The sequence below is a fragment of the Chlorocebus sabaeus genome, chromosome 17 (genome assembly GCF_047675955.1).
Source record: "Chlorocebus sabaeus isolate Y175 chromosome 17, mChlSab1.0.hap1, whole genome shotgun sequence".
NCBI classification, from domain to species: domain Eukaryota; kingdom Metazoa; phylum Chordata; class Mammalia; order Primates; family Cercopithecidae; genus Chlorocebus; species Chlorocebus sabaeus.
The window spans coordinates 32,225,975-32,361,098 of record NC_132920.1 but is presented as its reverse complement, the minus strand read 5'-3'; the positions used below and the strand labels follow the sequence as shown (position 1 = coordinate 32,361,098).

At 50.7% G+C, this 135,124-nt stretch overlaps 11 protein-coding genes and 1 long non-coding RNA gene across 27 annotated transcripts; 9 read left to right on the top strand and 3 right to left on the bottom strand.

The window, feature by feature from the left end:
• Positions 1–23,427: 23,427 nt before the first annotated feature.
• NOTCH4 (notch receptor 4) lies at positions 23,428–52,962 on the top strand. Of its 2 annotated transcripts, none has more exons than XM_007973002.3 (30): positions 23,428–23,630; positions 24,398–24,479; positions 24,679–24,974; positions 26,139–26,486; positions 26,587–26,709; positions 26,823–27,059; positions 27,175–27,330; positions 27,953–28,147; positions 29,623–29,736; positions 30,449–30,562; positions 30,647–30,769; positions 32,430–32,589; positions 33,555–33,700; positions 33,970–34,122; positions 34,557–34,674; positions 34,900–34,987; positions 35,184–35,337; positions 37,093–37,277; positions 43,396–43,648; positions 43,902–44,014; positions 45,499–46,022; positions 46,597–46,980; positions 47,091–47,266; positions 48,973–49,192; positions 49,388–49,469; positions 49,559–49,697; positions 50,207–50,502; positions 50,729–50,876; positions 51,379–51,476; positions 51,655–52,962. In XM_007973002.3, the coding sequence occupies exons 1-30, from the start codon at positions 23,567–23,569 to the stop codon at positions 52,366–52,368; spliced, it is 6,003 nt and encodes a 2,000-aa protein (XP_007971193.3). In that variant the 5' UTR covers positions 23,428–23,566; the 3' UTR covers positions 52,369–52,962. The 2 variants fall into 2 exon arrangements, with proteins under 2 accessions (XP_007971193.3, XP_007971194.3); XM_007973003.3 differs by having other exon boundaries at positions 23,442–23,630; positions 49,388–49,460.
• A 1,878-nt stretch (positions 52,963–54,840) lies between these two features.
• Positions 54,841–57,067, top strand: GPSM3 (G protein signaling modulator 3). The gene is made up of 4 exons (XM_007973006.3): positions 54,841–55,363; positions 55,584–55,686; positions 55,926–56,125; positions 56,330–57,067. Exons 1-4 carry the CDS (start codon positions 55,322–55,324, stop codon positions 56,465–56,467), a joined length of 483 nt encoding a protein of 160 aa, XP_007971197.1. The 5' UTR covers positions 54,841–55,321; the 3' UTR covers positions 56,468–57,067.
• A 552-nt stretch (positions 57,068–57,619) lies between these two features.
• PBX2 (PBX homeobox 2) lies at positions 57,620–62,163 on the top strand. The gene is made up of 9 exons (XM_007973012.3): positions 57,620–58,140; positions 59,030–59,103; positions 59,321–59,568; positions 59,660–59,850; positions 60,066–60,201; positions 60,446–60,599; positions 60,955–61,043; positions 61,166–61,252; positions 61,386–62,163. The coding sequence occupies exons 1-9, from the start codon at positions 57,920–57,922 to the stop codon at positions 61,476–61,478; spliced, it is 1,293 nt and encodes a 430-aa protein (XP_007971203.2). The 5' UTR covers positions 57,620–57,919; the 3' UTR covers positions 61,479–62,163.
• Positions 62,164–62,280: 117 nt separating this feature from the next.
• On the top strand, positions 62,281–67,149 carry AGER (advanced glycosylation end-product specific receptor). Of its 2 annotated transcripts, XM_007973010.3 has the most exons (11): positions 62,281–63,673; positions 63,857–63,963; positions 64,094–64,286; positions 64,454–64,518; positions 64,632–64,719; positions 64,810–64,992; positions 65,135–65,265; positions 65,445–65,586; positions 66,190–66,216; positions 66,658–66,784; positions 66,895–67,149. In XM_007973010.3, exons 1-11 carry the CDS (start codon positions 63,529–63,531, stop codon positions 66,989–66,991), a joined length of 1,305 nt encoding a protein of 434 aa, XP_007971201.2. In that variant the 5' UTR covers positions 62,281–63,528; the 3' UTR covers positions 66,992–67,149. The 2 variants fall into 2 exon arrangements, with proteins under 2 accessions (XP_007971201.2, XP_072861994.1); XM_073005893.1 differs by lacking the exons at positions 66,658–66,784; positions 66,895–67,149 and having other exon boundaries at positions 65,497–65,586; positions 66,190–66,646.
• A 202-nt stretch (positions 67,150–67,351) lies between these two features.
• RNF5 (ring finger protein 5) lies at positions 67,352–69,755 on the bottom strand. The gene is made up of 6 exons (XM_007973009.3): positions 69,511–69,755; positions 68,579–68,597; positions 68,375–68,487; positions 68,207–68,261; positions 68,012–68,129; positions 67,352–67,909 (listed from the first exon to the last, which is right to left on the bottom strand). Exons 1-6 carry the CDS (start codon positions 69,648–69,650, stop codon positions 67,812–67,814), a joined length of 543 nt encoding a protein of 180 aa, XP_007971200.1. The 5' UTR covers positions 69,651–69,755; the 3' UTR covers positions 67,352–67,811.
• Positions 69,756–70,053: 298 nt separating this feature from the next.
• On the top strand, positions 70,054–79,961 carry AGPAT1 (1-acylglycerol-3-phosphate O-acyltransferase 1). Of its 3 annotated transcripts, none has more exons than XM_007973020.3 (7): positions 70,054–70,161; positions 76,668–76,876; positions 77,104–77,237; positions 77,574–77,749; positions 77,914–78,009; positions 78,136–78,208; positions 78,719–79,961. In XM_007973020.3, the coding sequence occupies exons 2-7, from the start codon at positions 76,677–76,679 to the stop codon at positions 78,889–78,891; spliced, it is 852 nt and encodes a 283-aa protein (XP_007971211.1). In that variant the 5' UTR covers positions 70,054–70,161; positions 76,668–76,676; the 3' UTR covers positions 78,892–79,961. The 3 variants fall into 3 exon arrangements, with proteins under 3 accessions (XP_007971211.1, XP_007971209.1, XP_007971210.1); XM_007973018.3 differs by lacking the exon at positions 70,054–70,161 and adding an exon at positions 71,043–71,640; XM_007973019.3 differs by lacking the exon at positions 70,054–70,161 and adding an exon at positions 72,080–72,358.
• On the bottom strand, positions 79,890–83,639 carry EGFL8 (EGF like domain multiple 8). Of its 3 annotated transcripts, none has more exons than XM_007973015.3 (9): positions 83,558–83,639; positions 81,884–82,012; positions 81,533–81,655; positions 81,343–81,452; positions 81,148–81,243; positions 80,896–81,066; positions 80,724–80,803; positions 80,497–80,650; positions 79,890–80,255 (listed from the first exon to the last, which is right to left on the bottom strand). In XM_007973015.3, the coding sequence occupies exons 2-9, from the start codon at positions 81,982–81,984 to the stop codon at positions 80,209–80,211; spliced, it is 882 nt and encodes a 293-aa protein (XP_007971206.1). In that variant the 5' UTR covers positions 81,985–82,012; positions 83,558–83,639; the 3' UTR covers positions 79,890–80,208. The 3 variants fall into 3 exon arrangements, with proteins under 3 accessions (XP_007971206.1, XP_007971208.1, XP_037861872.1); XM_007973017.3 differs by having other exon boundaries at positions 83,530–83,623; XM_038005944.2 differs by lacking the exons at positions 80,896–81,066; positions 83,558–83,639 and having other exon boundaries at positions 81,884–83,203.
• On the bottom strand, positions 83,343–93,887 carry PPT2 (palmitoyl-protein thioesterase 2). 4 transcript variants are annotated; one of them, XM_007973013.3, is made up of 9 exons: positions 93,788–93,887; positions 92,647–92,837; positions 92,242–92,395; positions 91,655–91,750; positions 91,460–91,567; positions 89,415–89,498; positions 89,211–89,295; positions 85,566–85,620; positions 83,343–83,639 (listed from the first exon to the last, which is right to left on the bottom strand). In XM_007973013.3, the coding sequence occupies exons 1-9, from the start codon at positions 93,795–93,797 to the stop codon at positions 83,481–83,483; spliced, it is 942 nt and encodes a 313-aa protein (XP_007971204.1). In that variant the 5' UTR covers positions 93,798–93,887; the 3' UTR covers positions 83,343–83,480. The 4 variants fall into 4 exon arrangements, with proteins under 4 accessions (XP_007971204.1, XP_037861867.1, XP_007971205.1 ...); XM_038005939.2 differs by lacking the exon at positions 93,788–93,887 and adding an exon at positions 93,179–93,383; XM_007973014.3 differs by lacking the exon at positions 83,343–83,639 and adding an exon at positions 84,539–85,382.
• Positions 93,399–95,455, top strand: LOC140708872 (uncharacterized). Its single transcript, XR_012089121.1, has 3 exons — positions 93,399–93,544; positions 93,765–94,450; positions 95,263–95,455. It is a non-coding gene; the product is annotated as an uncharacterized lncRNA (long non-coding RNA).
• A 40-nt stretch (positions 95,456–95,495) lies between these two features.
• Positions 95,496–99,067, top strand: PRRT1 (proline rich transmembrane protein 1). 2 transcript variants are annotated; one of them, XM_038005940.2, is made up of 4 exons: positions 95,496–95,626; positions 96,531–97,069; positions 97,712–97,897; positions 98,035–99,067. In XM_038005940.2, exons 1-4 carry the CDS (start codon positions 95,608–95,610, stop codon positions 98,209–98,211), a joined length of 921 nt encoding a protein of 306 aa, XP_037861868.1. In that variant the 5' UTR covers positions 95,496–95,607; the 3' UTR covers positions 98,212–99,067. The 2 variants fall into 2 exon arrangements, with proteins under 2 accessions (XP_037861868.1, XP_072861996.1); XM_073005895.1 differs by lacking the exon at positions 96,531–97,069 and having other exon boundaries at positions 95,506–95,626.
• A 15,650-nt stretch (positions 99,068–114,717) lies between these two features.
• On the top strand, positions 114,718–116,344 carry FKBPL (FKBP prolyl isomerase like). Of its 3 annotated transcripts, none has more exons than XM_007973024.3 (2): positions 114,718–114,767; positions 115,195–116,344. In XM_007973024.3, the coding sequence occupies exon 2, from the start codon at positions 115,269–115,271 to the stop codon at positions 116,316–116,318; it is 1,050 nt and encodes a 349-aa protein (XP_007971215.3). In that variant the 5' UTR covers positions 114,718–114,767; positions 115,195–115,268; the 3' UTR covers positions 116,319–116,344. The 3 variants fall into 3 exon arrangements, with proteins under 3 accessions (XP_007971215.3, XP_007971214.3, XP_007971216.3); XM_007973023.3 differs by lacking the exon at positions 114,718–114,767 and adding an exon at positions 114,768–114,954; XM_007973025.3 differs by lacking the exon at positions 114,718–114,767 and adding an exon at positions 115,036–115,081.
• Positions 116,345–116,799: 455 nt separating this feature from the next.
• Positions 116,800–129,562, top strand: ATF6B (activating transcription factor 6 beta). 4 transcript variants are annotated; one of them, XM_007973028.3, is made up of 18 exons: positions 116,800–116,920; positions 117,296–117,375; positions 117,525–117,603; positions 117,850–117,941; positions 118,781–118,916; positions 123,797–123,882; positions 124,021–124,156; positions 124,243–124,374; positions 124,870–125,003; positions 125,685–125,870; positions 125,960–126,051; positions 126,793–126,972; positions 127,138–127,245; positions 127,426–127,507; positions 127,723–127,793; positions 128,015–128,126; positions 128,266–128,350; positions 128,868–129,562. In XM_007973028.3, the coding sequence occupies exons 1-18, from the start codon at positions 116,815–116,817 to the stop codon at positions 129,095–129,097; spliced, it is 2,127 nt and encodes a 708-aa protein (XP_007971219.3). In that variant the 5' UTR covers positions 116,800–116,814; the 3' UTR covers positions 129,098–129,562. The 4 variants fall into 4 exon arrangements, with proteins under 4 accessions (XP_007971219.3, XP_007971217.3, XP_007971220.3 ...); XM_007973026.3 differs by having other exon boundaries at positions 116,800–116,929; XM_007973029.3 differs by having other exon boundaries at positions 116,802–116,929; positions 124,879–125,003.
• Positions 129,563–135,124: the final 5,562 nt, after the last annotated feature.

Genomic DNA, 135,124 nt, shown 5'->3' with positions numbered 1-135,124 from the left:
AGATTGCACAAAGCAGCCTGGCAGAGTCTGCCCTGCCCTCTGGACCCCTGTTATAGGAAAGGAAACAAAAAGAGCAGCCAAAAGAGGGTATCCCCAGTCACTCCAAAACACCCTGCGGAGAAACCCCACTGACAGCTGAGCGGCCCACACCGCCCCACTGCCACCGCCAACCGCTGCCCCACGGGGAGCCTTCCCAAGGCCTAGAGTCATTCAGGAAATGTTATGAAAGGGCAGAAAGAAGAAAATAAAATATTATTGAACATGTATTAAGTGTAAGGAACTGGACTACGCAGATTATATGTGTGCCACTTCATTGTCACGACGGCAGACAGACAGAGCTGTGAGTCCTGCTGTTTAGTAATACTAATCCAGTAACCTCCTAGGTGAGGGAGCAGCTACAGCTGCCTGGAGAGGAGACTGTCCCCCCAACACACACACATGCCCCCAGCCCTCAAACCGGCCTGGCGCCCAGCTCCAGAAGACTCAAAGTGAGAAAGGAGCGAGAAGGGACCTTGGACTCTCAGATGCTCCGACGATGACATGGCCAGGACGCTCCTCCCACCCTGAATCCCAGCCCCATATCCGGAGGTCGGATTTTCTTCAAGAACAGGGGCAGAGCACTTGGTGAGCACGGCAGAAGGAGCTCAAAGAGCAGACCTCACTGCCTCCCCAGCTCCTCAAGATCACATTCCAGCTGCTTTAACCATAAACACCATTCACTAAGCTAAGAATGATCTTTCATGCTCAAAATATAAATTATCCTGTGCTAATGAAGTTAATACTTTCCTTTTTAACAGACTTTTAAGAGTAATAACTCTTATCTTTTAGTTTTTTCAAGTGCTTTCAAAATTGTTTCAGATAAATGTCCCAGTCATAAAAGAGCAGTGAATGTAAACTACATTAAATATATTGTGAATTGAAAATATGACAATAAAAAGGATTCAACCCCTTTTCTTCTGGGTACAATCTGGTAAACTTCATTTGCCTTGACACTTTTAAGATGAGCAGTTTACTGGGTTATCTTCTATTGCAGAAAAAAGTTTGAAGAAGAATGTTCTGACTTCTCTGGAAAAGAAAAAGAAACACACACGCACACACACACATACACACACACACACACAGAGTGGTGTTTTTGTTTCAACTTTAAAATCTTTCCCTCCAATCACTAACCACCATAACGTGACTGGTGGACTGAACTCTTAGCTGATTGCCTGTTGAGCAGAGCTCCAGTGGCCTGGCTGTGCCATCCCCTTCCCCTCGGCCTGCCCATCTGCCCCTCTGGCAGGGAGAGCCCATCCCAGGAGAGGATGTCTCTCCATAATAGAAATATCCACCCAAAGATGGCTCAGAGATGTCCTTCTGCCGCCCGCCCTCTCTGAGAGTCAGGGTCTGCCCCAGCCTTCCCAGCCTACAGCACCTGTTCTACCACCCTCTGAATGGGCAACCCACCCTGCTTCCAAACCCCAGATTCCCGGGGAAGGGAGGGAGCATCCCTGCCACCCATCCCCTGAGATATATAAAGATAAAGGACTGAGGCCAGAGGGAAAAAAAGACGTTATGATAAAAATTTTAATAAATTTTATTAGACTAATAAATAAGCAAAAATAAATTAAAAGGAACAAAAGTATAGGAGAGAAAGATGTCGTAAGAAAGGAAAGAGCAAAAAAGAAGGAAAGAGAGAGACAGAGAGACAGGGAGGAAGGAAGGGAGGAGGAGTATAGGGGAGGGAGAGAGAAGGAAAAAAATAACTGATCAGGTCCCCCTGATCTAGCTGGGGGTGGGCCGCCGGAGTGGACATGTCTCCCAGGGTGTCTCAAGCACATTCCCCAGCACTGCAGTGTCAGTGGCTGAGTTGCCGAGAGCAGCACATGTACTGCCCAGGCAGGTGACCCGGTCAGTGATGGGGACGAATTTACTGACCCTCTCAATCCCATGCAGGTCAGGTCCATCCATGGTTAAGGCTGAAACACGCAAGTCCTAGTGGGAGGAATTTGGGAACCAAGTTATGGAAAAAGGCCTAGAGGTCTCCAACCTTGGCCTCCGTTCCTGACAGAATCAGAGGAGAGAGGCCTGGGGTGCTGGAGGCAGAAGAGGCCCTGCCCTGTCCAACCCCGAGAGGCAGATTCTCAGTCCCCAGGATGCCGGACACTTTCTTCTCTCTTGTCACTGAGTCTCCTCTCCACAGGCAGAGCTGTGGGCTTAACCCTGAGGCCGGCGCCTCTGCTCTCTAATGACCACCGCCAAATACTCAGGCCCACTGTTCAGTAGGCGGCATCTTACTCCGAACATTACATGTTTATTTCCGTGAATGTTTTAGCGTAATACCGTGAGATGGTCCTTACTGTCCTCACTTCACAGCTGAGAGACAGAGGCTCAACGATCGAGGAAACCTGCCCACGGTCACAGGTCGTGTGGCCAAACCCTGACTGGGACTAGGTCTACATCAAAGATCAGTCGAGCTCTAAACAGGCGGCCACCAGATTACGGGCACCAGCCCTAAGAGCCCTCCAGGGATGTGGGGAGATAGGAAAGAAGGCAGAGAACATATTAAAACTATTATAAAATCTTTAATCTCATCCCCTTTTAATGTGATTTGCGTTTGTTCTTTCAACCTGCATAATGTTTGCACATGTTTGTTAGCTGCATGTTCAAAATATATTACTGAATGGAGGGTGTGATCAAAAGAGTTTGGAGATCCTTGCTCCAAATCTCTGCTCCAGAAATCTTCTCTAAAGCAGCGGGTCTCAGAGAAAGAAGCAGGACCAAGAAACAGCAGCTGCATGGGAGGCGCCCAGACAGAGGGTGCTCCGTGGGCAGGGGGAGTAACTCGTGGGCCCGGGAAAAGACCCCCGAGCTGATCTCACCAGATTTTCCTCAGCCTCTGCTGCCCCCTTGTGGCCACGAGGTGGCAGACAGAAAGAGCAGTTCCCAGCAGGAAGATGTCGAGGGAGGGGTACGGAGGATGCAGAAAACAATCTTAGAACCCAGACACGGAAGACCTCACGCTGTAGCATTCCAAACATGCGAAGTTGAAGAATAGCAAAACGAGGCCTGGGGCGGTGGCTCACGACTGTGATCCTAGCACTTTGGGGGGCTGAAGCGGGTGAATCACTTGAGATCAAGAGTTCGAGACCAGCCTGGCCAACATGATGAAACCCCGTCTCTACTAAAAATGCAAAAATTAGCTGGAAATCGCTTGAACCTAGGAGGCGGAGGTTGCAGTGAGCCGAGATCATGCCACTGCACTCCAGCCTGGGCAACAGAGCAAGACTCTGTCTAAAAAAAAAAAAGAAGAAGAAAAGAAAAAAGAAAAGAAATTTCTTTTCTCACAGTTCTAGAGGCCAAGAAACCTGAGATCAAGGCACTGCTGTCTGGTGAGGGCTGTTCTCTGCTTCCAAGATGGCATCTGTTGCTTCATCCTCTGGAGGGGAGGAACACGGTGTCCTCACGTAGCAGGGGGTGGAAGGGCAAAAGGGATGAACTCTTTCCATCAAGTCCTTTTATGACATTAATCCATTCATGCAGGCTCTGCCAAAAGGCCCCACCTCCCAACAGTTGCATGGGAATTAAATTTCCAACACATGAATTTTGGCAGACACATTCTCACCATAGTCCAGCCTAAGCAATGTACTGTGCCAGGATTGCGGGGAGGGAGGGAGTAGCTGCAGAAGCAGGGAATAAAGAATTTGGACTGAGACATGTTTCAGTTGACATCCTGGTGGGGAGTGGAGGAGGTGGCTGATGTGAAGAATGTGAAGAAAACAGTGACTCCGCTGAAAACACATCAGACAGTCCTCTGTCCTTACCAGGTGCTCCATATAGTTTGGCGTGAGAGGCAGAAAGGTCTGAGTTCCAAGGAGAGGTCAAGGCTGGAGACATCCATTGTGTGGCCACAGCTTCTTCCCAGAGCTTCCAGGAGACATGTTCACACCACTTCCCACCACCCTCACCGTGCTGTTTGTTCTGTACGTCTCTCCCACCTAGACTGGGAGCCTTGGAGGGCAGGGCATTGGGGGCCAGAGAGCCTTGCGGGCAGACAGACTCTTCTAATGCCAGGCCCAGAAGCCCCGTGAGGAAGGTAGGTGAGGAACAGGCAGCCCTTGACCCATGACTGTGCCAGGTTGGGGACCTGGGACCCAGGGAAGCCTTCTCCCACCTCACCGTCAGCACAGGCCAGGGATTGGAGATTTTACCTCCTTTGATGTTTACCAAACACACAGGGAAGACCAGTTGTGAGTAGACCAGGGCAGCCCAGCCGGGTGATCAGCAAGTCTCACCACCTCAGGCTACCCTCATCACACACCGCAGCCTGTCCCCTGCCCACACTGCACATCTTGAGTGCTCTGACCCCTCCACTACCCCTTTATCCACCCCCCTGGACAGCAGCCCCTAGAAGGTCCTGAAGCCCCGGCCAAGTACCTACTGCCCACCCCCAGTGCCACACCCAACCTTACTAGCTCTCACCCACCCTCCCATCCTAAACCTCAGCCCTCCCACCCCCATGCCCACCTGAGCCCCCGCTTTCAGCTGCCTAAGAACATCCCCCTGATGTGAAGAAAACAGCGATTCCACTGAAAACACATCTGACAGTCCTCTGTCCTTAGACGGGGCTCCATATAGTTTGGCGAGAAAGGCAGAGAAACAACAACAAAAAACATACACACACACACACACACAGACACACACACATCCACAGATTCCCAAACACTTTGGATCCCTGGGGCTTGGAGATATTTTCTAAAGGGCAAGCAGTTGTTTTGCTTATTTAATTTTATTGACAATCATCTTGTCATTCACTCTTGTAATTATAAATTTTTGGATTTACCTTTTAAAATATATTTTAATAGATTTCTTCCGCATACTAGACCCCAGCACACAACTGCTTTCCTTGTCAGGAAAAAAAGAAAATAAAAAACTCATTTGTTGTATCTTTAACTTTCGCCTGTAGTTTCTAAATTTAAAATGGAAGATTGTCAATCCATGATTATATGTGTCCAGTAAAAATTTTAAAGACTGCTTCCAGGGTTAATTGTCAATCTCCCCAGGAAAGGGATAACCGGTAATGCCGCCCCAGCCCAGAGTCTCCTAGGACAGCGGCTGACACTAGCCAAGTCCGCCAGGTGCCTCCTGTTCATCTCCTTCCCTCTTCATCCAGCACCCACTCACTCGCCCACGCCGGCCCCAGCCTCTTTCTCTACAGATGAAGGAACTGAGTGAGGCTCAGAGAAGTCAGCTAGTCTGACCAACATCACACTGTATCAAACTTCTAAGCTAAGTGTTTTTTCCACTATTATATACTCTTCTTCTCTGCCCACCAAAAAATTTCTTATCATGCCTTTGTTGAGAAAGAAGGAAGGAAGGAAGGAAGGAAGGAAGGAAGGAAGGAAGGAAGGAAGGAAGGAAGGAAGGAAGGAAGGAAGGAAGGGGAGAGAGAGAGAGAGAGAGAGAGAGAGAGAGAGAGAAAGAGAGAGAAACCTTTTGTCCCCAAAGTTAGAACAAGTGAAAAAGGCCCCACGCTGTCAGCGAGGGCTCCAGACCCGAGGCAGTGCAGCCCTGCCCTTTCCTCCCACCTTACCCCTGCTCTGCTTTCCTCAGCCTCCTGACCAACAGGCAGGACACTGGACATGGGCCCCAGACCCATGTCACCTTGGGCAGGTGGCTTCTCCCCTCTGGGCCTCGTAAAAGAAGAAATGGGACCGAGTGAACGGTTCCAGGCTGTGTTCCCCAGCATCCTATATCCCATGGCAACCTTGCAGGGGCACTCTGGGTAGGGGTGGGGTCTCAGGAGGGGAAAGACTCAGTCAGAGCACTGATCCTATACCTCTTCTCTCTTTTGGGATTCTAGGTGTGAGTTTGATGGACAAAATTCCTCTACATTTGATATGATGAAAAGAAAAAGTTTGAAAGCCAGAGGCAAGACCATCCCGAAGAGTCCTTTCAACTCCAAGGTCCTTCCACTTCCACAGGTGATCTGACATCACCACCTCTCTCACCATGCTGACAGCACTTTCATGTTGACCTCTTGTGATGAGGTCACTGGTATCCACTCAGGATGGGGATTTTTTGTGGAAAATGAAGGATTTCCATATCTGCTAATTTATTACAGAAGAGTTTTAATCTGGCCGGGTACAGTGGCTCATGCCTGTAATCCCAGCACTTTGGGAGGCTGAGGCGGGTGGATCACTTGAGGTCAGGAGTTCGAGACTAGCCTGACCGTCATAGCAAAACCCTGTCTCTACTAAAAATACAAAAATTAGTCAGATGTGATGGTGGGCACCTATAGTCCCAGCTACTCGGGAGGCTAGGGCAGGAGAATCGCTTGAACCTGGGAGGTAGAGGTTGCAGTGAGCCAAGATCGCACCACTGCACTCCAGCCTGGGCAACACGGCAAGACACTGTCTCAAAAAATGAAAAAAAAAAAAAAGTTTCAATCCCAGAGGTTTTATTCATTAAAATTCACTGCTAAACAAACAAACAAACGAAAAGTCAGTTAACCAGAGGGATTGACAGGGTGTCTGATTAGCTGGAAGTGTCCTGAAGATGTCCTGACTTCATAAGGACGATTTTCTAATGAATACATGTCCATTCTGTGAGGGGAGGGAGGGTTTTGCTAAGCACAGGGTAGACAGTCAAGTTTGGTTGACTTACTGCTTGAATAAATGAATGAATACATGAACTTTTTCTCTGGTGGTCGAGAGTAATGCAGGGCTTAGCTGGCATGCAGTACATGTGGCCTGCGATGTCACCCTCAGCTGCTCCTGCTGCCAGCATTTAACAGCCTTCCAGTCACTCCTCACTCTTCACAATTCATTAGCATTTTCAGTCCCTGGGTCACTGTCTTTCCCTTCATCCCACTCCTGCTACCATTCTTTGTGGCTTCTCTATCAACCAAGCCACTCCACCCAACACCCTGGCCTCTCACCTTGACCTTTTGACCTTCTCACCTCTAATGAGCTTGTCCTCCCCCTACTGCAGCCACTCACTCCACAGTGATACCTAGACCTTGTCATTACCTGTACCTGTACCTGCAACCTCTGCATAATCTCAGGTTTAAGTATCCCCCTTACTGTCCTTGCAGATCACTCCCTCTAGTGTCCAGCTCCAGAGATCAATGTTTTTACTCCAGACCTCCAACCCCTTTGAACCTGACATTATGAGATCCTGTGCCCTTCCAACCGTATCCCGCTTAGGTTTCATGACCCATTGTTATAAGAGCTATCTTGCATCTCAACTCCTATTTCCCTCATTCCCTCCATCATACCTACCTGTTAAAAGTCTAGCTCTGGCTACATCCAACTTCCTACCTACTCCATGCTTGCATCCAAGCAGCTGAAGTGGTTGGATAAAAATACTCAACCATGGCCGGGTGTGGTGGCTCACACCTGTAATCCCAGAACTTTGGGAGGCCAAGGCGGGCGGATCACGAGGTCGGGAGATCGAGACCATCCTGGCTACAGTGAAACCCGGTCTCTACTAAAAATACAAAAAATTAGCCAGGCGTGGTGGCGGGCGCCTGTAGTCCCAGCTACTCGGGAGGCTGAGGCAGGAGAATGACGTGAACCCGGGAGGCGGAGCTTGCAGTGAGCCGAGATCGCGCCACTGCACTCCAGCCTGGGTGACAGAGCAAGATTCCGTCTCCAAAAAAAAAAAAAAAAAATACTCAACCATGCTCATCACACATTTACAAACTTCAAGTTGGCCATTAGAAGTACCCAGCAGTTAACCTGTCATGGAATTAAATAAAAGAAAAAGAAGTATGCAGCATTTTCCTGGCCACTCACTCACAGAATTTCAAAGCAACTATTTTACACTTTCTTGTATTTCATTACACAGCCTCCATCCTCCTCACTTTTTTTTTTTTTTTTTTTTTGAGACAGTCTCACTCTATGGCCCAGGGTGGAGCACAGTGGCGCAATCTCGGCTCACGGCAACCTCTGCCTCCTGGGTTCAAGTGAGTCTCCTGCTTCAGCCTCCCAATTAGCTGGGATTACAGGCATGCACCACCATGCCTGTCTAATTTTGTATTTTTAGTAGAGACGGGGTTTCACCATGTTGCCCAGGCTGGTCTTGAACTCCCAACCTCAGGTGATCCACCCTCCTCAGCCTCCCAAAACGCTGGAATTACAGGCGTGAGCCAATGTGCTCAGCCCATCTTCCTCGCTTTGAACTAACAACCAACCCCTCCACTTGGGCACTAGACCCCACTGCCTCTCACCTACTCAGGGACACTCCTCCAGCAATACCCCCTCTCCTGCACACCCCCTTTCCCTCTGCAGTGGATCACTCCTATCAGCAAGCAAACATATTATTCCTCCTATCTAAGAAAATAAAAAATGAATAAATACAAACCTTCCTCAGCACCCAAACTGAGGTCTCCTAGTACCATTTCCTCTAAAAAGAAACATAGAGCAGCCTATGTGCAAGATGAGCATGAACATCTTATCACCAGAAAACAAGAAAGGCATCAAAGATATTAGTATTGTATCAACCTGAGGCTCACAGAGCCTAAATATGGCATAAATGGAGCCTCAGTAAAAATAATAATGGCAAGGGATTAAAACACATGGAAATCAATTGACTCATAGTGATACTAAATAAAGAGTCATTGGTTACCTTTGGCAGATGCTAGAGAACAAACTCATTCTGAAAGCTGCTAAATAAAGGGGAAAGAATGGCATCAATCTGCCTTTCCTAAATAAATTGTGTCAAAACTGTAGATGGGACATAATCTGTATAAATGAAATCAGTTTAGACAGAATAATAGAATTAGAATATTTGCATTTTACAATCCCTAAGAAAACAATGGATCTAGCAATGCTCATCATGGTTGCCAACTAGAATTCTATGCCTCCTGATAGAAACACAGCACGATACCACCTATGACGTAGCCTTGCCAGAAAATAGATCATGAATCATATCAAGTCTTTAAATCTAACTACCAGTTTAAGAAAAAAATGGGGGAGGCAGAGCAATATGGTAAATGGTACAGTGATTCAATTAGCAAAATTCAGAATGTGGAAAGTTCTATAGGAAACAAGCCATTTCTTCAACAAATAAATGTCAAGGGGGTAAAAAAAGATTTAAAGAGACTTAAGCTCCAAGTCTAACCATGAGAAAATCACCAAACAAATTCCAAAAGAGGGGCAGCCTGCATAACACCTGACTAGTACACCTCAAAACTATCAAGGTCACCAAAAACAAGGAACACTGGCAAAACTGTCACAACCAAGAGGAGCACAAAGAGACGTGACAAATACATGAAATATGGTATCCTGGAAGGCCAGGCGAGGTGGTTCATGCTTGTAATCCCAGCACTTTGGGAGGCCGAGGCAGGTGGATCACTTGAGGCCAGGAGTTCGAGACCAGCCTGGCCAACATGGGGAAACTCCGTCTCTACTCAAAATATAAAAAAAATCAGCCGGGCATGGTGGCGGGCACCTGTAATCCCAGGTACTCAGGAGGCTGAAGCAGAAAAATCGCATGAAACCAGGAGGCGGAGGTTGCAGTGAGCCGAGATCACGCCATTGCAATCCAGCCTGGGCAACAAGAGTGAAATTTTGTCTCAAAAAAAAAAAAGAAAGAAAAGAAATGTGGAATCTTGTAACAGACAAAAAGACATCAGGTGAAAACTAAGACAATCTGAATGAATAAAGTATGGACTTTAATAATAATTTATCTTTTTTTTTTTTGAGATGAAGTCTTGCTCTGTTGCCCAGGCTGGAATGCAGTGGCATGATCTCGGCTTTCTGCAGCCTCCACTTCTCGGGTTCAAGTGAGTCTCCTGCCTCAGCCTTCCAAGTAGCTGGGATTACACCACGCTCCACCACGCCCAGCTAATTTTTATATTTTTAGTAGAGACAGGGCTTCGCCATGTTGGCCAGGCTGGTCTCAAACTCCTGGCCTCAGGTGATCCGCCCGCCTCAGCTTCCCGAAGAGCTGGGATTACAGGCGTGAGCCACCGCGCCCAACCAATTTATCAATATTGATTCATTAAGTATGACACATATACCACACTCATGTAAGATGTTATTAATAAGGACACTGAATCCAGGGAGGGCACATGGCAATACTCTGTACTATCCTGTCAGTTTCTCTATAAATCTAAAACTGTTCTAAAATGTGAATTCCACTTCAAAGAATAGAAAGAGACTTAAGACACATATCAGCTGAATGCAATGCTCGGATATTGTTTTGATATTGATTCAAACTGTATATATATTTAATGGAAATTTGGGGAAACTAAACATTGCATATTTGATAATATTGAGAAATTGTGTAAACTTTTCAGAAACAATACTGACATAATGGTTATGTTATTTAAGAGTCCTTATCTTTTAGGATACTGAAATATTTACGATAGAAGGGTTTGTTCTAAAATAATCTGGTGTGGAGGTTGGGAGTAGAGATGGAACTAGAGTGGTCCTGAATTTTTTTTTTCTTGAGACAGTGTCTTGCTCTGTTGCCCAGACCAGAGTGCAATGACGCCATTTTGACTCACTGCACCCTCCGCCTTTTGGGTTCAAGCAATTCTCCTGCCTCGGCCACCCTAGTAGCTGGAATTACAGGCATGCACCACAATGTCCGGCTAATGTTTGTATTTTTTAGTAGAGACGGGGTTTCACCATGTTGGATAGGCTGATCTTAAACTCCTAACCTCAGGTGATTCACCTGCCTCAGCTTCCCAAAGTGCTGGGATTGCAGGCATCAGTGGTCCTGAATTAATGATGATTGCATCTGGGTCACAGGTATATGGGAGTTCTTTTTCATTATCTCTGTTTATGTGTATGAATTTTCTGGAATAATGAGTTTTTTAAAATTTCTCATGACCTCATATGCTGTCTTGTTAGACATATTTTCTCTGCAACTCTTAACAGCAAAATTCCTTAAGAAATTCTACAACAGAAAATGTCTCTACCTCCTCTCCTCTCACAGATTTATTGAGGCATAATTTACATACCATAAAATTCACTCACTTTGGCAGGGCGCAGTGGCTCACAGCTGTAATCCCAGGACTTTGGGAGGCCGAGGTGGACGGATCACTTGAGGTCAGGAGTTCAAGACCAGCCCGGCCAACATGGTGAAACCCCGTCTCAACTACAACTACAAAAATTAGCCAGGTGTGGTGGTGGCCCCCTGTAATCCCAGCTACTCGAGAGGCTGAGGCAAGAGAATTGCTTGAACCTGGGAGATGGAGATTGCAGTGAGCCAAGATGGCATTACTACAGTCTAGCCTGGGCAACAGATCAAGACTCCATCTCAAAAAAAAAAAAAAAATTCACCCGTTTTAAGTGCACAATTCAATGATTTTAGTGTGTTTATAGAGTTGTAAAACTATCACCACAATCTAATTTTAGAATGTTTCCATCACACCAAAAAGAAACTTCATTTTCCTTTGCACTTAGCCCCCATTCCAAACCTGAGCCCTAGGCAATCACTAACCTTTCTGTCTCTAGATTTGTCTATTATGGACATTTCATGTGAATGGATTCCTACAGCCTTTTGAGTCTAGCTTCTTTCACTTAGCATAATGTTTTTGAGGTTCATTCATTTTGCAGCATGTATCCGTATTTCATTCCTTTTTATTGCTGAATAGTATTCCATTATATGGACACACCTTTTTTTTTTTTTTTGAGATAAAGTCTCATTCTGTCGCCCAGACTGGAGTGCAGTGATGTCATCTTGGCTCACTGCAACCTCTGCCTCCCGGGTTCCAGCAATTGTCCTGCCTCGGCCTCCTAAGTAGCTGGGATTACAGGCGTGTGTCACCATGCCCGGCTAATTTTTTTGTATTTTTAGTAGAGACGGAGTTTCACCATGTTGGCCAGCCTGGTTTCAAACTCCTGACCTCCAGTGATCCACCCGCCTCAGCCTCCCAAAGGGACACACCATATTTTGTTCACCAATTCACTGATCAATGGATATTTGGTTGTTTTTACTTCATAGCTATTGTGAATAACACTGCTATGAATTATTATACAAGTATTTGTGTGGACACACACTTTCATTTATCCTTTTTTTTTTTTTTTTTTGAGATGGAGTTTTGCTCTTGTCACCCAGGCTGGAGTGCAATGGCGCCATCTCTGCTCACCGAAACCTCCGCCTCCTGGGTTCAAATGATTCTCCTGTCTCAGCCTCCCAAGTAGCTGGGATTACAGGCATGTGCCACCACGCCCAGCTAATTTTTGTATTTTTAGTACAGACTGGGTTTCTCCATGTTAGTCAGGCTGGTCTTGAACTCCTGACCTCAGGTGATCCGCCCACCTCAGCCTCCCAAAGTCCTGGGATTACAGGCGTGAACCATCACACTCGGCCTGCTTTCATTTTTCTTAGGTAGATACCTAGGAACGGAATTGCTGAGTCATATGGAAAATCTATGTTGAATGTTTTAAGGACTTATCCAGCTGCCTTCAGGCTCCAAGACAAGATGACGTAGATGCACTTCTGATTCCTCCTGCTAAATACAGCTACAATCCTGGATGGTATATATAAAACAAGCATAAGAAGATCCTGAAAGATGGAGAGAAGGCAGACTGGCTAGGAATCTCAAGACCCAAAAAAACAATATAGTGGTGAGTTCCCTGGGTTTGGCTTTTGCCTCATTTATACAAGACTGGGTGCTGGAAAAGCCAGCAACCAGGAAACTCCAACAGGAAGATGAAAAAAATCCCGGAAAGTCTCTGGCCAAAGGACCAAGAAAGGAACATCCTGGAAAGACAAAACTTCTAGACAATGACTACTCTATTTCAGGAAAAAAAAAAAAAAAAAAATACTCTCACCCCCGTATCTGCCAACAAAGGCTGAGTGGGGAGTTTAGCCATCAACTCGCACCCAGCTGAGGTACCCCTCCTCAGCAAGTAGGAAGCTGGGACTTTCGGCTGCGCCTGATGGTATGAAATCCCCCTCCATCACAACCTATATCCCTGGAGACCACATGGGGAACAGGAATGAGGTGCTTCTTACTCTCTCAGCCAGTGTGTGTCAGCAGAGACCTAGTGGGAAGCCTGAAACCCCATCCGCACCTAGTAATCACAAGGAGCACGGCTCCCTCAAGTGTTCAGAGGCCAACTGAGGAACCTGGGCCTCTCCCGCAACCTGACAGCAGTGAGGCAGCACCTTCTTTGCTCAACTAGTGCGGTGTCAAAGGATGATCACTAAAACAGACTTAAATAAGGTCCAGAGCCTCATAACATACTATCCAAAATGTGCAGGATGCAAGTGAAAATCACTTGTCATACCAAGCATCAGGAAAATCTTGAATAAGAAAAGACAATTAACAGACATCAACACCCAAGATGACTTAAATGTTGAAATCACCTGATGCATATTTAAAGCAAGCAAGTATTTTAAAACAAGTATTAAAAATGCTTTACAGGCCGGGCGCGTTGGCTCACATCTGTAATCCCAGCACTTTGGGAGGCCAAGGCAGGTGGATCACTCAAGGTCAGGAGTTCGAGACCAGCCTGACCAACATGGCGAAACCCTGTCTCTACTAAACATACAAAACTTAGCTGGGAGTAGTGGTGCATGCCTGTAATCCCAGCTACTCGGGACGCTGAGGCAGGAGAATCACTTGAACCTGGAGGCAGAGGTTGCAGTGAGCCGAGAATGCACTACTGCACTCACTCCAGCCTGGGCAACCGAAAAAAAAAAAAAAACTTGCTTTACAGCCAAGTGCAGTGGCTCATGCCTGTAATCTCAGCATTTCAGCAGCCAAGGTGGGAGGATCACTTGAGCCCAGGAGTACATGACCAGCAACATAGGGAAATGCTGTCTCTATTAAAAACAACAACAACAATGACAATATAATAATAATAATAATAATAATTACCCAGGCATGGTATGTGTACTTGTGGTCCCAGCTCCTTGGAAAAAAAAAAAAAAATGTTTTTGATTAGCCAGACATGGTGGTGTGTACTTGTGGTCCCAGCTACTTGAAGGCTGAGGTGGGAGGATCACTTGAGCCTGGAAAGTCGAGGCTGCAGTGAGCCATGATTACCCCACTACACTTCAGCCTGGGCAACAGATCAAGACCTTGTCTTAAAAAGAAAAGAAAAAAAAAAGGTTTAACAAGCAATTACAAACTCTCTTGAAACAAATGAAAACCAGATATTTTGGCAAAGAAATGGAAGATATAAAGAAGAATCAGGCTGGGCGCGGTGGCTCACACCTGTAATCCCAGCACTTTGGGAGGCCGAGGCGGGTGGATCACAAGGTCATGAGATCAAGACCATCCTGGCCAACATGGTGAAACCCTGTCTCTACTAAAAATACAAAAAAATTTGCCAAGCATGGTGGCAGGTGCCTGTAATCCCAGGTACTTGGGAGGCTGAGGCAGGAGAATCACTTGAACCCCGGAGGCAGAGGTTGCAGTGAGCTGAGATCGTACGATTGCACTCCAGCTTGGGCAAAAAGAGAGAAACTCCATCTCCAAAAAAAAAAAAAAAAAAAAAAAAAGAAGAATCAAATAGAAATTTTAGAACTTAGAAATACAATCATGAAAATTGAAAACTCAATAGATTGGCTTAGCAGATTGGAGAGGACAGATGAAAGATTCAGCGAACTTAAAGGTAGAAGAGAAATTACTCAATCTGGACAATGGAGAAAAATAGACTGAAAAAAATGAACAGAGGTTCATTTATGGGACTGTAACAAAAGAGCTAACTACCATTCATGTCATCAGTGTTTAAGAAGAAGAGAGAGAGAATGGAGCAGGAAAATGTACTCAAAGAAATAATGCCTGAAAAACTCCCAAATTTGGCAAAAGATATTAACTTGTTGATGCAAGAAGTTAAGTGAATCCCAAACAGTATGTTTTCATGTATTTGATGGCCATTTATATATCTTCTTTGGTGAAATGTCTATTCAAATCTCCTGCCCATTTTTTATTATTATTATTGAGTTATAAGAGTTCTTTTTATATTCTAGATACAAGTCCCTTATCTGATAAATGATTTGCAAATATTTGATCTCGTCCTATTGCTTTTGTTTATCTTTTCACTTTCTTATGGTTGCTGTTGTTTTTATGTTTGTTTTTTCCTTAATGAAGGCAATTTCCAGACCTTTTCACTTTTTTTTTTTTTTTTTTTTTTTAAAGACAGAGTCTTGCTCTATCACCCAGGCGGGAATGCAGTGGCACAATCTCGGCTCACCACAACCTCCAACTCCCAGGTTTAAGAAATTCTCCTGCCTCAGCCTCCCAAGTAGCTGGGACTACATGCATGCACCACCATGCCCAGCTAACTTTTGTATTTTTTAGAGACGGGGTTTCACCATGTTGGCCAGGCTGGTCTCAAACTCTTGGCCCCAAATGATCCGCCTGCCTTGGCCTCTCGAAGTGCTAGGATTACAGGTGTGAGCCACCACACCCAACCTTCACTTTCTAATGGTGCCTTTTGGAGTACAAGAGTTTTCAATTTTGATGAAATCCAATTAACAATATTTTATCTGAAGCACGGGCAATTTAGTGAGACCCTGTCTCCACACCAAAAAATAAAAATAAAAAAATTAACAATGAACCAAGTGTGGTTGTGTGCACCTGTAGTCCCAGCTATCCAGGAGGCTGAGGCAGGAGGATCACTTGAGCCCGGGAGTTGAGGCTGCAGTGAGCTATGATTGCACCATGATTGCACTCCAAACTAGGTAACATACCAGGACCCTGTCTCCAAAAAGAAAATACTATTTTATTGCTTGTGTATATGTAAGAAAGTGTCATATATAAGAAATCACTGACTAACCCAACATCATGAATATCTACTTTTAGGCCTTTTTCTAATAGTTTTATAGTTTTGCACTTACATTTAGGTCTATGATCAATTTTGAGTTGGTTTTTTGTGTATGTGTGAGGTAATATAGAAATTACAAGCTACAAATCCCCTCTAAGCATAGCTTTAGCTACATGTCAAAAATTCTGTTATGTTCTGTTTCAATTTTCATTCAGCTTGAAATATTTTCAATTTTCCTAGTGATTTCTTCTTCCACCCACTGGTTGTTCAGAAGCATGCTGTTTAATTTTCACACACTTGTAATTTCCTCAAATTTCCTGTTGTTGTTGATTTCTAATTTAATTCTATTGTGATCAGAGAACATCTTTGTATGATTTCAGTCCTTTTAAAATTATGGAGACGTGTTTTATGGCCTAGCATATGGCCTATCCTGGAGAATGTTCTATGTACACTTGAGAAAAATGGTATATCCTGCTATTGTTTAGTAGAGTGTTTTATAGATGTCCATTAGATTTAGTTAGTTGACAGTGTTACCCAAGTCTGCTGCTCAAGGACAGCCCTCACCTGTCAGCCCTCTTTGTAGACTGAAGATAACTGCTTCCCCAAGGTCACACTCTTTCTAGGGGCAACCCACCTTCCATGACTGATTAATGTGGGGGGCAAAAACCCAGCTCCCTTGCCCCAGTTAGGGATGGCTCTGAAGGGCCATCCCAGCTCCACGTTAAATCTCAAAGTCTGCTTCCTGGAGACTCAACCTGCGTACCCCTTATTCAATCAAACTATAGCCACTCTAGTTTTAAAACATATTCCAAATCAGACTCACCATGCCCCAATCATCTCTCACTGGTCACCACATCAAAAATGGCCTGGGCCAGGATTTGGGGGCAAGTTGGAAGCAAAGGAGCCAGGTAGGATGCTATTGCAATATTCCTAATTAGAGATGGTGGTGGTGTGGTGATGAGCAGTTTAATTTGGTACTTATTTTGAAACTACAGTTGCCATGTCTTATTGACCTCTCAACCTTTTTTTTTTTTTTTTTTTTTTTTTTTTTTTTTTTTTTTTTTTTTTTTTTTTTTGAGACAGAGTCTCACTCTGTTGCCCAGGTTGGAGTGCAGTGGCATGATCTCGGCTCACTGCAACCTCCACTTCCCGGGTTCAAGCAATTCTCCTGTCTCAATCTCCCGAGTAGCTGGGACTACAGGTGCGTGCCACTATGCCCAGCTAATTTTTGTATTTTTAGTAGAGACGGGGTTTCACCATATTGGTCAGGCTGGTCTCAAAGTCCTGACCTCAGGTGATCCACCCACCTCGGTCTTCCAAAGTGCTGGGATTACAGGTGTGAGCCACCACACCTGGCCTGAGGTGGAGTCTTGCTCTGTCACCCAGGCTGGAGTGCAATGGTACAATCTCAGCTCACTGCAACCTCCACCTCCCAGGTTCAAGTGATTCTCTTGCCTCAGCCTCCGGAGTAGCTGGGACTGCAGGCATGTGCCACTATGCCTGGCTGATTTTTGCATTTTTGGTAGAGACAGGGTTTCACCATATCGGCTAGGCTAGTCTCAAACTCCTGACCTCAGATGATCCCGCCTCCACTTCCCAAAGTGCTGGGATTACAGGCGTGAGCCACCACACCCTGCCAACCTCCCAATCTAAAATAGCTCCCAAGTTCTCCTCTCTCTCCTCACCCTGCCTTATATCATCTCATACTCCTTATCACTATCTGATATTATATTTCATATTTACTTGGTATCTATTTTGTTCAAGATCATAAATTCAGGGCCTAAAACATTGCGGGGTATAAACACTGTGTTCAATAAATACTGTGTAAATGAATTGATAAGTAAATAAGCAAATGACATGTATCAGTACTTACTGAATGCTGCACTGAATGTCAGCAAAGGCATAAGAGAATGTCTGGATCTGTAGTTTCTGATGTCATTGAAGCAGAAACTTGTTGCCCAGCTATGCCCACATTATTTTTTTAAATGACAAAAAATAAACCCTACTAAGACAGATGGCGCCTCAGGGTAGAAAGAACATGGGTTTGGACATGAATAACTCACATCTGAAACACACTTAGTAGCTATATGACCTTGCACGAGTGACTCAACTTCTCTGAGCTCCACATCTCCCTGTGGGTGGAGGTAATGGTATCCTCCTCCTGGGGGTATTTTAAATGAGACAGTGCATGCTGAGTTGAGGTCCTGCTCCACACACTGAGGCATGATCAAGTCCAAAAACAAGTAAATGAAAAAGACAAAAATCCTTGCCTTTGTGGAATTGGCAGTCGGTAAATAAGAAATATGAATGAAATATGTGTGTGTTAGATGTTGAGAAATAATGAGGAAAAAAGCCAATGGGGATGGGGAACATGGGAGAAGGCTTCCAACTTTGAAATGGGGTAGCCAAGGAAGGCCTTGATTAGGTGCCTTTTGAGATGAGGGACAGAGCCACAAAGATAGCTGGGGAAGGAAGCAGTTCAGGCAGGGAGAAGGGCAAGTACAAGGCCCTAAGGTGTGAATGTGCCTGTTTCAAGAACAGCAGGAAGCCAATGGGGCTGGATGGTGAGAAGAAGTAATCAAAGATGAAGTTAGAGAGGGAAGGGCCTTGGCCAGGCGCAGTGGCTCACACCTGTAATCCCAGCGCTTTGGGAGGCCGAGGCAGGCAGGTTAGGAGATTGAGACCATCCTGGCTAACATAGTGAAACCCCATGTCTACTAAAAATACAAAAAGTTAGCCTGGCGTGGTGGCGCGCACCTGTAGTCCCAGCTACTCAGGAGGCTGAGGCAGGAGAATCGCTTGAACCCGGGAGGCAAAGGTTACAGGGAGCCGAGATTGCACCACTGCACTCCAGCCTGGGCCACAGAGCAAGACTCCATCTCAACAACAAAAAAAAAAAAAAAAAGAGAGAGAGAGAGAGAGAGGGAAGGGCCTTGTGTAGAGCCTTGCAGGCCCTGTAAGGAAGTTCGCTTTACTCTGAGTGAGTGGAGAAGTGATTGGAGAGTTTTGAGCAGAGGAATGAGGTGGTCTAACTTGTATTTCAACTTACTCACTTTGGCTGCTGTGTAGAGATATGGACAAGGAGAGCAAGGACAGCAGCAGGAAGACAAGTTAGGAGATGCAAGAGATGACACTGGCTTGGACTAGGGTATTGGCAGTGGAGATGAGAAGAGATGAGAAGTGCTCAGATTCCAGATATACATATTTTGAAGGTAGAGTCCATAGGATTTAAGACAGTTTGGATGTGGAGTATGAGAAAAAGAGAGGAGTCAGCAATATCTTCAAGGATTTGGGCCTAAACAATGGAAATAATAGAACTGCAAAACTCAGTTGTATCAGGAAGGAAGAGAAGGTTCAGGGAGAAGATCAGGTCAGCTCTGGACATATTAAGTTCGTGGTACTTGTATTGGAAGTACAAGTCTGGAGTTCCAGGAAGTGTATGATCTTGAGAGTCATCAGCACAAAGGTGGTCTTCATAGATGGTATCTGAATCTGGTAGGCAGCCAGGAGACTGGATGAGATCACCTAGGGAGACAGAAAAATAGAAGAGGCCCAGGGAATAACCATGGACACTACAATGGTAAGAGGTTGGGGAGGTGAAGAGTAACTAACAGGGAGGCAGAGAGGGAGGGGCCTGGGGCAACGAGGGGCTCCACATCTCCTGAACCATATATTTACAAATAATCTCCAAGAGTGGATTACTCTTGCCGATTTCGCTCTTTTTTTTTTTTTTTTTTTTTTCCTCTCACTCTGGTCTCACCCTGTCACTCTGGCTGGAGTGCAGTGGCATGATTATGGCTCGTTGCAGCCTCAACCTCCTGGGCTCAAGTGATTCTCCCACGTCAGCCTCCTGAGTAGCTGGGGCAACAGGTGTCATCACCACAGCCTGCTAATTTTTGTATTTTTTTCACAGGGATGGGGTTTCCCTATGTTTCCCAGGCTGGTCTTGAACTCCTGAGATCAAGTAATTCTCCTACCTTGGTCTCCCAAAGTGCTGGGAGTACAGGCATGAGCCACCGCTGCACCCGACACTCTTGCTTATCTCTATGGCTACAGTGACCTGTTGCCTTCTTTGTGTTTGGACACATTATCAGGGCCAACCTCGGATTTAACATTTTAAGGTCACAAGTCCCTATGACTGAAGTGTGAATGACTGACAGGTTTATCCTTCTCAGGGAGTATACAATGAAAGAAAATCCCTTTAACAAAAAGAATCTCTACTTGATGAAATACTGTAGGAAAAAGGGTCATTTCCCAGAGGGAACTATCTGTGTCCCTGGCATGCTGCAGTTCACCCTGGTCAGTATCAACCCTTGGGAAGCCATTGGGAAGGAGAAACAAGCTCTTGGGGGAGCATCAATACTGCTTTGGGCTATGAGGTCTTAGGGGCCAGGAAAGGCATCTGGGACCCAAGCATAGTTCATAATGCCTGAGCAGGTGCACACTGCCTTACTTAAGCAGGATAAAGCAAGAAGTGGGAAGGCAGCTTCCTGACACTGTCTTTAAACTCAGCTTCTGCCCCACCACACTTCTGGTTCCCCTTCCACCTAACCACTTCTTATCTGTCTCCGTTGCAATTTCTTCTTTTTCTCAAGCTCCAGCCTAGTGCCCCAGCCTCCTTTTCCACAAATGGGGTTAGATTGTCAACATTGCAGAAGTGGTGAGTTCAGTTCTTTCCACCAAGGTCTTCATGGTTCCACGAGAAACCTGTTGTCTCTTCCTATTTTCCTTTTACTACTCACCAACACCAAATCCCCAGTCAGCAAACCAGACAGTACAAAAGCAGGGACTTTTACGCTAGGATTACTCTTCCCCACACCCACAGTTGCCTCCTCAACTAAGGAAGGTGATGGGAAAATGACAATGACACCAATAGCACAATGGGACAAAAGCATGGACAGGAAACTCACAAAAGCGTGGACAGGAAACACGAATAACCATTAAACAGTTAAAAAGAATGTTGACACTTAACAACAAATGTGCAATTTAAAGCAGCAGTAAGAGACCTATTCATCTATCAAAGTGGCGAGGATTCTAATGCGGAGGGTTGGTGAGCGTAAGGACACAGACAGACACTACTAACTGGAGGAGAAAGGCCTGCACTGCTTTCTGGAGAATGGAGACCAAGAGCTTTAAAACAAGTCTATGCCTTCACTCTTTCACTCAGTGGTTTCACTTCTAGAATTTAGCCTAAGGAAATAATTAGACAGCCATGCAAATATGTAAGTTCAAGGATATTTACCAAAAGTCCAGGCGCAGTGGCTCACACCTGTCATCCCAGCACTTTGGGAGGCCGAAAGAGGCGGGCAGGTTACTTGAGGTCAGGAGTTCAAGACCAGCCTGGATAACATGGTGAAACCCCGTCTCTACTAAAAATACAAAAATCAGCCAGGCACATGCCTGTAATCCCAGTTACTCAGGAGGCTGAGGTAGGAGTAGCTTGAACCCGGGAGGCAGAGGTTGCCGTGAACCGAGATCACACCACTGCATTCCATCCTGGGCAACAGAGGGAGATTCCATCTCAAAAAAAAAAAAAAAAAGAATATTTACTGCAGCTCAGTTTATTATATGTTTAAAAGTTGAAGGCTGGGTGTGGTGGTGCACACCTGTAATCTCAGAGCTTTGGGAGGCCGAGGCAGCAGGATACTGTGAGCCCAGGAGTTCAAGGTTATAGTGAGCTACGTGCGTGCCACTGCACTCCAGGCTGAGTGACAGAGCAAGATCCTGTCTCTAAAAAAACAAAAAGCAAATTGAGACCTGCCTAAACATGCTATAATAGGAAATTGGTTTAAATGAACTAGTAGAATACTGGGCGACCATTATAAATGATGCTGGCTCATGGGCTTCCATGAGTGAGGCACTGGTACAGTATTCGTGCCCAAAAATGCATAAACACCAGACATACTCAAATTTAGGAACAGTCTACAAAACAACTGACCCGTATGCTTAAAAATGCCAATATCGGCCAGGTGCGGTGGCTCACGCCTATAATCCAGCACTTTGGGAGGCCAAGATGGGTGGATTGCCTGAGCTCAGGAGTTTGAGACCAGCCTGGGTACCATGATGAAACCCCGTCTCCACTAAAATACAAAAAGTCAGCCGGGTGTGGTGGTGGGCACCTGTAATCCCAGCTACTCCAGAGGTTGAGGCATGAGAATTGCTTGAACCGGGGAAGTGGAGGTTGCAGTGAGCTGAGATCATGCCACTGCAGTCCAGCCTGGAGGACAAAGCAAAACTCTGTCTCAAAAAAAAAAGTCAATGTAATGAAAGGCAAAGTATATTTAAGTTACTGTACTCATATTAAAGGAAACTGAAAGGACTTGACAACTAAATGCAATGCAGGATGCCAAATGAGATCCTGGACCAAGGGAAAAAATTGTCATGAAGGACATTATGGGGCAATTGGCAAGACCTGAATTTGGACCGTCAATTAGTATCACATCAGTCTAAGTTTCCTGATTTGGATAATTGTACTGTATTATGTAAAAGAATGTTTTGTTCTTAGAAAATTCGCACTGATGGATTTAAGGGTAAAGGGGTATCTTGTATGCAACTTACTCTCAAATGGCTCAGAAAAAAATACAAATGTGTATTTATAGAGAAATAATGATAAAGTCAATGTGGTCAAATGATGTTAGTGGATGAATCTGAGTGAAGGGTATCCTGGAATTCTTTTTAGTATTCTTGCCCGTTTCCCATGAGATTTAAAGTATTTCAAAATAAAAAACTAAAAATAAAGGAAGAAAGCAGTGTGAAGTATGTTCCCTGGTAGGGGAAAGTTCTCAGGTACACCAGCGGCAACCGCGAGTGCCTCAACACCAGGGAGAGCACAGCTGCCAGTGACACCTTCTGCCACCTGGACTCTCAGTTCCCTGTGCTACTAGAGGAACTCGGTGTGTGGTTGACCCCAAAGTTGTCCTGGGTTGACTCAAGAAGATAGGATGAGCATTTGGAGGCAAAGAATTCGCTTTTGTGATTTTATTTACTCCAGTTTTGCATTCTGACTGACATTCCCTACATCCCAACGACTTCCGCAATGGAGGGAGGCAGAGATGGAGGAAGTGAAAACTACCCAAATTCAGTGATAAGTTACAGATAATCCAGACTGCAAAATTTAGGGTACACTATGTTCATTTATCACTGATAACGACAGTCTTAACATTCCCCTATACAGGAAGACCAAGATTTCCCCAAACCAGCCAGCATCTTGCCCGTTCCCCAGAAGGAGAAAAATAAGTCCTGGCAAGAGCCAAGATAAGGCCCAGAAGCCCCCTGGGTTCCTTTTGCCAAGGTGAGTGGTTTCAAACTATGACAAGTTGCAGGTTCTCTGATAAGCATCTGTAATAACCTGGCAAATTAAGCCTCCTCTCCTGGGAAGGGGAATACAGAACTCTCTGACCACCCAATACCTGTTTCTAGATCCTGCCCCTCCTGGGGCACAGGGGCAGCCACCTTGCAATTCTCATCCCTAGAAAGGAGAGACCAGATCAACAAACAGCAGGGCTGGGACTGCCCCGGGGGTTCCGAGAGTCCTTCTCCCCTCCTATCACCTGCCCTCCAGGCACACTGTCCTACTTCCCCCTACTTCCCCAGGGGTTGTCAGGGACAGAAGGCCCCTCCTTCATCCCCCCTAGTGTTCCTCCACTCTTCCCCCGCCCCCCATTACTAGGGTGTCCAGGACATTGTGTGACTCAGGAAACAGCTCAGACGTGAGGCTTGCAGCAGGCCGAGGAGGAGGAAGAGGGGCAGTGGGAGCAGAGGAGGTGGCTCCTACCTCAGTGAGGGCTCTGAGGGTCCCCGCCTGAAGAGGGACAGGGACCTGGGCTTGGAGAAGGGGCTCTGGAATGCAGCCCCCTTCACTGCTGCTGCTGCTGCTGCTGTTATGTGTCTCAGTGGTCATAACCAGAGGTGAGGCATGGCGTGGGTGAGGTGGGGGACCCATTTCCCGTAGGAGGATGTGCAGTGGGGTGGGGGAAGAGGGCCAAGCCCCAGGTTGTGTGAGGGATGCTGGGTGGAGGAGATTCTCGCTGCCCAAATAGAGACGGCCTGCAGGGAAAAACGGCTCTGCCCAGGGAGCTGCTTTGGGCCTGGTGCCAGGGGTAGTGACTGCCGGGGGATGGGTGAGAGGGTGCCCACCTCCAGGAAGAACCTCATCAGCACTAGCACTGGAGGACTCTTGCAGCCATAGGGAAGAGGGGAAGAGGGAACACACTGACCACCTGCTTGGGGAAGAGATGAGAGGGAAGCAGATGAGGACATGAAAGGTCAGGCCTACTAAGTCCCTTTCTGAGTCCAGCTGTCCCCACCCCCCGGATGGCTCAATGCTGGGCCTTTCCGGGAGGAAATCTCTTCGAAGTCTCAGCCATTCACCTCCCGGGAGCCACCTCCGCCCCCCCTTCTGACCCCTGTTGTCTTGCTTCCGAGTGATGGAGTCCGAGGCTGGACTCAGGAGGCCAGAGAATAAACAGGAAAGGGGGGTGGGGATTAGTAACTGGGATGGAGGGCACTGGGGCTGGGGCTGGGTACCATGTGGAGAGTGGGGACAGGTGTGAAGAAGAAGTGGTTTAGAGCACCTGTGGGAGCTGCTGCGGGCAGGTCTCTCAGGAGCACCCAGAAGAGGAAAGGTGGAGGCACGGCACCCAGGGCTCCCATCGCGCTTGCCTCTCCACCCTCAGGGCTGCTGTGTGGGAGTTTCCCAGAACCCTGTGCCAATGGAGGCACCTGCCTGAGCCTGTCTCTGGGACAAGGGACCTGCCAGTGAGTGTGCCTTGCAGGAGTGGGAGACTGGAGAGAAAGGGGGAGGGAGAGCGCGGGGGGAGAGGTGAGGAAGTGAGACCAAAGAAGAAAGGGAGGAAGTGAAGGAGATGAAAGGAAACGAATGAAGGCAGAGGAGGGAGGTGGGCGAGAATGGGAAGAGGGACCAGTGATGTGAGTTTTCCTCTCCTCCCCTGCCCAGGTGTGCCCCTGGCTTCCTGGGTGAGACGTGCCAGTTTCCTGACCCCTGCCAGAATGCCCAGCTCTGCCAGAATGGAGGCAGCTGCCAAGCCCTGCTTCCCGCTCCCCTAGGGCCCCCCAGCTCTCCCTCTCCATTGGCACCCAGCTTCTCGTGCACTTGCCTCCCTGGCTTCACTGGCGAGAGATGCCAGGCCCAGCTTGAAGATCCTTGTCCTCCCTCCTTCTGTTCCAAAAGGGGCCACTGCCACATCCAGGCCTCAGGCCGCCCACAGTGCTCCTGCATGCCTGGATGGACAGGTAAGCGCTGCTGGGGGCAGCCAAGAGGGGACAGGCAGGAGCAATGGGCTAGGCTGTGGGTGGGGAAGATGGAACTGGAGCCTGAGAAACTGCAAGCCCTTTGAAGACAAGCCATGAGAATCAACATGCCAATTCTCCACGACCCACATTCACCAGCAGGGTCGTACTGATTGCTAAAATGTTAAAATATTTCCAAATTAAGGGTGCCATGAGCCCCCTTTGTGCACCATCCTGATGCCTATCCTAGCCCCCTTAATCTCCCTGCTGCCTAGCAGCTAGAGGCTCATTGCTCGGCATGCCAGGGGTCTTCCAGGCTTTTGCATTCTGAGCATCTGAATGGCCCCCATTCTGAGTGGAGGGAGCCATAATATCACCTGGGAAGACTGCAGTGGTGGGAGAGGCACCGGGAAGGGAGGGATGTGACCCAGAGAGAGGAGTGGGGCCACCCCAGGAGAAGGAGTGTAACCCTGGGGCAAGTTTAGTGCTTCAGACTAGGGGCTCTGCGACAGCCCCTGGATCCAAATGCCAGCTCTGCCACTGACCAGCTACATGACCTCGTATAAGATATTTTAGCTTTCTGGTGTTCAGTTGTCAGCTGACAAACAGGGAGAGTAATGGTCACACTTCATAAGGTTGCTGAGAGGACACAAGGGGCTGATGCTCAGGAAGTGCTTGCTCAGCTCAGCACCTGACACCTCCATGGCGGCCGCCATTCCCACTGGTGCGCATGGACTGTGAAGTGAGTCTCCAGGGGCCTAAACCCACTTAAAGATGAGGAAACCAGGATCAGAAAGGCAAAGTGGCTCACCCAAGGGTATACAACCAGTTGTGGCACAGCAAGGTGCCCCCTGAGTCTCCTGCCTGCAGATGTGGGATGCTTTTCACCTCCCCCAAGATCACCCATGTGCCAGATTTTCTCAGGCAAGGACAATTTCCAATACTCTCATCATCACTTTAGAAGATATGGTCGCTCCGGATAAACCCTCCCAAACCATGGCAACACTGAGATCAGGGGTGATGGAACAGAGCAAAGAGAGTATGGTAATAAAGGGAAGGAAATATGAAAATGAGACCCAGAGATAATCCAGAGTGAGCACTGGGTAACCTCAGATGGGCTAGAATTCGTACAGTGCTAGAAACGGCTCCCTCTGTCCTCTGCCTCAGGTGAGCAGTGCCAGCTTCGGGACTTCTGCTCAGCCAACCCATGTGTTAATGGAGGGGTGTGTCTGGCCACGTACCCCCAGATCCAGTGCCGCTGCCCACCGGGCTTCGAGGGCCATGCCTGTGAACGTGATGTCAACGAGTGCTTCCAGGACCCAGGACCCTGCCCCAAAGGCACCTCCTGCCATAACACCCTGGGCTCCTTCCAGTGCCTCTGCCCTGTGGGGCGGGAGGGCCCACGTTGTGAGCTCCGGGCAGGACCCTGCCCTCCTAGGGGCTGTTCGAATGGGGGCACCTGCCAGCTGATGCCAGGGAAAGACTCCACCTTTCACCTCTGCCTCTGTCCCCCAGGTGTGTCCTCACAGGGGCTCTCCTGCAGGCCCTCTCTCTGGGCAGGGCAGGATGTCTCCCTTGGAGCCTCCTCCCCCAGTTGATCCCACAACCCTGTCAGGTTTCATAGGCCCGGACTGTGAGGTGAATCCAGACAACTGTGTCAGCCACCAATGTCAGAATGGGGGCACTTGCCAGGATGGGCTGGACACCTACACCTGCCTCTGCCCGGAAACCTGGACAGGTGAGTTGTTTAAGCCACATTCATGGCACGCGTAGCCCAGAGAGTTGGCCCCTGGCCTCCCCTACTCATAGGGCTCCCAGCTTCAGCCCCTGTCCCCTCCCAACCCCCTGCAGGCTGGGATTGCTCCGAAGATGTGGATGAGTGTGGGGCCCAGGGTCCCCCTCGCTGCAGAAACGGCGGCACCTGCCAGAACTCTGCGGGCAGCTTTCACTGCGTGTGTGTGAGTGGCTGGGGGGGCACAAGCTGTGAGGAGAACCTGGATGACTGTATTGCTGCCACCTGTGCCCCAGGATCCACCTGCATTGACCGGGTGGGCTCTTTCTCCTGCCTCTGCCCACCTGGACGCACAGGTATGGGAGGGTATCAGGAGGTGGGAGGTAGAGAAGGAGGGTGAGAGAAGCACCAGGATGGCTGCTAGGAGCCTCAAGTGGCCTCTGAGAGCCTCACCTGCTCTTATCCCTCTAGGTCTCCTGTGCCACTTGGAAGACATGTGTCTGAGCCAGCCGTGCCATGGGGATGCCCAGTGCAGCACCAACCCCCTCACAGGCTCCACACTCTGCCTGTGTCAGCCCGGCTATTCAGGGCCCACCTGCCACCAGGACCTGGATGAGTGTCTAATGGGTGAGGCCACTCCCACTTTAGAGCCTCTCTGAGCCTCAGACAGGCCTCTGCACTGAAGACAGAAAAGGGCAGATTGCTTTTCCAATTAAAAAACCAAACATCGGCTGGCCATGGTGGCTCACGCCTGTAATCCCAGCCGAGGTGGGCGGATCACAAGGTCAGGAGATCGAGACCACATTGAAACCCCGTCTCTATTAAAAAAATACAAAAAATTAGCCAGGCGCTGTGGCGGGCGCCTGTAGTCCCAGCTACTCAGGAGGCTGAGGCAGGAGAATGGCATGAACCCGGGAGACGGAGCTTGCAGTGAGCCGAGATTGCGCCAATGTACTCCAGCCTGGGTGACAGAGCGGACTCCGTCTCAAAAAAAAAAAAACCAAACATCTTTTTCCTTGAATTTGCCCAGATTTGGCATCTCTTGCCTGCATGACCCTCTCTCCAATGCTCAGCCCCTCAGTCCCCATAAATTTGGTCCCTTATTTCCTCTCCATCTTAAAGACACAAGCCCCTTCACCAATTTGGTCTCTTCTGCCACATGCAGGCCCCCACACCCTCCCTGACAGTCTGACCTCCTTGCCCTTCCCGCCCTGACCCCTGTGGACTCCCAGCTTTTCTCTCCTCCCAGCCCAGCAAGGCCCAAGTCCCTGTGAACATGGCGGTTCCTGCCTCAACACTCCTGGCTCCTTCAACTGCCTCTGTCCACCTGGCTACACGGGCTCCCGTTGTGAGGCTGATCACAATGAGTGCCTCTCCCAGCCCTGCCACCCAGGGAGCACCTGTCTGGACCTACTTGCCACCTTCCACTGCCTCTGCCCACCAGGTACCAGCTGGATGGGACCTTGGGTGGGGAAAACAGGGAACTAGTCCTGAACCCACTAGGAATGTCCCCTCCAAAGTAAGGACAGCCTCAGGCCAGCTGGGTAAGTTACCACAGATGCTTCTCTCTCTATCCCCAGATGAAAACTCACGGACACCCATGACCCCTAGGAGAAGGGTTACCACAGATGGTAGTGAGGTTATGCATTCCTCAACTCTGGAGGGAGCTGCCATTCATTTCATAGTCATCATAGAGGCTGCAAGACCTGGTCCACTGTACAGAGCAGCCCAGCAAGAGAGGGTAGAAAAGCAGTTCATAAACTTTCCGTGCTGCAGCCTTTACTCAGGTCACCCCAGAATGCTCCCTCTAATCATAGAAACTCTCCCACGTAGAGATGAAAAGTAATCCCTTAAAATCCCAAGAGCCCTGTGATACAACAGGAAAATGTGGTACAACAAGAAAAAAATTGCTGCAAGACTGCACCCACCTCCAGGTTAGTTTTAAGGGGGAAAAGTCACCCCCAGGAGAGAGCAACATCAAGGAGTTGAGTAAAATCAGAAAAATAGCAGCCGACTTTATGCCAGGTACTGTCTGAGCATGTTACAGGCATTGTCTCGTCTACTTATTACATTAACCCTGTGAGGTCAGCACTGCTACAATGCGCATTTTATAACTGAAGAAACTGAGGCACAGAGAGGTTAAGTGACTTGTCCAAGGTCACCCAGCTAGCAAGTGGCAGAGCTGAGATTCAAACCAAGGGTTTCAACAATTATGACCACTACCCCATATTGCCTTTCTAAACTGAGCGGCACCCAAAGATACTGCCTCAGGTCATCCCACAGACAATCATAGAAAAATAAGAGAGAACGGGTCGGTAACCCAAGGGACAGCGTTGTAGATATCAAGGAGCTTCAGAAGCAGACTCCTCAGGCAAGAAAAGAAAGGAAGACAAGGTCCGGAGGTTGATCCCGCCTCAATTCAGGATGAGACAGTGGAGACCACGATGAACCCGAAGCAACGGGACAAATATGGGAGCAACAAGCTTCCCAGATGCACTTCAAATTCCTCCACTTTGGGATCTCCGTTCTCCCTGGCATGGAGGCCTGCCCAGGCAGAAAAAGAGGCGGGACTCGTTCTCCAAGCCAATTTGTCCTATTTGTACCTCGAGGTCCTCCAGGCTGATCAGCCTGCCCTGGTGAGCCCCGCCCTCTGTATACACAGGAATGACCACAAAAAAGCCTTGCAGTCCTCCCCCAGGTCCCCAGCAAGCACCCTGTTCCTTAGCCTTTCACACCTCAAGGAGCAGGGCCACACACTGAGGAGCAGCAGGGCCTCAGGGTTCATCTTGTTCAACCCCATGCAGACAGCACCTCAGGGGAGGACCGCCTGAGCGCGTCGGGAGCAGGGCTGATTCTAGAGTACAGATCTCCCAGGCAGACCTGGCTGAGCCACAGCCCTCATGATCCCCATGTCCCCAGGCTTAGAGGGGCAGCTCTGTGAGGTGGAAACCAATGAGTGTGCCTCAGATCCCTGCCTGAACCATGCGGATTGCCATGACCTGCTCAATGGCTTCCAGTGCATCTGCCTGCCTGGTGAGTATAGATGCCACTCTGGCCACCCTCAGACCCCAGGTTTCTGAACCTGCAGAGTTCAGGCCCAGCAATCACCCAAGGCCTCTTGAAGCTCTCTCTAGACTAGCCAAAGAGTCCTCCAAATCTGTCTTTGCTCCCCAAAATCTCTACTGTTACATCCCCAAATCTTCCCTTGCTTACTTGCCCATTCTCATCTCTGTCCTGCCAAATCACCCAACGATCCCTCCTTTCCAGCCCTCCTGCACAGCCTCTGTGTATGCATGTTGAGGTCCCAGGCTGGTCTTGGCACTCTCATCATAAACCCAGGGAAAGCTGCCCCAAGCCTTTCTTCTCCAGCCTCACCTGACACCCCTCTGTCCCCTGCTACTGTAATAACTACATTTACTCACCATTTACTCCAGGCTAGCCATTTGGCTGTGTACTTTTCAGGCGTTATGTCATTTAATCTTTTTAACAATATCATGAGGTAGGTTCCATTATTATTCCCCTTTTACACAGAACAGGAAACTGGGGCCTAGAGGGTTGACCAGCTTTCCCAAAGTCACACAGCTGGCAGGAGGCTGAGCTTCACCTTTTCCGCATCACTCTCCTGTTACCCCACGTCCACCTGCCCCAGGTGTCTTCTCTGGGAAGCTCTGCAAGTTCACCTTTCCATGCTGTGCCTCCCTCGATGACCTTGGCCTCCTCTCCTCACCCAATTCCACCCCACTAGGATTCGCCGGCACCCGATGTGAGGAGGATATCGATGAGTGCAGCAGCTCTCCCTGTGCCAATGGTGGGCAGTGCCAGGACCAACCTGGAGCCTTCCACTGCAAGTGTCTCCCAGGTAAACTGGGGCACACACTGTGGGGGACAGCGGGGCAGGAGGCAGATGTCCGTGCAGGTCCCTGATCTTCCTGCTGTGCCACAGGTTTTGAAGGGCCACGCTGTCAAACAGAGGTGGATGAGTGCCTGAGTGACCCATGTCCCATTGGAGCCAGCTGCCTTGATCTTCCAGGAGCCTTCTTTTGCCTCTGCCCCTCTGGTTTCACAGGTTAGCAGGGGAGGCATTGGAAAGAACTGGCAGAGTATCTTATTCCATTTGGGTTGGGGCAGAGTTCATTGGTGGGTGTTTGATGGTTGGGATGTGAGAATAGAATGAGAATGGTATCCTTTAAAAATATTTAGTGTAAAACCTGCACAATTGTACAACCATGGGGACAAGGGCAGGGGTTACCGTAGGGCCCACATGGGCCAAATGTAAATGGTGTGATTGGGGCTCAGGAGCAGAGGACGGGGCTCAAAGAAAAGGCATTCACTTGCTTATTTAGCAAGCACTTACTAAGTGCCTACTATGCCAGATACAGAGGCAAATCTGAGTAAGACAGTTGCCATCCTCATGTGACTTTAAGTCTAATACAGAGAGACCAACAGGTCTCCTGTTGATTATAGCCCACAGAGGTGCTCTGAGAGAAAAATGTGCAGGATGCTACAGGAGCACAGAGGACCAGCCAACCCAGACAAAAAATAGAGGAGGTGATGGCTGAGATGAGTCTTGAAAGATAAGCAGAGACTGGGTGTGGTGGCTCACGCCTGTAGTCTCAGCACTTTGAGAGGCCAAGGCAGGTGGATCACCTGAGATCAGGAGTTCAAGACCAGCCTGGCCAACATGGTGAAACCTCACCTCTATTAAAAATACAAAAATTAGCCGGGCGTGGTGGCGGGCGCCTGTAATCCCAGCTACTGGGGAGGCTGAGGCAGGAGAATCCCTTGAACCCGGGAGGCAGGGGTTGCAGTGAGCTGAGATCGAACCACTGCACTCCAGCCTGGGCGACAGAGGAAGATTCCGTCTCCAAAAAAAAAAAAAGAAAGAAAGAAACGAAGGAAGGAAGGAAAGAAGGAAAGGAAGGAAGGAAAGAAGGAAGGAAGGAAGGAAGGAAGGAAGGAAGGAAGGAAGGAAGGAAGGAAGGAAGGAAGGAAGGAAGGGAGGGAGGGAAGGAGGGGAGGGGAAGGGAGGGGAGGGGACAGAAGGGGAGGGAAGGAAAGGGAGAAAGAGAAGGAAGGAAGGAAGGAAGGAAGGAAGGAAGGAAGGAAGGAAGGAAGGAAGGAAGGAAGGAGGGAGGGAGGGAAGGAAGGAAGGAAGGGAGGGAAAGAAAGAAAGAAAGAAAGAAGGAAAGAAAGAGAAAGAAAAGAAAGAAAGAAAGAAAGAAAGAAAGAAAGAAAGAAAGAAAGAAAGAAAGAAGGAAGGAAGGAAGGAAGGAAGGAAGGAAGGAAGGAAGGAAGGAAGGAAGGAAGGAAGGAAGGAGAGAGGAAGGAAGGAAAGAGAGAGAAAGGAAAAAGGAAGGAAGGAAAGAAAAGAAAGAAAGGAGTTTGTCTAAATAGAGTGCCAGATAGCGTGTTTTAGCTGGAGATAACTGCATGTGCAAAGACACAGATGGAAGAAAAACCCACCCCATTTAAGGAACTGTAAGAAAGCCAGAGTTAAGGGTGCAGCAAGGCAAAGATGAGAAATGCAGTTGTTGCACAAACGTCATGTCCTGCAGGACTCTGCGTATCATTCTGAGCAAGTTAAACAATATCTTAAAGGCAATAGGGAGCCACTGAAGGACAGGTTCATGGGTTCATGGGGATTAAGGCACGCATAAGAAGTAGCCTTTAGCCCAATGAAGGATGTGGAGGAGCTGTTTTCTTTTTGACCCATCTTCGCACCCCAGGCCAGCTCTGTGAGGTTCCCCTGTGTGCTCCCAACCTGTGCCAGCCCAAGCAGATATGTAAGGACCAGAAAGACAAGGCCAACTGTCTGTGTCCTGATGGAAGCCCTGGCTGTGCCCCACCTGAGGACAACTGCACCTGCCACCATGGGCACTGCCAGAGGTAACATCTTCCAGGCCCTCCCCATCTGCCCCCTGCTTTGGGCTCCCTTCACTAGGACGGGAGAAGACAGCCAGTGAGGTGTAGGTCTGTGAGAAATGACCAATGGGGAAAAGGAAGGAGATGGCAAAGTTCTTAGGGCGAGGCAGTGGGAGGGCTCAACTGGTAAGTGTCATCCAAGAAGAAGAGAGTCCACAAAAACTGGTGGAAACAGAAGGCCAGGGGATCAGAGCAAAAAGAAGAGCATTAAATCCCAGGGCAAATTAATCATTCATTAGAAAAATATCTGCAGAGGCCTGGCACAGTGCTGATTACGGTCTCACGCCAGTAATCCCAGTACTTTGGGAGGCCGAGGTGGGCGGATCAACTGAGATCAGCAGTTCAACACCAGCCTGGCCAACATGGTGAAACCCCATAGCTACCAAAAATACAAAAATTAGCTGGGCATGGTGGCGCACCTGTAATCCCAGCCACTTGGGAGGCTGAAGCGGAAGGATTGCTTGAACCCAAGAGGCAGAGGTTGCAGTGAGCCAAGGTCATGCCACTGCACTCCAGCCTGGGCGACAGAGCAAGACTCTGTCTCAAAAAAAAAAAAAAAAAATCTGCTGAGCACCTACTTTGTGTGGCTACTGTTCCAGGCCTTGGGGGAACAGCACAAAGCAAAAGAGACAAAGCCACTGCTCTCGTGCAGCTTTCATTCTAATGAAGAAAGACAGAAAATAAGCAAGTTACAGAAAGAATATATATACACACACACATATATATAAACGTATATATGCACATATCTAGTTGGAGAAAATGAGCAGGTGTTGGGGAGGATGGGGGCGGTGCTAAGAGCAAAGTCACTGAAGAAAGAGGCCAGAATCTCAGGGCCAAAAGAAGAGGAAGTCATAGGGGTCCAGGCAGCAGGGAGGGGAGCAGATGCAGTAGGAGAAGAGAAAAACCCTCCCCTTTCTCTTTACAACCAGATCCTCATGTGTGTGTGACGTGGGTTGGACGGGACCAGAGTGTGAGGCAGAGCTAGGGGGCTGCGTCTCTGCACCCTGTGCCCATGGGGGGACCTGCTACCCCCAGCCCTCTGGCTACAACTGCACCTGCCCTATAGGCTACACAGGTGAGACTCTCCCTAAACCATATACACCCTGTGCTGGTCACCTCCTAAGTCAAGGGTAAGGCAGGTGACCATGGGCCCTGTGTCTCAGTCACCACTAAGGAGAACTGGGCTGCAGGGGACACGGGTGATGTGTGGGAGGTGGTGAGAAAGGAGGTTGATGGGAGAGAATAATAGGGTTTGGGATGAGGAAGGGAAGGAAAAGGAAAGAGGAGGAGAGTGGAGGGAGGGAAGGAGGACACCTTTTCTCAGCCCCCACCTGTTTCCTTCAGGGCCTACCTGTAGTGAGGAGATGACAGCTTGTCACTCAGGGCCATGTCTCAATGGTGGCTCCTGCAACCCTAGCCCTGGAGGCTACTACTGCACCTGCCCTCCAAGCCACACAGGTCCCCAGTGCCAAACCATCACTGACTACTGTGTGTCTGGTGAGTGCCCACTGTGTCATGGGGCTGGGGGCCACAGGAGAATGGAGGAACTGGGGAGGGTATGCTTGTGTCATATTTTTAAAAATTTAATTGGACAGACCAACCTAAGAAACATAATGAAACTCCATCTCTAAATTAGCTGGGCACACAGTGGCTAAGGCCTGTAGTCCCAGATACTCGGGAAGCTGAGGTGGGAGAATGACTTGAGCCCAGGAGGTTGAGGCTACAGTGAGCTGTGATGGCACCACTGCCTGGGTAACAGAGCAAAACCCTATCTGAAAAAAAATAAAGTATTATATAAATAAATAAAAATTAATTGGATGGCAGTGAGCTGTCATTTTTGGGGGGGGTGTATGTCCTATGTACAGTGTGACTGAGGTCACAGGTCAGGTTACAGGCAAGGAATCCAAACCCTCACAGCCTCCTCTCTCCAGCCCCGTGCTTCAATGGGGGTACCTGCGTGAACAGACCCGGCACCTTCTCCTGCCTCTGTGCCATGGGCTTCCAGGGCCGGCGCTGTGAGGGAAAGATCCGCCCCAGTTGTGCAGACAGGTGAGCAAGGCACAAAGACCCCTAGAAGGAAGAAAGCCCCTCATCCTTCCCATCCCTCCTCTCATCTCCCCTTGGGCTCCAGGCTGCCTCCCACCTCACACCCCTCGTTCCGCCTTCCCTCCTGGCTTGCCACCTCCCAGTGGTTGCCTCCCAACAATATCACACACTACCTTCCCCTTGTTTCCCGAACTTCTTCCTATCATGCCCTGTCTCTGTCTTGTTCAGCCCCTGTAGGAATAGGGCAACCTGCCAGGACAGCCCTCAGGGTCCCCGCTGCCTCTGCCCCACTGGCTACACCGGAGGCAGCTGCCAGGTGAGGGCCATTGAAGCCAGGTGTGCTGAGGAGGGAAGTGGCTGGGAGGGAAACCAGGGAGGGTCACCCGGTCCCAGGCCATTCAGGAGAGAGTTTTTGAAGTAAGGGATTTCGAGGAGCTGGAGTGAGCAGAGGACCATCTCTGGGCTGGGAATCTAATGCTGTGTCCTGCCTCACACTCCCTCCCACCCCTCAGACTCTGATGGACTTATGTGCCCAGAAGCCCTGTCCACGCAATTCCCACTGCCTCCAGACTGGGCCCTCCTTCCACTGCTTGTGCCTCCAGGGATGGACCGGGCCTCTCTGCAACCTTCCACTGTCCTCCTGCCAGAAGGCTGCACTGAGCCAAGGTAACCAACCAACCAACCCCAGCACTGACTGGAGAGCAGATGAAGAAAACATGGGTGTTCTCACCTGCCCCATTCCTGCGGGCATCCACACAGCCTTTGGCCAAAACAACCACCTGAGAATCAAAACCACACAGACAAATCAGTTCTTGATTGCACGGGTGTTGAACTGTGCAATCAGAGAAGCCTAACGCAATTCCTGTTACCTCATTTAACACAATTCAAGCAACACCAACCAGCCCATTCCACAGGATTCCAGTTTAGCCCAACCATGAGGGACATGACTCAGCGTAAACAACTCAACTCTGTCCTGATCATCATAACCCAGGCAGAGTGGACCACACTTAATCCAGCTACACTCAACGCATTTCACCCCACCCCATTCACTTCAATGTCACGCCAACCTCTTTGACAAAGAACACTAAAATAAGAAGAGGAGGAAGTCATGGGGTCCAGGCAGCAGGGAGGGGAGCAGATGCAGTAGGAGAAGAGAAGAACCCTCCCTTTCTCTTTACAACCAGATCCTCATGTGTGTGTGACACGGGTTGGACAGGGCCAGAGTGTGAGGCAGAGCTGGGGGCTGCGTCTCTGCACTCTGTGCCCATGGGGGGACCTGCTACCCCCAGCCCTCTGGCTACAACTGCACCTGCCCTATAGGCAACTATAATACTGAGAATAAGGCTTGATATGAGACGACCTCAGGAAAGAGACTATGATGGCGTTAAGGGAGAGCTGATGGGAATCACAGGGAGAGAACATCAAAGGAATGCAGAACTCAGGGGACAGACTCAAGCCACATGTCCTCACCTGAGGCATCCCTTGAATTATTTCTTGCTCAAGCCTTATTTTAAGCCAAGAACACAGTTACTTTAACACTACGATAAGCTTTAGAGGTATGTCTCCAACATTCTGGCAGAAAGGGTGAGGAGAGAGGTAAAACTCGATGTTCTAATTTCTTCAGTGCCAGGAGTTATTAACTCCTTGGGCCCAGAGTGGCCTCCACCCAGGAATGTTAGTGGTCCCCAAGGTAAAGGCCTCTACACCCAGGGTTTGGGCCCTGAATATACCCTTCATCCTCCCAACTTATCTTTTTCTTTATGAAATGGAGTCCCACTCTGCCACCCAGGCTGGAGTGCAGTGGCACGTTCTCGGCTCACTGCAACCTCCGCCTCCTAGGTTCAAGTGATTCTCCTACCTCCGCTTCCCAAGTAGCCGGGATTCGTGTGCCACCATGCCCAGCTAATTTTTTTATTTTTATTTTTTTGTATTTTTAATAGAGACGGGGTTTCATCATGTTGGCCAGACTGGTCTCAAACTCCTGACCTCAGTGATACACCTGTCTCAGCCTCCCAAAGTGCTGAGATTACAGGTGTGAGCCACAGCACCTGGCCACATCCCCACTTATCTTTTTTTTTTTTTTTTTTTTTTTTTTTTTGAGATGGAGTCTTGCTCTATAGCCCAGGCTGGAGTGCAATGGCACCATTTCGGCTTACTACAAACTCCATCTCCCAGGTTCAAGTGATTCTCTTGCCTCAGCCTCCCAAGTAGCTGGGATTACAGGCGCCCGCCACAATGCCCGACTAATTTTTTGTATTTTTAGTAGAGATGGGGTTTCACCATGTTTGCCAGGCTGGTCTGAAACTCCTGACCTCGTGATCCACCTGCCTCAGCCTCCCAAAGTGCTGGGATTACAGGCGTGAGCCACCGCGCCCGGCCCCCCATTCGTCTTTATATATCCCTGTTTGTCTCTCTCCCTAGGCATAGACGTCTCTTCCCTTTGCCAGAATGGAGGCCTCTGTGTCGACAGTGGCCCCTCCTATTTCTGCCACTGCCCCCCTGGATTCCAAGGCAGCCTGTGCCAGGATCATGTGAACCCATGTGAGTCCAGGCCTTGCCAGCACGGGGCCACCTGCATGGCCCAGCCCAGTGGGTATCTCTGCCAGGTGAGAGGGTCTGCAGGAGAAGGGGGAGGAAAGACAAGGGCGGTCTGGATGGGAGAGACAGTAGTGACTGAGGGAAGACCCAGTGTATCCATTTCTCCTCCCTTTTTTTTAAACCCCACACACCCAACTAACCACAAAGTCATGCCACTTTATCTCCTGAAGTTTTCTCAAGTCTGTGTTTCACCTTCGCCCTTTGTCCCACTGCCTGAGTCCTGACCTTTGTTGCATTCCAGGTAGATACTTGCATCAGTCTCCTAACTATGGTCCCTGCCTCCACACTTGTCCTTCTACAGGTTCAGCTTTTACCCCATGACCAGGATACTCTACTGAAAATGTCCAGCTGACCTGTCTGTCCCCTGCTGAACCTTCAGTGGCTGCCTGCCTCATTCAGAATAAAGTCCAAGGCCTGCATGACCCAGCCCTGCCTGCCTCTCAGGCCTCAGCTCTCCCCATCTCACCCTCCTACTCTCTGCTCCAGCAACACAAAACTGCTGCTGACTTTCCCACACACCCCATACTGATTCTTGCCTCTCAGCCTTTATCCCTGCTATTGACACTACCTGGAATGGCCTTCCCAACCCCTCTTCCACGGGCTGGTGTTCAGGGGCACCTTCCTCAGGAAGATGTCCCTAACTTCTCCCCAGGCTGATTAGGGTCTCTTCTTCGTGGTCCAGGTCACTCAGCTGGGAGAGGCAAAACTGGCATTCAAGTCTATGATTCATATGCTTAGAACCACAACCTTTTTTGTGTGTGTGGTTGCCATTTTATTTTCTTTTGTTATTGACACACAATAGTCGTACATATCTATGGGGTACATGTGAGGTTTTTTTGTTTTGTTTTGTCTTTTTGTTTTTGGAGACAGAGTCGCTCTATCCCCCAGGCTGAAGTGCAGTGGCACGATCTTGGCTCACTGCAACCCCCGCCTTCCAGGTTCAAGCAATTCTCATGTCTCAACCTGCCGAGTAGCTGGGATTACAGGCATGCACCACCACGCCAGGCTAATTTTTGTATTTTTAGTAGAGATGGGGTTTTCATCATGTTGGGCAGGCTGGTCTCAGAACTCCTGACCTCAGGCAATCCACCCGCTCAGCCTGCCAAAGTGATAAGATTACAGGCATGAGCCACCACACCTGGCCACATGTGATATTTTGATACATGCATACAATGTGTCATGATCAGATCAGGGTAATTGGGATATCTATCATCTCAAACATTTATCATTTCTTTGTGTCGAGAACATTCCAAATCCTCTCTTCTAGTTATTTTGAAATACAAATTGTTAACTATCATCATCCTTCTCTGCTATCTAACACTAGAACTTATTCCTTCTATATGACCATAATTTTGTATCCGTTAACCAACCTCTCTTCATCTCCCCCTCCCTGCCACCCTTTCTAACCTCTGGTAGCCATAATTCTACTCCAGTTCCATGAGACTAACTTTTTTAGCTCCCACATGTGAGTGAGGAGCAATATTAGACATGCAATAGGAGGCTGATGTAAGTTTCTATCTGGAATGCAAGAAAGGTCAGGACTAACTAAGGAAGTGGCACAAAGGTGAAAGTGAGAGATGTGCAGTATTTGTCTTTCCATGCTTGGCTTATTTCACTTAACATAATGTCCTTCAGTCTCATCCATGTGGCTAAAAATGATAGGATTTCATTCTTTTTCTGGTTGAATAATATTCCATTGTGTATATATGCCACAGTTTCTTTTTTCCATTCATTTGTTGATGGCACTTAGGTTAATTCCATATGTTAGCTATTGGGAACAGTGCTGCAATAAACAAGGGGGTTCAGATATCTCTTCAAGATACCGATTTCCTTTGGATATGTAATCAACAGTAGATTGATCATATGGTAGATCTTTTTTTAATTTTTGGGAAACTTCCATGCTTTTCTCCATACTGGCTATGTTAGTTTACATTCCCACCAACAGCATATGAGAGTTGCCCTTTCTCTGCATCCTTGCCAGCATCTGCTATTTTTTGGGGTCTTTTTTGTTGTTTTTTTTTTTTTTTCCTGTTTTTCGACAGAGTCTTGCTCTGTTGCCCAGGCTGGAGCACAGTGACTTGATCTCAGCTCACTGCAACCTCTGCCTCCCAGATTCAAGCAATTCTTGTGCCTCAGCCTCCCGAGTAGCTGGGATCACAGGTGTGGACCACCACGCTTGGCTAATTTTTTATATTTTTAGTAGAGATGGGATTTCACCATGTTGGCCAGGATGGTCTCGAACTCCTGACCTCAAGTGATCCTCCCGCCTCAACCTCTGAAAGTGCTGGGATTACAGGCGTGAGTCACCGCACTTGGCCCTTGTCTTTTCAATAATAGCCACTTTAACTGGTGTGAGATGATATCTCATTGTGGTTTTGATTTACATTTCCCTGATTTCCATCCATATACCTGTTGGCCATTTGTATCTCTTCTTTTGAGAAATGTCTGTTCAGATCAATTGCCCATTTTTTAAACCATATTATTTGTCAGTGGTGGTAGTGGTAGTGTTTGCTGTTGAGTTCTTTATATATTCTGATTATTAATCCCTTGTCAGATGGATAGTTTGCAAATATTTTCTTCTATTCTGTAGGTTCCCCTTCACTCTGTTGATTGTTTCCTCTGCTGCACAGACACTTTTTAGCTTGATGTAATCACATTTGTCTATTTTCGCTTTTGTTGTCTGTGCTGTTGAGGGTTGAGGTCTTACCCAAAAAACTTTTGCCCAGACCAATGTCTTGAAGCATTTTCCAAATGACTTTTTTTTTTTTTTTTTTTTTTTTTTTTTTTTGAGACCAAGTCTTACACCTTTGCCTGGGCTGGAGTGCAGTGGCGCGAACTGGGCTCACTGCAACCTCTGCCTCCCGGGTTGCAGCGATTCTCCTGCCTCAGCCTCCCAAGTAGTTGAAATTACAGGCGCCCACCACCACGCCCAGCTTTTTTTTTTTTTTTTTTTTTTTTTTTTTTGTATTTTTAGTAGAGACAGGGTTTCACCATGTTGGCCAGGCTGGTCTCAAACTCCTGACCTTGTAATCTGCCCGCTTCAGCCTCCCAAAGTACTGGGATTACAGGTGTGACCCACCATGCCCGGCCGAATTTTCTTTTTTTAGTGGCTTCATAGTTTCCAGTTGTACATGTACGGGCTTTAATCTATTTTGTATATGATGACAGATAGAGGTTTCGTTTTTTGTGATTTTTTTTTTTTTTTTGAGATGGAGTCTCACTCTGTTGCCCAGTCTGGAGTGCAGTGGTATGATCTCAGCTCACTGCAACCTCCGCCTCCTGGGTTCAAGCGATTCTCCTGCCTCAGCCTCCTGAGTAGCTGGGACTACAGGTGCATGCTACTATGCCCAGCTAATTTTTGTAATTTTAGTAGAGATGGGGTTTCACCATATTGGTCAGGCTGGTCTCAAACTCCTGATCTCAGGTGACCCACCCACCTCTGCCTCCCAAAGTGCTGGGATTACAGGCATGAGCCACCACGCCCGGCCTAGGTTTAGTTTCTTCTGCATATGGATATCCAGTTTTCCCAGCACCATTTATTGAAGAGAGTGCCCTTTCCCCAATGTGTGTACTTGGTGCCTTTGTTGAAAGTAAGTTGGCTGGCCAGGAGCGGTGGCTCATGCCTATAATCCCAGCACTTTGGGAAGGCGAGATGGGCAGATCACAAGGTCATGAGTTCAAGACCAGCCTGACCAACATGGTGAAACCCTCGTCTCTACTAAAAATACAAAAATTAGCTGGGCGTGGTGGTGTGCACCTGTAATCCCAGCTTCTCAGGAGGCTGAGGCAGGAGAATCGCTTGAACCAAGGAGGTAGAGGTTGCAGTGAGCCGAGATCATGCCATTGCACTCCAGCCTGGGCAACAGAGCAAGACTCCCATCTCAAAAAAAAAAAAGAAAAGAAAAAAGAAAGTAAGTAAGTTGGCTGTAAATGTTTGGACTTGTTTTTCTGGGCTCTCTGTTCCATTCCATTGATCTATGTGTCTGTTTTTTATGCCAGCACCATGCTCTTTTGGTTACTATCACTTTATAGTATATTTTGAAGACAGGTAGTGTGGTGCCTCTAGCTTTGTTCTTTTTGCTCAAGACTGCTTTGGCTATTTGGGTCTTTTACAGCTCAGATAAATTTTAGGGTTGTTTTTTCTATTTCTGTAAAGAATATCAATGGTATTTTCATAGGGGTTGCATGACTCTGTAGATCACTTTGGTAAGCACAGACATTTTAACAGTATTCATTCTTCCAATCCATGAACACAGGATATCTTTCCATTTTTTTGTGTCCCCTTCAATTTATTTCATCAGCGTTTTATAGCTGTCATTGCAGTACTCTTTCACTTCTTTGGTTAAATGTATTTGTTTGTTTTTATTTTTTGTAACTATTATAAATGGGATTGCTTTCTTGATTTCTTTTTCAGATTGTTTGCTGTTAGTGTATAGGAATGCTACTACTTTTTCTACATTGATTTTGCATCTTACAGCTTTACTGAATTTGTTTCTAAACTGTTTTCTTTAGGTTTTTCTAAATATAGGATTATGTCACCTGTGAATATGGATAATTTGATTTCTTCCTTTGCAATTTTGATGCCCTTTCTTTCTTTCTCCTGCCTAATTGCTCTGGCCGGGACTTCCAGTATTACTTTGAATAAAGATAGTGAAAGTAAGCATCCTGGTCTTGTTCCAGATCTTAGAGGAAAGGCTTTCAACTTTTCCCCATTCAATATGATGTTAGCTGTGGGTTTGTCACATATGACCTTTATTATTTTGAGATATAGAACCACAACCTTTTTTTTTTTTTTTTTTTTTTTTGGAGACAGAGTCTTGTTCTGTCGCTCAGGCTGGAGTGTAATGGTACAATCTCGGGTTACTGCAACCTCTACCTCCCTGGTTCAAGCAATTCTCCTGCCTCAGCTTCCCCAGTAGCTGGGATTACAGGTATCTGCCACCATACCTAGCTAATTTTTTTTCTTTGTATTTTTAGTAAAGATGGGATTTCACCATGTTGGTCTCAAACTCCTGACCTCAAGTGATCCACTCGCCTTGACCTCCCAAACTGCTGGGATTACAGGCCTGAGCCACCATGCCCAGCCAGAACCACAACTTTTGAGAGAAGGCTCAAGACAGATCCCCTAACCTACCCTCTTTTCTCACTTTTTTATTTTATTTGTTAACCTTTTATTATGAACATTTTCAAACATAAACAAAAGCAGTATACTGATCAGTAGTAAACCTCTGGGCACCCATTACTCAGTTTTACTTCTTTTATGAAGTTCCCTCCTCCAAAACACTCCCATCACCTGTTCCTTCCAGCTCTCTGACCACTCCCTGGATTCTTTGTGAATTCCCTTCTCCCTCTTTGAAGCCTGCCTTCCTGGTACTCTACTCTTGCACACTCTCCTTCCTCTTGCAAGGAAGCCAGCATGTGGTACAGATCTTGCCAATGACCCTTCTTTCACTAGCTGAGTGGCATGAAGAAGCAGAAAATGGTTGAGAGCATTGGTTATGGAGTCACAGACCTTCATTGATTCCCAGTTCTGCCACCTATAGCTATTTGACTTGCACAAGTCACTTAACCTTTCAGAGACTCAGCTTCCTTACGTGCAAAGTAAAAATCGAATGAGATAACCCAAATAAAATGTCATTCGGGGGATTTTTAGGTTACGTATATAAATCATGCAATAAATGCTAGCCATTTCTTTCCTCTGGTTGACTGAGAGCTCCCAGGAAATAGGAATGAGTTCTAACTTTCTTCATATTCCTAGTGCCTAAAACGGTGCCTGACACAAAGTAGGCATTCAGTAGATGCTTATGAATTAATAAAGTATTAGAGAGCCTGGTGGGTATTTAGTAGGGGAGGAAGGTTTTACCAAAAATGGTGCTGTGTTTGGTGGCAGTGTGTCACAGAGATTGTTTGGGACTGGGGAAGGTTGAGTTGTGTGTCACCAAACAATTGTGTCTCATGGGCAGTTGAGGTAGAAGGGTTATGACGCATGGCCATGATGGATGGTGAGTTGAGTGATGCTGTTGAGCTGGAAGGTGGGGGACTGGACAAACTGTCTTGAGCTGGGTCCCTTGTAGTGCTAGATTGGGCTCATCCACTGGTTCCCTGTCTAACCCTCTTTGTCTGCAGTGCGCCCCAGGCTACAATGGACAGAACTGCTCAAAGGAACTTGATGCTTGTCAGTCCCAACCCTGTCACAACCATGGAACCTGCACCCCCAAACCTGGAGGCTTCCACTGTGCCTGCCCTCCAGGCTTTGTGGGGCTACGCTGTGAGGGAGACGTGGACGAGTGTCTGGACCAGCCCTGCCACCCCACAGGCACTGCAGCCTGCCACTCTCTGGCCAATGCCTTCTACTGCCAGTGTCTTCCTGGACACACAGGTGAGGCCCCAGGACAAGGGGCACAAGCATGTCTGGAGCACAGCTGAGCAGACCATGGAGAGCCAGACAGTCTCCACCCATGTGGCAGCCATCACCTGGTCCATCCCCTGCCTCCACGCCCACCCCACCCAGAAAAGATGCCCCAGGAGCCCTTCACCTGCACATCTAGCACTGGGCTAACATCCAGGAATGGGCTAAGACAGAGGCAGTGACTGATGCAGTGTGTGACGTCTAATCTCCCCCACAATTACAGGCCAATGGTGTGAGGTGGAGATAGACCCCTGCCACAGCCAACCCTGCTTTCATGGAGGGACCTGTGAGGCCACAGCAGGATCACCCCTGGGTTTCATCTGCCACTGCCCCAAGGCAAGTGACCACAAATCTGCCTTCTCTGTTGCCCCCTATACTGACAAAAGGCAAGAATACCTCAGTTGGAATCCCAGAAGGGACTGTTGGGGAGCACTGATGTGGAAATTATTGGAAAAAGCCATGCCAAGTTCACAGTGGCAAGTGTCTCTCAGAAGCAGTCAAAGGAAAAGCAGGCAGCTGATAGCATGAATGGAATTTTCAGAAATCACAGGCGTTGCCTAAGGGAAGGTCAGGAGTTCCCCAAGCTCAAGCTGCGTGGTGGGTGGCCTCAGATAGGTTATTTTAACTGTGTGTGTATGTGTATGTATTTATGGGTCTCAGATGCATGGAATTAGACTAATCTTAAGCTTTGGTTCCTGATATACTGTCACTGGTTTATGCCTGGTCTTCTTTTATTTTATTATTCTAACAATGTAACACCCATGAACCTAACCCAATAATTTCTTTCTTTTTTTTTTTTTTTAGACGGAGTCTTGCTCTGTTACCCGGGCTGGAGTGCAGTAGCTGGATCTCAGCTTACTGCAAGCTCCGCCTCCCGGGTTTACGCCATTCTCCTGCCTCAGCCTCCCGTGTAGCTAGGACTACAGGCGCCTGCCACCTCGCCCAGCTAGTTTTTTGTATTTTTTAGTAGAGACGGGGTTTCACCGTATTACCCAGGATGGTCTCGATCTCCTGACCTCATGATCCGCCCGTCTCGGCCTCCCAAAGTGCTGGGATTACAGGCTTGAGCCACCGCGTCCGGCCAATAATTTCAATATTAATAACTTACATCTACTTATGTCCTCCTCCTGTATCCTGTTCCCTCTCTAAAGGAAGAGGAAGATATATGATCCTATTTCTAAGGAGTAAGATAATAATATAATAACCGGCCGGGCATGGTGGCTCACACCTGTAATCCCAGTACTTTGGGAGGCCGAGGCAGGCGGATCACCTGAGGTCAGGAGTTCAAGACCAGCCTGACAAACATGGTGAAACCCTGTCTCTACAAAAACATAAAATTAGCTGGGCGTGGTGATGCATGCCTGTAATCCCAGCTATTGGGGAAGCTGAGGCAGGAGAATCACTTGAACCTGGCAGGCAGAGGTTGTAGTGAGCCGAGATCGCACTATTTTGCACTCCAGCCTGGACAACAAGACTGAAACTCTGTCTCAAAATAATAATAATAATAATAATAATAATAATAATAGCATTCTATTACTGTTTAGTCTTCTAGAACTGGCACTATAATGCCACAGTCCATCAGGTTGTTGCACTCAACTGTGCTTCATCCATTTTCAAAATAATGTAATATGTCATTGTGTGAAATTACTATGGGACATGGTTTCAACATCCACAAAATGATTAACTTGATGCTCTCTGAGGTGCCTTTTAGATATGAGACTCTAGGACCCTCTGAACCATCTTAACCCAACAATTTGCTTGATGGGGAGTGGGAAGAATGATGCAAGTTCCATCTCCAATATCTCCCCTCCCCTCCACAGGGTTTTGAAGGCCCCACCTGCAGCCACAGGGCCCCTTCCTGCGGCCTCCATCACTGCCACCACGGAGGCTTGTGTCTGCCCTCCCCTAAGCCAGGCTTCCCACCACGCTGTGCCTGCCTCAATGGCTATGGGGGTCCTGACTGCCTGACCCCACCAGCTCCTAAAGGCTGTGGCCCTCCCTCCCCATGCCTATACAATGGCAGCTGCTCAGAGACCACGGGCTTGGGGGGCCCAGGCTTTCGATGCTCCTGCCCTCACAGCTCTCCAGGGCCCCGGTGTCAGAAGCCCGGAGCCAAGGGGTGTGAGGGCAGAAGTGGAGATGGGGCGTGCGATGCTGGCTGCAGTGGCCCAGGAGGAAATTGGGATGGAGGGGACTGCTCTCTGGGAGTCCCAGACCCCTGGAAGGGCTGCCCCTCCCACTCTCGGTGCTGGCTTCTCTTCCGGGACGGGCAGTGCCACCCACAGTGTGACTCTGAAGAGTGTCTGTTTGATGGCTACGACTGTGAGACCCCTCCAGCCTGCACGTGAGCCTGAAATCCCCTGGAACCAGGGAAGGAGAGGGGTGGGTGAGAGGAGGAGGAAGGACGTAGATGGCTCTGAGTTACAGTGTGGCCACAGCCGCAGGCTCCAGGGAGTTTCTACCCTAATAACTATCACTAAATAAGGGTCGAAGACTCTGGACTCCAACCTAGGGTAATGGGGTGGCATCAATACTTAATGTGGGGCATGGCCTTTGGGCTCCTCTCCGAGAGTTGTGGGAACTCAGGCCTCAAGCCTCCCTCCCTAAGCCTTGCTGCCATGGAGTATCTCCCCTAGCAGTCAGCACCTCACAGAAGGAAAAGTCCTTAGACTCTCCTTCAGAAACAGAGGACAGCTTGGGAGGGTAGAGAGAGGGGACAGTCTAGGGAGACAGGGGTGTTAGCAGACACTGGGGTGTCTGGACTACCATCCAGGACTTGACTAAGCTCATTGCTCCACAGCTGCCCTCACTTAGCAACCAAAGCCCTGGAGGGCACAAAATATGGGGAATTCTCTCTAGGGTGAAGAGAAGAGTCAGGTTTTAGGGAGGTCCTGAGTCCCCCTCTCCTCACCCCACAGTCCAGCCTATGACCAGTACTGCCACGATCACTTCCACAACGGGCACTGTGAGAAAGGCTGCAACACTGCAGAGTGTGGCTGGGATGGAGGTGACTGCAGGCCTGAAGATGGGGACCCAGAGTGGGGGCCCTCCCTGGCCCTGCTGGTGGTACTGAGCCCCCCAGCCCTAGACCAGCAGCTGTTTGCCCTGGCCCGGGTGTTGTCCCTGACTCTGAGGGTGGGACTCTGGGTAAGGAAGGATCGTGACGGCAGGGACATGGTGTACCCCTATCCTGGGGCCCGGGCTGAAGAAAAGCTAGGAGGAACTCGGGACCCCTCCTATCAGGAGAGATCAGCCCCTCAAACGCAGCCCCTGGGCAAGGAGACCGACTCCCTCAGTGCTGGGTAAGAAGTTAGGTGGAGGGAAGGGCCAGACCCCAGTTTTTTTAAGAGGGCAGAGGGAGGGAAGGGAGCCAAGGACCAACACAGAGGTCTCTGAGGTGCCTCCCCTACAGGTTTGTGGTGGTAATGGGTGTGGATTTGTCCCGCTGTGGCCCTGACCCCCCGGCATCCCGCTGTCCCTGGGACCCTGGGCTTCTACTCCGCTTCCTTGCTGCGATGGCTGCAGTGGGAGCCCTGGAGCCCCTGCTGCCTGGACCACTGCTGGCTGTCCACCCTCATGCAGGCACTGGTAGGTGACCCCTTGCCACTTTCTCTGACCTCTGTTCCCAGGCCAGCTCTCATGCTAGCAACAGGCAATGGAGGCTGCATCAAACAGGACAACTGAGACTGAAAATGTTCTTTGTGGGGACTTACTTTCCCTAATCCCACTTTCTCTAATTGAATCTCCCACTGGCCCATTTGTTCTACAGTCTCCTTCCTTATTTCCCTAAGCACATTATCCTAACCTCTGTCATAGCCCTCCAACAAAGGGATGGTTTATCTTCTCTACCAGACTGAGAATATCTAATCGTCTTCGTATCAGACAACTCAGTACATGAAAGAATAATAGGTCGGGCGCAGTGGCTCACGCCTGTAATCCAAGCACTTTGGGAGACCAAGGCAGGCGGATCACGAGGTCAGAAGATCGAGATCATCCTGGCTAACGCGGTGAAATCCCGTCTCTACTAAAACTAAAAAAAATTAGCTTGGTGTGGTGGCGGGCGCCAGTAGTCCCAGCTAGTCGGGAGGCTGAGGCAGGAGAATGGCGTGAACCCGGGAGATGGAGCTTGCAGTGAGCCGAGATCGCGCCACAGCACTCCATCCAGCCTGGGCGACAGAGTGAGAGTCCATCTCAAAAAAAAAAAAAAGAAGAAGAAGAACTGCTATATCATACTCACTCTGTGCCTTACTCCAAGCATTTTACATTGTTACCTCATTTAATCCTCCCCCACAACCCCATGAGGCACATACTGCTGGTTGAGTATCCCTCATCTGAAATGCTTGGGAACAAAAGTGTTTCAGATTTCGGATTTTTTTATTTTGGAATATTTGCATTATACCGGTTCAGCATTCCTAATACAATGTCCAAATGCTACAGTGAGCATTTCCTTTAAGCGTCATGTTGGTACTCTAAAAGTTTCAGACTTTGGAACATTTCAGATTTGGGATTGGGATCATGGATACTCAACCTGTTTTTTTATGCGTTTGTTTTCTGAGACAGAATCTCACTCTGTCACCCAGACTGGAGTACAGTGACACCATCTTGGCTTACTGCAACCTCTGCCTCTCGGGTTTAAGCAATTCTCTTGCCTCAGACTCCCGAGTAGCTGGAATTACAATGGCATGCCACCACGCCCTGCTAATTTTTTTTGCTTTTTGGGTTTTGTGTTTTGTTTTGAGACAGAGTCTCGCCTTGTCACCCAGGCTGGCGTGCAGTGGCGTGATCTCGGCTAACTGCAAGCTCCACCTCCCGGGTTCACGCCATTCTCCTGCCTCAGCCTCCCAAGTAGCTGGGACTACAGGCACCCGCCACCACACCCAGCTAATTTTTTGTATTTTTAGTAGAGACGGGGTTTCACCACGTTAAACAGGATGGTCTCGATCTCCTGACCTCGTGATCCGCCCGCCTCAGCCTCCCAAAGTGCTGAGATTACAGGCGTGAGCCACCGCACTTGGCCGCTAATTTTTGTATTTTTAGTAGAGAGGGGATTTTGCCATGTTGGCCAGGCTGGTCTTAAACTCCTGGCCTCATATGATCCACCTGCCTCAGCCTCCCAAAGTGCTGGGATTACAGGCATGAGCCACTGTGCCCAACCTCAACCTATATTATCATCCCCATTTTGCAGATAAAGAAACCAAGGCAAAGACAGGCTATTAAACTTGTACAAAGGTCTCCCAATAGTAATCAGTCTCACCAGGAGTGGCCTCTCTTTGTGACTCTGTCTCTCCCACCAGCACCCCCTGCCAACCAGCTTCCCTGGCCTGTGCTGTGCTCCCCAGTGGCTGGGGTGATTCTCCTGGCCCTAGGGGCTCTTCTCGTCCTCCAGCTCATCCGGCGTCGACGCCGAGAGCATGGAGCTCTCTGGCTGCCCCCTGGTTTCACTCGACGGCCTAGGACTCAGTCAGCTCCCCACCGACGCCGGCCCCCACTGGGCGAGGACAGCATTGGCCTCAAGTGAGAATGAGGAGAAACCCAGGCTCAGGAAGGGAAGTCTCTCCTATGGTGATATTTACAATTATAAAAGATAAGAAATACTATTGCAGAAGTCAAAGATAGGGGAAGGAGAGAGGGGTGGGAACCCTACTGGAAATCTTGGAGACCCTGATGGTCATAATTCCGTGTAACCTCTACCCACCCATTTCCTTCCAGGGCACTGAAGCCAGAGGCAGAAGTTGATGAGGACGGAGTTGTGATGTGCTCAGGCCCTGAGGAGGGAGAGGAGGTGGGCCAGGTGAACGGGCTGGGGCAAGTATGATCTGGAGGTGATGGAAGGGATGAAAGGGCAAATCAACCTTCACTGATCCTTGCTCTTACCCAAAGGCTGAAGAAACAGGCCCACCCTCCAAGTGCCAGTTCTGGTCTCTGAGTGGTGGCTGTGGGGAGCTCCCTCAGGCTGCCATGCTAACTCCTCCCCAGGAATCCGAGATGGAAGCCCCTGACCTGGACACCCGTGGACCTGGTATGTGGGTCAACCCAGACCAAGAAAAAAAAAAAAAAAAAGTCTTTAGACCCTATTAGAATCAGAGAGTCCTTTAATATCAGAACTAGAGGAACTAATTTTAGACTAGTGCCTTAGAAAAATGATTCTCAAAGTGTGGTCCTCAGACAGCAGAATCAGCATCACCTGGGAATTTGTTAGAAATGCAAATTATTGCGCTCCACTACAGAGCAACTGACTCAGGAATTGAAGATGTTAGGCAATCTGTTTTAATAAGCCCTTCAGGTGAATCTGATCCAGACTCGTTTGAGAAAACCACTGCCCTGGAATGTCAGAGAATTAAGCTGCAGGTTCCTTTTACAGAGGAAGAAACTGAAGTCAGAGAAAAGTAGAAAAGTCACTTGACTAAAGCCACACAGAACCGGAACTTAGCTTCCCAACACCTCAGGTTTTCTCTCTGAGCTTACATGTTGTCCCTTCCCCCTTGTTGTGTCGTTTAGATTGACCCATTACTCATGTCTTACCAACAGATGGGGTGACACCCCTGATGTCCGCGGTTTGCTGTGGGGAAGTAGAGTCCAGGACCTTCCAAGGGGCATGGTTGGGATGTCCTGGGCCCTGGGAACCTCTGCTGGATGGAGGGGCCTGTCCCCAGGCTCACACCGTGGGCACTGGGGAGACCCCCCTGCACCTGGCTGCCCGATTCTCCCGGCCAACCGCTGCCCGCCGCCTCCTTGAGGCTGGAGCCAACCCCAACCAGCCAGACCGCGCGGGGCGCACACCCCTTCATGCTGCTGTGGCTGCTGATGCTCGCGAGGTCTGCCAGGTTGGCACACACTGAGGTCCCTACAGGGAATGGGGCGAGCTTACAAGTAAAGCTGGACAGAAGCATCCCCTAGAGTTTGACAAAGAGGAAACTGGTGTGATTGGGAACCTGACAGGGAAACTGCGGAGGATGGCTGAATATGGATTGCGAGTGGGGTTAAAAGTGTAAGGAACTTGAGTTGGCAGTCCAGGGTACCCCAGGGGTCACTGGCCCTCTGTCTCCCCAGCTTCTGCTCCGTAGCAGACAAACTGCAGTGGACGCTCGCACAGAGGACGGGACCACACCCTTGATGCTGGCTGCCAGACTGGCAGTGGAAGACCTGGTTGAAGAACTGATTGCAGCCCAAGCAGACGTGGGGGCCAGAGATAAATGGGGTATGTAGAGAAAGGGGTGATGTGTGCTGTAGAGAAGTTGAGCAGATGGGGTGGGAGATGGAGTGCAAAATATAGGTGCAGCGGAGGGGCATTCCCTCTCATCCTGCTGTTAAGGCTGTCAATCTGCGATGCGGTGGAAATACGGGCCGTGTGAGTTTCCCCCCCAACTTCTACCGTCAACACCACACTGGCCCTCTGCTCCAGCTTACTGGGGAACTGGCATGGAAGAGAGTGTCTGTGGAAAGGGGGCGGGATCTCGTCGGGTGAGACGGTCTCCCAGTCTCACCGACCCCAGAACAATGCCCCATTGTCCCTCCCGCGCACTGGTGACGTCACCAGGGCAACACTTCCTGCAGGCCGGTAGTCTCCTGGGCAACGCTTCCCGCCTTTGAGGGACCAACCGGCCCAAATAGCCCTTCCCCCAAGGACAGAACCCGTGGGAAACCGGAACCCAGGCGTCTGGCCCCCAACAGCGGTAACAACCTCCCACGTCGTCCCCTAGGGAAAACTGCGCTGCACTGGGCTGCTGCCGTGAACAACGCCCGAGCCGCCCGCTCGCTCCTCCAGGCCGGAGCCGATAAAGACGCCCAGGACAGCAGGGTTAGATGGGACAGAGGGCTTCCCACAAAACAGTCGGGCGCAGGAGAGACGGAAAGTGCGGTAACCCGCAAACCCTGAAGGGAGAGGGGCCAGTGGTCCCGTAAGTGAAGGTAGAAAGGCCCAGTCCTGTGGACGTGGCCTGCCCTGATATCGCCCCTGGCTCTTTCCTGCTGTGCAGGAGCAGACGCCGCTGTTCCTGGCGGCACGGGAAGGAGCGGTGGAAGTAGCCCAGCTGCTGCTGGGGCTGGGGGCAGCCCGAGAGCTGCGGGACCAGGCTGGGATAGCGCCCGCGGACGTCGCTCGCCAACGAAACCACTGGGATCTACTGACGCTGCTGGAAGGGGCGGGGCCACTAGAAGCCCGTCACAAAGCCACGCCGGGCCGCGAGTCCGGGCCCTTCCCGCGCGCACGGACGGCGTCTGTAAGCGTGCCCCCGCATGGGGGCGGGGCTCTGCCGCGCTGCCGGACGCTGTCAGCCGGAGCAGGCCCTCGTGGGGGCGGAGCTTGTCGGCAGGCTCGGACTTGGTCCGTAGACTTGGCTGTGCGGGGGGGCGGGGCCTATTCTCATTGCCGGAGCTTCTCGGGAGGAGGAGCAGGAGGAGGCCCGCCCCCTCGCGGCCGTAGGTTTTCTGCAGGCATGCGCGGGCCTCGGCCCAACCCTGCGATGATGCGAGGAAGCTACGGAGTGGCTGCCAGGCGCGGAGGCAGGGGCCCAACGGATGACTGGCCCTGTGATTGGGTGGCCCTGGGAGCTTGCGGTCCTGCGTCTAACATTCCAAACCCGCCTTCTTGCCTTACTCCGTCCCCGGAGCGGGGATCCCCTCAACTTGACTGGGGTCCCCCAGCCCACCAAGAAATGCCCATAAACCAAGGAGGAGAGGGCAAAAAATAGGAGAATACATGGTAGGGAGGAATTCCAAAATGATTACCCATTAAAAGGCAGGCTGGAAGGCCTTCCTGGTTTCAAGATGGAGCCCCAAAAATGAAGGGTTGTGAGTTTAGTTTCTCTCCTAAAATGAATGTATGCCCACCAGAGCAGGCATCTTCCACATGGAGAAGCTGCAGCTCTGGAAAGAGGGTTTACGATGCTAGGATGAGACAGGCCCAGTCCTCCTCCAGAAAATAAGACAGGCCACAGGAGGGCAGAGTGGAGTGGAAATACCCCTAAATTGGAACCAAGAATTACAGGCATATGGGATGTAAGATGTTCTTTCCTATATATGGTTTCCAAAGGGAGCTCCCTTCATCCATTGTCCCCACTGCCCACAAATGGCTGACAAATATTTATTGGACACCAACTATGTGCCAGGCACTGTGTAGATGCTGAAAAGTGGCCAAGGGCCGCCCCAGCTGATGACTCCTTGCATTCCCTCCCCTCACAACAAAGAAACTCCACTGCGGGGATGAAGCGCTTCTTCTAGCCACTGCTATCACTATTTAAGAACCCTAAATCTGTCACCCATAATAAAGCTGATTTGAAGTGTTACCTTTTTTTGGAGGAGTTGGGGAGAAGAATGGGAAAAAAGATGGGAGTGACTGCATAGTGTCAGCATTTTGTGCTTTCAGCTCAGCATTTGCATTGAATGGAGGATGTAAGTATAGTTTAAAAGCAAGAATAAGTATATTTAGGGGCCCTATGACAATTTAGGGTATTATCTGAAAGCAAGAGTCTAGTAGCCAAGGGAGAACCCACACACACACTAGGTCAGGGGTCCCCAACCCCTGGGCTGCAGACTGGTACTGGTTCATGGCCTCTTAGGAGCTGGGCCACACAGCAGGAGGTGAGCAAGCATTACTGCCCAAGCTCCACCTCCTGTCAGATAAGCATAAGCATTAGATTCTCATAGGAGCTCGAACCCTATTGTGAACTGCGCATGCAAGGGATCTAAGTTTCTTGCTTCTTATGAGAATCTAATGCCTAATGATCTGGGGTGGAACAGTTTCATACTGAAACCAGCCCCCCATCCCCACTGACCATGGAATAATTGTCTTCCATGAAACTCTTCCCTGGTGCCAAAAAGATAGGAGACCACTGCACTAGATGATGCACACACTTTGTCCCTCATCCTTTGTCCCTTTTAGTTATGGCCACTTAGGAGATTCCTAAGGCCACAAGTCAAGTAGATGGAGAGAGTGTCTTAAAGAAACTGTCCACCTTGCAGCAACATGTTGCTAGGTTTGAAACATGGAGTCATGAGGCATTTTGAAAGCCAATAATATCTACAGTTTATTGAGTATCCACTATGCATCAAGTGCTTTATTACATTTAATACATCAACTCTATGAAGTAGGTGCTATTAAAACCCTATTTCACTCTTTCAGAAATTGAGGTACAGAGATCTGCCCAAGATTGCAAAGGAATAAGTGGCAGGACCAGATCTCTTCTTCATCACATTTCACATTCCAAATCACTCAGCTATAAACTCCCTAACATGACAGGCTGCCATTTAGAGGTACCAAATGGTTGTCTGCCCTGCTCCTTCCTTGATGCCAACCAACCTGATTAGCATTGATCAAAGACCAAGCCAGAGAGGTAGTCCTCTCCCTTTTCGATTTCATTTCATTTCTTTCTTTTTCTGAAACAGGGTCTTGCTCTGTTGCCCAGGCTGGAGTGCAGTGGCACAAATGGCTCACTGCAGCCACAACCTCCTGGGCTCAAGCAGTCTTCCCACCTCAGCCTCTCATTTTTCCATATCTACATCTCTTATACCCAAAATAGGTTTTCCCTTGCCCCTTATCTGCACTAAACTCTAAGTTTCCAAAATGAAGCCTTCCTGTGCTCTCACATTTGGTACACATCTTGTCTCCTTAATAGAGTGTATATTTTATTTTATTTTATTTTATTTTATTTTTATTTTGGAGATGGAGTCTCGCTCTGTCACCCAGGCTGGAGTGCAGTGGCACAATCTTGGCTTACTGCAACCTCTGCCTCCCAAGTTCAAGCAATTCTCCTGCCTCAACCTCCTGAGTAGCTGGGACTACAGGCGCATGTGGCCACGCCCGGCTAATTTTTTGTATTTTAGTAGAGACGGGGTTTCACCATGTTGCCCAGGCTGGTCTCGAACTTCTGAGCTCAGGCAATCCACCCTCCTCGGCCTCCCAAAGTGCTAGGATTACAGGTGTGAGCCACAGCAGCCAGCCATCTCCTGAATAGACTATAAATACCTGAAGGTCAGGGATTATTCAATACATATATATTGAATACTTAATACGTGTTGGACCCATTGCTAGGGTTTTATGTGTATATTTGAGAGCTCCACATCCCTAGGTCTGAATCCTCTACTTCCCACTGGAACCATGCCCCCTCCCAGACCCAGTAAGTAAGAGGGAAGATCGGGAGGGCCAAATCCTACAGCAGGGTCTATCTCAGGGAGGGAAGGGACCTGGTTGGGGGGAGGGGGATTCTGAGGAGTGAAACCACTTCCTGTGTAGCTAGTTCCTGTGTTGACAGAAAGAGCAGAAGAGGAGGTGGGGTGGAGGGAGCAGAGTCAGGGATTAGGGGGCTACTGAGGCTCTGGAGATGAGACTGCCAGGAGTCCTTCCCCACCATCAGCCCCCTCCACTCCTGCAGCTGGAGGAGTTTTTCCCAGTCTCTGTGCTCCCCTGGGGTGAGAGAGACTGAACAAGCTGTTTGGGTGGGAAAAGAGAATGGAGGAAGTTGACAGGGATGGGCGGGGCCCGTGGGGGGGCTGACCAGGAACCCAGCTTCCTGCTCAGTACCCAGGCATCCAGCCCCCAGCTCACCCCCACCCCTTCCAGCCCCCACTCCCCTCAGGAACCCAAGGTTCCGGCCCTCCTCCCAAATCCCAGCCACCCCTCCCCCACCAGTTTCTCCCCTCCAGGGGATGGAGGCTGAGAGACCCCAGGAAGAAGAGGATGGTGAGCAGGTGAGCTGGGCACGGGGTTGGGGAGGCTGACACTGGGAAAGAAGGGAGGTGAGAGGATCTGGGGCAGAAATGTAGGGACACAGGGGCCTTGAAAGGCTTGGGCAAACTGAGGCAGGAACAGAGACACACAGAGAGGAAACGGGCCACTGACCTAGCCCCTGTCCACTCCACCCACTTCAACCACCACTGCTTGACTGGAATGGACATATTTTGGCATCAGGGCCCCCCTCGGGATGAGCAAGGCTGGCCCCCTCCAAACTCCACCACTCGGCCTTGGCGATCTGCTCCTCCGTCCCCTCCTCCTCCAGGGACCCGCCACACAGGTACCCCTACCCACCCAGGGAGAGCCCTGACCCTGGTGCCCACATCCTGATCCCATTACCAAGGCCCAGTCCATTGTGGGCCCTCTCCCCACCTCCTCCAGACTCCCCTTGGGATTACCCATTGCGCCGCCTTTCCTCTGACCCAAAGTCCCTAATCACATCACCCTATCCACACTCCCCCACGGCTCCTGTCTGCCAACCTCTCTGGGTCTCTGAGCCCTCCACACCCCTCTCCCCAGCACTAGGACCCCGCTCGGCCTCCCTGCTCTCCCTGCAGACTGAACTCCTTCTGGACCTGGTGGCTGAAGCCCAGTCCCGCCGCCTAGAGGAGCAGAGGGCCACCTTCTTCACCCCACAAAACCCCCCAAGCCGAGCCCCTGCCCCACTCCGTCCTCTTGAGGACAGAGAACAGCTTTACAGCACCATCCTCAGTCACCAGGTAAGACATCCCCCCAGGAGGCAAACCCAGGCCTCCTGGTCTCTTGGCCCTGTTCTCTTTTGGGTTCTACTCCTGCTTCTCCCTAGGCACCCCATCACCTTCACAGGTTTCCTATATGCCTCCCCATACCAACCCTTGATCCTCTCAAGAACCTCCTCCCCTCCGACCCTCACCAAAGCTCTTCCTCTGCCTCCACTCCTCCAGTGCCAGCGGATGGAAGCCCAGCGGTCAGAGCCTCCCCTCCCTCCAGGGGGGCAGGAGCTCCTGGAGTTGCTGCTGAGAGTTCAGGGTGGGGGTCGAATGGAGGAGCAAAGGTCCCGGCCCCCCACACACACCTGCTGAGACTTGAGCCCCCAGCCAGCCCTTCCTAGCCCCTGGTCTGAAAGCTGGGCAGCCTATTGCATGCCCTCAACTCTTGCTTGGCGGGGGTAACAGAGACTGAAAGACGCAGCGCAAATCTCAATATTCATCGCCCACATCACCTTCCCTGGGAACTGGACGGGGTGAAAGGCCTCAAACTCTGGGAACAGGCGAGGTGGAACGTGGATTTAACTCCCCCCGGCACAGGTCCATGGGAGCTTGAGGCAGTAAGGGGGATCCCAGGCACCCATCTCAATGAGTGGCTGGGAGTCTTTTCCCTAACTTGTGGGGACACCACCAATTGTCGAGCTACTAGGCACTAGGGTCTGAGGGCTCAGGCCTCCTCCTGAGAGGTTATAACCTGAGAGACAGCTCTACCCTTCCTCCCAGTAAGAAGGGAAGGTGGGTGGGCACCTGAGAGATTAAGACTATTCTCCCAGTCCCACTACCAGCACCCCCCATCCCTGAGACTGAGGGGTTTAGAGGCTGTGAATGGACCTTCAGCCCTGCCCACCCTCCCTCCCCACTGCTGCTGAGTCTGTCCGATGTTTTGGTTGTGTGAATAAATGTAATACCCCTCTGGACTGAAGACTGGTGTCTGGGGGACCAGGGCGGGGTGAAGGGTAGGAAGGTGAGGCCAGAGGCCGCCTCTCTCCCCAGTCTGGCCAGAGGCCAGCTCCCCTCCCTGGCTGGTTAATTACTGGCTCATTAAGCAGCGGCTGGAGACCTCCCTAATTATCTCCCCCAGCCCCCCTCTCCTGGTTTTAATTAAGTAGAACAGGGAGGGGAGTCATTAGAACAAGAAATATGAACTGAGCTGTCGGTGAACCCAGGCATTCCAGCGGTGTGAGTCCACATCGCCTAGATCCCTGATTCAGGACCCAGGTGGCAGACCCCCGCAGCCGCCAACACGCCCCCACTCCCAGGCCGCGGAAGTCCAGCCAGGGGGCTTTCCCATATTTTTCAGATGGCCCGTCTCCTCCCCTCATCCCCTCTTCCCTCTCCCCTCCTCCACTCGGTCTCAGTTCCTCTGTTTCTGTGTCTCTCTCTCCGCCCCCAGCTCCTCCCTGTTCCTCCTCTCTTCTCCCCTCCTCTTCCTCCCCGGCTCCCCTCCCCCAGCCTCCCTCCCTCGCTCCCCCCCTTCTCCCTCCTCCCTCCTCCCTCTCTCTCACACACACCCCCGCTTGGGCCTCCTCTCTCTCTCCGGCTCCATTTTCTCCGCCGCCGGGGGCCGGGGTCTCCTGTGGGGGGCCCAGCCGGTACCCCAGGTCTCCCTTCAGTGCCGGGGTGAACCCCCGGGGGAGCCGGGAGCCGGGGGCAGACGGGCGGGGGTTGGGGCGGAGGGAGCAGCGGCCCCAGCGAGTTTGGGGGGAGAAGTAACCAGGCGGGGGGAGGGGCGGAGCAGGGAGGGGGCCTCAGGGCCCCCCCCCAGCTATGGACGAGCGGCTACTGGGGCCGCCCCCTCCAGGCGGGGGCCGGGGGGGCCTGGGATTGGTGGGTGGGGAGCCTGGGGGCCCTGGCGAGCCTCCCGGTGGCGGAGACCCCGGTGGGGGTAGCGGGGGGGTCCCGGGAGGCCGAGGGAAGCAAGACATCGGGGACATTCTGCAGCAGATAATGACCATCACCGACCAGAGCCTGGACGAAGCCCAGGCCAAGTGAGTGCCCCCACCCCGGGACCCCACACAGACCCAGCAAACCCCGTTCACAAGCTTTGAATCTTCTGGGAGCCCCCCAACTCTAGGGCCCTCTCCCAGGATCCAACAGCTCTCTTCTCTCATTCCTGGGAGCCCCTAGAAAAGTGATCCCTCTCAAACCTTCCTTCACCCCCAGACCTTGAAACCTTCACAGAGGGAACCCCTGGTGGCCCCGCTCCCCACTCCTAACCTTTTGCTGACCCCTACACTCCCCTGGAACCGCCCCATCTCCGGGAGCCCCCTCTGGCTCCCAGACTCAGAAACTGTTCCTGGGCTATGTTATCTTCTTCCCTTACTCTCCACCCAGCCCCTTCATTCTGTCCAGATGTGGAGACCTCCACACCCTCTCCAGAGCCCCTAAAGCTCCTCTCCACGGCTCAGCCAGACACTGGGTGCATCAAAGCCTCCGACCTGCTCAGCCCCAGGACCCCTTCACACACACTACACTGATGTCCCCAGTTAGCTCGGCACCCCCAGCCCCGCTCTGCCACCTCAAACTCCGACTCTTCTCAACCCCAGCCTCAGTCTCTCTACCTCTGAAACCTACCAAGTCACTTTCCTTTCTCCATCCACTCCCAAATTCCTCCTCATACTTTTCTAGACCATCTCCCAAAGCCCCCGGCCTTTAGCCTGCTGCCTGCATCTTCCCTGTGTCACCCTGAAGCCGAGCAGCTTCCCCATGCTCTGGGAGCTGATCTTTTCCCAAGAACTCCCCTCCCCAACTCCATTCCACCCCCAATCTGCTTCCTCCCTCTGCAGATTGACCCTCCTCCCTCCTTGTTCTCAGGCCCCCTGCTCTGTTTCTCTAGCTCCTCAACTTTTCTCTTTCCCCACTCCCACTCCTCCCAAGGAAACACGCCCTAAACTGCCACCGAATGAAGCCTGCTCTCTTTAGCGTCCTGTGTGAAATCAAGGAGAAAACCGGTATGTGGGCCCTCCTCTGGTTGCTCAACTCTGGGGACACAAATCTGTTCATTATAGGGCTAGAGTGTGACAGCTTGGGGGCCTGAGGAAAGTGAGGAGTCAGGGGCACTGGGGAAGGAACCAAAGCCTGGGAACTTGGCTCTCCAGGAAGCACCAGGAGGACTGAGCACTGGGTATGGGGTCCCTGGGTCCTTAAGTCCACTCGCCTGCATGCTAGGCCTCAGCATTCGGAGCTCCCAGGAGGAGGAGCCGGTGGACCCACAGCTGATGCGCTTGGACAACATGCTTCTGGCAGAGGGTGTGGCTGGGCCCGAGAAAGGGGGCGGCTCAGCAGCAGCAGCTGCAGCCGCTGCAGCCTCTGGGGGCGGCGTGTCCCCTGACAACTCCATCGAACACTCGGACTATCGCAGCAAACTTGCCCAGATCCGTCACATATACCACTCGGAGCTGGAGAAGTATGAGCAGGTAAGGAGAGGAGGGTGGAGGGAAGGGCTCTTGCAGGGGAATCCCATGGCCAAAGGGCTCCTTCTCAGCAGCCCACTGGCCCCCACTACAGGCATGTAATGAGTTCACGACCCATGTCATGAACTTGCTGAGGGAGCAGAGCCGCACCAGGCCTGTGGCCCCCAAAGAGATGGAACGCATGGTGAGCATCATCCATCGAAAGTTCAGCGCCATCCAGATGCAGCTCAAGCAGAGCACCTGCGAGGCTGTCATGATCCTGCGTTCCCGTTTCCTGGATGCCAGGTGGGCCCAGGGACCCGAGCTGGCCCCCAGCACTGGGCTCCTTCCCATTCCTCTCCAAGACCCTGAGCTGCCATGCTGCACAACATGGCACTCCATGACACTGGTGACTCTGGGGTCATGCCATGTGACAGCCCTGGTGACTCTGGGGTCATGCCATGTGACAGCCCTGCCAGGACACCAACACCCTCCTCACCGCTCTTCTCCCTTCTCTGTAGACGAAAGCGCCGTAACTTCAGCAAACAGGCCACTGAGGTCCTCAATGAGTATTTCTACTCCCACCTGAGTAACCCATATCCTAGTGAGGAGGCCAAGGAGGAGCTTGCCAAGAAGTGTGGCATCACCGTGTCTCAGGTATTATGGAGGTTCTGGGAGGAGTTGTCAGGCAAAATGCGCGCATCTCAGCTAGGTGCAGTGGTGTGTTCCTGTAATCCCAGCTACTAGGGAAGCTGAAGTGGGAGGATCACTTGAGTTGGAGACCAGCCTGGGCAACAGCATAGTGAGACCAGAAGAAAAAAAAATGCTGTCACTCACATCTTATTCAGCGAAGGGCTTCGGAGGCAAATGTTTCTACCTGACCCTCCTTTCTGCCCCACAGGTCTCCAACTGGTTTGGCAACAAGAGGATTCGCTATAAGAAAAACATCGGAAAGTTCCAAGAGGAGGCAAACATCTATGCTGTCAAGACCGCCGTGTCAGTCACCCAGGGGGGCCACAGCCGCACCAGCTCCCCGACACCCCCTTCCTCTGCAGGTGGATCCCCCTGTCACCCTGGCTGACTGTTTTGCACACTTCCTGCTTTTGTTCCCACTTCCTACCTAGGCAAGATCATAGCAGAGAGGGGGCCTTTTGGGGTGACAGGGACCAAGCTGAGATAGGCTGGAGATGTCAGGGGACAGAGGCCACTCCAGTGAACTTAGTTCTGCCTTTCTTCCCACGGGTGGCCATGGGAGGCTAAGGAACAGCCTGCTCTTTCTGCGTGTTGGAATGTTGTTTTGTGGATAATTGGAGTATAGTAGCACATCCCCACAAGAGCTGAGAGTTGTGGTTCATCCCCTTTCTACCATCACGGGCTCTATTACACTCTTCCCTCTCTGCCCCCCACAAGGCTCTGGCGGCTCTTTCAATCTCTCAGGATCTGGAGACATGTTTCTGGGGATGCCTGGGCTCAACGGAGATTCCTATTCTGCTTCCCAGGTCAGATGCCCATCTCCTCTCCAGTAGGGCTTTCCCCAACTCCATTTCCCCTACTTGAGGATACAAGACCTCTTTCCTCTGAGGCTTCTCTTCACTGTCATACCTTCCTCCGCTGCCTGCAGGTGGAATCACTCCGACACTCGATGGGGCCAGGGAGCTATGGGGAGAACCTCGGGGGAGGCCAGATGTACAGCCCACGGGAAATGAGGGTGAGTGGATCCTGAAGCCCCTCTCCGTCCAGTTCTCGCAGGACAGAGGGGCATTTTCCCTAGTAGTGTTGTGCCCACACAGGATTCCCGGGGCCTTGTCTGTTTTCTATACTCTGTCTTTCTCTTCTTCCAGGCAAATGGCAGCTGGCAGGAGGCTGTGACCCCCTCTTCAGTGACATCCCCAACGGAGGGACCAGGGAGTGTTCACTCTGACACCTCCAACTGATCTTGCCCCTCAGGGTCACAGGGGTGGGGGCTCTCACAAGGCGACTCTTGAAGAGGACACAGGCTTCCAGAGGACAAACCCCAAATACAGGAGAAGCACAAGACAGAGAAGGGCCAATGGGGTCATCCCCTCCCTAACTAGACTCTCTGTGCTGGGGGTGCTAATTACATGGCAGGAAGAATGGGGCCTCTAAGGGGAGTGTGGGGTCTGTCTCCCCTTTTTCCATCTTTTTCCTCTCTCGCTTTCTTTCTTACACAGAAACATACATATACCCAGAAACCTATCTCTCAGACCCCTTTTTCTCCTCTGTCTTCCTCTCTCTCCCTCTCCCACACCTCACACACATACTCCCACTTGCAACTATTCTGTTTCTCTCTCTGGGCTCCCCCACTTTCCCTTCCCCACCCCACTTATATGTTCTGGAATCTGTGGAGACGCCAGCCCTGCCCAACCAGAGATGCCAAAAATGGGGACATGACTTCTGGACAGAGGACATGGGCCACGCCCCCATGCATCCCCACCCCCGCCCCTCCAGACGGCTTACTTACCTCATACGCAGCTCATCTTAAACCAATAGAATCGCTCGGTGGACGAGAGTGTCTGACTCAGATATCTACCTCGGAGGGAGTTTCTGCTACTTTAGGGAATTATTGACTGGGCTTTGGGGTTGAACTTTTTTTTTTTTTTTTAAAGAAAAAGAAACCCTGGGATCCATCTGTTTTTTTTGTTGTTGTTGTTTTTGGTGGTGGTGGTGGTTCTTAATTTTTAATTTAGTTTGGGGAAGTAGCTTTTTTTTATAAATATGTTGATTTCTTGTCTTTTTTTTTTTTTTAATTTCTTAACTTTCCCATTTTAGGGGTGATAGCCAAAGGGGTCCTGGTAAGAGAAAGGGGGGACAAACAGAACTGGTGAAGAGGCCCCCCTGGCTCCAGGCCTGTCCATCAGGAAGTAAATTTTACAGGGCACCAAGCTTTGCCCCCTAAAATCACTTACATGTTCTTTGCTCATGCAGGCAGTTTCTGCCGCATTTGGTGTGGAGGCAGTGAAGGGCTTGCCCTGCTGGCCTCTCATCCCCCTTCTTCCCACAAACCTTGGGCAGGGCTGGACTCAGTAATTTTGAGGAAATCGAAGATGCCATCTTCCCCTGTGAGTGACATGTCTTTAATTTTTTAAAAAACTACTATTTGAAAATTGGAGGGGGAAGAATGGGAAGGGAGTTATTGCCAAATATGTTAAATATGGGTTGGGGTGCTTGTATATGTATCTTCCTCAATTTCCCCAGAAATGAGGTATCTTTTTGTCACACCAAAATCAAGTGGTAGGGAGAGGGAGGAGGTTGCAAAAAGCCAGGTGTGGGGGAAAAGTAAAATCAACACTGTCCCATCCTCAGCCCTAAACCCTACCATCTGATCCCCTCAGACATTCTCAGGATTTTGCAAGACTGTCAGAGTGGGGAACCCCTCCCATTAAAGATCCGGGCAGGACTGGGGACAGGTTGGAAGTGTGATGGGTGGGGGGGTGGGAGGCATGGGCTGGGGGCAGTTCTCTCCTCACTTGTAAACTTGTGTAGTTTCACAGAAAAAAAACAAAATGCAGTTTTAAATAAAGAAGTTTCTTTTTTTCCTGGGTTTAGTTGAGAATTTTTTTCAAAAAACATGAGAAACCCCAGAAAAAAAAAAAAAAAATTTTCTTTCACGAAGCTCCAAACAGGTTTCTCTCCTGTCCCCCAGCCTTGCCTTCACGATGCAGTCCCAATTGCACCCTTGTAAACAACAGTCTGGCCTGAACCCTATTGATGCAACCTTGCCCAGTCAACATGGGGCTCCAGTGGGTCACCAGGCAGCCCTGATGGACTGATGGAATAAATAGGATAGGGGGCTCTGAGGGAATGAGACCCTAGAGGGTACACTCCCCATCCCCCAGGGAAGTGACTGTGCCCAGAGGCTGGTAGTGCCCAGGGGTGGGGTGATAATTATTTCTCTAGTACCTGAAGGACTCTTGTCCCAAAGGCATGAATTCCTAGCATTCCCTGTGACAAGATGACTGAAAGATGGGGGCTGGAGAGAGGGTACAGGCCCCACCTAGGGCGGAGGCCACAGCGCGGAGAGGGGCAGACAGAGCTATGAGCCTGGAAGGAAGCAGGATGGCAGCCGGAGCAGCAGTTGGAGCCTGGGTGCTGGTCCTCAGTCTGTGGGGTGAGCCACTCCCCCCAGCCCACTGACCCTTCCTGCAGAAAGCACTTGAACCCCATACCCCAATTGCCCTAGAACTTTTCCCAGAACCCAGGGAACTGCTTTTCAAGGTCCCTCACACACCCTGTCCAAATTTTGTTAGCCCTCATTACCTTCCTGCCCCTCTACCACGGTGCTGTCTCCCAGGGGCAGTAGTAGGTGCTCAAAACATCACAGCCCGGATCGGTGAGCCACTGGTGCTGAAGTGTAAGGGGGCCCCCAAGAAACCACCCCAGCAGCTGGAATGGAAACTGGTAAGTGGGGATCCTGTTGCAGCTTCCCAACTTCCAGGGAGACCAGCAATGATTCAGATCCCTGTCACTCTGCCTCACAGTACTTTCCCAAAGGCCTTGCACTGTTTAGGCCCTGCTTCTCTGCTTCTAGAATACAGGCCGGACAGAAGCTTGGAAGGTCCTGTCTCCCCAGGGAGGCCCCTGGGATAGTGTGGCTCGTGTCCTTCCCAACGGCTCCCTCTTCCTTCCGGCTGTCGGGATCCAGGATGAGGGGATTTTCCGGTGCCAGGCAATGAACAGGAATGGAAAGGAGACCAAGTCCAACTACCGAGTCCGTGTCTACCGTAAGAATTCCAGGGCCTTCTCCAAGGCCCCCTCTCTTATCTCAGAAAAAGCCTTCAACCCTAGCCTTGGCCCATGACGGCCTCTGACTTCCACTGGCCCCATTTCCACACACACAGTTTGAGAACCTTCACAATTACAGCCTCTGATTGGATTTTTCCTCCTTCAGAGATTCCTGGGAAGCCGGAAATTATAGATTCTGCCTCTGAACTCACAGCTGGTGTTCCCAATAAGGTAGTGAAAGAAAGGAGAAGTAGAAAATGGTCCTGTGAACAGGAGGCGAGTGTGTGTGGGTGTGTGGCATCTCTCATTTTCAAAGGATTCTGAGGTCACCACTCTTTCCCCAGGTGGGGACATGTGTGTCAGAGGGAAGCTACCCTGCAGGGACTCTTAGCTGGCACTTGGATGGGAAGCCGCTGGTGCCTAATGAGAAGGGTGAGTCCGAAGGTGCCCCCCAAGCTGCCTTCTCCCTGATCTCACTCCCACACCCACCCTGCGATAATTTGTCTTATCCTCCTACCATAGGAGTATCTGTGAAGGAAGAGACCAGGAGACACCCTGAGACGGGGCTCTTCACACTGCAGTCGGAGCTAATGGTGACCCCAGCCCGGGGAGGAAATCCCCATCCCACCTTCTCCTGTAGCTTCAGCCCAGGCCTTCCCCGACGCCGGGCCTTGCACACAGCCCCTATCCAGCCCCGTGTCTGGGGTGAGCAGAGGTGGGGAGGGCTCCAAGCTCATGTGAGTGCATTCTGGAAGTCAGACCCTTAGGGAAAGAGGGAGTCAAGCCCATGGCCACTGGGATCACTCACAAGTGTAACTCTCCACCTCATAACCCTTCCAACTCCCAGAGCCTGTGCCTCTGGAGGAGGTCCAATTGGTGGTAGAGCCAGAAGGTGGAGCAGTAGCTCCTGGTGGAACCGTAACCCTGACCTGTGAAGTCCCTGCCCAGCCCTCTCCTCAAATCCACTGGATGAAGGATGTGAGTGACCTGGAGAGAGGGGCTGGGAGGTAGGGTGAACCATAACTAGCAACAGGGAGGGCAGAGGGCTAACGAGGGAAAGGCAGGCTAGGAGCTGAGGAGGAAGAGGGGGTATTTGAAGATGTGGAGACAAAAAGATAAGAGTTTTGAAATAGTCTCCTCTCCCCTTCCCCCACCAGGGTGTGCCCTTACCCCTTTCCCCCAGCCCTGTGCTGATCCTCCCTGAGATAGGGCCTCAGGACCAGGGAACCTACAGGTGTGTGGCCACCCATCCCAGCCACGGGCCCCAGGAAAGCCGTGCTGTCAGCATCAGCATCATCGGTGAGACCTCTCTCCAAGCCCTACAGACCCTGGGGCTAGGGTGCAGGATAGCACAGGCTCTAATTTCCTGCCCCATTCTGGCCTTACCCCCAAGAGCCAGCCCACCTCTCCCTCCGTGCACCCACACCCAAACCTCCCCTGCCCCATCCAAATTCTGCCAAGAGAGCAGCCAAGCCTCTCCCTTCTTCCCTCTGAACTAAAAAAAGGGAAAGACGGCTGGGCACAGTGGCTCACGCCTGTAATCCCAACACTTTGGGAGGCTGAGGCCGGTGGATCACCTGAGGTTGGGAGTTTGAGACCAGTCTGACCAACATGGAGGAACCCCATTTCTACTAAAAATACAAAATTAGCCAGTTGTGGTGGCACGCGCCTGTAATCCCAGCTACTCGGGAGGCTGAGACAGGAAAATCACTTGAACCCGGGAGGCATAAGTTGCAGTGAGCCAAGATCCTGCCATTGCATGCCAGCCTGGGCAACAACAGCGAAACTCCATCTCAAAAAAAAAAAAAAAAGAAAGGGAAAGACTCCACTGGAGCTCCCACTAAATAACCCTCTCTCAACCCAAAGTCTTCCTTTCTGACTGGATCCAACTTTGTCTTCCAGAACCAGGCGAGGAGGGGCCAACTGCAGGTGAGGGGTTCGATAAAGTCAGGGAAGCAGAAGATAGCCCCCAACACATGTGACTGCGGGGATGGTCAACAAGAAAGGAATGGTGGCCGGGCGCGGTGGCTCAAGCCTGTAATCCCAGCACTTTGGGAGGCCGAGATGGGCGGATCACGAGGTCAGGAGATCGAGACCATCCTGGCTAACACAGTGAAACCCCATCTCTACCAAAAAAAAATACAAAAAACTAGCCGGGCGACGTGGCGGGCGCCTGTAGTCCCAGCTACTCGGGAGGCTGAGGCAGGAGAATGGCGTAAACCCGGGAGGCGGAGCTTGCAGCGAGCTGAGATCCGGCCACTGCACTCCAGCCTGGGCAACAGAGCCAGACTCCATCTCAAAAAAAAAAAAAAATGAAAGGAATGGTGAGTGGTGGGGGCTGTGCTCTCAGTTTTCCCTGTCTCCCTACAGGCTCTGTGGGAGGATCAGGGCCAGGAACTCTAGCCCTGGCCCTGGGGATCCTGGGAGGCCTGGGGACAGCCGCCCTGCTCATTGGGGTCATCTTGTGGCAAAGGCGGCGACGCCAAGGAGAGGAGAGGTGAGTGGAGAAAGCCAGACTCCTCAGACCTAGCGCTTCCAGGCAGCAAGTGAAGAGGGGTGGGGGGTGGAATGACAACGTGCAGCATTCTCCACAATCTTCCTCCTCAGGAAGGCCTCAGAAAACCAGGAGGAAGAGGAGGAGCGTGCAGAGCTGAATCAGTCGGAGGAACCTGAGGCAGGCGAGAGTGGTACTGGAGGGCCTTGAGGGGCCCACAGAGAGATCCCATCCATCAGCTCCCTTTTCTGTTTCCCTTAAACTGTTCTGGCCCCAGACCAACTCTCTCCTGTATAACCCCACCTTGCCAAACTTTCTTCTACAACCAGAGCCCCCCACAATGATGAGTAAACACCTGACACATCTTGCTCTTGTGTGTCTGTGTATATGTGTGTGAGACATAACCTCACCCCTACACCCTTGAGGGCCCTGAAGGAAAGGGACTCACCCCCACACTTCCCCCACACTGCACCAAACATCTACTCAAGTTGGGGAGAAGATGCTTCTGTCAAGAGAGGGAGGGAGGGAGGGAGGAAGGTGGGGGGCAAACTTGGGAAGAGATCCCATCAATACATTTCACCTTTTTTATTGAATTTGTATTAAAGGAGGTAGTAAGGGGGAGGAAGCACTTAAGAGTCAGAACCCATATTAGACTCTGGGGAGTGAAAAATTAAATTAAATCAATAAGATGGGAGTGGGGAAAGAGTCAGAGGGAGCTTTGCCCCCCTTTCAAGATCAAATCAAGAAATCAGGGAAAGCAAAGACTTAGAAGAGAAGACATTCTCTCAATCCATCCTCCTTCCCCAGGGCAGAGAATTATGATGTTACTGAGTGAGCCTCTGAGCAGAAGGCTCTCCCATCTATGCACAGACTTCACTCCTCCTCCCCAAGCTTTCCTGGAGAACATCCAGGGCTGGCCTTAGCCAACAGAAATAGAGAGGTCAAGGGGGTCCATGAGTAAGGAAGGGTCAGCAGGGACCCCCAATACTGATTCTCCTCTGGCTGGAGGTGGGCAGGAAGGAGACATAGCTCAAATACTGAGCAGCCAAAAAAAGAAGAAGATGGCGAGAAACAGGAAGAGGGAATCCTGCCAGCTGGAGGCCGGGTGACCCTGTCCCAGATCCACACCTGTGAGAGAGAGGAAAGCTGTGGAAGCATATGCTTCTAGGCTGGGAGGGGGCCTGAGGGGATTCACAGGGCTCCCTCATGGGAGCTGAATGTGACTCTTACCTGTACCCCGGCGGAAAGGCTCATGGGCATTGAAGACGGTGGTGAAAAAGCCAAAGGGAAAAGCACCAACACCAAATGAGAAGTGGAAGCCCCCGGTATCACCAAATGGCTGGAATGCCTAGGGAGGTAGAAAAAGTCAGATGGGAAGCCGGAAAACCTGTCAAGGAAGGGACACAACTGGACAGGAAGACTCACCCCTCTGCTCTCTGGAGCTGGTCTCTGGCCCTGGGGGCGGGGTGGAGTTTTTAATCTGAGGAAGAGGAGAGAGAAAGTTAACAGGGAATTTTCTCCTGTCATCTTCCACACCGTTTTCCAAGGGCAGAAGCCTTCAATCTTCCCTGAGCAACACCTCCAGTCTCTCACCTGGGATCCTGGGGCTTTTGGCTCCCTCGCCCATAAAGCGGGACAACCTTCTCTCTGCTGATCCCAGCTTTACATACTGGACACTCTTGCCGCTCTGGCCTTGTCTCCAGCCACTGGGGAGAAAAAAAGTGGTTTCCAGTATACAAGAGGGTCTTCCAGCTCCTCAGACCTCCCCATTTCCCTCTTCATCTCCCGAGTACGCACCTGATGAAGACATGGCCAACTGGATGGGGGAGAAAAAAAAAAAGTCAAACTAGCTACAGAAAAGAGAGACACAGACCCCCAGACTTCACAGAATCCCATCTCACTCCTCTTTCCAGGCAACCTGCTGTTGCTTTTCAGATTTTCTGCAACCTCTACCATGCCAGCCAACTTGGCCTTCCTGCTTGTCTGATCTTCCAACATCTAAAGCTCTGTCCATCCTCAACACACTCAACCCTCTCCTCTCCCCAACAAACACGTACAAATTTTCGTGCCCTCTCTTTTCTGCCTTTCAAGTTAATTTCTAATTCCCTTTAGCCACCTCTTTCCGGGTTTCCGCTTTTCAACCCCAACCCCGCTTTTCAACCCCAACCCCATCACTCCAAACCAAACCCCTTTACTAGCACATTCTCCCATTACTCCTTTTCCTCACTTTCAAGCTCAATAATGTCCCTGTCTTTACGACCCTTTAACCTTTCAAGTCTGCCTCTCCACAGTGCCTTCGTACCAGCCCCCTCCCAGAGCTCATCTGAATGTGATCCATATTTCCTGGTTCTCCCCGATTCAATTGATGCGTGCCTCCCCTTAACCTTTGTGTCTCATCTGTTTCCACCTGCACAGCTAAGACCCCTCGCTTCTCTGGGGTAAGGTGGCTCGGGTCTCACATTGTCCCGCCACTCCCCGCCCCACCTCCTCTTCTCAGCACATCACATGCCCCCGCTCTTGGTTCCTAAGACCTTTCTTTCCACAGATCTCGACCGTAGAGACATTATACTCCCACCCACACATACCAGCAAAGTCGTATGTCTCCTGTCGGGCCTCACCTATGGGAACGTGCCCTCCGATTATCTGTATGACTGTATGATTATTCGCTCCTAGCCTCCCCAGTATATAAGCGAGACCCACCGCCTTCCGCCCCTCTCCTCGATTCTCACCAGTACAGGTGGCCACACACACTGACCACAGCTTCCCGAGCAGTCTCCAAACATATATTACATTCGAAGGTCGCGCCCGCCCCGCCCCGCTCGCGATTTGGCCCTTCGGGGCCCCCGTCCTCCTCCTCCGCTGCTGCCATGGCCGGTTTTGTTTCGCCCCACGTACCCTTCAGTCCCCCCAAATACACATACACACGCCCCAACAAACCAGAAACCACCTCCTGCCCAGGATCGTTGGGCAGGCGTGAAGGTTTCCTAATCACTATTGGTCTGAATGCCTGCCAATCACAAAGAATTCAAAAGAAAAGATTGGCCCAAAGGGTAGGGGCGGGAAAAGGTTAGTGTCGTCCTGCCTTCGCACAATGGCTATTGGCTGATACGGTCTAAGTCAATGTGCAATGCCAAGGGATTGGTAATAACTCGCTACACCCTGTCGCCTGGCCGCGGAGGGCTTTATTCGTCTGAGTAGTTGTCAGTCATAACCAAAGCCAGAAGCAATTTGCTCGGGACTACCTATAGACCTCGCCCACTATAAGCCCCTTTCTTTCCTTCGCTTCCTCTTTCTGAGAATGTCCGGATTGCTATTGGACTTTGGAGCGTATGGCTCCAAACCAACTCATTGGCTAGAACTTGACGAAAAATGGTGGTTAGGTAAAACGCGCCTGCGCAGCACGCGGCGGGACGGGGGTGGGCCAATCGCGTGAGGGTTGAACCTTATCTTGTTCCACCTCTTCACCCCTATCTTGTCGCTATGGTGACTGCTCTACAATTGGCGAGGCTTGCACTTCAAAGTCCTCGGCTCGCTTCATCCGGGTCCTTCAGCTGTGGACTTTCTGCTGATTGGGCCTTTTCCTTTTCCCCTGATTGGCCGACATCGGGAAAGACGGCGAAGAGCTAGGGAAAGAGGGAAAACACTAGGGTCGCAGGGTTCAAAATGGCTCCAACCTCCTTTGGTGGCGTAGAGAGCAGAACTTGGGTCTGCCCCTCACATTTAGTTAAGGGAGCAGAACTGGGATTAGCCCGACGTTTGGATAGTACGAACATCGATCTGCGGAGCTGGTGTTAACTCATTCGGCTGGACGACTCAGCCCTCCCCACTTTAGGTGATTTACAGAGCAAAACTGAACTAAAGGCCCACTCCTTTCTTAATGTTGTACACAGAGTAGAACAGGATTGACTTAAACTCCGTTTTAAACCTTCAGAGCAGAAAAGCTCTGGGCTCACCCTCTTTGTGACTGGTGCAGAAGGGGCACGGCCCGCCCCTTTTAAGGAGACCCGCGGGGGGTCTCCTTAAGACCCGCCCTTTCCTCCTTATAATTTGCCCATCAGAAATAGGGTCTTCTTCCAGGGTTGGACCCCGGAGAGTTTGGGCCTTTCCTACAATCACTGACCCTCACTGTGACCAAAGGAGCAGAACTAGGTAACAGTCTTCCCACTACCAATCCTCTTCCCGAGGGCATGTAAACTCATGCAGGGTAAAGGTGTGGCTAGAGGCGGGACCTTGATAAAAGATCCCATGTGACTCAAAAGTAAGGAAAGATTAGAAGTTAGCAGTTGCGTAAAGAAGGACTGGGGCAGATGAGGATTCAGGAAACTGGAGGTTTAAGATATTGAGAGGGAAAGGTGGAAATGAAGGAGAGTGAAGTGATGGAATGATCCTAGTAAAGTGATAATGGGAGTGGAGGAAGAGAAGAGGGGGTGGAAAACTAGATACATGGCTACCAAATTAAGGAGGCATCCTCATCCAGAGGAATCGGCATTCTTCCTCACTTTGTCTTTTTCTAGAAAGCACTCCTGACGCCCAATTTCCATTGGAAGAAAAGATGTACCCATATTGTATGTTGTGAGAAGGGGTTGTCTCAGCTTGGGGAAGTAAGGAGACTGATAGGAAGGAAGTAGGAAAGAAAAAGTACAGAAGGAAAAGAGCATGGAAAGGAAAGGGTCAGGAATGAGGCCAAAGAGATTTCTTTAAAGGTCAGAGAAGGCAGGTGGAGGGGGGAGCTGGACAGCTGGGAGATAGTGAGGGACAAAGGGCAAAGGAAACCAGACCAGAGGACTGGAGAGTGAGATGAGGTGAGATGGAGTCCTGGAGAGAAAAAGAAGAGAGGTGAACTTAATGCTTGTCATATGGTAGGTAGGTGTTTGATAAATGCTTAGAATTGAAAGGGGAACGGGAAGAGGGGTCCTTAAGAATAGTTGCGGGGAATAAGCAGCAGATAACCGGAGTTGAGAAAAAAAGAGACCAAGTAAAAGTGGCAGTTAAAAGAGAGCTGATGGAGAATAAAAGAAGGAATGTGCCGAAGGAGAAATACAGCACCAGGGGATCCAGAACCCAAAGGGAGTTAGAGAATAAAAAGATGCAGCTGGAGCCAGAGATGGGCGCAAAGGCAGAGGGAGGGCCCGCCTGAGCCCTCCTGGGGCGGGGCTCCCAAGAGTACACTGGTAGACGTGGGGAGGAGATGCCTGAGCTTCTGGGAGACGATTGGCAAAACAGGCTGCCCATCACCGCCCTCCACTTCCTGGCCGGCCCCGGAAACCAGCAGGCGTTGGGGAGGGGTGGGGGGGGAATAGCGGCAGCAGAAGCCCCAGCCCTCAGAAAGACAGCAGAAAGGGAGGGAGGGAGGGAGGGAGGGTGCTGGGGGGACAACCCCCCACCATTCCTACCGCTATGGGCCCAACCTCCCACTCCCACCTCCCCTCCATCGGCCGGGGCTAGGACACCCCCAAATCCCGTCGCCCCCTTGGCACCGACACCCCGACAGAGGCAGAGACACAGCCATCCGCCACCACCGCTGCCGCAGCCTGGCTGGGGAGGGGGCCAGCCCCCCAGGCCCCCCACCCCACTGAGGTGTGGGCGGGAAAGGGATGGGAGGAGGAGGGAAGAGGGTGCTGAAAGCGACTAGGATGAGGGGAAGGGGAGAGACTGGGTCTGGGAGGGCCGACTGGGGGAGATGGTTGCTGGGGAAAGGAGAGGGGCTGACTGGGAAGAGGGTTGCTGGGGATAGGAGAGGGGACCTGAGAGGGAGGAAGGATGGAAGAGACACGGGAGGGGGAGAAATGGAAACCCTTGTGAATTTGGGACTGGGAGTGTGCACAGGGAATCCTGGAGAGGGAATTCCCTACACCTTCCCCAATTCCTTTTCTTGCCCTTTGACCCCACATGACTCTTGCGGGGGTCATGAGGGGAGAAGGCCAGCAGAATTTGCCTCTTAGGAATATACCCTTAGGCCCCTCTGTTTCCATCTAGGCACAGGACCTCTTGTTTCTCAGTGGCCTTCCACACTGCTGGACCCTTACACACAAATGCCTTATGGGAGCCATGTTTTCTACATTGAGTCTGTGTGCCTTTGACATGTTTAATGGCTTGTGTGCAACTAGGTTGTCCCAAAGCTCTCCATAGGCTGTGTAGAAATGGTGTGTTATTTTCCATCAGAATTGCCCATTCTCCGTTCTTGTGTCCACGTCTCACGTCCAGTTTTGACATGTTCAAGTACCGCATGTGTGTGAGTTTTCATATATTGCACCTGTTTTATAGTTTCCTGTTACTTGCACGTTTTATGTTTTGGCATGTTTATTTCAGCATGTGAAGGTTATATACCTTATTTTACTTTGGCTGACATTCTGTGGTCCTATCATTTGCAGTAGTCTTCATGTGTGGGATCCCATGGCTTGGCTGAATAGCCTACACACTCATGTCTGACTCAGTTGGCCCGTTTGCTGTGTTTTCCCAGTCACAGTTCACAGAACACATGTGTATGCCCCTTTGCACGATACACTGATGTAACAGGACCATAGAATGTGTGTTATAAATTTATCATCAGTGTATTTTATGAACCATATGCTTATTAAATTTGGCCCTCCATTGCATTTCTAAATCCTTGGACTTTTGTTGTCTGAAGAGGGTCACTTAATATCAAGTGTTAGAGAAGAAGGTAACTGGGTCTCCAGGTCTGCAAAGAACCATCCCTGCATGCCTTACCTTGGTGACCTCCCTGGCCCATACCTCTCTACACAAACATTATCTTTCCAGTGACTGTGTACAGTCTGTGTCCATGAGATCAATGCATGTCACAGGGTCAATCCTGCTGTGAACCCCATCGTTGGTATTTATGGACATTATCTTCCATTCTTTTCACTGTTGGCACACATTTGATGAGAGCAGCATCTTTCCCTGTGGCATGTTAATCCCATTCTGTGCATTTCTCTTGTGACATGACCTCTTCTTAATTATTGTTACTCTGCCTTCATTATGGCCATGTATTGCAATGTATCTATTCAGAGTCGGTTACCATTAGGCTTCATGTGTTTGTTACTTTCTCAGTGACTTTTCTTTTAGTAGTCAGTACTACTCAAGAGGGTAACTATCTAATTTGTGATCAGAACCGCCATCTCTGTCATTAGTTGTGGCTCTGTGGGTGTGTATACAGCCTTAGAATCTGTTCAGCAAGTGTTTGTTGAGCACCTAGTCCATCTCCTATTGTCCTGGTAGTGGAGATAAGACAGAGTCCCTGTCCTTAAGCTGCTTACAGCCTAAGGAGGGAAACAAAAATGCCAGTCAACACATAGTGTGTTGTCAAGATCAGTGGTTCTTAAATTCAAGCGCACATCAGACTCACCAGAGGGCTTGTTAAAATACAGATTGCTAACCAGCCACGATGGCTCACACCTGTAATCCCAACAGTTTGGAAGGCTGAGGCAGGAGGATCACCTGAGGCCAGAAGTTCAAAACCAGCCTGAGTGAGAAAAAGAAAAATAGGTTGCTGGACCTAATGCCCAGAATTTCTGATTCAGTAGATCTGGGGTGAAGTCTAATAATTTGTGTTTCTACACTTCAAGACCCACTGGTCAAGATAAAAGTGTAATGAAAGCACAGGCCTGGAGGGGTTCGGGCAGCCCTCCGAAAGGTGACACTGAGCTGTGTGAGGCAGGAAAAGATCCGGGCATTCCAGCCAAAGGGAACAGCATGTTCAAGGTGCGGAAGCGTGAAAGATCATGGTGTCTGAGGAACTGAAGTGAATCAGTTTGACTGGAACAAAAAGAGTTTTGTGAGGATGTGGTTGAAGATGTAAGCAGAAGTCAACTTGTCAAGAAGAACCTTTAGGCAAGACAGGGAAATGCTCTGCGTTTCAGAAAAATTTGTATTAACAGAAAAATCTCTGTTGCTACGTGGAAGATGGATTGGAGGGGGTTAGGAGCCTACTCCACGTAGTTCAGGGGAGAAATGATGCTGTTCTCAACTTGTAGGGGCAGTGGGATGGAGCAGCTCAGAAAGCCTACAGTATTCCAACTGACAGGGTCTCCTGTTTCCTCTATTGCCTGTTACCTTCTCGCTTGGCAATAGGCTTACCTTTGAGCATAGCCCCTCCCGTCATGGGAAGACAGTGCCTGTGGCCTCAGTAGGAATGACAGGTATTTGCCTGTACACCCTTTTTGTGAATTGTTACCCTGCCCCCAACAGTGGGGCAGAGTGGAGGAAGGAGGAAGAACCTAGAACACAGGTTCTGTGTTCCTGCCCCGCTTCCTCTTGAGCCCTTTCCTCTCCCAGGGCAAGTGCTGTTATGTCCCCTTTACTCCCTGCCCTCCATTTTTCACTTGGTGAGGCCTTACACACTGTACCTGCCCACGCAAAGTGTCACTAGAAGGAAGGGAAAGGGTGGTTGGATTCATTTGCCTGTGTGGAGGTAGGATTGGTCTTTGTAACTATTCCAGGTATGTCCATAAGTCTACCTAGGAATGGGGGAGCTGCCTGGGTGGAGAGGGATTTTTCTAGTTACTAGTTACGCATTCACATTATTTTATCTGTCACTGGGTGTAATTATAAATTTGTGTCTGTGTGTGAACATGTTAGTCTTTGTATGACTGTGTGTTGGCATTAGTGACATGAACTTTTAATCTTGCCATTTGGCCCCTGGGTATATGGCTGTGGGTGTTCTGTCACAGTCACCATATATGCTGTGTGCTGTGTTCGTATATGTATATGCAGTACATACCAGTGTCAGCATAACCGAGTGGTTAGGAACACAGGCGGCTTAGATTTAACTCAGGAGCTGTATGAGCTCAGGTAAGTTATTTAGCCTCTCTGGGCCTATTTCCTATAAAATGTAAATAATAGTACTTTCTAGACTATTGTATGGATCATTTTAAGAGTTTAACTTAATGTATAGACCAGTGCTGTTCTACAGAAATATAATGCAAGCCACATATATAATTTTTTTATGGTAGCCACATTTTTACAAGGCAAAAAGTGAAATTAATTTTAGTAATATATTTTCTTGAATCTGATACATCTAAAAGATTATAATTTCTTTTCTCTCTCTCTTTTTTTTTTTTTTTTTTTTTTTTTTAAGACAGAGTCTTACTCTGTTGCCCAGGCTGGAGTGCAGTGGTGTGATCTGGGCTCACCGCAACCTCCACCTCCTGGGTTCAAGCAATTCTCCTGCCTCAGCCTCCCAAGTAGCTGGGATTACAGGCATGTGCCAACAGGCCCAGCTAATTTTTGTATTTTTAGTAGAGATGGGGTTTCACCATGTTGTTCAGGCTGGTCCTGAACTCCTGACCTTGTGATCCACCTGCCTCAGCCTCCCAAAGTGCTGGGATTACAGGCGTGAGCCACCGCGCCTGTCCCAAGATTATAATTTCAAAATGTAGTCAGTATAAAAGATTAATAATGGGATATGTTACATTTTGTTTTTTATTCAGTCTTTGAAATATGATGTGTATTTTACATTTCCAGCACACCTCAGTTCAGACTAGCAGCATTTCAAGTGCTTAGTAGCCACATGTAGGTGGTGGCTACTTTCTTGGACGGCACAAGTATAGACCATTATAAGACCCTTACCAGCTACAAGTGTTACCATCATTCTTATTGTCATTTATTGTCAGGTATCTGTGAGTTGTAGATGTCCATGTCTTGTGTCTCTTGTCTGAATATATCTGGAGCCTTCGGGAAGAGGAATGGGAGAGCAGTCTTGAGCTCTATCTCCACCACCCTCATCCTAGAGAGGCTTCCTGGGAAGGTTTCAATGGGAACCCTGCCCCAGCTTGTTTCTCTGGCCCTTGTCCTCATAGCACCAGTCCCCAACCCTGCCTTCTGTGCCTTGCCTACCCCACAGCCCTCCAGAAACCAGGCTGATTGTCCCTTGCCCCATCCCCTGCAGGTGGCCAGAATGGAGTTGTGGCCAGGGACATGGATGCTGCTACTGCTGCTCTTCCTGCTGCTGCTCTTCCTGCTGCCCACCCTGTGGTTCTGCAGCCCCAGTGCCAAGTACTTCTTCAAGATGGCCTTCTACAATGGCTGGATCCTCTTCCTGGCTGTGCTCGCCATCCCTGTGTGTGCCGTGCGAGGACGCAATGTTGAGAACATGAAGTGAGGGGCAAGGGGTCTTGGGCAATGAGGGAACCTAAGGGTACAAAGCGAGTAGTGGATTGGGGGAAGGGGGCGTGGTGTGTGTAGAAAAGACTGAGAGAGACCAGAGACAGGGAATGGGGAGAGGACTGCAAAGGTGGTCAGAAAGACAGTAGGGTTGGGGGGAGCTGAGGCATGCAGATGGACATCAATGGATCCCACTGGGACCCCTTGCCGTGACCCCACAGGATCTTGCGTCTAATGCTGCTCCACATCAAATACCTGTACGGGATCCGAGTGGAGGTGCGAGGGGCTCACCACTTCCCTCCCTCACAGCCCTATGTTGTTGTCTCCAACCACCAGAGCTCCCTCGATCTGCTTGGTGAGACCCCACCACAGGGCACACCTCCCCCAGTCATGCCTCCCCTCCTGGAACCTTCCCTAGAATATCTTCTCCTTGAGATCCTTAATTCTCCTTCCTCTGGGACATTGTTCCCCTTGTCTCCCGCTCAGGCCTTCATTCCCTGGGTAGAACTGCCCTCATAAGCAGGGTACATACACCTTTGGTCACCCTTTCCTTCACTTGGGGCTCCCCCTGCCTAGTCTCCTCCTTCACCTCCAGTCCCTACCAGAGTGGGTGATGATCTGGGTGAGGTGGGTTGCTTTCTGTGACACTCTGCCTCCACCCCAATCCTCACCCACCCCCACCCTGCCCAAGGGATGATGGAAGTGCTGCCAGGCCGCTGTGTGCCCATTGCCAAGCGTGAGCTACTGTGGGCTGGCTCTGCCGGGCTGGCCTGCTGGCTGGCAGGAGTCATCTTCATCGACCGGAAGCGCACGGGGGATGCCATCAGTGTCATGTCTGAGGTCGCCCAGACCCTGCTCACCCAGGACGTGAGTCATCCTGGGGAAATGGGGGATTGGAGGGATAGAAAGTAGAACAGTTGTAAATAAACTGATAGGCAGGGCCAATGGCCCTCAGAGGTCCCATTATAACATCACACCTACTCTGACTCCTCCATATGTGTTTGTCTTCCTTGACCTTCTTTCTCCCCCAGGTGAGGGTCTGGGTGTTTCCTGAGGGAACGAGAAACCACAACGGCTCCATGCTGCCCTTCAAACGTGGCGCCTTCCATCTTGCAGTGCAGGCCCAGGTGACTACTGCTCCCTGTTCTGCTACTCAGCTGCCCACCGCCACCATTCCCTCATCTCTGGGCAGGGGCTTATTGTAGGAGTCTCAGAAGAGAGCTGTGGACTGACTTGCTTTACCCCTTCCCCAGGTTCCCATTGTCCCCATAGTCATGTCCTCCTACCAAGACTTCTACTGCAAGAAGGAGCGCCGCTTCACCTCGGGTGAGGGCTTTGAGCAGTTCTGGGGTCGGGTGTGTCCAGAGAGGCTGGGAGGACATCCCTGTGAGGCAGGGGGATCATTCAGTGTCAGAGCCATGAGATGTCCACACGGTCATCTAGTTTAACCCACAGCAGCCAATAAGTCTTTACCAGGCACCACCATACCCTGCCAGGTGGGTAGCACTTGGTCCCACCAAGAGAGGCTGTTACTAATCTAGCAGGAAAGATAAGGCCTGTGTGCACAAAGCTGTAATGAATAACACTCATTCAGCAGTAAATGCCAAACCCAGAGGAGGGGGGCTGGAGGAGTGCTGAGGAGATGTCTGGACTGGGAATTGGAGGCGGCTTTGTATAGAAGGGCCTCAGAAGTGGCAGCTGGCAAGCCCAGGGATGGTTGTCCAGGGTGTGGGGAAGAGAACTGAAAGGTTGAGGAAGAGTATGCCTCAGAAGCTCGGCCCCCCTGTGGGCAAAGACCTGGGTGGACAGGCCATGATGGTGCTCCCCTTGCCCCAGGACAATGTCAGGTGCGGGTGCTGCCCCCAGTGCCCACAGAAGGGCTGACACCAGATGACGTCCCAGCTCTGGCTGACAGAGTCCGGCACTCCATGCTCACTGTTTTCCGGGAAATCTCCACCGATGGCCGGGGTGGTGGTGACTATCTGAAGAAGCCTGGCGGGGGTGGGTGAACCCTGGCTCTGAGCTCTCCTCCCATCTGTCCCCACCTTCTTCCCCACACCTACCCACCCAGTGGGCCCTGAAGCAGGGCCAAACCTTCTTCCCTGTCTCCCCTCTCCCCACTTATTCTTCTCTTTGGAATCTTCAACTTCTGAAGTGAATGTGGATACAGCGCCACTCCTGCCCCCTCTTGACCCCATCCATGGACTCCTGCCTCCATGCAGTCTCCACTCTTGACCCCCACCTCCTACTGTCTTGTCTGTGGGACAGTTGCCTCCCCCTCATCTCCAGTGACTCAGCCTATACAAGGGTGGGGAACATTCCATCCCCAGTGGAGTCTCTTCCTGTGTGGTCTTCTCTCCCCCTCTACTCCACATTGGCCAGTGGACTCATCCATTCTGTGGAACAATTCTCCCCCACCCCAAAGTCCATGGATTCAATGGACTTATCCATGTGAGGAGGACTTCTCGCCCTGTGGCTGGAAGCTGATACCTGGAGCAGTCCTCCCAGGCTCATCCTGGGAGCTTTCCTCAGCACCTTCACCTTCCCTCCCAGTGTAGCCTCCCATCAGTGGGGGCTGGACCCTTCTAATTCAGAGGTCTCATGCCTGCCCTTGCCCAGATGCCCAGGGTTGTGTACTCTCTGGGATACCAGTTCAGTCTCCACATTTCTGGTTTTCTTTGTCCCCATGGTACAGTTCTTCAGTGGACCTGACCCCACTCAGCCCCCTGCAGCCCTGCTGCACCATTTCACCAGACACAAGGGGAAGCAGCAGACATCAGGTGCTGCGCTCACTTCTGCCCCCTGGGGAGTTGGGGAAAGGAACAAAACCCTGGCTGGAGGGGATAGGAGGGCTTTTAATTTATTTCTTTTTCTGTTGAGGCTTCCCCCTCTCTGAGCCAGTTTTCATTTCTTCTCGGTGGCATTAGCCATTCCCTGCCTCTCGCTCCAGACCTGTTCCCACAACTGGGGAGGTAGGCTGGGAGCAAAAGGAGAGGGTGGGATCCAGTTTTGCGTGGTTGGTTTTTATTAATTATCTGGATAACAGCAAAAAAACTGAAAATAAAGAGAGAGAAAGATCTGGGTGCTTGGTGGTTGCATTTGTTAAGGAATCGAAGAAGCAGTTCTTGCCCAGGCAACCTGCCCCGAGCCAGAAGACTCAGGGGTGGGCCCAGAACACAGGCCTCCCCCTTTCTTCAGCTCTCTGAAGTTTCCATTGTTCATTGCTCTTTGGTGGTTGATAGCCTTATCTGCAGCTCACAGTCGGTCAATCCCAGAGGATTAGTGGGTCTGGCTTCTGTATAAATTAGGGGTGCTGTAGAGGCTTCTTATCGATGACTGAGGCCAGGGCCCAGGCTGTTGTCCTCACAGGAGCCTGGTTAATGACATGGCAGACAGTGGCTGTGGTCAGCCTGGAGTGGACTACACTGCCACTCCCACCAAACAGTAAGTGAAACTATTGGGCTGGGGACAGGATTTCAGAAGAGAACGATGGTGAAGTGGAGAAGCATGAGGACAGTGAATGTTGGAGAGGGGCTTGGAGAAAAGAGGACGTGCTTGAATGGGGAGGGGTCTTGGGGAATAGAAGTCAAGGCGGGAGGAGCGTGAGGACTCACAGGCACCTAGCCTCTCCTCCAGCAGCAGCACCTGGTCGCTGAGAGATTCTATCCGGTCACCCCGGCCCCACAGCTCAGCCACCTGTTCTGGCTGCAGCTCTTCAGGCGGCATAGGCAGCACCGCTCGGACCCAGGCCCCAGCCTGACTGGCCCACTACAAAGGAAGAGATGCCTCAGGGTATTGATAGTGACGTCTGGCCTCGCCCCACCCAGCAGGCTTATCTTACCTGCTCCAGCCGCTCCAGGCGCCCTCGCAGCTCGCGAATCTCCCGCTTCAGAGCGCGCTCGTCTTTTTCCGCCTCCCGAACTAGGGACAAAGAAGACCAAGAACATAACCACTGCCCAAGCCTGGATGCCTGTCCCGGGTTCCCCCGGTGGCCTGTATTCCTGCCCGCTCACCGGCCACGCTGAGTATGCTGGCACTGGTTGGGGGTTCTGGGGACCCCTCCGTGCAGGTGCGCCCGTCCAGGCCTAGCACTAGGTCGTGGGGGCAGCCGCAGGTGAAGCTGCCTGCGGTGTTAAGACAACGGTGCGAGCAGAGGGTGATGCCGGTCCTACATTCATCCACGTCTAGTTACCGAAAAGAGGAAGGGGCTGAGAGAGGGGGCGGGGGAAAGCGCCAGGGTAGGTGGGGAGGACAAGCTGACTCACCCACATGACAGTGCTTCCCTCCCCAGCCGGGGGCGCACTCGCACTGGTCAGGCCTAACGCAGACGCCTCCGTTCTGGCAAGGCTTGGCGCAGATGGCTGCAGACAGAGAAGTGGGGTTCAGTCTCTAACCGATGACCCAGCTCCCCAGCTCCGTGGGGCGCGCCTCCCCGCAAGGCCTGGAAGACTCAGCCTCACCTTCACAGGTGAGTGCCCCCGGGTGCCGCTTCTTCCAGCCCTGGCAGCACACTGCATGGGTCTGCTGCACCTCCCGCCTCACCTCCCGCCACGTAACGCGGTACGTGGTCCTGGAACACAGCGCCTGGCTCAGGACCCTAAGTACGGGTCCTGGTCGGGGTTCTTGGGGTCCCATCTCCCCATCCCTCACCTGTAAGTGCTGCAGATGCGCTTCCCAGCGCACAAGGTCAGGTAGGGCTTGTACACTGGTTGGCTGTAGGACTCGTTATAGCGGAGCGGGACCACCAGTGTCTGCTTGGAGCAGACTCCCTGACTGCGTCCATGCCAGAGGAGGAGGTGGGAGAGATTGAGTAGGCCAGGCCCTGGGGAGCCAGGAGTCCCACTTCCCTCAAGAGGCTACTGAGGCCCCGCTCCCCCTCCAGATGACAGCCTCTCACCCCCATTCTAAACTTTCAGTTAAGTTTTGCCTCCTGTCAAGCCCCATCCCCAACAGAAGGCTCCCGAGAAGAGCTCACCCGGGTCCCACCCCCTCTGTTGTCACCTCTCTCTGAGGAATCCACCCTTTGCCCCCTCGCCTGATATCAGTAGCAGGAGGAAGGAGAATCCGCCTAAGAGAGTCCACAGCTCAGCCCTGGACCCCATGATTCTCTTTGACGCTGGACCCTACAGGCTGCAGGCAAGAAAAGGTTAATGGATGTCCGTCCTCTCTCCTATTTTCTCCAGCACTAGTCCCTCCAAGGGCACTCTGCAGGTGCCCTCTAAGGGAGTCAGGACATTCACTGTTACATATTAGCCACCAGAATTGCCTACACCTGTGTGTACAACCCAGCGCTATCCTATCCTTAGCATATCATGATCCATTCAGCATCACAAAAGCTCACATCCCAGCACACTCCCTCCACCTCCCCTCTAACCTACTTCTCATCTCCTCTGCACAACCTGGAGGGACACACCGTCAGCCCTCCCCTTATGACCCTCCTTTTTTTTTTTTTTTTTGAGAAGTTTCACTCTTATTGCCCAGGCTGGAGTGCAATGGCACGATCTCGGCTCACCGCAACCTCTGCCTCCCAGGTTCAAGTGATTCACCTGCCTCAGCCTCCCAAGTATCTGGGTTTACAGGCATGCACCACCACGCCTGGCTAATTTTTTGTTTTGTTTTTGTTTTGTTTTGTTTTTTGAGACAGGCCTTGCTCTGTCGCCCAGGCTGGAGGGCAGTGGCATGATCTAGGCTCACTGCAAGCTCCGCCTCCCGCGTTTATGCCACTCTCCTGCCTCAGCCTCCCGAGTAGCTGGGACTACAGGTGCCTGCCACCGCGCCCAGCTTTTTTTATTATTATTATTTTTAGTAGAGACAGGGTTTCACCATGTTAGCCAGGATGGTTTCAATCTCCTGACCTTGTGATCCACCCACCTCAGCCTCCCAAAGTGCTGGGATTACAGGCGTGAGCCATCATGCCCGGCCTGTTTTATTTTGTGTTTTGTTGTTGTTGTTGTTGTTTTCTTTAGTACAGACAGGGTTTCTCCATGTTGGTCATGCTGGTCTTGAACTCCCAACCTCAGGTGATCTGCCCGCCTCAGCCTCCCAAAGTGCTGGGATTACAGGTGTGAGCCACCATGCACAGCCAACCCTTCTGTCTTTAACATGCCCTCTTATAACTTCATACCTTCAAAACCCTCACTGACCAGGCATGGTGGCTCATGCCTGTAATCCCAGCACTTTGGGAGGCGGAGACGGGTGGATCACAAGGTCAGGAGTTCGAGATCAGCCTGGCCAAAATGGTGAAACCCCATCTCTACTAAAAATACAAAAAATTAGCTGGGCGTGGTGTTGGGTGCCTGTAATCCCAGCTACTTGGGAGGCTGAGGCAGGAGAATCACTTGAACCGGGGAGGCAGAGGTTGCAGTGAACCAAGATCGTGCCACTGCACTCTAGCCTGGGTGACAGAGCAAAACTCTGTCTCAAAAAAAAAAAAAAAAAAAACCCTAGCTATATACCCTCACACCATACACATAAACCAAGCACCTGGAAACTCCACACCTTTCACACACTGCTACTCCCCTCACACACCCACACCATCACATACACCCTAAATGCACATCCCTTGCTCCAACAAAACACCCCTCAACTCACGCCCACCCTAAGTCTCTGAGTAAACCCCACTCTCCCCATTGAAATTCTCTCCCCACCTGCCTTCCTCGCTCTCTCCATTCCCACCTGGCTTCTCCTTTCTCCTGGGAGGCTTCAGGCAGACCAGCCTCAGCAGAAGCAGCTCAGACTGGTGGGTGGGCCTGGCAGGCTAAGAAGGAGAGGAGGGGCTGGGCCAGAGAGTCCTCCCATTCCTGCCCCCTCCCACAAGCCTCCTCCTTAGCTCCAGCAGGGTCAGCTCAGTAGGGTCAAGTCCCACCACCCTCATCCCTGCCCCAGCAAAGGGCTCCCTAGAAGTATCTTTCCAACCCTCTGAGGCCCCTATTTCTGGACTCCCCAAATCAGAAGCTACGAGCTCTGTAACACCACCAGTACCCCCTTCAACCCGACACAGACTAGGGGAGAGTTATGGGGCAGAGAAACAGCTGCAGGGAACAAAGCAGGTCAGGTTATGGGAGAAAAAGCAAGATCAGCTGAGGAAAGCTAGAAGGGCAAGTCGTCACAAAGGGGCAGGGGGGCAGCCCAGGGCACCAAGGGGAAAACTGCCCCCCTCTCTTGAGGACATTTGTTAGGGCTTAGGGGGAGCAGAATTGAGTCAGCCACCACCTCCCATGCCAGAGCAGACAGGGCCCTATTGTCTCAGCCAAAAAATTCCTTCTTTCAAGGAAGAGGAGGCTCATTGTCCAGCCCTACACCCAGCTCTGGCCCACAAAGCTCAAAAGGGGCACAAAAAATGCCCACCCTGACCCTCTGCCCCCTCGTCTAGCCTGGGGGTGGCAGGCGCATTCCACCCATGGGGCTGAGGCCAAACCACTGGAGCCCTGAGCTTAACCCCCCAGTCTTGGGGACTGGGAGAGGAAAAGAATTGTCTTCAGCAGGAAAGAACCCACAGAGAATCAGGAACCCACAAAGAATGGGCATTGAGAGAGAGCGGAAAAACCAAGGGGGTCCCCACCCTAGACCAGGCATCTGGGCACCCAGGCCTCAGGCTCCGTCCCCACCCTCCTTGCGGAGCCAGGTCCCCTCCACCTGGAAATGAGCCACATCACACTGAGGAAATGGAACTTTATTTCCATAAATACAGGGGTTACACCCATTCAAGGGTAGTTAAAAGAGGGCCTGGGGCCTCAAAGAAACTGGGCTCTCCCAGGGGGGTACTCCAACACTGATCATAGGGACTGGGGGATCCCCAAACCTGAGATGGGCCTCATAGGCCACAGATATTCCCCAACACTGACACTTCAAAAATGGAACTGTCCCCATAGGGGAGCCTCAGAACCCCACTCTCATGGGTAGTCTCTCTTAGGGGTCAGGAGGGCTGATGACAGGGGACTTCAGAGAAAAAAGGGAACATGGGGAGAAGAGAAGCTAAAAATGTCCTGAGTGGCCTGGAAGGAGACCCCTGTGGTGGGCAGGGGGTGGGTTCTCCTCCCATACAGCCAGATACGGAGGAGCAGCAGCAGCAAAAGCAGCCACAAGTTAAAAACATGGTTTCTCAATTCCCAACTTCGGCCTTGAGAGAAAGGGAGAGCACGGAGCAATCCCCCAAATGAGAAGACATGAGGTAGGGGAGGCCTGGACTTGTCATTCACGGAGGAGCAGAGGAAGGGGGTTCTGGGAGGCCAGGTTGGTGGGGGATAATATGGGAGCAATGAGGTGGTCACAGGCACACCAAAGCCTGACATCTGCTTTCCAAGGCCACCACTTGGTCTCTGGACTGAGGAGTTCCTGGGGACCCCTGAATATATCCTCAGGAGAGCCAAGGTTCAATGCAGGTCTCATAAAGGGTACGGTTGGAGTGCCAGGCTGTGTGGGAGATCCCGGCCATCGGACACCTCACTATGGCCCCCCGGGCCAATAGAGTCTTCAACCCAAAAGAATCCCGCAGATAAACCTTCAAAGTGGTCGAAGGGGCATGGAAGCATGGAAGAGAGACATAAGGAGAGACAAAGTGAGTTACTGCTGGGATCCTGGACCTCCTCCCCACAGGGTGAACCCTTCAGCTTAGGAGTCACAGAGAGGGCTGTGGAATCAGGTGGGACAGTGGATGGAAGGGAAGTAATCCCAGGGGGCTCACCAGTTGCTCCTCCATTTCCAGGACCGTCTCATTTGCATCATAGAAACCAAAGAAGCTACAAAGAGATTTGTGGGGAAGTTATCAGAAGAGCTGGAGAAAATCTGGCTGGGCGCAGTGGCACATGCCTGTAATTGCAGTACTTTGGGAGGCCAAGGCAGGCAAATCACCTGAGGCCAGGAGTTCAAGACCAGCCTGTCCAACATGGTGAAACCCCATCTCTACTAAAAATACAAAAATTAGCCGGGCATGGTGGCAGGTGCCTGTAGTCCCAGCTAACCAAGAGGCTGAGGCAGGATAATTACTTGAACCCAGGAGGTGGAGAGCTCAGTAAGTTGAGATCAAGCCACTGCACTCCAGCCTGGGTGACAGAGTGGGACCCCTGTCTCAAAAAGGAAAGGAAAGGAAAAAGGAAAAGAAAAAGGAAAGGAAAAAGGAAAAAAAAAGGAAGAAATCAAGGTGGGCCAAGGTCCCAAAGGAACCCAAGGCCTACTGGGGAGACAGGCAGCAAGGGAGGACACTCAAAAATATCTCACTGGATATATGTACCTCATGAGGTGATACACTGAAGATACGACCTCACTTCTGTAGAAACCCCATCAAAAATGCATTACTAGCCAGGCGAGGTGGCTCACACCTGTAATCCTAGCACTTTGGGAGGTCAAGGCCGGCAGATCACCTGAGGTCCGGAGTTCAAGACCAGCCTGGCCAACATGGCGAAACCCCATCTCTACTAAAAATACAAAATTAGCTGGGTGTGGTGGTTCAAGCCTGTAATCCCAGAACTTTGGGAGGCCGAGGAGGGTGGATCACCTGAGGTCAGGAATTCAAGACCAGCCTGGCCAACATGGAGAAACCCTGTCTCTACTAAAAATACAGAATTAGCTGGGCCTGGTGGCGGGCGCCTGTAATCCCAGTAACTTGGGAGGCAGAGGCAGGAGAATTGCTTGATTCTGGGAGGCAAAGGTTGCAGTGAGCCGCGATCGCGCCACTGCACTCCTGCCTGGATGACAGAGTGAGACTCCAACTCAAAAAAAAAAAAAAAAAAAAAAAAAAAAGATTACCTAAGCATGAGGAAATATCCAACCCACACTGAGGGAAATTCTACACAACAGCTGATCAGTGTGCCTCAAAAATATCAATGTCATATTAATGTCATGGACAAAGACTAAAAACCATTCCAGATTAAAAGATACTAAAGAGGCCTGGTACAGTGGCTCATGCCTATAATCCCAGCACTTTGGGAGACCGAGGTGGGCAGATCACCTGAGGTCAGCAGTTCGAAACCAGCCTGGCCAACATGGTAAAACCCCATCTCTACTAAAAATACAAAAATTAGCTGGGTGTGGTGGTGTATGCCTGTGATCCCAGCTACTCGGGAGGCTGAGGCACACTTGAACTTGGGAGACAGAGGTTGCAGTGAGCTGAGATCGCGCCACTGCACTCCAGCCTGGGAGACAGAGTGAGACTTTGTCTCAAAAAAAAAAAAAAAAAAAGGCCAGGTGTGGTGGCTCATGCCTGTAATCCCAGCACTTTGGGAGGCCGAGGAGGGTGGATCACCTGAGGTCAGGAGTTTGAGACCAGCCTGGCCAACATGGAGAAATCCTGTCTCTACTAAAAATACAAAATTAGTTGGGCATGGTGGCGGGCACCTGTAATCCCAGCTACTGGGGAGGCTAAGGCAGGAGAATCACTTGAACCTGGGAAGCGGAGGTTGCAGTGGCCCGAGAATTGTGCCATTGCACTCCAGCCTGGGCAACAAGAGCAAAACTCAGACTCAATAAAAAAAAAAAAAAAAGATACTAAAGAGACATGACAGGATCATGCAACTCAAGATCCTGATTTGGATCTTCCACTGGATATTATTTTTTTCTATAAGGACAGTTGGAAAATTTTGAATAATCTCTGAGCGCATATTCAGGGCAATTTGAATCTATGTTTATTTTTAAATACAACATTAAAATAAATGTATATATATAGAGAAAAAAAGATATTAATGTAAACATGACAAAATGTTAACATTTGAGAAATGTAGGTGAGGAGTATACATGTCTGCTTTTTGCTATTTTGGTAACTTTTTTTTTTTTTTTTTTTGAGACAGGGTCTTACTCTTGTCACCCAGGCTGGAGTGCAATGGCAAGATCTCGGCTCACTGCAGCCTTGACCTCCCAGGCTCAAGCGATTCTCGCACCTCAGGCTCCTGAGTAGCTGGGACTACAAAGGCACACCACCACGCCCAGCTAATTTTTGTATTTTAGGTAAAGACAGGGTTTTGCCATGTTGCTCAGGCTGGTCTCAAACCCCTGGGCTCACACCTTGGCCTCCCAAAGTGCTAGGATTACAGGCGCAAACTTTTCTTAAGTATGAAATTATTTCAAAACAAAAAGGTCTTAAAATCTCTCTTTTTTTTTTTTTTTGAGATGGAGTCTTGCTCTGTCGCCCAGGCTGGAGTGCAGTGGCACCCTTTTGGCTCATTGTAACCTCCGCCTCCCAGTTTCAAGCAATTCTCCTGCCTCAGCCTCCTGAGTAGCTGGAACTACAGGCATGCGCCACCATGCCCAGCTACTTTTTGTATTTTTAGTAGAGACGGGGCTTCTCCACATTGCCCAGCTGTTCTCGAACTCCTGACCTCAGGTGATCCACCCGCCTCGGCTTCCCAAACTGCTGGGATTACAGGTGTGAGCCACCGCGCCCAGCCAGATGAAGTTAAAATCTTTTAATTAAAAAATATTGGCCGGGCAAGGCCGGGCATGGGGGCCATACTTTCTCCCTGGGGGGTTCTTCCACCCAGAGCACAACTCTCTCCTTCACTTCCTTCAATCTCTAATTGAATGGCAACTCTTCCAGGAGGACTTCGGCCACTATTGAAACTAGGCCCCAGTCATCCTCTAATCCTTTCCCCTGCCTTATTACCTGACATATATATTTGTATATATGTATCAGCTGTCTTACAAACTAGACTATAAGCTAGGTAACATTAGGGACTTCTCTTTTATTTACCACTGCATCCCCAGGGCCCAGAACAAGCCTGAGCCCATAATGTTGAATAAATATTTCTTGAGTGATTCAAGTAGCTCAGGTGACATTACAGATCACTCATGGTGACCTATAACACAGGAAAGCACATAGTACCATGGAGTCATGGGTTTTTTTCTAAGGAATAGGATGGAGGGGACAAAGCTGGAGGCTGTTATAATAGTCCAGGTAAGTAAAGAGGTGGTAGGAAATGTGATAAAATGGCATAGAACTATACACACACATTGAACCAATGTGAATTTCCTGGTTTTGATATTGTGCTATAATTACATAGGATGCAACCACTGGGGGAAGCTGGGTGAAGGGCCTCTCTATACTATCTTTGCAATTTCCTATGAATCTATAAGAATTTCAAAATTAAAAGTTTTTATAAAGTGAGGGAGGGGGTGATAGGGATGGAGAGGAGAAGTGTCAGCAGGACTTAGTGACTGGTTTGATACAAGGGGTTGGGATATGACTCCCAGGTTTTGGTCTTGGGTGACATGATGAAATGGGGGGAGACGCACTAACTGAACGGTGGAAGGAGCAGGCCAGTTTTAGGCATGAGATAAAGACCGATTGGGGTTGGGGGATGTCTTTAGCCAATCTTCAGGCCACACAATCCCTTATTACCTGGACTGCCAGGGAGTAATAACACCATCATCAGGGCCCCCAATCAGCACCAGGTGGCCCACACGAAGAAAGTTCTTCCGCCATACTGTAGGATAGGAAGAAGAGAGGCTGAATCAGCCACAGGGGTCAGGATAGGTTGGAGAGGGAGACATAGGGAGTCAAAGAAGCAGAAAAAGCAACACAGGTAGGAGCCTGAATTCTCACCTGTGGCATTGGGATGGTCTCTTTCCCCATTGATCAGGGCCAGGAAGCTGCTAGCATTGAGGTACAAGTCATCGTGGTGGGGATCTGGGTACAAAGGGCAGTTAGAAAAAGAAGTACAAAAAGGAGGTAAGACTGGTGGTGAAAAGCCCAATAAGGAAGCTGCAGCAATAGTCAAGGTGGATAGTAATAGTAGTGATGATACGGGCCAGGTGCGACGGCTCACGCCTATAATCCCAGCACTTTGGGAGGTCGAGGCAGGTGGATCACTTCTTGAAGTCAGGAGTTCGAGACCAGCCTGGCCAACATGGCAAAACCCTGTCTCTACTAAAAATACAAAAGTTAGCCAGACGTGGTGGTCCATGCCTGTAATCCAAGCTACTCAGGAGGCTGAGGCACAAGAATCTCTTGAACCCAGGAGGTGGAGGTTACAATGAGCTGAGATTGCACCACTGCACTCCATCCTGGGCAACACTGTGAGACTCTGTCTCAAAATAATAATAATAGTAGTGATAATAACTGTAAACATGTAGTAACAAGTACTTTTTTTTTTTTTTTTTTTGAGACAGAGTCTTGCTCTGTCGCCCAGGCTGGAGTACAGTGGCACGGTCTCAGCTCACTACAAGCTCTGCCTCCTGGGTTCATGCCATTCTCCTGCCTCAGTCACCCAGGTAGCTGGGACTACAGGCGCCCACCACCACGCCCAGCTAATTTTTTGTATTTTGTTAGCCAGGATGGTCTTGATCTCCTGACCTCGTGATCTGCCCGCCTCGGCCTCCCAAAGTGCTGGGATTACAGGCGCGAGCCACTGCGCCCGGCCTCACTTTTCTTTTTTTGAGACGAAATCTCACTGTCACCCAAGCTGAAGTGCAGTGGCACAATCTCCGCTCACTGCAACCTCTGCCTTCCAGGTTCAAGCAATTCTCCTAACTCAGCATCTCGAGTAGCTGGGATTACAAGCGTGTGCCCACACCCAGCTAATTTTTTTGTATTTTTAGTAGAGACGGGGTTTCACCGTGTTGGCCAGGCTAGTCTTGAGCTCCTGACCTCAGGTGATCTGCCCACCTCCGCCTCCCAAGGTGCTGGGATTACAGGTGTGAGCCACCACACCTGGCAATAGCAAGTACTTTTATCTAGCATCTACTATATGAGCCAGGTACTATTCAAAGTACATTGCATTCATTTATTGATTTAATCCTTACAACCACCTGGTGAAGTACATGCTATAATATTTTACAGATAAAGAAAATTGAGTAAGTAACAGAATGGTTAAGTAACGCCCAAAGTCACCCAATAGGGTCAAGATTCAAACCCAAGTATTCTGGTCCCATGGTCTGGTCTAGAGGTTGGCAAACTGTGACCAATGGGCCAAATCCAGCCCGCTACTTGTTTTTGTAAATGAAGTTTTATTGGAACACAGGAACATTCATTCACATATGGTACATGGCTGCTTTCACACTACAACAGCAGAATTGAGGAGTTGTGAAACAGACTCTATGTCCTACAAAGTCAAAAATATTTACTCTTTGGCCCTTTATAGACAAGGTTTGCTGACTCCCGCAACAGACTAAACCTTCTAAGGCAATAAGGTGACACACTTAAAACATTCTGGGCCGGGTGCGATGGTTCACACCTGTAATCCCAGCACTCTGGGAGGCCGAGGCGAGTGGATCACCTGAGGTCAGGAGCTTGAGACCAGCCTGGCCAACACGGCAAAACCCCATCTCTACTTAAAATACAAAACTTAGCCGGGCGTGGTGGCACCTGCCTGTAATCCCAGCAATAGCAATTGCTACTAGGGGAACTGAGGCAGGAGGATCGCTTGAACCTGGGAGGCGGAGGTTGCAGTGCGCCAAGATCGTGCACTGCACTTCAGCCTGGGCAACACAGCAAGACTCCTTCTCAAAAAAAAGAAATTCTGAACAGAGCCTGTTCAAATAGCTCAATAAATGTTAGTTATCTTTATTGTTATCACTGCTATTGGTTGTAGCAGAGGTGGAAGAAACTGACCTGATTCATGGAAGCCCCAGTTCAGCATCCCCACTCACCATGCCAGTAGTTGCAGATGGAGAATTCCTGGCCCCAGGGGCTATAGCAGATCCGATAGAGGTTAGACCGCATGGAGGTGGGGAACAGCCACTTCAAGTAGTCCGTGTCTGGCAAGAGAATGGCAGTGTTAAGTGACCATAAACCTCTGTTCCCCCAAAACTCAGGGCATTCTATGGGGTCTAGTGCCCACTCACCTCCATACTGTCCCATCTGTGGAGAGGAGAGGGAGATGAAAGAATCCACATTGTGATCATCCATGACAGAAAGCAGAGCCCGGCACACAAGGCCCCCTGTAGGCAGAACACCACATTGGGCAGACACTTAAGGACAGCAAAGCCAGCAGCACCCCCCACCCCCACTGCCACACACACACACACACACACATACACACACACACACACAGTACATAAAGGAGACTGAGGCTTACGGAAGGCAGGCACACCCTGTGCCAAAATGTCACACATCATATAAGTGACTGAGCCCGAATTAGATGCTGGGCCTCCTGCCTCTAATTCTAAGATGTTTTTACCTGCCCCATTTGCCCTTATGTCCAAGAACCATGGGTAATAGGAAATAAAGGGGTAGCAGTGTAGCGAGCCTCCCTCCCATTCAAGACAGAGATGAGACCCAGGTGCTGAGGGAAGTCAGAAAAGAAAGGCTCAGGTACCAGGGTTGTGCCTGGAGCAATGTGGTTCAGAAAAAGGGACACTAGGAAGTGTCCCTCAGATAAGGATCAAGCCTCAGATAGGGCTTAGGAGTTAGGGGCAGGGGAGTCGCCTACCCTGCGAGTAGCAGATGAGATGCACCCCTTGAGGGGCCTTTGCCATGATGGGGACCACAGCCTCTCGGAACCCTTGCACCTGTTCCCACAGGGGTCGCAAGCTCTCTCTCCCATCGAAGAGATCGAGCACTGTCACCACAGTCCCGGGGTGTGTCTGTGGGAAGGGGGCAATGCAGCCACCGGGGATAGGCTAAGAAGCTCCCACACGCCACCCCTGGCCCGCATCCACAGGTCTGTTGTACCCTGCTAGAACCAGGGATCCCGTCCCCCAACTCTCCCCCACGCCAGCACCAGCTCCCTGAGGAACTGGGCAGGCCCAGAGGGATGGCTTTCAGTTCCCCGCTCTCCCTCCCCTGCCACAGTAGACGCCTCTAACGCCCTGCACCCAGGTGTCCCCTGCCAGACCTCATTGATGTATTCCAGCAGGTGGCGGAAGCTGTACGAGCTGTCGAAGAGCCCATGCACCACGATGACCGGCTTGTAGGACGCGCGGTGGGGCGCGGGGGCTGCAAGCAGCAGCAGCGGCAGTAAAGGTAACAGGAGTAGGACCCACGCCGCGGGGAGCCGCTGCCCCCAGAGCCCCAGCATGCTCCCGCCTGAGAAAATGGTGATAAAGGCCTGTGAGGGAGATGGCAACACCCTCCTCCCTCGGAACAGACGCCTGGCAATCAAGCCACCTCCTCTCGGTCCCACACCAGGTCCCTCACCAGGTCCCTGTCACAAAATAGCCTACTTTTAACTTACTCCAGCCCTCTCCGTACAAACACACCCCCCTACCACGTTGACGCACCAACGCGCACCCGAAGTCCCGCCCCCAACTCAGCGTTCGGGGGACTTGTTCCCTAGGTTCAGGGATGAATGCATCTCCCCAGCCATGAACAACGCGGAGTTCTGTAATACCCGAGCAGCAGGCCCCTTGAAACGTGCAAACTCCCACCTGGCCTGGGTCCGTAGGCCTCGCTCCACCCGCTGTTTACTTCTCCCAAGACTGGAACCCACGGGGGAGGGGGAAGGGTGAGGAAAGAGAGCGCAGGGGAATGACGGATGGGAGGGGGAAGGAAGGGCTGCTTGGGGTCGCGCAAATCCGTCACGTCCGGGGCTTTCTCTGGCAACCGCGCGAGCGTTCCCCGCTACACAGACCCAGGACCGGAGGGGCAATGGAATATTCCATTGCGCTCTTGGTGCTGGGGAGGAAATAGGCGGAGCGATCCATTTAGGCCGGTGGGGAGAGGAAAAGCAGCAAACATATTCTGGGAATGTAAAGAAGGCCTCTCCAGGCTTCGTTGTCCCAGGCGACCCAAAGGTCCGATTTCCCCCGCCTTGATTCTCCCCACTTTCCAATACAGGCGCCTGGCTCGCAGCGGAACACGAAGTTTTCATTCCCCAAGGGGCGGCCGGGGGGTGGACCAGGGAAAGGTAGTCCTCTGCATTTTGCCGTGTGCTGGGTGAGTGGCAAGGTGGCCTGGAGGGCTGATGCCAGCCCGGGCTTGCCCCTCAATACCCACCCCCACCCCACCCTCCAGTCCGCCCCAGGTCAGCGACTTACAACTCTTCATTCTGAAGTGCGTGTAGTGCCCTTGTCTCCAGAGACGCGGAGAGTCCTCGAGGCCCCTTGAGCTAAGTGCAGCCTGGCCCAATTTCTCCTGCCCTACTCTACTCCCCTCCCTATAAGCGACCCACCCCCAAGGGGCGGAGGGCGCATAGGGATGCGCTGACTCATACCCTTGTAATTTCGACCAGTCTTTCAACTTGAGCGACCCCCACAATCTGGTTCTCTGAGTTATCTGTGGGTGGCTCCCTACCGAGACCCTCAGGCGTCCCACCTCTCCGCCTATAATCCCTACCCGACACCCTAGTGCCTCAGGGCTTTTACTTGTTAGGGCTTTTACTCAGCATTTAAAGACGTTTCTCTAGAGAGAAGGATTTCTCAGCATGTCTGAACCCCTCTCTCTGTTGACAAGGTCATTGCTTGGTCTAAATTTGTCTCAGTCAAACCATTTTGCTCTCGGAGTGGTGTAGAGTGACGATGGGGTGGCGGTAAGGGGTTGAGGGCTCACGCGAACGCCTAGTGACCAAAACGACTGGTGTGAAGCCGTGATCTGACTCTCTGGAGCCTGAGACTGGTTTCAGCGAGAGCCTCTGTACTGCTCTGTAGTCTCCGCTAGGACACGGACGAAAAGGGACGCAGCCGGGAGAGCGACTGCCCCAGGTGGGGGCTGGGGGGGGGGGGGAGCGTAAGGGAAGAATAATGATTATCTGGCTGTGTTTTTGTTTAAAAAAAAAAAACTGGTGTAAATCTCCATAGACTTCCTATCCTTGCTCCCTTCACCCACCCACGCGTTCCCAAGATGCAATAAGCAAATAAAAAGACTAATAACGCTGTACTGCAGGTCGACTCAGGAGGTGGAGATGCGTCTTGGTGGGAGGTGGTTGGTGGGAGTAGGGGGATTTAGGGAATGGATCTGAACATTGACCGGCCCAGAGACTCTAAGCAGCCTCTTTAAAAGCAAAGGGAAAGTGGGGGAACGAGCACACATTACCAACAGAGCTGCCAGAAATGAGCAGTTAAGTCATACTCCCTACCCCCTCCAAAAGAGCTTCAGCTCCTTAGTCCTGGACGAAGAAGGTATGTATGCACACCGCCCAAACTCTCTCTCCCTTTTCCCCCCAAGGCCCAGCTCCCCCTGAATTACAGACCTGGGCCTCCCTCTTTACTGCTAGGTTGGCAGGTTCACCATATCCTGGGAACTTTTCAGACCATCGCAGTTCTGAACTCTGCACAATTCTCTCTCACACACAAGTATTTATCTCTTCTAAATAGGGGGAAACTGGGGCCAAGGATTTGGGAGAAGACCCTGGCACCTTGCAGGGAGCTAAGACAGGGAGACGACGTGCCCCTGGAGGCACCTGGGTCATTAACTCCACTGAGAACCTGTTCACTTCCTCCCACAATATAATCACTAAGTGAGTCTTGGAGGGGGAGACTCCAGAGAGTTCTCTCTCCCTCCTTCCTTTCCTTAGTCCCACCCGCCTCGCCTGGTCTAGCCTCCGTGTTTCCATGACAACTCCAAAGGAGCCCAAACTGGGGGCTTGAATGCCAGGGTGAGAGGAGAAGAGAGGTGGTCCGAGAGCAGAGAGACCAAGTGGGAAACGTCTGAAGCGCTCCCCCTCCCTCGCCTCGGTCCCTTTAAGCTCCCCCCCTCCCTGCTCTCCCTCCGCCCGCCCCCCCCCCCCGCCCCCCCGCCGCTGCCTTCATCTCTCCATCTCTGCGCTGCTGCCGGCTGCGCCATCCAGCACCCAGACTCCAGCACCGGCCAAGGACCCCCACTCCGGCTGCAGGGACCCTGTCCCAGCGAGACCGCAGGCATGTCATCCGAAAAGTCAGGTAAAAACAATAACAAAACCTCCCACCCCCCTCCACTGTCTCCAGACTCTCCTTCCCCCTTGCCCCAACCCCCTCCCTTACCCCTCCTTAGCTGTAGTTCTATTTCATTTCCCTTCTCTCCAGCTCTCAACACTCCCCCAGTCCCCCTCCTCTTTCTGTCTCCCCCTTTCTCTTCCTTTCCTGTTTCCAGTCGCAGCCTCTGACCCTTGCCAACAACATGGGCAGGGGGGTAGGTTGAGAGGGTGAAGGAGGTACAGCCAGGTTCTGCAGGGATGGCATCGTTGGGAGTGACAGATGGACAATCACTGGCTGGCAGGGAGACATCCTGTGAAGAAATATGGAGACATGACCAGATGGGGGTTGTCAAGGGAGCAAAATCCAGAGGGCTTTTCTTAATCCTTCCTAAAAGAGGTCCTGAGATTCTCATAGAGGTTGGGGCACTCCTCCCCCCACTGAAGGAACAGCAGAGGGGAACACATGTCATCCCACATGTGTTTATACAACTGTTGAATTGAGCACATATTAACACAGGGTTGCATGTCTACACATACGCACACACAGAACTAGCTCGGATAGGCCAGCCCAAAGGCAGCTATAGCAAAGGAGAGGGGATTGGGTCTTGCAGGTGAGAGCTGGGTGCATGGTGATGAAAAAGACACAAAAGAAGCAGATGAGAGTTGTGACCTCAAAACTAGATTGGAAGGAAGAAGGAGCGGGGGCAGATGGCCTAGATACAGCCCCTCTCTTGCCCCTCAAATTAGAGATGGTTTCTCACCTGTCTCTCTCTCTGTGTATCTCCCATTATCTTTCTCCATCCCTGACCGGCTGTGTTTCCCCTTACCCCTCCTCAACTCATCACTGTGTCATCTTTCCCCTTATCCTCTCCTCCACTCACCTCCCCCAGGACTCCCAGACTCAGTCCCTCACACTTCTCCACCGCCCTACAATGCCCCTCAGCCTCCAGCCGAACCCCCAGCCCCACCGCCACAGGCAGCCCCTTCCTCGCACCATCACCACCACCACCACTACCATCAGTCTGGCACCGCCACCCTCCCGCGCTTAGGGGCAGGGGGCCTGGCCTCTTCAGCGGCCACCGCTCAGCGCGGTCCCTCCTCCTCCGCCACGCTGCCGAGACCCCCCCACCACGCCCCTCCCGGCCCTGCTGCCGGGGCACCCCCACCTGGCTGCGCTACCTTGCCCCGCATGCCACCCGACCCTTACCTGCAGGAGACTCGCTTCGAGGGCCCACTTCCCCCGCCGCCGCCCGCTGCCGCCGCCCCGCCCCCGCCGGCGCCAGCCCAGACTCCCCAGGCCCCTGGCTTCGTGGTGCCCACGCACGCGGGGACTGTGGGCACGCTGCCGCTGGGGGGCTACGTAGCACCCGGATACCCCCTGCAGCTGCAGCCCTGCACTGCTTACGTGCCGGTCTACCCGGTGGGCACGGTGAGTGCCGGGCAGACAGGGACATGGGAAAGAGGGGGGCGCGATACAGGACTTGAAATTGGGGATACGCAGGGGGCTGGTAGGATAGAGGAACAAGGGCAGGAAATAGGTAATGTTCCCGGCACAAGCCCTAGAAAGAAGGGAGCCTGAGACAGGAGGGACTAGGGAGAGACCCGGGAGTAGCAGTCTACTGGAGCCCAAAGTCAGGGCCTGGGAGGGGGATCGGAGCCTAGAGGTTCAGAGGAGGTCTGAAAGTAGGAAACCGCCTGGCGGGGGGGGGGGAAATGGAAGCTGGGAACCAAGAGGGATGTGGGAGAAGCGTGGGACTAATGGGTAGGGGACGCCTGGTAGGTGTCTGGAGGGAAGAAACAAGGTCTGATGTGAGGCCAGGACAGCCCCAGTGGGACCATAGCTTGCGGGAGAGAATGTAGAAAGCCCAAGAATATGGTGGTTAATGAAGCAAGGAAGGGAGGAGAGGGGCTTAGGTGGAATTTATGGGTGTCCTGGAAGGGTAGTGGGTGCTTTATGTTGAGAAGCCATAGGAAAAATTGTGCTTTTAAAGCCACTCTGCCAGCTGCCCAACGCTGGTAGGCTGGGAGAGGGTCGGAGTGATGCCCCTTACCCCCAACTTTCCTTCCACAGCCATATGCAGGCGGGACCCCGGGGGGGACAGGCGTGACCTCCACTCTCCCCCCGCCGCCCCAGGGCCCAGGGCTGGCCCTGCTGGAGCCGAGGCGCCCGCCACACGACTACATGCCCATCGCGGTGCTGACCACCATCTGTTGCTTCTGGCCTACTGGCATCATTGCCATCTTCAAGGCAGTGCAGGTAAGGGGCAGGGGCATACTCGGTTTGGGGACGGGGGCAGGGAGTTCTGGGCGTTCTGGGGCCATCTCAGAGAAAGGCTGAGACGTTCGAACGAGGCCGCAGCTCTTTGACCTCCTTCCCCCACCCCTCCGCCGTAGGTGCGCACGGCCTTGGCCCGCGGAGACATGGTGTCGGCCGAGATCGCTTCACGCGAGGCCCGGAACTTCTCCTTCATCTCCCTGGCCGTGGGCATCGCGGCCATGGTGCTTTGTACCATCCTCACCGTAGTCATCATCATCGCCGCGCAGCACCACGAGAACTACTGGGATCCCTAAAAACACCCCCGGTCCGGCCCCACTCTGCGCCCCTCGACCTCCCAGGCTCTTTCTGCAGTCATACCGCGGACCCAATGGGCGCCCTGCACACCCGCTTCTGGGGCCGTCAGACTTGGATACATCGTAAACTCCGCCTCCACGGAACGTCTCGCCTTGCGAGCAAGCTCCGAATCCAGTTCCTCAGGAACCCCTCCAAAACCCACAGTCCCAGGGACGCCGCTTTCCGGGATTCCGGCCAAACGCCGGACCCGCAGTCGCTCCAGGTCCCCTCACCCTCAAAGTGTAGCGCCCCCAGCCGAGCAACCTCGGTTTTGTCCCTAAAACCCAGCCTCCTCTATAAGCTCCGCCCCAACTCAGACAAAACCCCGCCTCCAGGTCGGCAGGCTCCGCCTTCTTTTCTTCTCCGCGGGGTGATTCAGTCCAGTGATTGGGCTTGTGGCTCCAGGCCTCGCTCACAGACGGACAGACTCCTCCCTTTCTTACGGCAAAAGGACCGAGCCCTGGGGTAGTAGCGCCCCCACACTCCGGTTTTTTCCAAGTACATTTTCGTCCCTCCACCCAGGTCTCTGCCTATTTTCTTGCTAATCCCAGAACCTTTCCTTTTTTTTTTTTTAAGGACATTTGGGAAGTTCCTGGTATAGGATCCTTCTCCCTGGGATAAGAAACCTGCCTGTAAACGCTCTGTAAATACTCCCTTCCACCCATCCCAGCCCCTGGGCAGCCGGGCAGAAGGGAATCCAGGCTATGGGACCTCCCAAGTCCCCGCTCCCTGCTCCCCTCGGCGGCCCCCGCCTTGTTCTGATCTGTGTGTGAGTGTGTGAACTTCTGAAAGACAATATTAAAGAGACTTAGTTGATTTATCGCCCGCAATTCCAAAGACTGCGGCCCCGCAAAGACCCTCCCCGCTTTTGGTTCCCCCTTTCACTTCCCTTCCTCTCCTCTTCCAGGGGAAAAAAAAAAAAAACCCCGACAGAGACTAACGTGAGGGAGACAGATTCCCAGATCGCCAGAGAGACATATGAATATGGGGGAAGGAGGGGAGCTCCCTTGGAACCCACCAGGGAAGACCTTAGGGTCCATTCTCAGTAAGGCTTTATTTTCTCAGTGAGGCTTTATTTTCTCAGTGAGGCTTTATTTCCCCAGTACCCCTTTTCCATTCCCTGCTATCCCCAGAACTCCAGGAAGGCAAGATGACAGAGAGGGCAGACCATGGTGAAGAAGATGGTCAAGGATAGAGTGATGGGGGTCAGGAAAAGATGCCAGCTGCCCATAGCTGTTCCTGACTGTGGGTTGGAGGGTGGCAGACAGCTTGGATTAGAGCCCCACATGCTGGACTGTAGGGGGTATAGGAAAGGCAAAGAGAGCAGATTGCTGTGGGAGCACAGGGAGGAGGTCAATGGCCTCTCAAGTCTCCCTGGGACTAGTTGCCTTCTCCTACCCTGAGATCAACCAAGAGGCCTCTTTTGTGAGGGGAGTGGTGATTAAAGTATGGCGCCAGCAGTGGGCTTGGGTCTTTGGTTGTACACCCACAGGACAGGGTCCTATCCTGAATTTATGCATGTATGCGACATGCAGACTCCATGCTGGATGCTGATTGAGATGTCCATCTAGACAGCAGGTGTGACCCCTGACCTCATGGAACTTACAATCTAGAAGGTTAGCTATGCACTGAGATAGGAGATGTGATACGAGATGTGGGAGGAGGGTGGGGTGAGGCATGAATATCATGGGTTCTCCCTTGGATGTTTTGGATTTAATGTGCCTACCTTACCAAACTTCTTGAAAAACAGAATTCGTGGCTGGGTGCAGTGGCTAACACCTGTAATCCCAGCACTTTGGGAGGCCGAGGCAGGCGGATCACTTGAGGTCAGGAGTTCGAGACCAGCCTGGCCAACATGGTGAAACCCCGTCTCTACTAAAAATAAAAAATTAGCCGGGCGTGGTGATGGGCGCCTGCAGTCCCAGCTACTTGGAAGGCTGAGGCAGGAGAATCGTTTGAATTCGGGAGGCAGAGGTTGCAGTGAGCCGAGATTACGCCATTGCACTCCAGTCTGGGCAACAAGAGCAAAACTCCATCCCAAAAAGGAGGGGGGGGGGAATATTGCTATCAGAGATATGTCTGTATATGTCTCTTTTTCATATCCACTATTTCTTGACTTACTGAAATATGCATCCACACCCTATTCTCTTGAAATCTCTCTCTCAAATGGCAACCAATTACCCAGATCCCAAATCAATGGCATTTTCACAGTACTCTGCCTCTCTAAACCCTCACGTTTGTCCCTTGACCCTGAATTCCCCACACACCCAGGTTCAGAAACATATTACCGCCCTTCACCCCCACCTCCACAGAGACCTCTAACCATTCCGCCTCTACCTTCCCTCCCTGCTTTTTCTCCTCCCTTCAGCTAAGTGTCCATCTCTGATTTTTTTCCCTTCTCTGAGACTTTCCTTTGAAAAGCTCATTCACTCGACTCAGCTGATCAAATGCTTTTCCAACCTGTATTTTACATGCAGACGTTCTTTCCAGTGCCTGCAGATCATAGCTACATGGTCGATGCTTGTTGGTCCTCTAAAATCAACACATTCCAAAACAAACTGATGAAATGCCACAGAAAACCTGCTTCCCTGTCTCTCTTAATAGACCGTTTTCCCAATCACTCTTCCTTATCTGGAAATTTGCTGCCTCCTCCCTCTCCCTCCTGCCTTATTTTTGGTGTGCTCTCAAGCCCAGTCAGCTCTGCCACCACAATGTCTTTTGAATCTGTAATTTTTCCCCAGCCCTTGCTGGAAAAATTACCTCGTTAGGATTATTCCATCAGCTTTCCCAACAGGTCTCCCTACTTCCTACCTCTCCCTACCTCAAATCTCCCTCCACACTATTGTCAGATCAGCCTCCCTAAACACACTTATGTAACTCCACTGCTCAAAAGCCCTTCAGGGTTCCCTATTGCCTACTCAATTATTTACAAAATTTTAATCTGGCCTTTAACAGCTTCCATAATTTAAAATCGTCCAGTTTCTCTGTTCATTCTAATTTCTAACCATACTGAATTACTCATCATTCCCACCTCCAGGTATTTGCCCAGCTGTTCCCAAATCTTAGACCTCCTTCCCAAATCTCTGCCTATTATAAACCAAATTGTTTGCAGCTTGTCACAAGTTTCAGAGGCTTTAGACCACATCTAGGCTCTTGCTCATGTTCTCCACCTCCTCACATCTGCCTCTCTACTTGGTCAAATTTTATCTATAATATATTTCAAGGCCCGGATCAATTCATCCCTCACTGTAGCAAAAAGGCATCTCTCTTTCCTCTTGGCTAGATTAAAGTAGTGGGTTTCCAAACAGAGCTTCATGCATTCCTTGGAGCAATGGTTCTTACCCCAGGTTACACATTAGAATCCACTGGGCGGCACTGAAATATCTGAAAGCCCGTGTTGCATCCTAAAACAATTAAATCAGAATCTCTGGGCCCAGTGCAAGTGGCTCACACCTGTAATCGCAGCACTCTGGGAAGTCGAGGCAGGAGGATCGTTTGAGCCCAGGAGTTCGAGACTAGCCTGGGCAATATGGTGAGACCCCATCTCTACAAAAAAGTTTAAAAATTAGCCTAGGCTGGGTGCGGTGGCTCACACGTATAATCTCAGCACTTTGGGAGGCTGAGATGAGTGGATCACCTGAGGTCAGGCATTCAAGACCAGCCTGGCCAACATGGTGAAACCCTATCTCCACTAAAACTACAAAAGTCAGCCAGGTGTGGTGGCATGTGCCTGTAATCCCAGCTATTCAGGAGGCTGAGGCAGGAGAATCGCTTGAACCTATGAGGCAAAGGTTGCAGTGAGCCCAGATCGCACCACTGCACTCCAGCCTGGGTGACAGAGAGGCACTCGATCTCAAAAAAAAAAAAATTATCCAAGTCCCATGGCTCGCCTGTAGTTTTAGCTACTTGGGAGGGTGAGGCAGGAGGATTGCTTGGGCCTGCGGGACAGAGGCTGCAGTGATCACACCACCGTGCTCTAGCCCGGGCAACAGAGTGAGATCCTATCTCAAAAACAAACAAACAAGAATCTCTGGGGGTGGAACTCAGGCATCAGTATTTAAGATATGACCAGGTGATTCCAAAGGGCAGCCAAGGTTGGGAATCACAGGTTTACAGGCACTTTAAGGACCACCCAGGGAGAGTGGAAAGGCCAAAAAATGACTTCAATCCAAGCAATTTTCTTTAGGAGAAAAGTATCTAGATCTAAGATTCATGTTACCTGCATATTTTCTCATCTCTTCCCACCTGATATCTTGACCTATACAGTTTACCTTGTGAGCTACTTGAAGGCAGGAGTCAAATCTGGCTTATCTCTGTTTTTCACATCCTCATCAGATAAAACCTCTTCTACCAATCTTTGAAGTCAATTGAATTGAAAGGAATTAGGCAGAGAGAGAGATGAATAAAAAATGACTTAGCTTTCTTTTGCTTTTCCTTAGGAATGTTTGTTTCTTAATCTCAGATCTCTTAACCTCACCCAACTCTTCCCTCAAGAGGAAGTAAAATGTTACAGTGTGATCCTCTTCCTACTGACTCACCTCCCTCTGCAGGTGATACCCTTGGCTCTGGCACCTCTATTGACAGAGACTCCATCCTCTAGGAGAGGCTCTGCCTTCCTATAACATGGAAGTGCTCTCATTGAGAGTATGGGTGCTCTCATTCCCCCATGATTAGATTCTGGGTCATCATTCCCCTCAACAATGGAAGATTCAGCACCTGATCACTCCCACCTCATTTCATTTTCTTATTTTTATTATTTATTTATTTATCTATTTTTGAGACAGAATTTTTGTTCTTGTCGCCCAGGCTGGAGTGCAGTGGTGCAATCTCGGCTCACTGCAAGCTCCGCCTCCTGGGTTCAATAGATTCTCCTGCCTCAGCCTTAGTAGCTAGGATTACAGGCGCCCGCCACCACGCCCAGCTCATTTTTGTATTTTCAGTAGAGACGTGGTTTCACCACGTTGGCCAGGCGGGTTATGAACTCCTGATCTTAGGTGATCTGCCTACCTTGGCCTCCCAAAGTGCTGGGATTACACGCGTAAGCCATCAAGCCCAGCCTCTTTTTCTTTTTTTCTTTTTTCTTCTGAGGCAGGGTCTCGCTCTGTCGCCCAGGCTGGAGTGCAGCGGCAAGATCATAGCTCACTGAGCTTCGATCTCCCAGGCTCAAGTGATCCTCCCGGCTAATTTTTTTGATTTTTATTTTGTATTTTTTTGAGACGCAGTTTCACTCTGTCACCCAGACTGGAGTGCAGTGGCACAATCTCAGCTCACTGCAGCCTCTGCCTCCTGGATTCAAGCAATTCTCTGCCTCAGCCTCCAAGCAGCTGGAGGCTGCCACCATGCCCAGATAATTTTTTTTCTTTTTTTTTTTTTGAGACAGAGCCTTGCTCTGTCGCCTAGGCTGGAGTGCAGTGGTGCGATCTCGGCTGACTGCAAGCTCTGCCTCCTGGGTTCATGCCATTCTCCCACCTCCGGCCTCAGCCTCCCAAGTAGCTAGGACTACAAGCGCCCGCCACCACGCCCAGCTAATTTTGTTTTTGTATTTTTAGTAGAGATGGGGTTTCACCGTGTTAGCCAGGATGGTCTCAATATCCTGACCTGGTGATCTGCCTGCCTCAGCCTCCCAAAGTGCTGGGATTGCAGGCGTGAGCCACCGCCCTGGCCTGTTTTTTTGTTTGTTTGTGTTTTTTTTTTGAGACGGAATTTTGCTCTTGTTGCCCAAGTTGGAGTGCAATGGTGCCATCTCAGCTCACTGCAACCTAGGTTCAACCTTGAACCTCCCAGGTTCAAGCAATTCTCCTGCCTGAGCCTCCTCAGTAGCTGGGATTACAGGCATGTACCACCATGCCCGGCTAATTTTTTGTATTTTTAGTAGAAACTGAGTTTCACCACGTTGGCCACGCTGGTCTCGAAATCCTGACCTCGTGATCCACCCGCCTCGGCCTCCCAAAGTGCTGGAATTACAGGCGTGAGCCACTGGGCCTGGCCTCTGGCCTTTGAATTTTTTTTTTTTTTTTTTTTTTTTTTGAGACGGAGTCTTGCTCTGTCACCCAGGCTGGAGTGCAGTGGCTGGATCTCAGCTCACTGCAAGCTCCGCCTCCTGGGTTTACGCCATTCTCCTGCCTCAGCCTCCCGAGTAGCTGGGACTACAGGCGCCCGCCACCTCGCCCGGCTAGTTTTTTTGTATTTTTTTTTTTTTTTAGTAGAGACGGGGTTTCACCGTGTTAGCCAGGATGGTCTTGATCTCCTGACCTCGTGATCCGCCCGCCTCGGCCTCCCAAAGTGCTGGGATTACAGGCTTGAGCCACCGCGCCCGGCCTGGCCTTTGATTTTTAATAGAGATGAGGTCCCACTATGTTGCCCAGGCCAGTCTCAAACTCCTGAATTCACACAATCGACCTGCTTCAGCCTCGTAAAGTGCTGGGATTATAGGTGTGAGCTACAGTGCCTTGCCCCGTTTTATTATTTTTATGTTTTCAATGTTCATGCAGATTCTCTAGTACCCTGCCCTTCTCTTGCAGTGATTTATTTCTCCCTGCTTCCCCCTCTCCCCATGCCATACCTTCAACTTGGTTGCCACCAATACCTGCTGCCCTTCTAAAATCTCATCCTCAGTCTTTTCATGTTGCTCCCCCATACCCCTATCCCAAAAATTCTTCAACCCGCTCTGGGCCTCCCATCCACTGACTCTATTACTTTTTATTGTTGTTTGATCTCAATTTTTCACTTCCTCATTACCCAGTTTAGATTCCAAGGTTCAACACGGTAATCGCCTCTCAGCCCTCACCCTGCACTCTTGGCCTCCCTTCCTCTGACACATTTTATCCCTGGTCAAATCCCACTCTGCCTGCTCCACACCTGCATTCAGCAGCTGGGGAGAAACACACTGTCATACTGACTGGTCTTGCTTCCTGCGGGCCCTCAGTGTGGCATGTCAGCTCGCCTTTCCCTACTCGGTTCACATTCCCCAAATCTGAGACCACACCTTCACAAGATGATGACCTTTCTTCCTATTTCAGTGAGAAAACAGAAACTTTCAGAAGGGAACTTCCTCACGGTCCCATCCCAAATTCACCAGTCTACATGCAACTCTACTGCAGAGAAGCTGTGCTCCCACCTGCCACCTCATCTGTACCCCAGGATCCTGTTCCCTCTCACCTGCTCAGAGATGTTACTCTGAAATTATCCCCTATCTCTCTCTCTCGCTTAATCAGTTTACCCCTCTTTACTGCAACACTCCCATCATTATACAAACATGCTGTAATATACTTCATCTCTGAAAAGAAAGAAAAAAACTCTTTCGCTACTCACCTATGTAGTAAAAGCACAATATTCAGAGAATAGTGCTTACCCTTTGGCAGAAAAGGAATCTGGAAAGGGAAATTCAGGGAGCCTCAACTATACTGGGGAAGATTGTACTTCTTGTTTTTTGCTTTTTTGTTTTGTTTTGTTTTTTTTTGAGATGGAGTCTCGCTCTGTCGCCCAGGCTGGAGTGCAGCGGCACGGTCTCAGCTCACTGCAACCTCCGAGTTCAAGCGATTCTCCTGCCTCAGCCTCCCAAGTAGCTGGGATTATAGGCATGCACCACCACACCTGGCTAATGTTTTAGTAGAGACAGGATTTCGCCATGTTAGCCAGGCTGGTCTCCAACTCCTGACCTTAGGTGATCCACCCACCTGGGCCTCCCAAAGTGCTGGGATTACGGGTGTGAGCCACCTCGCCCTGCTGGGAAGATTTTACTTCTTAAACTGCCTGATGTTCACATAATTATGCTTTGTAATACATATATATTTGTGCATATAAATTATAATTTTACATGTATAAAATAATGCATTCATTTTTAAATTTAAAAACTCTCCCCTGACCCAGCTCACTCCCTCAGTGTTCCGCTTCTCTCTCCACTTAACAAAACTTCTCACTGCCTCCACTTTCTCACATCTCATTCACTCTTGAATTTCCCTCAATCAGGCTCTCATCCCCACCACTCTACTTAAACCACATGTCAGAGTCACAAATGACCTCCAAGTTTCTAAACCCAATGGTTGAGGGTCAGTTTGTGGCAGGCACAATTCTCCCTGACAGTCACACAGACAGGCCTGCATAGCACCCCAGTTACACAGATAAATTTCCACAGCATTGCCTTAACATTGAGCAAATAGTTAAACCTAGGGAAATCGGTGCCCAAACATCAAAGCTAGAAATGAAACACATGGTCAGTAGGAGGCTTTCTATGGGCTTTTCCCTTGCTAGAGCAAGTCAAAATAATAGAGACAGTCTTACATTCCTAGTGCCAGGACCTGTCTCAGGTCGATGATATCTGAGACAAGTCAAGGTAACAGAGGCAGCTGTTTGAATAGATTCATTGGAGAATCTAAGGCAGCTCTCCGCACCAAGCTTTAAAGGAGGTAAGATAGAAATAATCATTCCAGTACCACAGTAGACAGGCCTTGAAGGTATTGGGGCCCTCACACATTAATCAGACTTAGCAAGAACTTTTTTGCCTCTGACCTTCTAGTTGAAACACAATTAGTTACCATCAGACTTAGGTGAATGCCATACTGCATGTAGGCACATAACCTAAACCTATATAAGCACTAAGAAAATAGTAACACTGGCTGGGTGCAGTGGCTCACACCTGTAATTCCAGTACTTTGGGAGTCTGAGGCGGGTGGATCACAAGGTCAAGAGATTGAGACCATCCTGGCCAACACGGTGAAACCCTGTCTCTACTAAAAATACAAAAATTAGCTGGGTATGGTGGCGGGCACCTGTAGTCCCAGCTACTCGGGAGCCTGAGGCAGGAGAATCATTTAAACCTGGGAGGCAGAGGTTGTGGTGAGCTGAGATCGTGCCACTACACTCTAGCCTGGCGACAGAGCGAGACTCCATCTCAAAAAAAAAAAAAAAAAAAAAAGAAGAAGAAAAGAAAATTCTAACACTTTGAGTTGGTCTGGTGGAATTATCTCCGACCTTCTCCCTGTATCCAGTGACAGCAATAAATTCCCTTCTCTCCTAGTTTGTCTGCTTCTCATTATTGGGCCGCGAGAAAATGCAGCCGAACCTGGCTTGGCTCCAGGAACAAGTTCTCAACTAGAGTCTAAACTAGGGTTTCTCATTTTCGGGGATTATTGACATTTTGGGTCAGATAGTTCTCTGTCATGGGGGTCTGACCTGTGCACTGTCTTGCCAAGTATCTCCTGTGGGACATCTTGACCAGTGGTTTTCAAGAGTGGGTGATCCTCCCATCCCACTCCCAGGAACATCTGGCAATGTCTAGAGTTGTTTTGGTCAACAAAACTGAGGAGGTGCTCCTAGTGTCTAGTGAGTAGCGGTCAGATGTGCTGTTAAACTCCTTGCAGTTGGAGGACACGATAAAGAATTATTTTACAGTCATAGAAAAGAATGAAATTGGCCGGTCGCGGTAGCTCACGCCTGTTATCCCACCACTTTGGGAGGCCGAGGTGGGCAGATCACCTGAGGTTAGGAGTTCGAGACCAGTCTGGCCAATGTGGTGAAACCCCATCTCTACTAAAAACACAAAAATTAGCCAGGCGTGGTGGCACATGCCTGTAATCCCAACTACTCGGGAGGCTGAGGCAGGAGAATCACTTGAACCCGGGAGGCGGAGGTTGCAGTGAGCCAAGATCGTGCCATTGCACTCCAGCCTGAGCCACAAGAGCAAAACTTCATCTCAAAAAAAAAAAAAAAAAAAAAAATGAAATCATGTCCCTTGCACCAACGTGGATGAAGCTGGAGGTCATTATCCTAAGTAAACTAACTCAAACACAGAAAACCAAATACTTGGCTGGGTGTGATGCCTCATGCCATCCCAGCATTTTGGGAGGCCGAGGCAGGCGGATCACTTGAGCTCAGCAGTTTGAGACAAGCCTGGTCTCTACCAAAGATACAAAAAATTAGCTGGGCATGGTGTTATGTACCTGTGGTTCCAGCTACTTGAGAATCTGAAGTGGAAGGATCACTTGAACCAGGGAGGCAGAGGTTGCAGTGAGCTGGGGTCACACCACTGCACTCCAGCCTGGGTTACAGAGTGAGACACCGTCATGGAAAAAAAAAAAAAAAAAAAGAAAAAAAAAAGGGCCTGGCACAGTGACTCATGCCTGTAATCCCAGCACTTTGAGAGGCAGAGGCGGGCAGATCACCTGAGGTCAGGAGTTCGAGACCAGCCTGGCCAACATGGCAAAACCCCGTCTCTACTAAAAACACGAAAATTAGCCTGACGTGGTGGCGTGCACCTGTAGTTGCAGCTACTCAGGAGTCTGAGGCAGGAGAATCACTTTAACCTGGGGTGAGGAGGCGGTTGTGGTGAGCAGAGATAGCGCCCCTGCACTCCAGCCTGGGCAATAGAGCAAGGCTCCGTCTCAAAAAATAATAATAATAAATTACCTATTGGGTACAATGTTCACTATTTGGGTAATAGGTACACCACTAGAAGCCCAATCCCCACCAGTATGCAATGTAATCATGTAACAACCAACCAGGTGTACTGCTTGGATTTAAAATTGTCGGGAAAAAAAAAGAGAAGAAGAAAAAAAATTATCCTGCCAGGTGCAGTGATTCACATCTGTAATCCCAGCACTTTGGGAGGCTGAGGCAGAAGGATCACTTGAGTCCAGGAGTTTGAGACCAGCCTGGGCAACAAAAGGAGTCCCTGTCTCTACAAAAAATTGAAAAATTATCTGGGCATAATGGCACTCACCTGTGGTCCCAGCTATTTGGGAGGATGAGGTAGGAGGATCACTTGAACCTGGAAAGTCGAGGCTGCAGTGAGCCATGATAACCCCACTGCACTCCAGCCTACGAAACAGAGGGACACCCTGTCTCAAAAACAAAAAAGAAAGAAAGCATTCCCTAGTTCCTTAATTGCTGCTCCTTCTCAGTCTTCACTGACAGCTCCTATTCCTTTTCCAGACCCTTAAATATTAGAGAGCCTCTGGACTCTATTCTTGGCCTTCTCCTCTACCCTAATCCAAGCTCCCACGATTCCATTGTCCCTTCATTTGTCCCTTAATCGAATTTTCTGCTTCTATTTTTTACTGATGTGGTCTGCCCTCTCTGCAGAAACCAGAGTGATCTTTAAAATTACCAGATGATGTCATTTACCTGCTCAAAACCCTCTGATGGCTCCTGATCACATGTGGAACAAAATACAAAGTCCTTCCCATGGCCTGTGAAGCCTACCTGGCCCTGTTTCTCCCCGCCTCTCTGTCTTCATTCCTTACCACTCCTTCCCTTGCTCACTCTGCTCCACCCACTCTGACCTCCTTTCTAAATTTGATATAAAAACCCAATTCCTTTCTACCTCAGGGCCTTTGCACTCTCTTTTCTTTTCCTGGACACTCTCCCTCCCGATATTTGTATGACTGCTTCTTTACATCATTTATATCTGCACAAACATCACCGCCACAAGGAGGCTTTTCCTCATCACTGGATTAAATATAGTACCACAGCCAGGCACAGTGGCTCTTGCCTATAATCCCAGCACTTTGGGAGGCAGAGGCAGGAGGATTGCTTGAGGCCTGGAGATTGAGACCAGCCCAGATAACACAGTGAAACCTCGTCTCTACAAAACAAAACAAAAAAATTAGCCAGACATGGTGGCATGAACCTGCAGTCCCAGCTACTCACAAGGCTGTGGTGGGAGGATCACTTAAGCCCAGGAGGTCAAGGCTGCAGTGAGCCATGATCACACTACTGCACTCCAGCCTGGGCAACAGAGGAAGACTCTATAAATAATAATAATAATAATAATAATAATAATAATAATAATAATAATAAATTAATACAGCACCATGCACCGCTGGGAGCACTTTCTATCCCATTCCCTTACCCCTTACCCTGCTTCATGGTGTTCACAGCACTTATGAGTGCCTGACATTGTATTACATTTTATTGATTTTTTTGTCTGTCATCTTCTCTTCAATGTAAGTTACCACAGATCCAAGACTTTTTCCACTGCCTTATTCCCAGCATGTAGCTCAGTGCTTGGTACAAAGGAGGCCCTCAGTAAAGATTCCTTGGCTGGGCACGGTGGCTCACGCCTGTAATCCCAGCACTTTGGGAGGCTGAGGTGGGCGGATAACGAGGTCACAAATTCAAGACCAGCCTGACCAACATGGTGAAACCCTGTCTCTACTAAAAAAAAAAAAAAAATACAAAAGTTAGCCAGGCATGGTGGTGCGCACCTGTAGTCCCAGATACCAGGAGGCTGAGGCAGGAGAATCACTTGAACCCGGGAGGTGGAGGTTGCAGTGAGCTGAGATCGCACTACTGCACTCCAGCCTGGGTGACAGAGCAAGATGCCATCTCAAAACAACAACAAGAACAAAAACCAACCAAACAAATAAATTCCTTGAATGACTGAATGGATAAGCAGTTCATAGAGTTGTGTGAGAGGAAAATAAGCTAATATATACAAGACGTTTAGAACAATGCTGGGTATTATGATCATAATGCATGGCCAGCGTTTGGTAAAGTGAAGCTGTTATCATTAAACACTTCACTGCCGAAAAGGCTGCCTCCCTCCTGCTTGAAAACCCTGCCTATAAGGGAAGCACAGTAAAATGCTTTGGGACCAAAAAGGAGGGAGGAACGATTTTGACACAAATCCCAGCAAAACTAGAAGCCACAGAAACCACCAAAGCTAAACAGAAGGGGAAATTTATTTAGCTTTTGGAAAGCTAGAATTTTTGTCTCTCGTGCAGATAATAAATGGAAGAGAGTAAGTACAGCATATGGTTGCATGTGGTGAGTATGGAATGCAGGAGAATGTGAGAGTGTAAAAACTTCCAGCCAGCTCAATGCCTGGTGACAGGGCAGCACAAAGGAGTATTGGAGTAGCCTGGGAAAACTGAGACTCACAAACTGGAGAGGAATAATCCTGGGTGTTAAGTGGCTTTCCTTACTTCTCCTGCCTTGTGCTGCTTCCTCCACCTGCAATTAATCTCTTCCATTTATTTTTCTTTTTTCTTTTTATTTTTCTGGTTTTTTTGTTTGTTTGTTTGTTTTGTGGAGTCTCGCTCTGGCGCCAGGTTGGAGTGCAGTGGCACCATCTCAGCTCACGGTAACCTCCACCTCCTGGGTTCAAGCGATTCTCCTGCCTCGGCCTCCCGAGTAGCTGGGACTACAGGTGCCCGCCACCATGCCCAGATAATTTTTGTATTTTTAGTAGAGATGGGGTTTCACCATGTTGGCCAGGCTGGTCTCGAACTCCTGACCTAAAGTGATCTGCCTGTCTTGGTGCCGTGGCTCACGCCTGTAATCTCAACACTTTGGGAAGCTGAGGTGGGCGGATCACTTCTGGTTGGGAGTTTGAGACCAGCCTGGTCGAAACGGTAAAACCCCATCTTCACTAAAAATACAAAAATTAGCCAGGCATGGTGGCAGGTGCCTGTCATCCCAGCTACTTGGGAAGCTGAGGCAGGAGAATCGCTTGAACCCGGGAGGCAGAGGTTGTAGTGGGCTGAGATCTTGCCATTACACTCCAGCCTGGGCGACAGAGTGGTACTCCGTCTCAAAACAAAACAAAAACAAAAACAAAAACAAAAAACAGGGAGGGAATTGTTTTGACACCAGTCTTTGGCTAATGATGAAACTGTCTCCCTTCCTGGCTGTCCTGGCATGGTCATTATAGTCTGAGGCACAATGGTGAGAGCAAACTGAAGAGGGAGCCAAAGTGAGGTACTCAGAGTAGGATCCTTCTTTCCTGGAGAACTGTGGTAGCCCAGGCTGTGTAGGTAGCTGGACAAGTAAGACTGAATCACAATAGGTCTCTAGATCTTCTATTAGGAGGAGGACCTGCTACACCCAGTGAAGCAGGTTACACCAGTTATATATGCAAAATGTAGGATAAACTAAAAGGGCACAGAGCCAGGGGAGAAACAATGGGATGAGACCATTCTAGAATCTCATCCCATTGGTTCATTGCTGGGTGTGGTGGCTCACACCTATAATCCCAGCACTTTGGGAGGCTGAGATGGGAGGATAGCCTGAGGCCAGGAGTTTGAGACCAGCCTGGTAAACATAGGGAGACCCCATCTCTCTAAAAATAAAAATAAAAAAAGTGTGGTTCATGAACCAGCAGCATCTGCATTAACCAACTTATTGAAATGCAGAATCACAGGCCCCACGCCAGACTTCCTAAATCATAATCTGCAATTTAACAAGTTTCCTAGGTGATATGTATGCACACTTATGTTTGAAAAGCACTAAGATTTCTTGATGAAGGAGGGCTTGAAAGGCAATGATGGATGTGAAAGGAAAGGTGAAGAGAAGCCTCAGGTAGTCAAGGAACAAGGTCGGTTGGAGAGAGAGTCCCGAGGGTTTATCTTTGAATACCCTGTACTGAATGAGCTCCGAAAAATAAGATAGTTAACATAGGAGGGCCTGAAGTCTCCAGATAAAACGCTGCTGCCACTATCACTTACCACCACCTCTGCCATTCTCCACTCTATCATCATCTGCCCCAGTCTCCATTCCAGGACTTCTCTACACTTTGACTTTTTTTTTTTTTTGAGACGGAGTCTCGCTCTGTCGCCCAGGCTGGAGTGCAGTGGCCGGATCTCAGCTCACTGCAAGCTCCGCCTTCTGGGTTCACGCCATTCTCCTGCCTCAGCCACCCGAGTAGCTGGGACTGTAGGCGCCTGCCACCACGCCTCGCTAATTTTTTGTATTTTTAATAGAGACCGGGTTTCACCGTGTTAGCCAGGATGGTGTCGATTTCCTGACCTCGTGATCCGCCCGCCTCGGCCTCCCAAAGTGCTGGGATTACAGGCGTGAGCCACCGCGCCTGGCTTTTTTTTTTTTTTTTTTAAATTTTTTTTTTGAGACGGAATCTCACTCCGTCGCCCAGGCTGGAGTTGCCCTGGCGCGATCTCGGCTCACCGCAACCTCCGCTTCCTGGGTTCATGCGATTCTCCTGCCTCAGCCTCTGAGTAGCTGAGATTACAGGCGTGCCTTACGCCAGGCAAATTTTTTTTTTTTTTTTTTTTTTAATTTTAGTAGAGACTGGATTTCACCATGTTGTCCAGGCTGGTCTCCAACTCCTGACCTCAAGTGATCCCCTCCCCACCCCCCGCCGCCTGGGATTACAGTCGTGCGCCACAATGCCCGGCTCTTTCTTTTTTTTTTTTTTTTTTTGAGAGGGAGTCTTGCTCTGTCGCCAGGCTGGATTGCAGTGGCACGATCTTGGCTCACTGTAACCTCCGACTCCCTGGTTCAAGCAATTCTCCCACCTCAGCATAGCTGGGATTACAGGCACACTTCACTGTCAGGCCTCTGAGCCCAAGCTAAGCCATCATACCCCCTGTGACTACACGTATACACCCAGATGGCCTGAAGTAACTGGAAAATCACAAAAGAAGTGAAAATGGCCTGTTTCTGCCTTAACTGATGACATTACCTTGTGAAATTCCTTCTCCTGGCTCATCCTGGCTCAAAAGCTCCCCCACTGAGCACCTTGTGACCCCCACCCCTGCCCGCCAGAGAACAACCCCCTTTGACGGTAATTTTCCTTTACCTACTCAAATCCTATAAAACGGCCCCACCCCTATCTCCCTTCGCTGACTCTCTTTTCGGACTCAGCCCGCCTGCACCCAGGTGATTAAAAAGCTTTATTGGTCACACGAAGCCTGTTTGGTGGTCTCTTCACACAGACGCGAGTGAAAGCCACCACGCCCAGGTAATTTTTTGTGTTTTTAGTTGAGACAAGATTTCACCATGTTGGCCAGGATGGTCTCGATCTCCTGACCTAGTGATCCGCCCACCTCGGCCTCCCAGAGTCTCAGTCGCCCAGGCTGGAGTGCAATGGCGCAATCTCAGCTCACTGCAACCTCCGCCTCCCAGGTAAGCCATTCTCCTGCCTCAGTCACCCGAGTAGCTCGCATACAGGCGCCCGCCACCATGGCCGGCTAATTTTTGTATTTTTAGTAGAGACGGGGTTTCACCATTTTGGCCAGGGTGTTCTTGAACTCCTGACCTCAAGTGATCCGCCCGCCTCGGCCTCCCAAACTGCTGGGATTACAGGCGTGAGCCACCACACCCGGCCCACCTTTTTTTTTTTTTTTTTTTTTTTTTTTTTTTGAGAACGGAGTCTGGAGTCTCCCTCTGTCGCCCAGGCTGGAGTGCAACGGTGTGATCTCGGCTCACAACTTCTGCCTCCCGAGTTCAAGCTATGCTCCTGTCTCAGCCTCCCGAGTAGTTGGGATTACAGGCGCGCGCCACCATGACCTACTAATTTTTGTATTTTTAGTAGAGACAGGGTCTCACCATGTTGGCCCACTTTGATTCTGGCCTGGCCAGCCCGACCTCGCCAAATTCTGTTCGAGTCTGCCTAGTTCTGTTGCTCTGGCCTAGTTCAGTTGCTCAGTTGCTAAGGCCTAGAGCTTCATGGTTGCGGAGGAAATGATGTCACGTTCAATAGGCGGGCTAACCAGATTCCTCCCTCCTCCCGATTGGCTGCCAGGAATTTGACTAGATTCGGAGTCTCGCGGACTCCAGGGTTAGTAGTCAGTATCTTTCCCAGTTGTTCCGCCCCCCCACCCCCGACCCCTCCCCTCTCCGGTTGCCCTCTCCGCGTGGGGCAAGGCTCCGAGGGCAGTATTCAGTAACCATTTAGCTTTGGAAGGAGAGGTGATTCCCATGGCCCGGCTCCTCCTGCCACCATGCTAGGCACTTTGGCCGCGCAGGTACTTATTGACCCGACCGGGTGTCCGTAGTTGGCGCGGCCACCTTAACCGCAGGGAATTGTGGAATATATAGTTCTAAGTTGTATATGGGTGGAACGGGGAAGCTCGAGCAGATTTTTGGAGGAAAGTAATATTGGGGACTTTGAGGACTGGGGGCCTGGGTCTCAGAAGAATGGGAAAGGATGAGAAAGGAGTCTAAATAAGAACCCTGCTATTAGCATTGTTTGGTTTTCTTTTCAGGTGCTGACCTGAACCTGATTCATCCCTTTCTGACCAAAACTGTTCACTCACGGTGGAAGGGACCAAGCATTCAAATGGAGACGCCAGCAGTCAGTACAACTGGAGAAAAGGACACCTCTCAGCCGCAACAACAGTGGGAAAAGAACCTTCGGGAGAACTTTGATTCAGTTACTCAGATTAGGCAGCAGCCCCGAGACCCTCCTACCGAAACACTTGAGCTGGGAGTAAGCCCAGATCCAGCTAGCCAAATTCTAGAGAATACTCAAGGAACTGAAAAACTGGTTGCTGAACTTGAAGGAGACTCTCATAAGTCTCATGGATCAACCAGTCAGATGCCAGAGGCCCTCCAAGCTTCTGATCTCTGGTACTGTCCCGACGGGAGCTTTGTCAAGAAGATCATAATCCGTGGCCATGGCTTGGACAAACCCAAACTAGGCTCCTGCTGCCGGGTACTGGCTTTGGGGTTTCCTTTCGGATCAGGGCCGCCAGAGGGCTGGACAGAGCTAACAATGGGCGTAGGGCCATGGAGGGAGGAAACTTGGGGGGAGCTCATAGAGAAATGCTTGGAGTCCATGTGTCAAGGTGAAGAAGCAGAGCTTCAGCTGCCTGGGCACTCTGGACCTCCTGTCAGGCTCACACTGGCGTCCTTCACTCAAGGCCGGGACTCCTGGGAGCTGGAGACTAGCGAGAAGGAAGCTCTGGCCAGGGAAGAACGTGCAAGGGGCACAGAACTATTTCGAGCTGGGAATGCTGAAGGAGCTGCCCGATGCTATGGACGGGCTCTTCGGCTGCTGCTGACTTTACCCCCACCTGGCCCTCCAGAACGAACTGTCCTTCATGCCAATCTGGCTGCCTGTCAGTTGTTGCTAGGACAGCCTCAGTTGGCAGCCCAGAGCTGTGACCGGGTGTTGGAGCGAGAGCCTGGCCATTTAAAGGCCTTATACCGAAGGGGGGTTGCCCAGGCTGCCCTTGGGAACCTGGAAAAAGCAACTGCTGACCTCAAGAAGGTGCTGGCGATAGATCCCAAAAACCGGGCAGCCCAAGAGGAACTGGGGAAGGTGGTTATTCAGGGGAAGAAGCAGGATGCTGGGCTGGCTCAGGGTCTGCGCAAGATGTTTGGCTGATTAAAAGTTAAACCTTAAAAGAGACAGGAACTTGTGAATTGTCGTCTGTGCTGTGAGATTTGGGGTTAGGGGGCCAGAGGGAAGGTTTCAGCCCATATCCCATTCTCAGCTTTTGGCTTCCTAGGGGAGGTAGCAGTGGTTCCACTGCGCCCCTTTTGAGGGACTTAGCTATCTCCGAAGACACACATAAGCTGTCTAAACTAAACTTAGTGGCTGGGGGAGATGGTGGACCTTAATGCTGGGTACTACATCTCCCAGGCTCTTTATCACTGGAGCCTGTTTGGCGCATGCGCTTGGTCGTCTGGCACTGTCTGGAAGTTACTTCCTGCTGCAGTGCTCCCATTGGGCACGCCTACACAGCCATCCGCGTCTGTTGATTCACGTGCCCAGCACCCAGGTCTCTTACTGGTCGGTAGGGTTTCCGGGACGCCCCCTTTTTCAAAAGAGTCAACTGATTAGTTGGTAATGGGGAGAGGCGGGCCTTGGGAACCGTCTCATGGTTGGGGGGTGGGGGGGAAAGATGGCGGAGCTGATGCTCCTCAGCGAGATTGCCGACCCGACGCGTTTCTTCGCCGACAACCTGCTAAGCCCGGAGGACTGGGGTCTGCAGAGTGAGGCCCCGGGGAGGGGAGGGGGCTATGGCAAACTGTGTCCCTGAGACACGCGGGAAAGAAGCAGAGGCCTAAAGAGGAAGTCTGGGCAAATACGGAATCCGCCATCTGAGGGAGGGCGAAGCAGGGGGATCGTTGTGCATTAAGGGGATACAAAAGTCGGGGAAGAACTGCTCCCTGCTGGAACGTCGAGTTGTTCCGGGGTCGGAGAAGGAGGGGCTGAAATCCTCTGGTTGTATCACTTTTCAAGTGGGCGGGCGGTGGGTCTGGCCTAGCGGAGCCAATGAGGGATGGGGCGGGGGCTTGTGTGCGATCTGTAGGCTGGGCCCACCGAACGACCCCCCTAACACTCAGCATTCCTTGCAGACAGCACCTTGTATTCTGGCCTAGATGAAGTGGCCGAGGAGCAGACGCAGCTCTTCCGTTGCCCCGAGCAGGATGTCCCGGTATTGTGTCCCCAGCCTTTCTCTAACCCTTGGTGGGTGGAAAGTGAGCCCAGAACCTGTACTCATTCACAGGCCAGAGCTCATCTGGAGTCACCCCACTTTCTCACCCTTTCTCACACTCCTGTCCTCTTATATCCTCCGTTATTTAGTTTGACGGCAGCTCCCTGGACGTGGGGATGGATGTCAGCCCCCCTGAGCCCCCATGGGAACTCCTGCCGATCTTGCCAGGTAAGGTAGACTTTGTGGTTCCCTCAGCTTTCCAGAAACCCTCATTTCCCACTGTTTCCCAGAAACTACGTAGCTTCCTATATTCTCACACCTCTACGTAAGTGCCTATCCTCTCTCCTTCAACCCCCAATTTTTGTTTCTTCTCCCTTGCTGTGGTGCGGGAATCCCCACAGACATGTCCTTGGGTACTTTTTGGACTCTTCTCAAGCTCTGCTTCCTGATAATTTCTAACTCCCTTTCCTCCAGATCTTCAGGTGAAGTCTGAGCCGTCTTCCCCCTGCTCTTCCTCCTCCCGCAGCTCCGAGTCATCACATCTCTCCACAGAGCCCTCCAGCGAGGTGAGAGCCATATCCCGCCTACTCTCTGTGGCAGGGACTCTATTTCATTCCCTTCACCCGTGGGTGACAAAGAAATGATTTAAATGATTTGTGTGCTGTGAGTCATGAGGTGTGTGAGGTGTGGGGGGCCTTCTCCACTACCTTTGCCATTTCCTTAATATCCTCATTTTCCACATCCCTTTTGGTTATCTAGCAGTGAAGATGTTTTTTGTTTTTTCTTTTTTTTTTGAGATAGGGCCTCCCTCTGTCACCCAAACTACAATGTAGTGACATGGTCACGACTTACTGTAGCCTTGACCTCCTGAGCTCAGATGATCCTCCTGCCTCAGCCTCTTGAGTAGCTGGGACCACAGACACATGCCACCATGCCTGGCTAATTTTTTTTATTATTGTTTGTAAAAATGGGGTCTTCCTATGTTGCCCAGAGTGATCTTAAACTCCTAGGCTCAAGTGATGCTCTCACCTTGGCATCCCAAAGTGCTTGGATTACAGGTATAAGCCACCACGCCTGATCTGGGGTCTTTTTAATATAAAGAGTTATGTGGGGCTGGGAAGAAGAGAGTTATTAACTGCTGAGAATTCTGGAACTGTTCTTGCCCAAGTTGTCCACTCTAAGGCCATATTTGAAATCATGAGACTTCATCAATTCTCCCAAAAATAAAGTAGAAAGAATGAACAGGATAGAAAGATGCTCAGTACCATTCAGACCAGAATGTCAAATAATTGATGGCTTGTAAGCCCTAAACTTCTAAAGCTTTTTGTTCTTGCTCTTACTGTCAACATCTCCCGTGTTTTTTGCCCTTCTTTCTGCCTCCTGCCCCACACCAACTCTCACCCAGGCTCTTGGGGTAGGGGAGGTGCTCCATGTGAAGACAGAGTCCCTGGCACCCCCACTGTGTCTCCTGGGAGATGACCCAACATCCTCATTTGAAACTGTCCAGATCAACGTAGTCCCCACCTCTGATGATTGCTCAGGTAATAACAGCCTGGCCCAAATCCTCGGCTTTACTACAGGAGAATGTGTTATATGTGTGTGTGTGTGTGTGTGTGTTTGTGTGTAGATAGAGGGGAAGTGCAGGCAGCAGGACAGGGAGAAAAAGGTCGGGAGGGGAAATGGCAGAAAACCAGGAGGGAAGGCAGGAAGGAAAGGAAACATTTCAGGGAACCGCAGCAAGGGAAGTGCTGAGGAGATGGAGATTATTTTTCTCTCTTTTTCTTGTTCTAGTATTCTGTCATGCCATTCAACTTGCTTTTTAAAAACGTGAGCAGTTTAGGGCATATCTATCTGTGTGATTCCCCTCCACCCAACATTTTATTATAAACATTTTTGTTGTTGTTGAGACAGGGTCTCACACTGTCGCCCGGGCTGAAGTGCAGTGGCGTGATCTAGGCTCACTGCAACCTCCACCTCTCAGGTTCAAGTGATTCTCCTGTCTCAGCCTCCCAAGTAGCTGGGATTATAGGCGCCCGCCACCACGCCCAGCTAATTTTTTGTATTTTTAGTAGAGATGGGGTTTCACCATGTTGGCCAGGCTGGTCTTGAACTCCTGAACTCACGATTCGCCCACCTCGGCCTCCCAAAGTGCTGGCATTACAGGCGTGAGCCATCACGCCCAGCCCATAAACATTTTTAAACATACAGAAAGGCTAGAACACCATATACTAAACTAGATTCTACAATTAACATTATTTGTTCTGTTTTTAAAGTGTTCTCAAGTTTATTTACTTGTAGCTGTTTCTTTAGTAAATGTTTATTGATGTGATCATATCTGAGGTATAATCATTTTAAAAAAGAAATATTTATTAAGTACCTACTCCATGCCAGATACTGAGCAGAGTCCTGGGCATGCAAAGATGAACAAGACCTGACCACCATGCTGACTTTCAAACCCTGTGATTTAGTAGTGGGAGAAAGACAAGTACCAGTCAATACAGGTGTGGTCATTCTTGGATAGAAATCAGTAGAGGCGCAGTAGCTCACGCCTGTAATCCCAGCACTTTGGGAGGCTGAGGTGGGCGGATCATGAGGTCAGGAGATCGAGACCATCTTGGCTAACACGTGAAACCCCATCTCTACTAAAAATACAAAAAATTAGCCGGGTGTGGTGGTGGACACCTGTAGTCCCAGCTACTCGGGAGGCTGAGGCAGGAGAATGGCGTGAACATGGGAGGCAGAGCTTGCAGTGAGCCGAGATCGCACCACTACACTCCAGCCTGGGCAAAAGAGCAAAACTCCGTCTCAAAAAAAAAAAAAAAAAAAAGAAAGAAATCATTAGAGGGTACCATGAAAGCTCATAAAGGGACATTTCATCCACATTGGGGCTGAATCTGGGACATGCTCCTGGAAGAAGGGTTTCTTAAGAGTTTTGAAGGACACGTGGAAATTAGCCAGGAGGACAGTGTGGAGGTTGACTTGTGTGTGAGGAGCCTACATTTCTTCAGAGTGGGCATAAGAAGGATTTGGGGAGTGATGTGGAACTGCAGAGGCTACAGGGCCAGGTGGGGCCCCTGCTAAGGGGCTCTTAGCTTTTATCCTGTGGATACGTGGGGGCCTTTGAAGAATTAAGCAGGGAAGCAATATGATTAGGAAGATGATTCTAGTGGCAAAGTACAGAATGGGTTGCAGAGAGGCAGGGCTGGAGGCAAGAGAACCAAGGAAGAGGCTTATGTAGTTAATCAAGTAAGATATTCGGATGTCGTGAAGAAAGCAGAAATGAGAAAGAATGAAGTGGAACAGATGAGTTGTGGTGACCCCCTGGACATTGGGGAGAGGAGTCAAAGAGGTTTGTGGCTAGGATGGCTGTGGGTGGGTGATGTTACTGTTCACTGGATGGAGACTACAAAAGCAGGGGCTTTCTGGTCAGGGAAGATGATGAATTCAGCATTGGACATGTTGATTTTTTTTTTTTTTTTTTTTTTTGATATGGAGCTTCACTCTTGTTGCCCAGGCTGGAGTGCCATAGTGTGATCTCGGCTCACCGTAACCTCTGCCTCCCAAGTTCAAGTGATTCTCCTGCCTCAGCCTCCCGAGTAGCTGGGATTACAGGCATACTCTACTACGCCCAGCTAATTTTGTATTTTTAGTAGAGACAGGGTTTCTCCATGTTAGACTGGTCTTGAATTCCTGACTTCAAGTGATCCGCCCACCTTGGCCTCTCAAAGTGCTGGGATTACAGGCATAAGCCACCATGCCCAGTAGACATGTTGATTGTTGATTTCAAAGTACCTTCTGGATCTCCTGGCACCATCTCTCACCGGCTGAACTCCAACCAGGGAGCCCACTTATGCAGTCCATTCAGGTTCTTCCTGGATCTCAGAGCACAGCAGTGAGAGATGGAAAGTGGATTTGGAAGGACAAACAGATTATATCCAGCAGATTAATAAATGTCATAAAGAAGACACACAAAATAAGGATTGAAATACTGTTAGCAGGCTGGGCGCGGTGGCTTATGCCTGTAATCCCAGCACTTTGGGAGGCTGAGGTGGGTGGATCACAAGATCAGGATATTGAGATCATCCTGGCTAACACAGTGAAGCCCTGTCTCTACTAAAAATATAAAAAATTAGCTGGGCATGGTGGCGGGCACCTGTAGTCTCAGCTACTTGGGAGGGTGAGGCAGGAGAATGGCGTAAACCTGGGAGACAGAGCTTGCAGTGAGCCGAGATCGCCCACTGCCGTTAGCAGCAAAAAGATTGTTGGTGGCTTTGCATCACATAGTGTTATTAGAGTCAGATTCTCCTCCATACTTAGGTATTTTTTGAGGGCCTGTACTTTACCCTCAATGGACATGAGATATAGTTCTTACTTTTGGGGAGTTTTGTGAGGGTTATAATACATCATGGTTAAATAGTTACCCTTTTTTTTTTTTTTTTGAGACAGAGTCTTGCCCTGTCACCCAGGCCGGAGTGTAGTGGCGTGATCTCCACTCACTGCAACCACCGTTTCCTGGGTTTAAGTGATTTTTCTGCCCTGTCACCCAGGCCGGAGTGTAGTGGTGTGATCTCCACTCACTGCAACCTCCGTTTCCTGGGTTTAAGTGATTTTCCTGCCTCAGCTCCCCTAGTAGCTAGGACTACAGGCACACGCCACCAGGCCTGGCTATTTTTTTTGTATTTTTGGTAGAGACGGTTTTGCCATGTTGTTCATGCTGGTGTCGAATTCCTGGCTTCAAGCGATCCACCTGCATTGGCTGTCAGCCTCCCAAAGTGCTGGGATTACAGGCATGAGCCACCTTGCCCAACCATGGTTAAATAGTTCTGATAGCCGGGCACGGTGGCTCAAGCCTGTAATCCCAGCACTTTGGGAGGCCGAGACGGGCGGATCACAAGGTCAGGAGATCGAGACCATCCTGGCTAACACGGTGAAACCCCGTCTCTACTAAAAAGTACAAAAAACTAGCCGGGCGAGGTGGCGGGCGCCTGTAGTCCCAGCTACTCCGGAGGCTGAGGCAGGAGAATGGCGTAAACCCGGAAGGCGGAGCTTGCAGTGAGCTGAGATCTGGCCACTGCACTCCAGCCTGGGCGACAGAGCCAGACTCCATCTCAAAAAAAAAAAAAAAAAAAAAAATAGTTCTGATAGTGGTTACCTCTGCGCAGGGAATCTGAGTGGCTGGAGGAGAGGGAAAGGAAGATTTTTTTTTTCACTTAATTTTCCTTTATTCCTTTGGATTTGTATCATGACCGTATTCATGACCGTATTATCTATTCAAAAATGTACATTGAAGTTTTAAAAAGAAATCTTAGTGGTTATATAATTAAGTACCAAAGTGAACAGTATGGACCAGAGGTAGTGGTGGACTGTTGACCTGTGGGCTGAATCTGGCCCTCAGAAGGATGTTATTTCACCGACATGGGGCCTAGCATTTTCTTTCATGGAGTGATCAACAAGTCATAAAGGCAGATTTCATGGAGGCCATGAAGGCTCAGAGATGACTGAGCCTTTGCTGTTTGGTGCCTAGGAGGAAAACTTGTGTGATAGGGCAATCAGGAAGCCTCATTTATGGCCGGTTAGATTTGGGTGACTGTTGAGGCATGAGAATGGAAGGGACCAGCAGGCAGCTTGGAAGTCAGAATCTGGTGCAGGTGAGTAGCCAGGAGGAGATGCAGACTTGGCAGTTGTCAGCATGGAGATGCATTGGGCCAGGATAAGGTGGAAATCCAGCAAGATCAGAATTTGGGCCCTGTAAATGCTGGAGACCCCCTGCACCTTCCCCTGCTCAGGCCTATTCTATGTGAATAGACAAGTTCTGTGAACAAGAAAGAGGGAAAAGCAGAAGGGCAAGAACAGCCTTGAGGAACACGGAGCCGGGATGAGAAAAATTAGAGGAGCCCCTGAAGGAGAAAGGAAAGCACTAGGCGAAGTGGTGTGGAGAGCCAGTGGGTGAGCAGCTCTGTGACTTCCGCTCCTGGATTGCTTGCAATCTAGGGCCAGAAGAGTTTTATTTTCAGGTTCAAAGAGAAAGGACCCATTTCCCCATCTTAACCCTCTTTTTTATTTTTTTGAGATGGAGTTTTGCTCTTCTTGCCCAGGCTGGAGTGCAATGGCGCGATCTCAGCCCACCGCAACCTCTACCTCCCAGATTCAAGCGATTCTCCTGCCTCAGTCTCCTGAGTATCTGGGATGACAGGGATGCGCCACCATGCCTGACTAATTTTGTATTTTTAGTAGAGACGGGGTTTCTCCATGTTGGTCAGGCTGGTCTCGAACTCCCGACCTCAGGTGATCTGCCCGCCTTGGCCTCCCAAAGTGCTGGGATTACAGGCGTGAGCCGCTGCGCCCAGCCTCTCATCTTAACCCTCTTAACCCTTCAGTGTTTACATGATATCCAGCTTTTGCCTCATCCTGCCTCCCACAGATGTCCAGACCAAGATAGAACCTGTCTCTCCATGTTCTTCCATCAACTCTGAGGCCTCCCTGCTCTCAGCCGACTCCTCCAGCCAGGTGAGCACCAACTTCCTTCCTCCCTCCAGGTGCTCCAGTGAGTTCCTCCTGACCTAGAGGTATGAGAGCTTTCTCTTCTTCAGCTCCTTCTCCTTGACACTCCTCCTGACTAACGTATCTCTGGAATGCCCCACATAGGCTTTTATAGGAGAGGAGGTCCTGGAAGTGAAGACAGAGTCCCTGTCCCCTTCAGGGTGCCTCCTATGGGATGTCCCAGCCCCCTCACTTGGAGCTGTCCAGATCAGCATGGGCCCATCCCCTGATGGCTCCTCAGGTAATGGGGTCTCCTGACACTTGGAATCCCTAGTGAGAGGCCTGTGGTCCTGACATTTCTTGTTTTTTTCTCTCACCTTCCTTCAGGGAAAGCCCTGCCCATCCGGAAGCCGCCACTGCAGCCCAAACCTGTGGTGCTAACCACTGTCCCAATGCCACCCAGAGCTGTGCCTCCCAGCACCACCGTCCTTCTGCAGCCCCTCGTCCAGCCACCCCCAGGTACTGAAAAAGAAGAAAAGGGCCGGGCACGGTAGCTCACGCCGGTAATCCCAGCAGTTTGGGAGGCTGAGGCAGGTGGATCACCTGAGGTCAGAAGTTTAAGACCAGCCTGGCCAACATGGTGAAACCTTGCCTCTACTAAAAATACAAAAATTAGTGGGGAGTGGTGGCAGTCGCCTGTAATCTCAGCTACTCAGGAGGTTAAGGCAGGAGAATCACTTGAACCCAGGAGGTGGAGGTTGCAGTGAGCCAAGATCATGCCACTGCACTCCAGCCTGGGAGACAAAGTGAGACTTCGTCTCAGAAAAAAAAAAAAAAAAAGATAAAAGAAAATAAAATAATTAAAGAAGGAGAAAAGGAGGCGGGCTGCATTGACCTTGTCAGGGAGCTTGCAACCATTGAGGCTCCCAATCCTTGGGTGCTCTGGTGTGGGTGTGGACACAAGGACCCCACCTAGCGCACAACCCTCTGACCTCCTCTGCTCACTTGCCCCAGTATCCCCAGTTGTCCTCATCCAGGGTGCTATTCGAGTCCAGCCTGAAGGGCCGGCTGCCTCTCTACCACGGCCTGAGAGGAAGAGCATCGTTCCTGCTCCTATGCCTGGAAACTCCTGCCCGCCTGAAGTGGATGTAAGTGTTGGGGAGGAGAGGAGTAGGGCGAGTGATGGGAAGGGAAGAGGGAAGTCTGTCATGGAGAGAACTGTGGGATGAGGAGGCAGTTGAGACCTAGGAGCAAAAAGTGAGGAAGCAGACCCATTAGATCATTCTGGGGGTCCGAGTGGACTCCTGTTTCTATATGAATATCAACTCCAGGTAGTTTTAGGGTCCTTTAGGTTTGCTGTCACTGCAGATGGAGAAATGGGGTTGGTCTCCATAAATTAAAGGCAAGGAAGTCATACTGTACTATACGACTGCGGTCGTGGCCATAGTTGGGGAGGGAGGCTGCCTCCTGGGGGAAAATCAGGTAGACTGTATAAGTAGTATAACAAGGTTAAACTTTGAACCCTACAAATGTGGGTTGACAGGAAGAAAGACTTACCAAGGAAAGAGTTTCCACCAGCATAGAGAAAGTTCTTCCTGCACTGTAACCTTTCCCACCTCTAAGAAGCAGTAGCAGGGCATGTTTGAGAGAAGGGCCCCTTCCCTAGAATGTCTGAGTAGAGAGGAAGAACCTCTCTGGCTGTGTAGGTGGGTCAGGAAGGCAGGGGAGTGGCCGTGTGAGCTTTGGGTAAATCATTCGGTGGGGTTTGGGAGCATAGTCCCCCTCTGCCAACTCATCTGTCATTCTTTTTTGACCTTTCGGGTGCCTAGGCAAAGCTGCTGAAGCGGCAGCAGCGAATGATCAAGAACCGGGAGTCAGCCTGCCAGTCCCGGAGAAAGAAAAAAGAGTATCTGCAGGGGCTGGAGGCTCGGCTGCAGGCAGTGCTGGCTGACAACCAGCAGCTCCGCCGGGAGAATGCTGCCCTCCGGCGGCGACTGGAGGCCCTGCTGGCTGAAGTAAGACCAGTCTGTCCCTGGGAGACCAACAGGAATACAGCCTCCTTGGAATGAGTCCCCTTTTTGTTGTCTCTTTCTTTGTACCTTAGAACAGCGAGCTCAAGTTAGGGTCTGGAAACAGGAAGGTGGTCTGCATCATGGTCTTCCTTCTCTTCATTGCCTTCAACTTTGGACCCGTCAGGTGAGACCTTCCTTGCTTCACTAGAACCTTCCATGTGGAGCCCACCTTACAGCCTCCTAGCTGCCTGCTTTGGCCCAGGCCATTTCCTTATGCTTATACACAAATGGTTCTGGTGTCCTTGGCACCGATGATGTGTCTGGTCAGCCCCTTCCTGCTCCATTACTTTTCTTTTTTTTTTTTTTGGAGACAGAGCCTCGCTCTGTTGCCCAGGCTGGAGTGCAGTGGTGCGATCTCGGCTCACTGCAACCTCCGCTTCCTGGGTTCTAGTGATTCTCCTGCCTCAGCCTCCCGAGTAGCTGGGACTACAGACACACACCACCATGCCCGGCTAATTTTTTGTATCTTTTTAGTAGAGACAGGGTTTCACCGTTGTTACCTAGGCTGGTCTCGAAGTTCTGAGCTCAGGCAATCCACCCACCTCGGCCTCCCAAAGTGCTAGGATTATAGGCGTGAGCCACCTTGCCCAGCCTCCTGCTCCATTATTTTTCCAGTGGAGAGTAGATGATGGTGATAATGTTGGTAGAAATAGTGACTATTAAATGTTTACTGAGTTCTAGGCTCTAGGTGATGCACTTTCTTTTTCGTATGTAGGGACCATCCTTATTCCCATCTTACAGAGGCAGAGTGAGGCCTGTGTAACAGATTGCAACTCAAGCAGTCCATCTGCGGAGCCCTTATTCTTAACTAGACACTTGATACAGCTGAAATTCTTCATTGTGCTCCATCCCTCTTTATCCACAGCATCAGTGAGCCTCCTTCAGCTCCCGTCTCTCCTCGGATGAACAAGGGGGAACCTCGACCCCGGAGACACTTGCTGGGGTTCTCAGAGCAAGAGCCAGTTCATGGAGTTGAACCTCTCCAGGGGTCCTCCCAGGGCCCTGAAGAGCCCCAGCCCAGCCCCACAGACCAGCCCAGTTTCAGGTGAGGGGAGAGAGAGAGAACCCCCCTCTCCTTTGAGGGTATGAGTTGGTCTTCTCCCCGCTTTCAGTGAGGGGAACCCAAAACTTTCTCTTGCCATCATCGCCTTTTTTGTTGTGGGAGTGCTGGGCAGTCTCCAAGTGTGGTCTCCTTCCTACTTCACTCCAGGAACCTGACAACCTTCCCTGGGGGCACCAAGGAGCTACTACTAAGAGACCTAGACCAGCTCTTCCTCTCCTCTGATTGCCGGCACTTCAACCGCACCGAGTCCCTGAGGTGTGGGATTCATCACTGGGGCATCCTCCCCCGGCCTCCCAAGGCCCTGTGCAATCAGCCTGACTGGCCTGTGTACTAAAGCGCCAGCGCTCCCTGCCCTCTCCTCACTCCTGTGGGTGGGCAAGGAGGGTGGGAATCTTGGCCTGGCATGGAGGTCCTGAGCCTCCTCCATTTGCCCAGGCTTGCTGACGAGCTGAGTGGCTGGGTCCAGCGCCACCAGAGAGGCCGGCGGAAGATCCCTCAGAGGGCCCAGGAGAGACAGGTAGGGCGGGTGGCTGGTTCAAGGAAGGCCACTTGAAGACAAGGGCTGAAGGCCTTGTCTGGGGATTCCTAGTGGGCATCTCGCTGTGGAAGTTTGAGGGATCGTTTGAAGGAAGTGGAGGATTGCGTGGGAGGTGGCATTAGCTTCCAGGGGCTGTTTGTCTCTTTCCCTTTTCCCTATACCCTCTCCAAATCCTTAGATACTTCTCCTTCCAGAAGTCTCAGCCACGGAAGAAGTCACCTCCAGTTAAGGCAGTCCCCATCCAACCGCCTGGACCCCCGGAAAGGTGAGTGTGGGGTGGGGTGCTTACTTATTAAGTGAAATTCCACTCTCAAGAACTGTACCCCCAGTAGCTGTCCTGCGCCTGTCATTACTGTCACCAGTGGAATTATACCTCCCTCCTCCACTCAGGGTCTCCTGTCTTTTTCTCTCATCCTACCCCCTTCCCTGGTAGAAACTGAGCATTGGGCTTAGTTCCCCTCAAATCCTATTTCCCCACCTGCCTAGGGATTCTGTGGGCCAGCTGCAGCTATATCGCCACCCAGACCGTTCACAGCCAGCGTTCTTGGATGCAATTGACCGACGGGAAGACACGTTTTATGTTGTCTCTTTCCGAAGAGTGAGTTTCTCTTGGCCTCACATCTCTGTCACCCCAGGTTCCCAGCAGTCTGTCTTCAGTGGGGGGATGTAGAGTAGAGCTGGGGAGCCTGTTGGCATCTTTGCCTCCACCCTTCCGGCCTGGCCCCTCTGTTCTCCAGGACCACCTGCTGCTCCCAGCCATCAGCCACAACAAGACCTCCCGGCCCAAGATGTCCCTGGTGATGCCGGCCATGGCCCCCAATGGTAACTCTTTCCCTGCTGGGTATGGGGGCAGTTCCAACAGGGAGATCCAGCCTGGGAGCTGAGGGGGAAGGGGGAGAGGAGCAGGGCATCCAGAGAGCTGCTGGATCCACAGGTGAGAAGCAGCAGGAAGTGGGTGGAGGGAAGAGCACCATGCAGGAGACTTTGGGAGGGAGATGAGGGTGAGGGTCCTTCCCTGGTGAAGGTGCTTGGGTAGATGACTGGGCAGAGGCAGGTGGGCGGGGAACCTGCTAGACTCTCACTTCCTTTTTTCTCTTGATGTCCTCTCCTGTGTAACCCCACACTCATCAATGCCCTTTTCTTTTCCTACCCTTCTCCTTGTCCCTGCACCAAACTGTGTCCCTGCCATCCTGTTTAACTCCCACTATGGATCTGCCCCCTCACTATTGCCCTTTCCTTTCCTCTCTGCGCACCTCTACTTTTCCGACCTCCTCCCCTCCTCCCTCCAATCCCTGTTTGCCTCCCCGTCTCCTCTTCCTTAACTCTCCCCTTCTCACAGAGACCCTGTCAGGCCGTGGGGCCCCGGGGGACTATGAGGAGATGATGCAGATCGAGTGTGAGGTCATGGACACCAGGGTGATTCACATCAAGACCTCCACGGTACCCCCCTCGCTCCGAAAACAGCCATCCCCAACCCCAGGCAATGCCACAGGTGGCCCCTTGCCAGCCTCTGCAGCCAGCCAGGCCCATCAGGCCTCCCATCAGCCCCTCTACCTCAATCATCCCTGACCTCTGCCATTCACACTGACTTAGAACGGGAAGAGGGGGTACCGCGTGGCCAGGTGGGACTGTTTCAGATTTCCCTGATCCCCAGGCTTGGGGCAATCGGTAAAGGAAAGACCAGGTGTGGGGGTTAAGCACTTATTTGAGGTGGGGGTGTTCACCTCTCTTCTCATCCCTTTTCAGAATATAGAGCTCCTCTCATTCCTATGAACCCCCAGTCCCAGCTTCTTTCTTTGAGGGGATTGCGTGAGGTTCAGTTGTGGGGTGGGTGGTGGGCTGCTGCATATTCTTTATTTTGTTTCTCTGTTATGGCAGTGGAGGTGGGAATTTAGTCCCCAGGTGGGACAAGGGAAGTTTTTGCATTTTGGAGCTAGTTACTGGGAGTAAGGGAGGGTGGTGGGGGGAGTACAGGTTTATGTGTGTGCATTTCTTTTTTATTATTATTAAATAAACAACTTGGAGGGAGTTGAAGGAGTGGTGGCTGCCTTCCTGGCTTGTGATGGGGAGTCTGGGGGAAAGTGGCTTCTCCAGAGCCAGCATCAAAGGATCAAGCGCTGAAGACATAGCTGGCTCTGAGGTGGGGTGGGTGCAGGATCACAGACCGCATGTCATCCCCTTGCCCCACCCCCGCAACTCTGGGGTATATCTGTGTCTAGCAATGATGTCCTATGGTGGGACAGACTAGAGGATACGCATCCCTGGAATGAGAGTCAACAGGAAAGATGGGCCCCCACACCCTTCAGGGTGAGCAGCCTCTGGGTCTCCTGCTCTCAAGCAGGTTCTCCCCCTCCTCTTGCTGTCCAGGATGAGCAGCTCAAACAAACAATGGGAGCTGGGGCCAGAGGCTCAGAGCCCAGAAAGTGGGGGCCTTGGTGAAGAAGGGGTGATATTTGGAAGGGAGGGGGATGTGACAGGATATCCTCTAAGCCCTAAACTGGAGGGGACTGAGACTTGAGAGTCCAGATGAAAGACTGAAAAGAGTGGGGCAGGCAGAAAAAGCTGTGCCTTCTTATTTTTTAAATTTTGTTTGTTTGTTTGTTTGTTTGTTTTGTTTGTTTTTTGTGATGGAGTCTCACTCTCTCGCCCAGGCTGGAGTGCAGTGGCATGATCTCGGCTCACTGCAACCTCCGCCTCCCGGGTTCAAGCAATTCTTCTGCCCCAGCCTCTCAAGTAGCTGGGATTACAGGCGCCCACCACCACGCCCAGCTAATTTTTGTATTTTTAGTAGAGATGGGGTTTCACCATGTTGGCCAGGCTGACCTTATGATCTGCCTGCTTCGGCATCGCAAAGTGCCTGACTAGGCTGTGCATTCTAATTAGGAAGAAGGGGAGCAGGACAAAGTGAGGGGTTGAGTCTGAGGCCAACCTGGGAGAATCCCCCTCCAGCTGCTCCTGTCCAGCAGTGCCTCAGGCCTGACCCTGCAGGAGTGTCCTGGGTCAGCTGGAGGGTGTGAGCTGGGCCTGGGCTCAATGCCCAGATGACTGGACAGGGGATGCCTGGGCCACAGCCCAGGCCTGAAGGAGGGAGGAAGAACCTCATGTGTCCAGCCAGGCAACCCCCACACCCCTCCCGCTGCCGTCACCCATTACTGTGTTTGGGGTGAAAACAGATCAAGTAACTATGGCAACCTGGAACCAGGGCTCCCAGGAACTAGACCTTTCCTCCCTCCAGAGGGCAGCCCAGCTTCTCAGCTGTGCTTTCTATCCCAGAGTCCTTGAGCCGTATCTACCCTATCTCTGGAGGGGGTGCAGTGAGAACAAGGATTTTGGAAGCACATCACCTGAGCTGGATTCCCTGCCCTGTCTTTCATTAGTAGATGTCCTTAAACATTCTGAGCCTTAGTTTCCTTTTCTGTAAGATGGGATGTTCCTACTTCCTAATCAGGGTTGATGACAGGATGAAAGATGACATCCTCAGTGCCTGGTCCATAATAGAGACACCTTTTCCTCATCCCTTGCCCCTTTCTGTCTCCATCTCTGTTGTGCTTCTCTCTTCCACTTTTATCCAATCTGTGTTCCACTGTTTCATTGTCCAGTTGCTCTTCCTCCTTCTTGCCCCCAGTTCGGGAAAGTACTTGAAGTGCTGGCATCTCATTGGGGGACCCTGGGGTAGGACATCCTGCTTCTCTGCTAAGTGGCAAGGGACAGCTGGCACTTTGGTGTGGATGAGACATCAGACCTCTCTTGGCTGAGGGAGTGCGGTGGTGGGAGGGATTGAGAAGGATGGTGGGTGGGTACCTGATGTGGGGTGAAAGCTGGGCAGGCTCTGGGCTGCTGCCCTCTGGGCCCATGTGGATCTCTATTCCTCTGGCCACTCAGCATGCCAGGCTGCTGTCACTCCTGCACCTCTTTGGCCCCTCCTGCCCTATGCCTGCTTTGTCTTTCTATTCTGCTTTCCTTATGCCACCATCTCCTGCTTTTCTTCCTCAGGATCTCGCCTTTTGTTCTCTCTCATCCCTGACCTCATCATCCCTCCCTTCCTCTTTCTAGACTTCTTTCCTGCCTTTCTTTGCTCTCTACCTCATTAGCAGTTATCACGACCTCTTTTTGACCCATTGTTCATCGTTGTTTTTTTCTTCTTGTGTATCTTCCCCACCCCATCCACTGCTTCACTGTCTTTTTTTAATTTAAAAATAGAGGTGGGATCTCACTATGTTGCCCAGACTGGTCTTGAACTCCTGGCCTCAAGCAATCCTCCCATCTCGGCCTCCCAGAGTGCTAGGATTGCAGGCATGAGTCACTGTGCCGGCCTTATTTAAAAAAAAATTTTGTTTTAATTCACTGTGTTTTTCTTTTGTTCTTCTTGGTCTTTTCATCTGCTGCTGCCGCTGACCCTATGCTTGTCACCTCCCTTTTTCGTGCCGCCCCCTTTCTATTTCCCATTCTGCTCCCTTGTCCACATTTCTTGCCCCTTTCCATTATTTCCTCTCTTTTCCCCCATTTTGGTCCTCTCCTCCTCCTTCCTTCCCCCACTCCCTTCACTTCCCACACCAATTCTCCGTCCTCTTCCCAGCTGTGGGGGCCAGCACTGGGGAGCCTGATGTTTGTCTCATCGTTCTGCTATGGCTTCTGGATACAGCACATCTGGATTCCGGGGCCCAGATGTGTGGTTGCCACAGCGACCTGCGTCCCTCTGGTAAATACAGGCGCCCACCCGCCTCAGAGCAGAGAACAAAACAATTGTGTGACTTTCTTTTGTCACGAGATAGAAATGTCCTTCCTCCTCCCTTCTCCCCACACCCATGTCTCCAGGCAAAGGAAGTTTTAAGGGTCCAAACCCTTCTTTCTGAGACTCCCTTGCCCCCTTTTCAGCTGTAGCCTCTTAGTTCTCTCCCATCTTTCATCCTGGGCTCTGTCTTTTCATTCTGTGTTCCCCATCCTCACCCCACCCCCAGTTCTCAATAATGGAGTTGACCACCCCCTTCCCCATCTGATGCCATTTCTTCTAACTGAATCTACACAATACCTGGATGCAGAAAGAAGTTTCAGAAATCTGGATTCTCCACCCTTCTTTGTACAAGTGCTTCAAAGAAGCCACTTTGTTTGTTTGTTCCCTAAGTCTTCAATCCTTTCCTTTCCTGGAGTTGTTTGGGGAGGAGAGCGAATACAGGCTTAGGAATCAGAACACCTGGGTGAGGCCCACCTTCACCACTACTAACTTAGTCCCTTGAACAAGACCCTTAATGTCTATGAGCCTCTGTTTCTTTAGCCACAAAGTGGGATTAATGCCCGCACTGTGTAGGAAACTGTTTTGTAAACGGAAGCCCGGCACAAGTGTTTTCTATCTTTCCCCTCTCTGGGACTGCTTTCTTGGACTACCGCCCCTGGCATCGCTTGTTCCCCTGTCTTCATCCTTCAGGTCCTTGCCCTCAATTGCCCTTACTCTTCTGTGTCTGCCTTCTCTCCTCCCTATCTTTCCTTTCCTTTTCTCTATCTTTCATCTCTTTTCCTCCTGAGGTCAGGACAGAAACTTGGAGGATCATTCAAGGAAGGAGGCTCAGAGCTGAAGACACAGGGACTGAGGATACAGAGAACAACCGGAGCTTGTGGACGGTTCTCAACAACACTGACCTTTCTACCCACCACCCAGGACACCTCAGTGAAGCCAACCCCAGCTCTGACCACTGGGCTTCCCTGCCTTCACGCCTGGGATCCTTACTCTTTCCCCCTCCTCTCTCCCAGTCCTTTCACATTTCAGTGTTGACTTGCATTTATTGGTCACCTATACTATGCAAGGCTTGGTGCTTTTCTTACGAAATGTGAACATGTAAGACATGAGCTTCTCCATGAGCCTGGAAACCAAAGGGTGAACCAAATGGTAAACAGTGATAATTCCAGAACCTGAAGCTATATCTGCCAAACGTCCCGTGGCTTCCCCAGATGCCTTATAAGCTTGTGTACATCTGGAATCCCACATTTCTCTCTGAGACCCCAACAGTGGGCTTCCAGAACATCCCAGCACCATCCTTCTGACTCTCCTCTCTGGGGTCCCTGGCCACCCTCTGTGCCAAATGTACTTATGTTGACCATTCTTCCTAAATAATAAAGCCAGGGTATAGGGCATAGGCGCACACACACACACACACACACACACACACACACACACACACACAAAAGATATGACCATGAAGCAGAAATCTGAAGGGGTCAGAGGAAATTCATACTCTGTTCTGCCCTGTGTGTGCGATGCTGTCTCCAGACCCTTCCTCATCCTTTCACTGCTGTGCTCCCCACCTCCTGCCAGGAGATCCTTGGGAAGCGGCTACCTACTCCTGGCTCTGGGGGCTTCAGGCCAAGGCAGAGGAAGGAAGCTGAGCCTGGCTCTGTCCAAGATGCTGACTTCATCCTCCCCATTAAAGCTAGGAAAAAAACAGCCACACACACCCAGACACACGGACACACACGGGGACACCCACGCGAAAGCCCATGTGTGCCTTTGCCCTTGGCCACATGGAGCTTACCAGGCATCTGGCCACAGCCACATGCAATGCAGGCACGCCCTGACCCAGGAACACCACACACCTGCCACCGTGGGATCTGACCTGGTGTTCAGACACCTGGGCTGCCACCCATGTGGCAGAATCAAGCACATAAAGGTTCCTTCACGTCCCTTTCACTATCACCTGTGACTTGGCCAAGTTACACCTGAGTGGTGAGGTTTGCAGCGGGATAGAGAGACTCAGTCCTCACCGTGAAGCTGGGGGTAGTGGCTTCCCACTCAGCTGGGATATTTCTCCTCTGTAGCAAAAGTCTCTTTTTCAGCCCCTTGTCAGGGCAGCACATGGGGAGATGAAGCCAGGGAAACACCCAACAGACTTATATTGGATATGTCTGTCTCGCTGTTCCCTATGTCCTCTGGCTGTCAGTTTTCTGCCTGGGACCAGAGACAGAGTGCCCGTTTCCTCCAGCCCCTACATCTCCCCGCCTCTGCTGCTGCTCCCCTGCAACACCCAGGCACCAGCCCCCCACCCTGCTTTCCACCACTTCACCCTCTATTCAGGTGACCCAACCTAATATTTGCCTCCTGCCTCTAGCCCTTTCTTCAACCCTAAACCTTCTTCCTAACCTTCAGGCTTTCCTTCCTTGTCTCCCCTCAACCCCAGCTTCCTACCCAAGGCTGCTTTGTCCCAGTGTTCACCCAAGCCCTTGCCCTGCCAGTGCCTAAGCCTCACCTGCTCTTTCTCTAGGGACTTGCTGAGGTAGGAGAATGCAAAGGAGGCAGTGACAGGAGAGGGACTGAGCAGAGCAGACGGGTGGCTCAGGGACGGGATAAGCAAAGAAGATAGAAAGAAATGGGACTAGGGCAGGGTGGGGACTTGGGGTCCCAGAGACGGTCCCAGTTGGAGAAAGAGGTTGCCTCCTGCCTGCGGCCCCCTGCCCCTGCTCCCTGCTCCGGACTGCCAAGGGAGAACTGGTGAGAGGATGAGGGCGCCAGCACTGGCTGATAGACTTGGGGTGCGATCCAGAGATCTAAGCTAGAGCAGTAGCTGGGAAGAGATGGGAGGGGAGCATGGGGGAGGGAGGGGAAGGGGG

Excerpts from the sequence above, each read along its gene's own strand:
- PPT2 (XM_007973013.3), bottom strand. Across the intron at positions 91,751-92,241 it reads TCTCATCTGCTACTCGCAGG|GGGGCCTTGTGTGCCGGGCT; the intron begins GTAGGCGACTCC and ends TTCTGCCTACAG. Across the intron at positions 89,296-89,414 it reads AGACCATCCCAATGCCACAG|TATGGCGGAAGAACTTTCTT; the intron begins GTGAGAATTCAG and ends CCTATCCTACAG.
- AGPAT1 (XM_007973018.3), top strand. Across the intron at positions 78,010-78,135 it reads ATCTTGCAGTGCAGGCCCAG|GTTCCCATTGTCCCCATAGT; the intron begins GTGACTACTGCT and ends CCCCTTCCCCAG. Across the intron at positions 78,209-78,718 it reads GGAGCGCCGCTTCACCTCGG|GACAATGTCAGGTGCGGGTG; the intron begins GTGAGGGCTTTG and ends CCCTTGCCCCAG.
- RNF5 (XM_007973009.3), bottom strand. The coding sequence starts at position 69,650 with ATGGCAGCAGCGGAGGAGGAGGACGGGGGCCCCGAAGGGCCAAATCGC. Across the intron at positions 68,130-68,206 it reads CAGCTCCAGAGAGCAGAGGG|GCATTCCAGCCATTTGGTGA; the intron begins GTGAGTCTTCCT and ends CTACCTCCCTAG. Across the intron at positions 67,910-68,011 it reads GCCTTTCCGCCGGGGTACAG|GTGTGGATCTGGGACAGGGT; the intron begins GTAAGAGTCACA and ends TCTCTCTCACAG.
- GPSM3 (XM_007973006.3), top strand. The coding sequence starts at position 55,322 with ATGGAGGCTGAGAGACCCCAGGAAGAAGAGGATGGTGAGCAG. Across the intron at positions 55,687-55,925 it reads TCCAGGGACCCGCCACACAG|CACTAGGACCCCGCTCGGCC; the intron begins GTACCCCTACCC and ends CCCTCTCCCCAG. Across the intron at positions 56,126-56,329 it reads GCACCATCCTCAGTCACCAG|TGCCAGCGGATGGAAGCCCA; the intron begins GTAAGACATCCC and ends CCACTCCTCCAG.
- PRRT1 (XM_038005940.2), top strand. Across the intron at positions 97,070-97,711 it reads CGGTCTACCCGGTGGGCACG|CCATATGCAGGCGGGACCCC; the intron begins GTGAGTGCCGGG and ends TTCCTTCCACAG. Across the intron at positions 97,898-98,034 it reads CCATCTTCAAGGCAGTGCAG|GTGCGCACGGCCTTGGCCCG; the intron begins GTAAGGGGCAGG and ends CCTCCGCCGTAG.
- NOTCH4 (XM_007973002.3), top strand. The coding sequence starts at position 23,567 with ATGCAGCCCCCTTCACTGCTGCTGCTGCTGCTGCTGTTATGTGTCTCA. Across the intron at positions 34,123-34,556 it reads CACTGACTACTGTGTGTCTG|CCCCGTGCTTCAATGGGGGT; the intron begins GTGAGTGCCCAC and ends TCCTCTCTCCAG. Across the intron at positions 47,267-48,972 it reads CCACCCTCATGCAGGCACTG|CACCCCCTGCCAACCAGCTT; the intron begins GTAGGTGACCCC and ends CTCTCCCACCAG.
- PBX2 (XM_007973012.3), top strand. The coding sequence starts at position 57,920 with ATGGACGAGCGGCTACTGGGGCCGCCCCCTCCAGGCGGGGGCCGGGGG. Across the intron at positions 60,600-60,954 it reads GACACCCCCTTCCTCTGCAG|GCTCTGGCGGCTCTTTCAAT; the intron begins GTGGATCCCCCT and ends GCCCCCCACAAG. Across the intron at positions 61,044-61,165 it reads ATTCCTATTCTGCTTCCCAG|GTGGAATCACTCCGACACTC; the intron begins GTCAGATGCCCA and ends CGCTGCCTGCAG.
- FKBPL (XM_007973024.3), top strand. The coding sequence starts at position 115,269 with ATGGAGACGCCAGCAGTCAGTACAACTGGAGAAAAGGACACCTCTCAG.
- ATF6B (XM_007973026.3), top strand. The coding sequence starts at position 116,815 with ATGGTTGGGGGGTGGGGGGGAAAGATGGCGGAGCTGATGCTCCTCAGC. Across the intron at positions 126,973-127,137 it reads ACAGACCAGCCCAGTTTCAG|GAACCTGACAACCTTCCCTG; the intron begins GTGAGGGGAGAG and ends ACTTCACTCCAG. Across the intron at positions 127,246-127,425 it reads AACCGCACCGAGTCCCTGAG|GCTTGCTGACGAGCTGAGTG; the intron begins GTGTGGGATTCA and ends CCATTTGCCCAG.
- EGFL8 (XM_007973015.3), bottom strand. The coding sequence starts at position 81,984 with ATGGGGTCCAGGGCTGAGCTGTGGACTCTCTTAGGCGGATTCTCCTTC. Across the intron at positions 81,067-81,147 it reads AGGGAAGCACTGTCATGTGG|ACGTGGATGAATGTAGGACC; the intron begins GTGAGTCAGCTT and ends TTCGGTAACTAG. Across the intron at positions 80,256-80,496 it reads GGAGGAGAGGCTAGGTGCCT|GCTCCTGTGAGGACAACAGC; the intron begins GTGAGTCCTCAC and ends GTCATTAACCAG.
- AGER (XM_073005893.1), top strand. The coding sequence starts at position 63,529 with ATGGGGGCTGGAGAGAGGGTACAGGCCCCACCTAGGGCGGAGGCCACA. Across the intron at positions 64,993-65,134 it reads TATCCAGCCCCGTGTCTGGG|AGCCTGTGCCTCTGGAGGAG; the intron begins GTGAGCAGAGGT and ends TCCAACTCCCAG. Across the intron at positions 65,266-65,496 it reads AAATCCACTGGATGAAGGAT|GGCCTCAGGACCAGGGAACC; the intron begins GTGAGTGACCTG and ends TCCCTGAGATAG.